At 37.1% G+C, this 144,179-nt stretch overlaps 7 protein-coding genes across 8 annotated transcripts; 6 read left to right on the top strand and 1 right to left on the bottom strand.

Moving 5' to 3' along the window:
- Positions 1-6,453: 6,453 nt before the first annotated feature.
- Positions 6,454-28,017, top strand: RAB39B (Ras- protein Rab-39B). The gene is made up of 5 exons (XM_051217470.1): positions 6,454-6,971; positions 7,008-7,188; positions 12,712-12,864; positions 16,634-20,224; positions 25,557-28,017. The coding sequence occupies exons 1-4, from the start codon at positions 6,757-6,759 to the stop codon at positions 16,757-16,759; spliced, it is 675 nt and encodes a 224-aa protein (XP_051064882.1). The 5' UTR covers positions 6,454-6,756; the 3' UTR covers positions 16,760-20,224; positions 25,557-28,017.
- Positions 28,018-32,397: 4,380 nt separating this feature from the next.
- On the top strand, positions 32,398-42,741 carry MS3_00009137 (uncharacterized protein; the record flags this gene model as incomplete). 2 transcript variants are annotated; one of them, XM_035730144.2, is made up of 7 exons in its annotated part: positions 32,398-32,482; positions 32,517-32,579; positions 32,643-32,730; positions 32,833-32,915; positions 39,510-39,725; positions 40,877-40,977; positions 42,585-42,656. In XM_035730144.2, exons 1-7 carry the CDS (start codon positions 32,419-32,421, stop codon positions 42,654-42,656), a joined length of 687 nt encoding a protein of 228 aa, XP_035587964.2. In that variant the 5' UTR covers positions 32,398-32,418. The 2 variants fall into 2 exon arrangements, with proteins under 2 accessions (XP_035587964.2, XP_051064881.1); XM_051217469.1 differs by having other exon boundaries at positions 32,398-32,579; positions 42,585-42,741.
- A 5,339-nt stretch (positions 42,742-48,080) lies between these two features.
- On the bottom strand, positions 48,081-65,541 carry MS3_00009136 (uncharacterized protein). The gene is made up of 4 exons (XM_035733394.2): positions 65,095-65,541; positions 59,909-62,819; positions 53,352-53,534; positions 48,081-50,023 (listed from the first exon to the last, which is right to left on the bottom strand). Exons 1-2 carry the CDS (start codon positions 65,372-65,374, stop codon positions 62,119-62,121), a joined length of 981 nt encoding a protein of 326 aa, XP_035587142.2. The 5' UTR covers positions 65,375-65,541; the 3' UTR covers positions 48,081-50,023; positions 53,352-53,534; positions 59,909-62,118.
- Positions 65,542-83,259: 17,718 nt separating this feature from the next.
- MS3_00009135 (uncharacterized protein) lies at positions 83,260-87,161 on the top strand. Its single transcript, XM_051217468.1, has 2 exons — positions 83,260-85,166; positions 86,289-87,161. The coding sequence occupies exon 2, from the start codon at positions 86,312-86,314 to the stop codon at positions 86,732-86,734; it is 423 nt and encodes a 140-aa protein (XP_051064880.1). The 5' UTR covers positions 83,260-85,166; positions 86,289-86,311; the 3' UTR covers positions 86,735-87,161.
- Positions 87,162-97,893: 10,732 nt separating this feature from the next.
- On the top strand, positions 97,894-103,027 carry MS3_00000695 (uncharacterized protein; the record flags this gene model as incomplete). The annotated part of the gene is made up of 3 exons (XM_051208365.1): positions 97,894-98,011; positions 100,505-100,825; positions 102,763-103,027. Coding segments are annotated over 2 exons (321 nt in total), but the record flags the coding sequence as incomplete, so codon positions are not given.
- A 5,816-nt stretch (positions 103,028-108,843) lies between these two features.
- MS3_00009134 (uncharacterized protein) lies at positions 108,844-127,533 on the top strand. The gene is made up of 7 exons (XM_051217467.1): positions 108,844-109,141; positions 109,176-109,263; positions 109,292-109,572; positions 116,211-116,307; positions 124,497-124,690; positions 125,254-125,386; positions 126,754-127,533. The coding sequence occupies exons 3-7, from the start codon at positions 109,525-109,527 to the stop codon at positions 126,960-126,962; spliced, it is 681 nt and encodes a 226-aa protein (XP_051064878.1). The 5' UTR covers positions 108,844-109,141; positions 109,176-109,263; positions 109,292-109,524; the 3' UTR covers positions 126,963-127,533.
- Positions 127,534-131,003: 3,470 nt separating this feature from the next.
- On the top strand, positions 131,004-131,851 carry MS3_00009133 (uncharacterized protein). Its single transcript, XM_051217466.1, has 4 exons — positions 131,004-131,099; positions 131,137-131,366; positions 131,400-131,466; positions 131,502-131,851. The coding sequence occupies exons 2-4, from the start codon at positions 131,158-131,160 to the stop codon at positions 131,541-131,543; spliced, it is 318 nt and encodes a 105-aa protein (XP_051064877.1). The 5' UTR covers positions 131,004-131,099; positions 131,137-131,157; the 3' UTR covers positions 131,544-131,851.
- The last annotated feature ends 12,328 nt before the right edge of the window (positions 131,852-144,179 follow it).

Below are 144,179 nucleotides of genomic sequence, written 5' to 3'. Positions count from 1 at the left end.
GTGGTTCTGACATAGCGTGACATACCGTTGCTGGCTAACAAATACACTGCTTCTCACACATTCCTCGTTCTATTTTCGTTTGTGATTGAGTTAACTGAAATCTAAATCAAATATTACCTACATTTATAGACTGTGAGTGGGAATATACCATACCTTACATAGGATTACACTACTGGAGAGTTCGTCAACCCTATTAGAATTACCAAGCATTTATAATTGTGGATTTACTGTACCAGACTAAAGCTGAACACGCATCAATTTGGTGAACTTAAGTAAAGTCCCAATTTTTTATTGTATTTGTAACAATTAACTGGTATATATTAATATTAATATTGATCTTTAATAACTTTGTTGATACTTTTCACGTTTATACATTGTCTGGTCCACCACAAACTATGATTTATGTAATGCACAAGAATAACTCATTTCCTTGTAAAATAAGACGGATTCTAACTTTCAGTTGTTTCTGTTGAGTAAAGCAAAAGTGTTATTTACCCGTTTTTAAATGTACAGTGTGTATACGGAATCGAGTATTGTTGATCATTTTTTGCTCTCTTATTAAGTAATTGCTACATTTCAATGCACAATTTTAACGAGGGGTCACAGTAAACCACTTGAAACTATCTTTATGAGTCTCTTAAGTGCACTAACCGTGGAACACGCATCTTGGATGCAGTTTTTCTATAACAAGTAGCAACTGACAGAGGTAACGTGATGTCAAGTAAGCAAAAACCAACAACATTTAGAGACATGTGTATGAGCTACTCTCTCCTATAAATGTAAAATGTTGCCTAAGGATTAATATGCATCAGAGAATGAATTAATGATATGGGTGAACTAATTGAGCGTGTACGGTCAGAACAACATCACTGAGCCTTAGCCAAATCATCGGGCGGTAGGGTCACTGAATATCGAACAGTGCATCGGTCTCCATCAAAGTCAAGTACAGCCAGAACGCATCAGTTAACCGTGCGCCACGGACTGGCTCGTGTGGTGGTGGTATCAGTTCGCTTGTACTTATCTCGACTAATAAATTTTTGTAGCAGCTTCCTTCGTGTTACACGGTCTTCAAATCAGCCATAGTAACTTTGTACGTCGAAGAGGTAAACCATGTTAAATGCTGACCACGAGGCGTGACTTCAAAGTCACACCATTCCCGTATAACTCGAGTAGGCCCCCAATTAATCGATATAGATCATCTATGTTAGTGATCTACAGGCGTGAAGACAGCTCCGCTATGCTTTTGAGTCACATTCGTCATGGTACTCTGTTTTCTGATGTACAGTGACAGTCAAATGTTACATTCCTTGCTAAATCTTCTGTCAGTTTAGTTATAACAACAACCCTTCGATTAATTACCCTTGTCAAGTCGTTTTATTAACTTATTTAACAGACAACGTTGTTCAGACAGTAGCGATTCTCGGTATTATTTTGGTCACCACTGTGTCTGTATGAACGTGTATGCTTGATGACATATGATAACCTACGCACATATCTCTCCCTAGCTTAAATGTTGATCGCCTAAAATTGCTGGATGGATCATTCTCTTTTCTGTGTATTATTTGCTCTAATTCTATTGATAGTCTTTGCTTGGAAGCATCACACATACATTTTGGGTCCGCAGAAAAGGCGGTGTCTGAGTTTGTAATAGGGAACCGGGCTAAGACAGTAAAGCGCTTGTTGATTCAGCGGTGTTTATCAACTTGGGTAATTGGGAAAAACGTTACATATGAAGAATCACCACTTACCTCGACGAGCAATTATTTCTGACTTAGGAGTTAGCTAGTTTTACACTATCGGCGGCCAAACCCGGAAAAAGCGCCAGTCTTTGATGTCACGGCAAATTATATCTTCTTGAACCGCATTTCTGATTCCTAGTGTTATGGAACTGACACTAATACTACATCTACAACTCTGGGACTTATCATCACGATTTTATCCCAATGTACATAGGTTTAAGTTATGCGTTGCATTTGACTGACGGTTTAACCGATTACCACATGACTATAGACAGGGCGAATTAACTCCTTGATATAATACACATTCAAAAATCCACAGCACATTCTATCATGCAAAACCAGATAAGGTTTAATCCATTTTACATACAACTGCTTTAGCAATACAAACGTCACGTAAAAAGACATGTTTAAGTCAACTGAAACACTAACAACGTGTACATTAATGATCTGGTGAGAATGCGTGACGAGGCGCCTTCAGCTAAGGTGCGTTCAGCAAAACTAATGAAATCAACATCAATATCGGAGACATGAAATACTATTTATTTTAGGGGTTTGTTTGCCGCCAAAACAGAAAAGATCCTGAAGATGCTACAGGTATTCGGAGCTTGACAACGATTTAACCAGTAACACCTAATATGAATCGTACCCTCCAAGAGGAATCAAAAGACAGAAGCGAGGAGGTTCGAAGTTATATTTGATAGGCTATCAATATATCGAGGATCGTCTGATCTAATCTGGCTAGTGATTGCAGGGGTTGTTGAGCACGGCGTTCCAATTCGTAATCTGGTGCGGATGCATGACCGAGCGCCTTCAGCTAGGTGAGTCCATTAAAACATGTGGTCAGTATCCAATGTCGAAAAATTATAGAGCTATTTATTTTGGGGATTTATTTACCGCTACAATCCATATTCGCCCATCAGCACATTACTTTCCTAGTCAACCAATAAAAGGGAAATAAAGGGGATGAAAGCGTTAATAAGGGGGAAATGTCGCTTTTTCGCCTTCACGACGGTTATGTAGGGGAAATGTTGATTTAAAAGGACAGTGGTATTCTTTCTCGTTGAGTTAATTAACTGTTTTGATCGTAAAGTACGCATCAAAACTACTGTTTACACTTTAATTGCATCTACCCCAGTTAAAGTGATATTGTATTGAGTTTTTCGATTTTGCTTTTGTGTATTTATTGCATTGAAGCATACTTGGTCGACTTTTACTTGATTTATTTAGTTAAGGTTTGAAAATCCTTTTACATATCCTGTTTTTGTCACCGTTCTAGTTGATTTTCAAGATGGCTAGGTCTACTCATAAATGTGGACAACCATACTGCTTATTTCCCGTGGATGAAGGGATGCAATGTGATGAGTGTAATAAGTGGTTCCATAAGATGTGCACCCGATTAAGCCCCACTGCATATAAAAGGTGCTCAAAGCCCAACTCTCATTGGCTTTGTAGTTTTTGTTACTCGAGCAAAACACTGCTTATCCAGGAAGCAATTAGTCTCCTGGTGTTGGCTAATAAGAAGGTTGATGAGGGCTGTACTGGCAACATTTTGGTACTGATGGCGAAGATTGCGTTAGTGTCGTGAGTGCTGTCACGGCGCAAGCCAGACATCTAACTGTGCAACCCGCTATTAAACCGTCTAACCCGAAACAATCAATGAGTGGCACCTCATTATATATTGGTGGCCATGTTGCTACAGCAGCAACCGGTGACCCAGATAAAACAATTACTGTCCCGAGTGGTTCTAATGTGGATGCTACAACTGGTGGAATATGGATGACACGGAAACGCAGAAGATTAGGAAAGACAGCTAAAACTAATGACCGTTTACTTGATAAGTCTTTGGTGGACTCTCAGACCACTCCGCCAAAGTCCCATAGTAAAACTTCGTCTAACATTGTTGTGAGTCACTCGCTCGGCTCTCAGGACTCTGTTACAATAAAAACTAATCTTAAGATACCAGTAGTTAAAATACAGGATCTATCGTCACTGTCGAAAGCTGTGAACACAGTTTCAAAAGAAGCTAAACCCCTCCCTAGTTCAATTATTTGGAATCTAGAGGAGTCGAAAGACAACGACCCTGCTAGAAGACATGCACATGACCTGCAGTTAGTGGAGTCTGTGGTAAGAAATGTACTACCCGAAGAGGTTTCAGGGGTACATATTACAAAAGTAATACGACTTGGTAAATGGGTTGGAGGCGAGACCCAACCAAGAAGAATCCTGAAGCTGGTTCTCGGGAGTTTTGAAGAAAGAGACATACTATTGAAAAGCGCACTAAAAACTCGTGCCTCAAATATCCGTATTCGACCAGATTGACCGCTTGAGGATCGAATCGAGTGGAAGAATGCTCTTACGGAGTTGAGGACTCGCAAATTAAATGGCGAAAATAACCTTACCATTAAGGGTTTTCGGGTAGTCAGGTCTTGGAAGCCAATGCTTCGGAGGCCTGTATGGGTAGAACGATTGATTTCCAAAACACCTTAAGTGTGTGCTACACGAACGCTCGTAGTCTTAGAAATAAAAACGTCCGAGCTAAGTCTGTCCCAATATAATCGTTGTTACAGAAACTTGGTTCATCGTAGATATAGACTGTTCTCCTTTCATTGCTGGTTATATCTGTATCAGAAGTGATAGAGTTTCAAGTCGCAAAGGAGGAGGTATAATATTATACGTTAGGGATCACTTTCGTATACAATCAACCATATCGGAGGCTCATATCAGTGGCACATGTGAGGTTGCATGTTGTAAGATTAAATCTAGAAATGGGTTAGTGACTATAGAGGGAATATACCATAGTCCGTCTTGTCTTGCTGACGACTTTATCCTAAGACACATCTGTTCTTGGAGTATGGCAGAATGTTGTCTCATCATCGGGGACTTCAACGCACCGCATATCAACTGGATAGAGCTTACAGCTCCAGTTAGTGGTTTCGATAGCGACCTTTTATCTACCGTTATTCAGTGTGCACTTGTACAATGTATCACAAAACCGACACATATTGATTTGCAACATGATCCGTCACTGCTGGACCTCGCTCTCACCCACCACTGTGAGGATGTCTTTGATATCCAGCACCTTCCCCCACTAGTGAACAGTGATCACGTTGTAATTCGCTTTAAGTTTAGGACACATGGTATACAATTCGTATCTGCTTCACCCCGTCCCAATATCTGGCGAGCCAATATTCCGGCAATCAGAAGCTGTGCTATCTCGACTGATTGGTCGGTCGACGCGGATGGGTTGATCGAAGATGAATGGAATAAGTTTAAGGCTATATTCAAGTCCGTAACGTCACCGTTTATCCCATGGTCAGCACGTAAGCTATCACATTGCCCTCCATGGATTAATAAGGAAACCCGGAAGCTGTTAAAGCGTAGGAAACATTTCTGGGACTTATTCTTGTTGATAGGTCATGCACCATTTAAGCGTGAGTACCAAAAATTCCGTAATATCTGCGAGAAAACCATAGCCAAATCCCATACCACTTACGAACGACAGTTATTATATGATAGCCGTACTTGTCCGAAACGATTGTTTTCGTATGTTAAATGGCGAATGAAACGTAGTGATGGTATTCCCCCGTTACTGTTACACGAAAATTCAGATTTACTAGCTGAATCAGACCGGGCAAAAGCTGAGACTTTTTCAAACTATTTTAGCAAAGTCTACTCTACGTTCATTGTAACAAATACTTGTCCCACTCACACCGAGATACCAACCATTGAATCTGTACAGGTGACTGGGGAAGCTGTCCTTCCGTTGATAACTAACCTCAAACCTGGTAAGATACCGGGCCCTGACGGGTTACATCCACGGTTGCTGTCACCTCTTGCGGACATTATTTCAAGACCGCTCGCGACACTCTTCAACATGTCCCCTTCACTCGCTCAACTCCCTGGAGGTTGGAAGGACGCTATAGTCAGTCCTATATTTAAGGACGGTCAGAGACAGATAGTATCTAACTACCGGCCTGTCAGTCTACCTAGTATAGTCGTTATGTTACTTGAAAAGATAATTCGGGTTAGGTTGCTAAGCCACATAGATTCACACAATCTGTTAGCTCCTGAGCAACACGGATTTCGTAACAAGATCACATTTAGAGTACTGTATCCAAGCAGCTAGCCCGTGTCTGGTAAAGGATACTAACTCTCTTGAGCGTGTCCAGCGTGTGGGAACGAAATTAGTGAAGGGTCTTTCTAGACTCCCTTACGATGAACGTTTAAAACGCCTAAATCTTTTCCCCTTGTCGTATCGTAGGACACGAGGTGACCTTATACTGACATTTCGTATCTTTAATTATGATTTGGGTCTTAATATGTCTTATCTTTTTGCTCCCTCCAGCACTAATAATCTCCGAGGTCATAGCACGAAGGTTCATAAACCACGATCTAATAAACTTAAAATGGGGTCCCGTTTTTCTCATCGAGTAGTCAATGATTGGAACGCCTTACTCGAACAAGTGGTGTCAGGCCCATCAGTGACTATTTTCAAGGAGAAGCTGAACCTTCACTGTAAAGCAATTTGTCAGGATTAACACAGGTTCACCAACCTACTATGCTTATTACTGAAGACTGAAGACTGACTTACGGGTATAGTAGTCTGAGATTATTGCTTTTTTTAACGCCGTGGTTTGCACTAGTGCATTCCAAGATTTCAAAAATTAAAATAAAGTAGTGGTGATGTAACTTCATATCGAAGACCCAAATGTATTGAGGAATGGAAAGTTCGCAATTTGTGAACTGATGCGTTACATTTGACCTTGTCTTTTAACCCTTTCCGTAATTGTGGTTTATGTGAAGATTAAGTGAACATGATATTTTAAAATCCTACGAAGCCCAACTATTACAAAACTTATCGTTTTTGACTTTGGTGACTTAATACGTAATATTCTCCTGAGATTCCTAACAATTTTCTTTCATCCATCACAAAGCTATCCTTGCACATCTTATTGAGGTTGAGCCTCTCAAACATAACATGAAATCTGATTCTTAATGTCTGGTTGGTCAGTAAAAGATGCTACCTTATTTCGACTATCAATTTCGTGTTATCATAATTGGTGATAGTATGGTTGGGAAATCCTCCTTAATGAAAAGTTTCGTAGAAGGGAATTTCACTCCTGTTTCAGATCCCACTATTGGAGTTGATTTTTTCTCACGAACTGTTCGAATCCAAGAGGAGGTCTTCGTTAAGTTGCAATTATGGGATACTGCAGGTCAAGAAAAGTTTAGGTTTGTTGTAACAGTAATATCAATTTATACTTTCAGAACAATAACTTCGTCTTATTATCGCAATTGTGTTGGTGTTGTAGTTGTGTTCGATCTTACTGACAGAGAGACATTTGACCATGTTGCTGATTGGTATGAAGAAGCTCGTGGTTCAATTAAGTGCTCTGCTCCTGTGTTTATAATAGTTGGTCATAAAGCTGATCGTCGTAATGAAAGACAAGTAAGCTGATGTAGCAAATTTTATCTTCACATCAAACTCATTGGTGTCCTACTATGATCATTTTTGATATTGATGGTGTTTTAATTCTTAGAATATGATATTAATCCATTAAAAAAATATGGTAACGTAAAAAACACCTAATCTCCAAATATCTTATTTTGCAAACTATAAGTTTTACCATTTTGTGATGCTATTAAAAGCGTAGATTATGGTAGCATTATGGTAAATCGTCCTTATTGTCTTTTGATAACACCGTTTTAGAACCCAAAAATGAAATCCCATATAAGTCGTCTGCGCTTTTTACCACCCGTTAAATAAATTAATTCCATCACATAATACCCTGGAACCTAATTACAGCGAAGCTAGTTTAGTATGAGTATATTAATATCAGCAGACACTTTTCAGAGACAATAGTAGATGTTTTTCCGACCGTTGTTGCTACCTTGACGTGGTGGTCGGGCTTGCCTATCGTGATAAAGCAACCGAGCTATACTGGCTGGAACAACCGTTCCTCAAGGTCCTACCATGTCAGACAGGTCGGTTGAAGAGCGGTAAGACTAAAAACAACAAACCCAAGGTCCGAAGGCGAAGTCGGACTGCTGACTGTACAGAGGTGTGACAGCAGTAAGGTGTTTCCTTCAGACAACCAGCAAGACAGCGATGCTGCCTTCCCACAAGGAGGGGTGGGGTTAGAAAAGGTCGACCCTAAAAATGCACACCTCACCTTACCTCACGGATTTCCGTCTCCGGCGGTAAGGCCCTTTTAAGTACGGAGCTAACATGTCAAAAACCTCCCACGAAAAGGCCGTGCGCAACCGGCCTCAAGCAGTTGTCCCTTGGGCACTGCGGTCACGCTCTCAGGTCACTGAGACCGCCTCTAATCCAATTTCCTTTTCAGATACCTCCAGAAGAACCCTTCCTCGGTGTGGGCAACCGGGAAGTGATAACCGCCCTCATACCTCTAACAGCACTCAAGACCACTGTATTCATAACCAACCTCCCTCTTTAATTCCTATTATTCCTCCTCCATCGACTTCAAACTCTAGACTTGTTTTTTCGGCTTCCCCCTCAAGTGTCACCATAGCCAACGATTCTAGTGCTCAAAACTCTGTCCCAGGTCTACTGAAACCTCGCTCCAAACTACACATTGGAGCTTTCAACGTACGCACTCTATGTCAAATCGGTCAGCAGGCTTCCTTGGCTAAAACCCTAGAGTCTCTTTCCATTGATGTATGCTGTGTCTCCGAAACACACATACAGGATTCCAGTGTGGTCATTCACTTGACCTCACCTCGGCAAAACGGAGAGCCGACGAGATACACCCTACGTGTATCTGGTGACCCGATGGCCAGTTCTCGTGGACTGGTAGGTGTAGGCATAGCACTAAGCATGAGGGCGGAACAAGCACTGCTAGGGTGGATCCCCGTCAACAGTCGTCTATGTGCTGTTCGGCTAAACGGCTCCGTAAAAACTCGGAAGGATAGGGACACACGTCGTTGCCTTTTCGTCGTTTCTGCCTACGCTCCCACTGACTGCAGCTCAGATGATGTGAAAGATGAATTTTACAGAAAGCTGTCCGAACTTCTTCAGAAAGCTGAACGTTCAGGCATAGTACTCGTAGCAGGTGACTTTAATGCTCAGATAGGTAGTTTAAACCAAACAGAAAGGCATTTAGGTGGATATTTTAGCATTCCGGCACAGCGAACAGATAATGGTGACCGTCTGCTGCAACTGTGCTCAGACAATCGCTTATTTTTAGCAAACACAAGCATAAGGAGAGACATCGTCTAACATGGCGACCACCTACACCAAACCAACGATGGACTCAAATAGACTATATTGCCATCAGTCATCGTTGGAAAGGGTCGGTAGAAGATTGTCGCTCATTCTGGAGTACCTGCTTAGACTCCGACCACGCCCTAATACGGGCACGCATCTGCTTGCGCCTCACTGGACGCAAAAAAGTCACAGTAAAAAGACCCATTAGAACTAAGTTGAGTAACGAGAAAACCAAAAATAGGTTCCAAGAACAACTGAGGTCACAATTAGGTAGTTCTAAAGACGAGGCTGACCCAGATGTTGCTTGGAAAGACATACAAGCAGCTGTGGAAACAGCAGTGACATCTATTAGCGACTTAAACCAGAGAGTTACAAAAAACCAGTGGATTTCTTCAAGGTCTATCACACTGATGGATTCTTCCAAACTCGTCCCATCAGGTTCCGAACATGATGAAGAGCGACAACAAATCAGATCTAGGTTAAGAAAAGTCTAAGAAACGACCGTGAGCAGTGGTGGGCAATGAAAGCAAAAGAGATGGAAAAGGCGGCGACTATAGGGAACACAAGACAGCTTTACAGACTTATAAAAGAAACTGGAATTAATAAGTCAAGTGTAAGTGAGATTATATCGGAAAAAGACGATACTCTCATCTGCTCCCAGTCCAGACGCTTAGAACGATGGGCGGAACATTTTAGGGAACAGTTCAGCTGGCCTTCAGCTACTCTACAACTACCCTCCATTCCCAGACAGTGGAACATTGAAGTAGGTCCTCCAACTCTAGCAGAAGTTCAAAAGGCTATAGTTAATCTGAAACGAGGAAGGGCAGCTGGTCCAGATGGATTGGCTCCAGAAGTCTTTAAGGATGGTGGTCCAATTTTAGCGATTAGGTTGACTAATATTTTAGCTAAGATCTGGGAGTTAGACGTTATCCCATCTAACTGGTCACAATCACTTATCGTCCCAATATATAAGAAAGGGTCAAAATCGTCCTGTGACAACCACAGAGGGATTAGTTTAACTAATATAATATCTAAAATACTAGCCTCGATAATTATCAGACGCCTAACTAAGACTCGTGAACTGCAAACACGAGAGAACCAAGCTGGCTTCAGACCTGGTCGTGGCTGCATCGACCACATATTCACCATTCGTCAGATTCTAGAACACAGGCATACTTATCGGCGTCCGACAATGGTGGTCTTTCTCGACTTAAAAGCAGCATTTGACTCGGTAGACCGCGAGATTCTGTGGCAGTGTCTGTCATTGAAAGGCGTACCCCAGAAGTACACAAACCTTGTGAAGGCTCTTTACTCGAGCACTACTAGTCGAGTCAGAGCTTATGGCGAACTGTCATCTACTTTTGCAAGCTCAACTGGTGTCCGTCAAGGCTGTCCACTTTCCCCATTTTTGTTTAACTTCATCATAGATCTACTGATGGAAATAACTTTCTCGCCGACTGAGTTCTCGGGTATTGATCTCCATCCAGGAGGTCCACTTATCGACTTAGAATACGCAGATGACATAGTCCTGTTTGGTGAAGACGCTGACAAAATGCAGAGTCTTTTGGTAGCACTGAGCAACAATGCCAGAATGTTTGGAATGCGCTTCTCTCCCTCGAAATGCAAGTTGTTGCTTCAGGACTGGTCTGCGTTAACACCTGAACTAAGGATAGGGAGTGAAATAGTCGAGCGTGTTGACAACTTCACTTATCTTGGAAGTCTGATCAGCCCTAATGGGTTGGTGTCTGACGAAATCTCAGTACAGATTCGAAAAGCTCGTTTGGCTTTTGCCAACTTACGTCACCTGTGGCGAAGGCGAGATATCCGTCTATCAATTAAGGGACTAGTATATTGCACAGCAGTTCGTCCTGTTCTACTTTACGGCTGCGAAACATGGCCATTAAGAGTAGAGTATACTCGTAAGCTACTAGTATTTGACCACAGATGTCTTAGAAATATTGCTGGCGTCTGCTGGGATCACCGGGTAATAGTAATAGTGAGGTTAGACGCACGGTATTAGGAGATGATAGTAAATCAGTTGATGAGGTTATGAATCTTCATCGACTAAAATGGTGGTTGGGTCACGTATGCCTGAACACCGATTGCCACGTCGTGCAATGCTAACCGGTGTTGGAGATGGTTGGAAGAAAGTTAGGGGTGACCAAACCAAAACGTGGCATCAGTGCTTGAAGTCACTAACTTCTAGTCTGAGCCATGTTGGTAGATGCAGACTACTTGGTTGGGGTCCGCATGACTGTCGTAACCAATGGTTGGAGACTCTTGGTGACATGGCTCAGAATCGATCACAATGGCGTTGGTGTATACACTCCCTGTCTTCCCTTAAACTAAGAGATTAAAATCGCTTCATACCTTTCTTTCTACGAACCAATTTTTTCTTCTTGTACTATATCTCTATATGCAATCTTTCTTTTATATATTACCACCTTTGAGATAACCACTGCTATGAATCCGGTGTCCATCTTGTTGTGTTAATGAGGTATGGCAACCTGGACCGATGCACATATGTGCCTGGTCCTACGTTGTAGCTGACTGACTGACTGACTTTGTAGGTGTTTTAAGTCTCATCTATACCACATTTGGGAAACTACGATGATTGTGGTGAAGTCGGGAAACACGACTGTTGGGTTTAAATATTCATTTTATCAATTACTGAACAACTATTGCGCAAGTATCTAGTGTAAATCACAGAGTTATATCGGATTTATTCCTTTTGCTTCAAAAATTTCGTGGCAGTTTCAAAATTCAAACGGTTTGCAAGTATAACTTGTGTAAGACATAAAAGTTCAGTCATTAAGATCATTTCGAAATTTCGTTCATGGTAGTAGAATATGCGACGGATGTTTTGTTCCTGACCAAATATCATTAAGTACATATAACACAAAGTATCATCGTACAAAGAGGAAAATTAAGCATAAACGCGACGTTAGATGATATTGCTCGAAATCACTTGCAGTCAGGCAGATAGATTCGCTCCTTATCTTTACTTGGATCCAAAGTTTAAAAATCATTCTATGCATTTTATTCTTCAGATTTATAACGCAAGTTATATCTAATATACCAGGTTCTCTATCTCTTGTGACGGACTGGCTAACTAAACATGAGCGACAATCACAAATAACATCTATTTCGTTGATAGTAGTTTATAGTTACCTAAACGTCTTGTTCAATGACCACATGGCAACTTAAACCACTTGTGACAGTTATTGAGATTTCTATCAAAAATGGAGTACATTGCTCAGTGGTTCACTTTGATGTACCACAACTGTTTATCATGGTGTTGATAGATCTGGTCTAGATATTTGTGAGGCATTTCTCTTTCCTACGTAATGGGCATTATGAAGGCCAGCTAATGGATCCTGGTCAATTAAGTAGTCTGATTACACTACATTGTTCTTCAGCCATTGAATGTTATTCTAAAGCGTGATTTGTAAGTTGCTCGGCTGAATCTTACAGGGTGCTAAACTAGGTCATTACAAATATTTTAAAATTTGTCATACCAAAGGCGATGCAATCGTTCTTCCAAATTCCAATCTTGATACCATCTTTCTGTTTGTTCCATGTCCGCTCATATCTTTTCTCTCAGTCAGTAGGATATTGTCGTATATTTATTTCTCCTTCCTACTTGGTAAAAATGTGTAAAATCTCAAAGTGACAGTTTTTTTCACAGTTTTATTATTGCTTATTATTATACATAATTAGCATAATTATGCATAATTTCGATAGGTTACCAAAATTGAAGCAGAGTCTCTTGCACAGCGACTTGGTGATTATATCTACATTGAGACATCTTCACTTACTGGCCAAAATATTGAGAAAACTTTTGAACTACTAGCTGAAGGCATTTACTCCAATGTTATTAAAGGAAGTTACAATGAGGTTAGTATGTTTCCAATAAGTTTAAGATATTTTTCATTTGTTTGTTTTTGGCCCCTGAATGTTGATAAAAACTTTCTCATTCTGTTTTGTCTGATCTACCCGGAATATACAAATGCTAAAAAGAATCTCATGTCCCGAAGGAATTTCACTGGAAAAAGTTAATGTAGAAAAGTAGGTAATAAATACATTTATGTGATTAGCATCAAATTTGGGCATATAAACACATAAATCTAACAGGGAAACTTTTCACTTTCATGTCTTGTTATGAATACCCTATATATCTTGTAAGATACTATAGTGTGTTTCTGGGATTTCTATGCTTTAAGATATCTAAAATGGACTAACTCTATTTAACAAATGATAACAAGACCGCAGGGTCTGTATGTTCTCTGTAAAGAAAAGCTATCTATCTTTCAGTCGCAAGCATAAAGCGATATTATTAACAATGCTTTTTAAATCTGGCTTTTAGCTAATTGTACATGTCCTACTTCAAAACATTAAAAATGATTTTTTTATTACTAATATCGTATTGGTAATTTAAGAATCAAAATTTTGACTGTCGTTGGTCAGTGTTCGTGATCTCTGTTCTTTAACTTGATTCCTTTAAGTCATTAAAAAAAGATCCCGTTGAAAATAGGATTTACTGTATCAATCACTCATAGACGGCTAGAACATGGGGAAAGTGAATATCACTCCACTTTCTCACACCTCATTGCAAAAAGATATCGATAGGTTGAATTACACAAAATGTGAATCAATATTAAATTTATTGACAAAATCTAGGTGTAAAAATAATTCAAAGTCACTCAGTCACATCGTAGAACCTGGTACGTATTTACATTCAAGTTGCCATACCTCATGTTATTTCTCTTATTACGACCCAGCTATTCTTACTGCTTAGTATTATTTATTATTTATTATTTATTTGAACACATATATATTGGTACAGGAGTGCGCCAAATATATATGCGCCACACAAAACAATGAGAATTTAAGAAAAAAAAAGTGAGGAACGTAAAAAAAATAATAGAAAAAAAACAATAACGAAGAGATTGGTGTAAGGTAGTGTAATAATAATAGTAATAGTAGGGGAACAGAAGGGTACAATCAGAAGAAATCTTTCAGTTAAGGAAGAAACATCCATTTTTTATGAAGAAAGTAAAAGAAGTCATTATATGTGAAAATTATATTTGAAATATTCTCAGCGATTGAAATATAACATTCCAACGTTTCGTCCAGCTAACTTGTCTGGACGAAACGTTGGAATGTTATATTTCAATCGCTGAGAATATTTCAAATATAATTTTCACATATAATGACTTCTCTATACTCGGCGCTCAATTACTGTCAAACTATTCGTTCTAATCTTGACGAATATTCGTATAAAGTAAAAGAAGGTTACAACAGGATCGCCACTGGCTTCTATTCTGAGCCATATCTGATAACGTTTCTAGCCACTGTGTAACACCATCTCTCGCTGGAATGGTAGCTAGCCTAGAGGCTAGCTCGGTTCGATGCTTACTTGCAACAGAAGTTGCAACCAGCTTGCTAACATCAGTCCGTTGGTGGCGGTCACTTCGTTGTCCACTGAAAAGTAAGGTGAGATTGGCGCAGACCAAGGCATGGTCAGAGTCCAGATAAGTACTCCAAAAGGAGCGGCAGTCTTGTACACAACCACGCCAGCGGTAGCTGATCGCGATGTGATCAATCTGAGTCCAGGCTTGAGATGCAGAGGGATGACGCCAGGTGGCACATCGGCGATGACTGTGCCGAAAATTAGTGCTAGCCAGAAACAGGTTGTGGTCTGTGCACAGTTGCAGTAGACGGTCCCCGTTATCTGACCTGCGACCAACGAGTCCCCATCGGCCACCTAAACGACTCTCTTCTGTGCCTAGACGCCCGACCTGAGCATTCAAGTCTCCGGCTAGTACTACAATATCTGTCGAACGCACTTTCTGGAGAAGAACAGATATCTGGTGGTAAAACCCATCCTTGATTGCATCCGGGCTGCAATCTGTCAGGGCATAGACGGAGATGACGAAAAGACATCGTTTCTCACGCCGATTTCTTCTCACTTTGATGGAACTTTCTAATCTAACAGCACATAACCGACTGTTAATGGGGATCCAATCGTTTAGTGCTGCCTCAGCTCTAGCGCTTAGTGCGACACAAACACCAGAAAGACCAGACAAAGATCCCACAGGGTCCCCGGATAAACGCACGTGAAACAAGCTTTTCGAAGTGACAGATGTAGAGCGAATTTGTAGTACTTCACTAGAGTCTTGAATACGGGTCTCGGATAGACAGCAGACATCGATATGAAGACTTTCCAAAGACATAGCCAGCTCTATCTGTTGTCCAACCTGCATAAGTGTGCGAACGTTGAAGGCTGACTGACTGACTGCTGATTGGATAAGAAGTAGCCAAAACGAAATACGGTTCCATGTGTAGGCAACTGGTAAGTGAAAACCCCCCTCATATATCTGACCACACCCGGGAAAGTGATCCAAAAGAGAAGTTTAAGGCCGAAAGATATTAGGTTACCACCATTTCGAAAAGGATTTATGCAAGCTTGGACTTTCAGAACTATCCTACGGCAAACAACTGTTTGTATTTTTATTCCATAATTATTAAGTACTTGGATTATTATATCTTTATATTCCTCGGTTTGTAAACTTCTGGCTAATGAGCAATCCGTTTCTGTATGCTTTACCTTGCCTAAGTTATTGTTATTTAATCATGGGCCTGTCATTCCATCTTTTTTCATCTGTAGCATAATCAGGCAAACATCGTAGTTTCCTGTTTATTATGCTGTATTGCTTACCTTACTTACGTCTTTTACCCCTTTTGGAGAATATGCCGCCTAAATTTTGCTGTGTAGTCAGATATTTAGTACATATTATCATATGATTTATAACTGAAGTGTCCAGTGGAAGTTTTATTTGCTTGCTGCGTCCGTATTCTGTTTGGTTATCGGTTGAAGCGATGAAGGCTGTACTCTAGAATAATAGGTGTTAGGTATTGGTCTTGGTCTGGAATTCAAAGTCATTGGTCCTACGGGAAATATGGGCAAGTGAGTCAGTAATCGGACAAGGTAATACAACTATATTGTCATAATAAACATCCTGATCATGGGGTACCCAATACATTTTAGGAATCTGTTGTCTTTGAAGATACATCAAATACTAAGCTTAAGATTTCTAAACTAAATAGAGCTACACCGCTGCCACTAATTTTAAGCCATTCCACCAAAGGCTTTTAACTACAAGTGTTATGATTCTCTTGAGGATCTTAATCATGAACTCTACATCTCCCTTATATGCCTCAGACCAATAGTTAATGACTTCATAGACTCAAGTTTTGCTCGTATGCAGTCCTAACAAACTAACGTGAGAATGTAAACGTACATGTACACTCCATAAACTCTATCTAATATAAAAAATATTCTGAAAGTAATTATTTTTAAGATTTTTTAGTATAAAGGAAAACATTATTCATCTAGCAAACTCTTTAATGGTACATGTATCTTGAAACCAATGGCATTTAGAGTAGAACATATCATTTGTTGTAAGTTTATCTATAACTTCAAAGAACTAGTATGTGTATAACTATGATCTCCTCTAAACTGGGTAATTTTCTATTAACTAATTGTAACTCATTCATCATAAGTATTGTAAATATAGCAAATTGTCTATCAATTAAGAGTAATTGACAATTGAATATGTTTCATGTACACATTTTTCTTGTTTATATTTACTCAACTTTTTAGTTATGCGCAGGTGGTGTTTGGGATGGTGTTAAACAGGGACATAATGCAGCATTGGCTGCTTCTTTAGCAAGTAGATCAATACAATTTGATCGAAATGAACCGAAACCTTATGGTGACTGTTGTTAAAATATTAAATAAATGTCCATTTGCATTCTACACAGTTGTCATATGCATTCGTTTCTTAAAATGTGTGAATAATCTCTTTTTGGTTCTATAATTATTAAAGAAACCTGATCATTATATTCATTAATTATCTATGCTTAATCAACTAATACATTAATTTGACCTAATTCTATCAAGAAAGCTAATATTCTTTATTTTTACTGTTTATTTTCTTTGGTAATTTTACATAATAATATGTATTATTGGTAATCATTATTCATTATTTTGCATAAATATCTCCTATATTTCTCTTCACTGTGTTTTTTTCTTTCTTTCTTTCTTTCTTTCTTTCGATTTTAACAGAATCATGTATACTTTTTGATATTTTTCACTTTTGTCTTTGTATGTTATAACATATTGGTGCTTATTTCATTAATATTCCATTCAAACTCCCTATAGTAAGTGTGGGTTATGGTTGTGTTGAGTATAGAGGATCTATTGAATGAATTGTTTTAGTATTGAATCACTTATTTAATGAATCCATCCATTTAATTTATATACTTATATAATTAATCTTTTATTTGTATGAATTTCATTTTTATCTCTCTTACAGGTTATTTTTATGTTTCATTTTTTATTTTGTAAATTTTCTGATTTAATTAATTGAGATAAATTTGGTTAGTTTCATTATTTATGTTATTGTTTTTTTTTTTACTTACTTTGTCAATATTTGTTGTTCAGTGCTTTTTATTTTTTCTAAAAGTAATTTAAGAAATCAAATGTGCGTTTCTCGTGACTTATAATCGAAGACATTTAAGTATACTATACTACGTATGCGATACATTATGGCTGAAGAATGCAGCATTTGTAGTGTAATTTCTTCGTGTCCCTGTTCCGGTATGGTGGGACAAGTAAGTAAGTAAGCAATGATGAGGTTGGACGTGAGATACACTAAGTAAAAGTGGGAGATCAACTGATGCAGGTGAGTCCCCATCGGTTAAGGTGATTAAGATATATTACGTATCCAACCTACCAAGCAGTGTCATGGCACCAGTCGATGAAATCAATAAATTATGGCCAGAACCGTGATCGTAGGTTTAAACTATGAAGTTCGCGTTCGCACGATAATCGTGATCATTGGTTGGATGTTTTAAGTTTCTAACTGGATATCTTACAAGAGGGTAATAGAACAGTAGCGCAGTGGTTAAGGCATTCGACTTTCAGACAAAAGTCACAGATCCGGATTCTTTTCCACCTACTCTGGCTTCGACAACTGAGTAGTATCAATAGCTCTTACACTCGGTGACTCGAAGCTAGGTACCCGAATCCGTGAGTTTAATAGGATTTTACAAGAAGGCGGTTTATCATTAACAAGAGTTCACTTTGAATTTATTCAGTTTGTAGTGGTATGTTAAGCCCACATAGCTTATTCTACCTTCCGGACAGGCCAGTCTATTCATTCTTCTTGAGTCACGTTTTGACCTTGTTGATTATTCGCTTATCAACCTTGTTTGTCTTTATGTAAGCGTATGTGTGCACTTCTTATCCTATTCATCACATGCTTGTTCGGCTATAAATATTGATTAACGCTTGATTAAATCGAGTTGGCTCACACGCCTTTTCCACTGCGCGTCATTTCGCTTCGTCCCTCTGATTGTCTGTCTAAATCAATGTGTAAAAATTATATGTATTCAAAAATCATTCTCGTATTTGACTTATTTAATTCCTTTATTCACTAACGCGATTCAAGTCAATGATTATATACGAGGATTGGCGACATACATATTTCGACAGCAATCATTTCAATAACAATGATTTACACCAACAACCTGGAGTCAGATTAAGAGCCACTGAAAGTTTTATGAAGTTCGTGTAGTTATCATTCGTTAATTCGCATGACATATGATCATTGTCATTTTAGGAAAATAATTCGATTAGAAATTGATATGACTCGAAATCACTAATGATTCTCAGATACCTTTCGATACTAAAATAGCACAGCTCATTTACTTTTTAAATGTGGCTACTGTAAAAGACAATCTTGTACAGAAGATTTATTGATAAGGACCACAGATTATTAACCTAGCAGTGGGGTTAGACGGTCTTGCCCAATCTCACTATTCCTCCTTAACTTAGCCATCGTCGGTGTCCTGTAAACAGCTCTGATGGATGTAGATAATTTTTGGGTCTGCTACCTGGTGAAATACTTTTCAACCCTGAGTATGGGGATGATATAAACTTTTGTTGCGGTGATGCCTAAGCCATGCAACTCATACAGTCAGTTGGCAATCAGTTTCCGTAGGTATGAGATGTGCCTCCCTCTTTTTAAGTGTAAAATACTTTTACTAGACTGGTAGGACTCTTTAGCTTCACTCACTCTTGGCAGTGAGTAGATAGAAGTGGTCAAAAAGTTCGTGTGTCTGGTTAGTTTTGAAAGTGGTGACACGAATGACGAGATCAGTTCACGTATAGTGAAACCCAGAGACGTTCATGCTAATCTGATCTATCTTTGATGACTTCATAATGTTAGTCGGGCTACAAAAGCTTGGATCTACGAACTTGGTTCAGAACAGCAACCAGTAGTGGTTCTGTTATAATGTTCTTTTCTTTTTTTTATCAATGAGGGGAACTTCTTCGACTGAAATAATCCTTTCCGATAGTATTTTTCTTAACGGAAATACTTCTTCCACTAATGTTAATTTTTTACTCGTATTGATTTATTTCTATCCATTTTTGTCCTATTCTATTATTGCTTATCTTCCACTCTTTAGCTCTTTGGAATTTCATTTTTATTGTATGAGCCATAGATATTCTAATGCCCCTTTAATAAATAAAAATAAACTATTCAAATTATTTCATTCATATACATTGATTATTAGTGAAAAAAGATTGTCACAATGAACACAAAGTACCCTGGATTAATAAAATAATCAAACGGATGAAATATCATACTGACTTAATCAATACAAATGAATATTATATAATCAATCGTATTTGCACTAAAAAGTACTGTTGAAGGATAAGTAATGCTCTTAACAGAAACGTTAACAAAGAATGATTCTTCATTTAAGTTCATAAGCCCCTTGTCGTATCGTAGGACACGAGGTGACCTTATACTGACATTTCGTATCTTTAATTATGATTTGGGTCTTAATATGTCTTATCTTTTTGCTCCCTCCAGCACTAATAATCTCCGAGGTCATAGCACGAAGGTTCATAAACCACGATCTAATAAACTTAAAATGGGGTCCCGTTTTTCTCATCGAGTAGTCAATGATTGGAACGCCTTACTCGAACAAGTGGTGTCAGGCCCATCAGTGACTATTTTCAAGGAAAAGCTGGACCTTCACTGTAAAGCAATTTGTCAGGATTAACACAGGTTCACCAACCTACTATGCTTATTACTGAAGACTGGAATACTGGAAAATAAGGATATCTACAATACTTTTGGTACCGAAAAATGTGTCTGTATAACATTACCGTTACGAGGTAACTCAAATAGTCTTATTTTGGAATAAACACTTAAATTGGTGATCAGTAAGAATTTATACACCACTTAACTTATCATTATTGAAAAATCAAAGTCTATTTTTCACCAAGTATCATGTAAACGAGTGTGTTACATCCTATCATATCTATCGGTTTAGATTCGATTTACTAAAGCCATACAACTATGTTTATAGTTATATTTTATACATAGTTATATGCACACAGTTATATTTTACACATAGAAAGTTACTACCTCATTAGCTAAGTTGCCAATAATTAGTCAGGAATACCTTCATATGTTAAATATATATATATATATATATATATAAAGAAAAGGGTTTAACTGATGAATTGCCAGTGCATCAGCTGTATAAAAACTTCTTATTCAGTCTCCTTTGAAGTGAGTTCGTCTAGCTATGTGAATAACTTTAAATGAAGATTCTTATATAATTAGATAACCAGGTATTTAAACATAGAATCACTGACTGATAATCTCTACTATCTTTCAGTTAACCTTGTTGAGTAGTTGTTATTTAATCGAGAGTAGTCGATAAGAAACCAAATACCTAGGTTTCATGCTGTTTGTCACTCATCTGCAAGGTATATTTGTAATCTTGAGGAAGTTGACACTCTGAAGGATTCGATCCCGTGTAACCCAGCTTCACTGTCAAAGGCTCTGCCAATGAACTATTCGAGCAGAGTCTGACCTCATGTGTGTCTAAGATGTATTGCAATTAATTGATCACAAAATAATGACCCATCGACTACCTTCAATCAACTTATGTCTCAACATAGTGAACGAGATTTTGAGTCAATTAAACGAGTGAACATATTACAACTTAATTGATGGAATTCGATCAGTACTGGAAAGAACCTGGCATACATAACACTGATAACTACTCATTGACAAATCACTTGGTAACATTAGAATAGTTTGTTTGAAAATAGAACACTTAAAGCTACCAATATAAAATACTCCGAGTTCTTTTTAAATTTTCTGCTGTATTATTAACATTAAATCAAGATAAGTTATTCTTTACTTCCAGTGACATTTGCATTGGTTATTATCATAAAATAACAGAATTATCAAACTAGACGATAACATTGTTACATAAAGTCAATAATGAATGACCTGAGTTAGATATAAGCTTTTCTGTTCTAATCTTTTGTGCATAATAAATTATCAAATCAGTTATAACCTTCGGTAAACAATAATTTAAGTTTGAAGCAGCTGTTGCATAATAAAATTCTAGATTTATTTCATAGTTTGTATCATAGAATAATCTTAGACGACCATTGAAGATCAAAGTTAAAAAATAAATGGATAACTATCAGAAGGGGTCTTGTGGAGATTGTAGTAATTTGAATAGTTGAGATCATGAGTCAACTGAAGCTAGACCACCATGGAAAACCTGGAAGCACTGGACGGCTGTTTCGTCCTATTGTGGGACTCCTCAGCAATGTGCATCCACGATTTCATGATCTCACTTATTGAAATTACTACAATCTCCACAAAACCCCTTCTGATAATAATCAACATATGCTCACTATTGACTGGCATCAAGATGTATATCCTGGAGTTTTAATGAGAAGCAGTGATTAGAGGAGTTCAACTGGATCAGTTGTGAGATAGTAACTCACTGAAGACAATAGTGGATGTGTCGCTCAATTTCGTGGATTAGTTAAAGTTAGACATTAACACCGTTGGATACCGGTCGGCTCAGTGGTTTAGAGGTTAAGCGCTCGCGCGCGAGACTGATAGGTCCTGGGTTCGAATCCCGACGGGCGTGGTCGTCGATTGGCACTGCTGAGGAGACCAACAATAGGACGTCAAGCGCTTCCAGGTTTTCCATGATGGTCTAGCTTCATGATCTAAACTATTGAACTGGATAACTGTTTAATCCTAGCATAGAGCTTAACAATAACAATAAGCATCTACGATCCAACTAACAAGATCGACATATTTACCAGTACACATTCATAGATAGTACTAATTTCTACCCATTATTATTATCATTATTATTTACATTATACGCTAATATAACCATTACTTTAAATGAACATTATTGATTATAAATGTATGCGTTATATATTTTTTTCTTGGATGGAATATTTTCAGTTCTATCTATTATGTAAATAACCGATTGAAATTAGAGGTGAAAGCACATGTTCTTTATTTCTCTACTGTTAATACCATATCACATGTTTTCCTATTCTTTCATTCATTATAATTGATATTAGTACAATTAGAATATAATGATGAGATTATTCACAGTATGTTAAAAAGTGTCAATGAATGTAAGTAAATTATTCATTTTTTTGGGTCTAATAGTTAAACGCTCGCGGGCGAGACTGATAGATCCTGGGTTTGAACCTCGTCAGGCGGTGTCGTGGATGCACACTTCTGAGGAGTCCCACAATCGGACAAAACGGCCGTCCCAGTGCTTCCAAGTTTTCTATGGTGGTCTAGCTTCAGTTGACTCATGATTTCAACTATTGAAATAATAATAAATCTTTACATTTTCTAAGTTATTATTAGGATTGGCTTGTTTGTTAATGTAATCATCAACTCCAGCTAAAGAAACAAGTAAATGAATGAATAAAATCTTAAGTTCTGAAGACATGGAAGATTTACACAGGAATAATTGTTAACGATAGTCAAAAGAAATATGGGTATACATGTAACCTATCCATCTATCTATCTATCCATCTCTCTCGCTATATATATACTTATGATTATTACACACCCATACGAACTGAGCGCCAATGTTGTCACAGCCAGAACTACAATTTTAGTCCACTGAATGTGTGTTCAATGGTTAAAATTTTTAACTTCAGTCAGTTTATAACACAGTAAATGTACTAGTTGAGTATCTACCTCAGTACGAATACGAATGACCTCTTAGAATATAGCTTCTGACCGAAATTTCTAAAATTTTACTTCAGTCTACGATTATTGGCATCGTTTTCTAATACATGAAGTGTTTAGTTATTGAAACATTTAACTGGTGAATTGTGTGAATGATTGAAGTGGCTTTTGATCTCTAAATGTCCATATATTTCTGCAAGTTTTGACTTGTAACTTATTATTAAGTATACAAAAAAAAAACTCAGGGACAAATATCAACCTTAACTCTCTTATGACTTATCTTTAGTCTTTTAAAATGCCATACTACTAGGATATTAGTTAATCTAGGTCAGAATTATCAGAAATAATTGTTCACTTGACAGATATGAAGAAAAATGAAAGACGTAAATTTCATAATATCAGAATAAAACGTCATGAAAAGTTGTTGGGGAATAATAGCAACTGGTTACATTTTAAGATTACACAATGATAATAAAAACCAAACAAGACTAAAACATACTACAGAAAAGAATTAGGGACAAGGAAAGATGAGAGGTTGGACCTGTCGATTTTGCACACAGAGCCCGGGCTTGGATTAGTGGGTCGTCAACACCTCAACAGTGCATAAGTTTTAGGTTTGACCTCCCTTTGATTCCGTCCTTCTGATTGTGTAGATTATTTTGAAGGGGGACGTCTCTGAAGCAACGCTTTCAGAGTTCGGCAGATGCTCCTGTATTGAGCTGGTGGTAGTTTTGGGTTCTCCTTTCAAAAGTCACACCGATGCGTTTGAAAAATGATTGCTTTGTGCGGCCAGTATAAACTGAGCCACAACGGCAAGTAAATTTATAGATGAAGATTTATGTGGCTCAAAGTGGAGGTTTATCCTTAACACATCCATAAATGGTAGGTTGGCCTGATAAGGCAATATGAAGCCTAGCTGAATGGATTTTAATTAGTGATTTTGAAATCGGTTTATTCAAGATTTCGGCATCTGCATTTATTATAAATTCGATATTAAAAAGAGTAGTTTTCTTTCGAACCGCTGGTGCTTTTTCAGGATGCAGTCTGCGCGTTAAATTCCTAACGACGAATCTAGTTGAATAGACAATTTTGATGGGTATCTGTCTAGGTTGAAGTCTCCCCTAATTTCTGTTTTTACGAAATTATCAAGGTTTAACTTGATAATGACACAAAAGTAGAAAATTGTAATAAATTATAAATTTATTGTTCTAACTTTTTGAAGACTATGTGCTTAAGATCTATGTTAATTTCTTTTATTGTATGATTAAACTATTGCAGATTTTAAAGTGAAGCACATATTCCTCTTAACGATCTATTCCTGGATCTTGTCATTCAACGTTGGAGGCATAAAATTATGTATAACAACCAGTTTCTATAATAAATTCACAAACATTTAATCATCTATGATCCTTCAAGCTATATGATGCATTGATAAAAGGTGAAACATTATATGGTTTCCATCACGAACTGAAGTTAGTTAAGTAACCATAAAAAAAACCGAAAATTGCTGGCCGGCTGTTTTGTCTTCGTGTGGAACTTTTCTCCAGTGATCATCTACGACACTACCTGGGATCGCAGGCAAATTGATTGGAGTTAGACATGTAAGCCATTGGATGGAAATACAGTTGTCTAAAGACGAAGTGCTCTCAGCACGAAATTAAATTTCTGTGGTTTTACTTTCCTTGGGACGTGGATGCGCACTGGTGAGTAGTATCATAGTATAATGAAAACAGCTATCCAGTGCCTCCCAGCTTTCAGTGGTTATTTAACTAGGCAGGGTCAGTCTGTGGTGTAACCTGTAAGATCCAAAATCTCCCTATATATGTATTTGGATCTAGAACATAAGTCTTTGAAATTGAGTATTCATTTCAGCTTCGAAAAAATATCAAACAGTTTTTATCGACAATAATATGTGAAAACCTAAGGCATCGTTTTAAAATGATATATAGAGATCCCAGTAATTATATTGAGTTTAAAGTAAAAGAGAAACAACCTTTTTACTACTTTGGAATAGTTTGGCAGCAAAGTCCAACCTAAGGTATGCTTGTGGTGCTGCTAGATATAGTGGGAAACTTCATAGTTAAAACAAGAAAGGGTAGAAAATACAAGGGAGCGGCGACTATCTTCTCTCCTTCAAAAGTGCTCCTATCTATTTTGACGCTATGATGTGTATGGGAGTAAGGCAATATATAATTGGCAGGCCTATAGGCTTTCCCTCAAGAGGTTTAATCAACCATGATGGGTTGTTATGTCACTACTATTTTAAAATATTTCGGAAAATAGTTATAATTCCAATTCAAGTAATAGTATAAAGAATTGAAATTAAACATTGAGGAACTCATTATTATCGTTGTCTGATAAAAAAATTCACAAAAATATTCAACGAAGAAATTTCTTAATTTCTATTGTCAATATGGGGTTGTGGAGATTGCTAACTTTCATTAAATTTTAAACCGATCTCAGTTAGATCACCGTTGAATCTGCATTCAATATTATTGGACCGAGTAGATGCTCTCTCTATATCTACTTAAACACAAAAATAAACTATTAATGAAATGACACAATGTAAAATCACTGATATCAATGCATCCAGTCAACTACGGATGTAAATTTGATTAAGAGAACAGTGAAATTCTGAAGCATCGAAACTCTTGGAATGCCAGGGAATTTCTAGAGACGTCGATTTAGATCTTATCTACCAATCTATTCAGAAAAGATCAAGTTATAATCTGGTCAAAGGTCAAGAGAATAAAACAATCAACTTGAATAAAAAAAAAACAACTTAAAACAGTGAAATCTACGAGGATAACCAATCATAATCTAGGCCAGTAAGACAAATATGACATAATTTACGTGTCGTGACCCTTTTTTTCTGAAAAAATTACTTTTGAATTAAATTATATTTGTTTTAAAAAGAATAAGTATTCTATTGATTCATCTTTTTATTGCCATGACAATCGATGTGATGAAGTACTTAGCACAATAGATGTTAATAGTAATTGGTTACTTCATCCAGTCTTTGAATAAACTTAAGTCAATGGGAGTTATTTATAAAGAAATATGATAATAATTATGATTGTACATTGTTGTTACTTTGTATTGTCGGCTACTACGTTAGGCCCATGTAACTAATTCTAGCTTCTGAACATGCCAATTTATCCATTCTTCTTGAGTCACGTTTTGATCTTGTTAATTATTCACTTATCAACCTTGTCTGTTTTTATATGATCGCGTGTGTGTGTATTGTTTACCTTATTCATCACATATATGTAACTTATTTTTGTATGACTATAAATATCGATTAACTCTTGATTAAATCGAGTTGGCTCACACGCCTTCTCCACTGCACATCATTTCGCTCCACTCTCTTAACTTTGTTTCTTCGATTGTTTGTCTTGATCAACAATTGTACGAAATATACGTATTCAAACGTCTATTCTCGTATTTGACTTATTTAATTCCGTGATTCACTAACGTGATTTAAGTCGATGATTATATACGAGAATAGCCAAGACGTATATTTTGACAACAATCATTCATACGATCTAATTGGAATCAGATCTCGGGCCACAAAACTGGTGAGCCCTTCGACAACATCGTCCGATTTAGTTGACATCAAAATAAAGAACCTCACTAAAACTTGTTGTATGTTAATTATTATATACAAATTCCAAAGGATTAAAACGTACACTTGGTAGATTGAATGAATTGCATAGTTATCACTCACAAGGAAATTTAGTTAACTTCGACAATTGGAATTCGATTAATCCGTGTGGTCACATTCAGTTTGTATGTAAAGATCACGTTCCATTTTTGTCCTTAAAAAGTTGTTGAATATACATGCTACTATATATTGATGGTTGCAGACTTTACAACAAATTAGAAGTTACTTACATTTGTAGAATTTTGGCTACTAAGGTTATGACATTCAAGTAATAGCAACTTATGAGAATACTGAATTGTAGTTTGTTACTAATAATAGATGACAAATTTATAGGTAGTTTGCATGATAATTCGCTTTCTTCTTGATTAAATTCATTGTTGATGATTTTCCAAATCATGGAGTAGAATCTTCTTGATGGTTTCATTGAATCAATTTATATAAGAAAAGAGATCACTGTTCAGTTAATTTACGACCATTTATTAATAAAACGAAAAAAAGATGAACGAAGTATAGAATATAGACTGGTCAATTCCTTAAGACTGAATTTAAAGTATTGAGCTTGCTACGAGATTTCAAAGCATTCGGTTTGATCTTTTGTGAGGATTGAATACATAACTCCAAAAGTTGAGTATTTCAGTTCATAAATTAAACCTCTACATTGCATTGGTAAATACAAACGTTAGGATATACTTCTGTGCCAATCGGAATTCCCATTCAAAATGATATAGAATCTATAATGATACATCGTTCATTTAAAACTTAACGTCACCAACAGTGTAATGTAAAAGATGAGGATAGAATAAATTTACGAAGATGAATAAATTTATTCAACCATTTTTGTGATGAATCTATTAGGTTAAATGATACGATTGACGTTCATTCATTTTTTGACCCAATTCATATTATTTCTCTCCACTAAATCATTTGGTTTAATAATGAGGTGTCATTTTATGTATCAGTCTAGTTGCCTGCATATCATGTCTCAGTGTAAATTGGTTATGAATGTGTTAAGAGATTTCATTGACTGTGACAGATGATGTGGTGATACTTTAATTTATGGACGAACCAATCAGATTTAAGATAACAAGTATGGGATTTTAGCGCGAAATTCATACACTCATTTGGCTAAATACTATTTCGACATCATAACTGATATTAGGTTGTGATGAAAATACTAAATCTAGTCCCTAACCCTAGTTATCAACTGTAAATCATAATTATAATTCCTCACACTGCTTTATAACCCTCATTTAATCCTAGTTAGTAGGTGGACATATTCAAGGTCATTTTAGCGTCATACCAAGGTCGTCCGTAAATTAAAGTCTCACTGATTGTGTTTCATTTTTTCAGCTGATTGGCATTATAATGACCTTGATCACATGCTTTTGTGTATGTACACATTAAAATGAACATGAAAAGGTCTTTTTTGTATTGTAATAAGTTCTAAATTTCAGTCTTGGTATTAAATTTCTATTTTGTTATTCTGAATAGTTCTGTTAATTGTTTAATTGAATAAATACGACCATATGGCTAACAAAACAATTACATCCTAAAAAATATCATCCCCCTTTATCTGTCATTGTTTGTGCTTCTACAACGTGAAGTTTAGTAAAAATTTCAACTGGATTATTTAGGAATTCAACTATATGGTTTATCAGTTCTCAGTTCATTTAAAAATAATTTCTATCATAGACTGATGTCATATGAGAAAATCACTGAACATAAAGGAATTTTGGCGAAAGATTTTCATGCAGTTTGAGACTATTCAACAATGTGTATTGTCCCCTTTTTATACGATTACACTTAAGACATTCAAACCAGGTACTTTAAACTTCTAATGGGTTTGAAGATAACGTCAGTACTTTAGAAACTACTCCGATGAATATTTGTGTAATATTTTTTAGAAATTATTTCTAAGATAAAGTCATTGAGCAGTTGGTAAAAAAATGAAGCTTGTCAATGTAGTTGAACTAGGGTACGATTGCCTAACAGTGACAATGAATGGTCATGCTATATAAAATACTCATGAACTAGATCAGTTCGTTGGATCCAACAAGGGTCAAAATTCTATTTAGATTATTGGTTTCATTATATCTTATGGTATAAAATAACAATGTTAAATGTTTGGAAACAATTAACGTGATGCATTTGTAGTGACCTACTTTTATCAAGAGAACGCGATTGGTTTAATGGAAACAATTATTATTATAACCAATTGTACCAGTGATTGTTTTACTGTACTTGTTTGTTTAACTGTACTAAAGGCATCCATTATCCTTCCATTCTTCCTTGCGTTGATTGTGACCTTTCACGAACTTACGTTTGCTCACTGAATCCGCTTGTACTCCTTCGGCACGATCTCGTTATTCTTTCGATACCACGAGATCACCAACAAATATACTTCGCTACAACATTCAATTGCCTTCTGATATCTGGTACGTAACCTTCTTGTAGTGGTGATCATAGGCAACCACGACTCGACGCTACGCTACACATTCTATTCAGTTTCCACACTTTTTGAGACTCGACAATAAAACTTACTTTTGAGATCTGATGTTTTACTAAATAACGAAAAGGTTAAACCAATTACCAGTGAGCTATCCAAATTATGACTAGATGAAGTATTACTGTGACGAATATAACTTATGCAGATATATCTTTACGATGGTTCACGATACGTAATCATATTTTAAGAAGTAATCATTTAGTATATCTGTTGATCATAGACCTTAATGTTTACTCAGTAAATGGTCCATCAAATAAATCATATAAAAATTAGTATGTTCGGATATTTGTTATGATTTATTTAGAATGTTCAATGAGCCCTCATTCACTGTTTTTATTTTCTTACCTGTATTATTCAATTGACGATTTCCTGTAGCAAGACATTTAAGTATGCCATAGATTAATCAAGGTACGCCTAAGAATTCTAAACACATCTTAACTTTATTACAATCCTAGACGTTAATAATGTGATATTAGATATGTGAAAAGCTCCCTGTAAAACACCGGATTAGGCACACGATTTATAAAGTCACTTGAAACTATATTTAATCATTTAAAGACATTAGAACAATTAGGCTTGAGTGGTCACAAATAATGTTTTAGCTTCACTCTGTTTCACCAGATCAGAGAAGCAGGGAAAATGACTTCCGGTGAAATTGCCCTTATCACGAAAAAACAATGCGACGAATAAGTAATAATTTAAATCATCAGTAGGCAACCATAATTCCACTGTGATGACTTATTTTTATCAAGAGAACGCGATTGGTTTAATGGAAACAATTATAATTATAACCAATCGTACCAGGGATTGTTTTATTGTACTTTTTTTAACTGTGCCGAAATACATACATTCTTCCTTTGATTGTGACCTTGCACGAATTCGGCTACGCTCAGTAACCCCACAGGTAACCTGGCACGATCTCGGTATTCTTTCGATACCACGAGTTCGCCAACAAATACATCTCGACTACAGCCATCAACTGCCTTCTGATATTTGGCCAACGAAGGATCTTATCGGTTAACTGACACGTAGTCTTCCTGTAGTGGTGATCATAGTCAAGCGCGAATAGACGCCACACTAAACCACCACGAATCAAACTCGGGACTTTCAGTCCCGCGAGCGAACTTCTAACTACGAGACCACTGAGTTAGCATCGGAAGGTGAATACGTCTAACTTAGATCACTTCGCGATACTGTGTGACCATTTGAGGAGTCATATTAAGATGAAACGCATGTCTGATGCTTCCTTGTCCTCACCAGCAGCGTAGCTAAGACCAGTCTATGATTTGAAATACGACAGTTTTGCAACATTGACAATCGTACACACCATACAAAAAAGAAGTTAATCACTTAAGTCCATTGACTGGAAATTTATTAACATGTTTGCGATCACCATAAGATTTGTCCTACCGTTTCTCTCTACCCTTTCTAAATTCTTAACTATCAGCGAAACAAATATTATTAAATATCGGCGCGAAAAACTTAAGATATTACTGACGAAACAGATGATGCATGAATATGAAGTTCATTTAAGTACTGAAGCTTTTCTTAACAAATTTTCATTTCGAATACATTCAGTTAAATAAAAATTGAAATATCCTGACCTAATTCATTAAAATCTAGCCTTTTATAAAGTTTAGATGGTAGCTAGCGATAGAATCCAGGACACCCGCATCGTTCAACTTGGGATTCATAAGCTTGCTGTATCTGCATCCTGTAGTTGATAATCTCAAGCTTGTGCATCAAACGTCGGTTCCTGTGGTCGTGGGGCATCGTCTTTCCGTCCAAAACAGTTTGTGTAATCTCTTTTTTGCGCTGGAATCGCATCGTTTCTGACATTTTCATGCAGGTGGCATTTCCTCACCTGTAGTGTATTCAGAATTGGGTGTATTTCAGGAATGTGTCTCATATAAGCTCACTTTATCACTAACTAGAACATGTGTTGTGGATGGGTTTAGTTGCACATATTCCTGACTGTTGGTACTTGACTAATAACAGGACGAATATAAGAAAATTTAGAACTCTCTCAGCCGTTTTCCTGATTATTAACAGCTGTATTTTCATTGTACATTTAGTAGATAACGGTACGGTAGTACTTCTGTATTCCTCTTATTATAAGCTTTCAATGTATCTTTTGACTGCCGTCATGCGTTTCATTTCTCCCCAGTTGTTATCAATTGGTTGTTTACTTCTTGTCCCACTCCCACATACTTATGATAGGATTGTATCCAAAGTTTGATATTTTTATTCGATGTGCTGTGTGGTCATGAATTTCAAGCATATTACTGTATGTGTTTTGAGTCATAACTGAATTGAGTATGACAGAAGATAATTCTGTTTTCTGTCTGTACCTTCTGATAAGCTGCTGGCTTAGAAGAAGTTCAATGACAAATCGGCATTTAGGTATCAGATATCGTTCGTTGATAAGTGTGTTAATTGGTAAGTAGGTCACCAGTTCTGCAGGAAATATAGGTGAAGCAAACGATAATGCTAATCCTGATATTAACATATAGCACCTGATACCCACTGAAAATTCCCGAGCTACTCAAGTATGGAAAGACTAAAAATACACACCAACTTCATAGCGCAAAAAAGTGTTGTCATTTACGGACCTGTTTAAAAATTACCGTACACAAATGTTATGAGATGTAATCAGAAAGAAATATGACAAAACGAGATAACAAAACAGAGAAGATTCAGTGGATGTACCCAAACCTTCTTGAAAGTTCCTTGCGTTAGTCGTCCAGTTTCTGTATTTGGAATAACAAACTAACTAGTCTTAATCTAAGTGTTCAGTCATTACCACACTTGTGATACTCAGGTTGTAGACAGGTGCAAATTACAACCCAGCAACTTTTTACATGAACCATCTACAAAATTAGCACATTTACCCGCAAAATCTGATCACGGAGGAACAAGTTTTCATCCAGTATTGCACTTCATGCTTTGAGGTAAGAAGCCAGCTCAGTTAAGCATGTTTCCATCCAGAGATTTCACTTTGTGATAAGGATAGATCGGCATAAATAAAAGTTAAGATGTATCCATTTAGCATGGCATTCAGTTTGAAGAGCTTCGATCTCATGGTTATCATTTACATTTATTTGTTTAGTTGTCCTATTTCACTGATCAAGGTCGCAACTAGTAGAAGCATGTCCATGGGAGGGTTTTGGAATACTAAGAAGGTTAACTATAGTGAAGAAACTAAAAAGGTTTTGAATGGTTAGTTAAAGCTGATTTCAGTAATGGTTTTTAGACCTTGTAAATGAATCAAAGATTTCGAATTTTTATCGTCGGTCAATAAGTGACTCAATTAAAAGTACGAACTAGTTCGTTATAGCTAAACATGTTATTTACAATAATTCTTAAAATCCTAATGTAGATGGGAAAAGTCTAAGCACAAACTTTGAAAATACATCCAAAATTGGGAGAAATTTACTTTCGGAACAGAAAAAGAAATCGATTAAGAGGTATATACTCTGATTTGTTTAGTTACATATCTCGTGTAACTTATTTGACATATATATTTCACTTTATCATAACTAAAATGACTAAAAAAAATGATTTTTCAGGGCCAGAAGACCACAACGAAGAACGAGATCACTGATAGAGCTTAGCGGTGCGTACGACCCAGTTCCATATAACCCGTCTCCAAGTAAGTTTACTTCGTATTTTTTATTACTATTGTACACTTATATGATTCATACCAGCTTTTGAACAGAATTTAGTAACTCAGATGACATTCGACTTGTGGGTCATTTTTACCTTCATAATAACTTTATCGTTTTCACGGGAAATTATGAACTTTAGCATACATATACATCTTATATTATTGTGACGAGACTATAATTTATGGAAGAACCAATCAGATATCCGATAACAGGTCGCGAAATTCATTCACCCATTTGGATAAATGGAATCCTGGTATTATAGCTGATGCCAGTTCGTGATAAAAACCCTAAATCTAATTCCTAACCCTAACCATTAAGTATAAATCATAATCCTTATTCTTCAAACTGCTTCATAACCCTCACTTAGCTCTAGTAAGCAGGTAGACACTCTCAAGGTCACTTTAGCGTGGCTCAGACGTCGACCATATATTATACTCTCACCATTAATGCTCTTGTATTTCTGTTTTATATGCCTTGTGTGTGTTTATCGCCTATCACTTTACCCAATGTCTGCTTCTTTGTCACAAGACACATTATATATTTTGAGCTATATTAACACATGTAATGATCAGTATAGTTTAGTTGGTACAGTTGCCTTCTCTGGTCTGCTTCTCGCCTTCGATTCTCTGATTGTCTATCTGAGACAGCGAGCGTATGAGACATACGTGTCGAAAACACAGTCTCTTACTTGATTATTGCGTTTACTGACGCGAATTAATTTGATCATTATATGCAACGTTAGATGGTATGTATTTTTTTGTTGATACCATGATACGGCCAAACTGGAGTTTGATCAAAAAGCCACACCTTACTATAATTATGTAAACAAACCATAAGAATAGTTTATAAAGCTCTTGAAGCACATGCTTTCCTCATTTCGACTATCAAATACTTTAAAATGTTGGAATTGAAATACAGGTCCATTTGGATCCATGCTTTGCATAGTGTATGAGTTTGCATAGTTTTTGACTAGAAGCTATTCAGTTCTCACATTTCTTGTAGTATAACACGTTACAACATAGCACCCGACAACAGCTGATCCTAAATATAGGCGTGTACGATCATAGTTACTTTATAAAGCAGTGAACGCTTTAAAAATAAATGCATTCTGTGTTGGTAATTTCAGTACAATACATTCACTTTTGTTCACGACGGTTTTTATCTTAAAGCCTTAATCGATTCGTAGTCATCAGAGTATGTTTTAGACAGATCTAGTAGCACCTCACCTGTCATTACTTAGCGTAGCAAAGCTTCTGATTTTATTCTGATGCGAATCATTTGAAATATGATGATCATGGAATGCACAGAACATTCATCCAGAATAATCTACCGGAGCTACAAATCTTCTCCGTTATCTCAAAATCATATGAACATGATATCACTATAAATGCATTAGTATTATTTTTGCCTCATCATTCTTACTATAAAAACTATAACATTTGTCCAGATCGATTATTATTTGAAAGGTGGCAGGTTTACTTTATCTAAAGAAAATATCCTGAGGGTATAATGATAATAATAACGCTACTTGTAGGCGATCTGTCTTCGATTATGAATTAAGTCTTGTCTACATCACTAGTTTCGTCAAGACCATATGTGATGAGTCTAATATGAGCTAAAAATGTAGCTTTTAAAAGAAATGACTTGCAACTGTGAGCCTGAGTACGTGCTAAATTAACTGGATATTGGTGTAAACCTCAGGGCTCAAGTGTTGTGATGGGCCGACCTACTTAACTTTAGTGACCTATGGCAGATTATCTATTAAACACTACTCAACAGTAACTTGTTTTACTTTGTTGAAAAAACATTGTTTTGTGAGGTTACTGATTTTTAGTTCATCCGTTATTTTCATCTAAAAATATTTTTTTTTTCTTGATGTAGAGAATACGTGAGTTTCTTTTCAAAATTTCCTCACGCCCCTCTAATTGTTTTACAATCACTTTGAATAACTTTCATAAAATCATTTTTTGATCTACTTATTTGGAAAATATTACTAAACCTACGTTGGCTATGGTTTTTGTAGAAATAGTAGTGTGTTTACTCGCACACGCGAGTAAGATTTTGTCAAAGACTAGACGATAGGATCATACATATTTCGTATTTAAAATCTTCCTTTGAATCACTGACAACTCTAATTAGGCATGGTCTTCGATTTGTAGTAGAAAGAATTAAATTGTCTTGTACTTTTTAGACAGACTAAAATATAACTTAAAAATTTGTATGTATAGGGTTATAGAGATCGATGCATTTCATTAATATCATGTGCTGACCAGTTTTAGACCACACGTGAATGCCCGGAGACACTGGGTGGCCGTTTTGTTTTGGTATGGGATTTCTCAGAAGCATACATTCACGACCTCGTACTCGAAAGTCAAACTCAGCACCTTCTATATTGTGCGCGAACACTCAACTTCTAAACCACCGAGGCAGTATCCAGGTTTTAACTGTTGGTCTAACATTTGTTGGTTCATGATTTCAATAAAGCATTTAAGTGAACGATAAATGTATCCATCATTTATCACAGTATCGCCTCAATGAATTTAAATGAATGAATCGTTGAATTCCTGAAGTTATAATCTAATGAATTACCCTAATCTTTTAAGGTCAAAATATGTGAAAATCTAAATCCTTGTCTTCCGCTTGGATAATTGCGTAAATGTAACTCACTATTCTTGCATATAACCGTGGAAAGTAGTAGAAAATCTGGATTTCATACACATATTGATTATTCCCAAGATTGTCTTTTACGTACTCTGGTAGTCATTTATAAACCGACACTTAAGTTACTAGGAATAAGATGAACAGATTCGTAGCTATTGTATTTATAATTAACATTAGATGCGTAATAATGTACAAAGTAATTATCAATTTTTACAAACATCCCAAACAGTTCCACGTTATGTTACTGTAAAAAGCAATTAAGAAGAGCCATAGATTTAAAAGTTTTGCTAATTGGTAATTGTCAGAAAGGTTTCTTACATTCTTTAGATAACTGCTGTTATTGGTTGCCTAAACAGCCTAGGAGTAACGTCTCTGGCTGAGAAATTGCACAGCTCGATTCTGCTTTTTGTAGGAGAAAATCAGTACTCTGATGATTTGAATGAGTATCTTACTAACAGTCGACACTTAAATCCAGTCCACTAATAACAAAAGACTTACGCCTCAGTACAAATTCATTTGAACGGTTTGGCGACAATCCATCTGATTAATAGAGGTTAATCAATATTCAAAACTGGACAACATAACTTTCGTTTTTATTGATTGATCTGTTGGCATAGTAGGTACAATATTTACCTTGTATGTCATTAATTGATTAATCTCTATTTGAAGTGAAAATGAGATAGTATTTAATGTACGTTGACTAGATATAACAATAATTTTTAAAATTTTATCACTAATGCTTAAAACCCAGGCCAGTTAAAAATAAAATCAAGTTTTATGGTTTGACGTCATACGTCATGTACTACTTATTAGTAGTTCAATTGTTTGCTTAAAATTTCCTTAACGGTGTTTATGTCCCTGGATTAAAATCTACGTTATTTTTAAAACATTTATGTCTTTTAAAGCAATATATTTACATCCTAACTGGTATATATTCGAGTGGACTTATAAACGTGTAGTAACTTTTTAATACATCCATTGAAATATTTCAACTTGTTTTACTGAACAATATAAAATATTAGACTTATCATGATGGTCCCCAAATGCCCTGGTACGGCCGAGGTTGGAGAGAGTTATCTCTGCCTCTCCAAATGCTCTCACATGGCCACGTGTATACAGCTACCGCCAGGGAAGTCCTACTCACCACCTTCTCGCTGCACGGGTGTTGTTTACGAAATTGAGAGGGCGAAAAGCGAATATCCGCTGCTTTAACCGGGTTGATGGATATGAAGGATCCAACTAGGGGATTTGGAAAACCCTGATTCCAAACCAATGGTGTACATGGGCTCCAGGATCCTGAGGAAACAAATGACATATGGACCTGTCTTTGATCGCTGGCTACCATGGGACTGCATCCCCTGGCATTCCTCCACTGCCTTGTTGATCAAACCTTTAGGTCGAAGGCTCCGGGTGTGGTCCCCTAAGAAAACTACCTACTTCGATCTGGGCGCCCGGGCAGTATCACAGCCCACACACAAATGAATTGACTTGTTTGGCGCATATGTATTCGGTGCCCATTTGCACCAATATTTATGTGTTCAAATAAATAAATAAATAAACATCATGATTGTATTGAAGTATCCAATAAAATTTATTATTTGATCAAGAAAAATCATCAAAATTAATCGAAAAATCAATAAAATTTTACTATAAGCTGGTAGTTACTATTTAAGTGGAAGAATTTAAAATTTATATTACAAGTACAAATTGTAGAAAAACACACATTTGGTAAGTTTATGTTAAATTTAATCGACTGTAACTAATATACATCAGTTCATGAAGTCACTGCTTTTTAACAACTTTCATAATTCAACAGCCTAGTGTATATTTTGATTAAAAGTACAAGTACTGTGAACATAAACTTTAAATCAGAGCTATTCATGTTCCATGTTATACTGATTTATTTAGTTCATACTTAAATGTCTACAATAATCTATATGTTGTTGGAATAAAACAACTTTGTTTATGTTAATCTTTGTAATGGTTGTTTGAATCTTCCCACTGATGTTTATGACTACAATTGATGAAGCAATCGAGCTATACTGGCTGGAACAACCATTCCTCAAGGTCCTACCATGTCAGACAGGTCGGTTGAACCTAAGGTTCGATGGCGAAGTCGTACTAAAACTGTACAGAGGCGTGACAGCAGTAAGGTGTTTCCTTCAGACAACCAACATGACAGCGATGCTGCCTTCCCACAAGGGGGGGTGGGGTTAGAAAAGGTCGACCCTAAAAATGCACACCTCGCCTTATCCCACGGATATCCGTCTCCGGCAGTAAGGTTTCAACAAGTACGGAGCTAACACATAAATTACCCATAAAAATGTCGTGTATGGCCGACCTCTCGTTGGCTCTCCGTTTTGCCGAGGTGAGGTCAAGTGAATGACCACACTTGGATCCTGTATGCGTGTTTCAGAGACACAGCACACATCAACTCCAGGATACAAGTACATTTAGATGACGAATCCCAAATGGGACGAAACACAAGTCATAGATTCTACTGCTATCCATCATCATCTCTGCTTATAAAGCTTTGCTTATGGTTTATATTTGATTTTTCATAATAAACCATTTAGGTATCTAAATATTTTGACAGAATTTTAAATAAGATATATCTTTGAATTCGACTTTAAATATTGTGAATATGGATATCCACTTTGTCTCTCTAATCTAATTTTGAGCATTAAAAGATACATTCAGTAAGGAAGAAATTATGTAGATATAACATTTGAATACCTCAACAATTTATTCCTATGAAATTCATGAATACAATAATTTCATTACAAACTGAATAAGTTAAGGCAAAGTGAACATATTATTTAAGATAAGAACTTTCTATAACCAACAAGTAAGCGGTCAAATGATTAAGATCAATTATTGTTCATACTAAACTGATCAATTACAAGACTAAAGAATAGTTTAGATACTTATTAGTCATCAATATTATAACTATTGACAAGTATTCAGTAGTCTTTTTTACATGGAATGATATGTAAACAAGAAAATCAAAAATAATTGTTCCATACTAGTATCGGGATCGTCATAAGTAATCATCTACTATCAAATCTAATGACTAGTATTTGACCTCTGAACCACTAAGCCGGTATGTGTTGTCATGCATGTCTAACTTTAATCAATTCGCTATATCGCAAAAACATCTCACATTAGCTACTGTAGATTATTATTTTAATCCGGAAATAACTGAACTCAACTAGTAAAGACTTCTCATTCGAACTCATGGTTTCTGTCTCCGCGTGGATTCTTAGATTCACATTCCTGAGTAATCTCACAATATTATGAAACAGATGTCTACTGCTTTTTGGTTTCAAATTGTTATCTTACTGTTATATCTTGAAAGTTGATTTCTTGATATACCGCGTATAACAGAGCACTAAAACACCAAAACCCTTCCAAGTCGCAATAAGAAGACAGAAGACTAATGAGAAGAATATTATTCCAAACAGTGTCAATCATAGTGCAAAACTGTCAGGTATTTATAGTTTTTAGTGAGAACGAAATTATCATTACAGTCCTTCAATCCGCATACAGGGTGTTATTAGCATTATCCAATCGGGAAGCTACACGTAAGAATTCTAGAATATTCTTCCGAAAGGTGATCGGATGGGACGTCTTCGTCTCCTTCTGAGCCTCTTACAGCTTCCTCGAGTTCACCAGTAATCCGTCGTCACACTAACTAATATCAGTCTATTATGTAAATTATGAGAATTCAGCAGTTTCCACTAAACCCCATATACAAATATTAAATAAGAATATAAATGGAAAATTACAATGAATCATGAAAAGGATTTGTAAGTATAAGTATATATATTTCTTCAGTAAATTAGTCGGTTAGTAAAGTATAACCAACTTTTATAATGAATAAATTTCATTTCCATCCTTCTCTTTTTTTTCTTTAGTTACCATAAATACAGGAGCTGCGGAGAAACTACGTTTAGCACATTTAATGACATATGGTGAAGAGCCTACATGGAAATCATTACAAAATGATCAAATCAAAGATGGAAGGTTAGAATATTTAGGTCGTCGTATACTGAAATATCCCAAAACCGATGGTGATAATGATGATTATAATAATAAGCAAATTGAAACTAATAAGGATAGATTTGAAGAATGTATGTGATATTATATTTAATGAATCAAACGAATTAGAACTGTTTCGTTTATTTTTCATGTTATTTTTATAATCACACAGAATTTTAATTATTTATTTAGAAAAATTAGATGTTAATACTGTTATATCTCAAAGGGCCGCCGATTTGAAGGCAGTGACTTATCGATCGGATCAAGGGATTCAGAATCTCAATAGACTATTCTGGTCCGTTGTCCTCGACTCAGCTAACTCGATCAAGAAGTCTTGATAAGACGTAGAAAGTGTATTCTACAGGCAACCAGCAGATACCAGGTCAGGTCAGGTCAAGAAAATCAGGCACACAAGTCAAGCGTATTTATACAAATATTTACAATCGATATTGTCATAGTAAAATATTTTTAAACATTAATCAATAAGTTCATCAATCGACAGCCATTCAAATATTTAAACATTTAATCGATAAGTTAATCGATATGACTAAATTACAAAATATTAGTTTTGGGGATCTATCGTCCCTAACAAATACATACTTTAAAGATAAAACTAACAAGTATAAACATTGTAAGACCCGATGCAAATGTGTCATGATGCTAGCTGTCACACTTTATACCAGCCATGATATGCCAGATGTTTGTTTGCGAACCATGAGGCGAACATACTGAACCATAGTTCTCTCTGTTTTACTTTAGGTTTGTGAAACATGGCCATTAAAAGATAAGCATAAGTTGTAGCTATTTTTGAAGCACCGCTCTTATACTATGCGTCTACGGATTAATTAATTCTAAGGTTAGGCATAAGGTACTAGGCAAAGATAGGAAATCACTTGATGAGTCCGTGAATACTCTATAACTGATGTGGTTGGAAATCAATGAAAGTGTAAAAAAGGTGATAAGATGAACATGATGTTGGATATCAACAAAAAATTAATAATCTTTAATGAAACATGATGTGTTCATGATTTGAGGAATTATTGGTACTGGATTCATTTCATGGTTTCTTTAATTCATGCATATTATTGTTTTAGATTATTATTGTCTAACATTCTTCAAATCCTGATTAAAATGATCATAGTCTGTTGAACTGATTAATTTCAATATCGTTTGTTTTGTTTGTCTTTATTCATTTTTAACCGCTTAAATAGTTTATTTTTTAATGCTGGTCTGTTTACATCAGTAATAGATGAAATTAATGAAAGAAGTGAATTTTTGACACAAATGCGAAAACTTGGACGACTCAAAGAATATCAAACAACTGTTGAAACAGAAATATCTCAAGTGAGTTGAAAGGAAAGAAACTGTTTTTATTTGTTTTTTTTTCTAGTGTGAAGCCGTGACCAGTAGAGTTTGATCCGTGACGAGTGGAGACAATTATCCGCCTCAAACAATGGATGAAAGGTTGCGCAAGATCATGGATCGACTGAAGTTAGACTGGCTCACTGGTCTGGAGGGGAAGCGGTCGTGCGCGAGATTGAAGTTTCCGGGCTTGATCCTCGCGTTCGGGGTCATGAATGCGCATTGTCAAAGAGTCCTGTACTATGGTGAAACGGCCATCCAGTGTTTCTCGGTTCCAATGGTGGTCTAGCTTGGATCGACAAATAGGTAATAATTAACAATCCGGATGCACAAAGGGGTCAAAAAGGGTCTGATTGATTATAGCACCAAGTTTCAAACACCAATGAAATTAGTATCAGAAGGGGTTTTGTGGAGATTGTAATAATTTCAACGGTTGAGATCATGAATCAATTGAAGCTAGACCACCATGGAAAACCTGGAAGCACTGAAGTCGCACAATAGGACGGAACGGTCATCTAGAGAAAATATAAAAAAATTATGTCAGAATAGAACCAGCATTCAATGATCTAAATACCTAACTTTATTCAGTTCATACCATTATTTTATAGTTGTCTTATATTCGACATGGTCGAACTCCAACAGTCACAACTTCTCACTATAACTCCAAGAATCATCACTAGAAACTAGCTACTAGTGAATGAACCAACTCAGTCAGTCATTCAGTCAGTCAGTAATAACGTAAAACTTCGTACGTACGTACTTGCGTACGTACAACAGTTAGAGTTGCCATACTACATTAGCACATAGATACAATTGTCGATTCAAATCCCATAATGACAAAGGTAGTAAAAGTATGAGCAATAATCGGAAACATTAGGGTTTGAAGATGTTAATCAAGGAGTTTAATCCAGTGAAATAAATTTAGAAAGAAAAAACAAACAAAGGGATATGCAGAGTTCAGAAGATTAGTATTTGGAAGAACACAAAGAGTGGATACACCTGCGCTATTGTAAACCATTTTTAGCCATTTCATTCAACATCTCTAACCATTAGTTGCTATCGCTCACGGATTCCAACCAGGTACTCTACACCTATCAACTATTCGCAGTTTTCATCATTTAAACAACAACAGTGGAGCTAATCCGTGTCGAGTAGAAACAGGTGTCTACCTCAGTACAATGGAAGATGGTCGCTCAATTTCGTGGATTGGTTGAGGTTAGACAATAACACCATTGAATGCCGGCTCAGTGGTCTAGTTGGCTAAGCGCCTGGAGCGAAACCAAGAGGTCTTGGGTCCAAACCCCTCGGGGCGGAATCGTGGATGTGCACTACTGAGGCGTCTCGCACCAGGACGAAACAGCCGTCCAGTGCTTCCAGGTTTTCCATGGTGGTCTAGCCTCAATTGACTCAGGATTTCAAACAGAAATTTAAACAATACTTTAGTTGATATCATTCCAATCAGTATAGCTAATTTTAAATTGAAGAAAAGATCTCTGTAAATGAACTATTACTTTAAGTTGTTCTTAGTTTATTGAATTTATAACTGTTCTCTATTTTTTCTTATATTTTCTTTACTATTATTAATAAAGTTAATACGTGAAATGGAACAAATTGATTTGAAACGAATCAACCAAATGAATCAAAATAATTTGAACGATTAATTTTTCGACTATAAATCAATCTAGATGACAGTGGATGCATTTCATAAAGATTTCAAAACCAAAATGTAAAAATAATTATCCGTAATTTCTTTCTCTCTTTTCTCTTTTCTCTCTCCATTCTAAAGCCCAACTGTATTCGTGCATATACAGCATATTCATTATTCAAAAAGTTAACGTTTTCAACAGTTGAGATCATGAGTCCATTGAAGCTAGACCACCATGAAAAACCTGGAATCACTGGATAGCCGTTTTGCCCTATTGCGGGACTCCTCAGCAGTGCTCATCCACGACTCCGCCTCGAGGGGTTCGAACCCAGGACCTATCAGCCATCAACTAGACCACTGAGCTAGCATCCAACTTCAACTAATCCACGAAATTGAACGACACATCCACCATTGTCATCAATGAGTTACTATCTCACAACTGACCCGGTTGAACTCCACTGGTCACTGCTTCTCACTAGAACTCCAGGATATACCTCTTGAAGCCAGTCACTAGTGAGCATATGTTAATTAGTATAAGAAGGAGTCCCACAATAGGACGAAACGGCCGTCTAGTGCTTCCACGTTTTCCATGGTGGTCTAGCTTCAATTGATTCATGATCTCAACTGTTGAAATTACTACAACCTCCACAAAACCTGTTCTGACACTAATGTTAATAAAGGCTCAAGAAAATTGAGATCAAAATATTTTCACCTGTTTATTTAAATCCATTTAGATTGAACGATGTTAATGAAATATACATTCCATCTGCCCAGATATATATTTATCGACTTAACTAGTGTGTAGTGTATAACGGAATAAAATAAGTCAAAGGAGGGGAGAATGAAGTTTAGATACGTATATTTCTCACACTCAATACCTGATCGTTTATTCTTACTGATAGTGTTATAACTTGTGACCACCGATTAGAGAACAGTGACGTATCGATCAGATCAAAAACGCGTAAACCCATATAAGCAGCCTAGAGTCCTGATTGGCCCTGCTTCCTGCTTAGCCCAGCAAGTTAAGTTCAGAACACAAGTCTCAGCCTCGGCGATATGAATCTTTATATTTCAAACATACTGAGTTTATATACCAATCAAACAGACCACAACGTACCAATAAAATAAGAAACAACATTTGTACAAGAATTAGCCAGATGTGGCTGTGAATGAGGGAAGTAGTGATTAATATACTGGGTATAACTTAAGAATGGTAAAATGTATAGTAATAGTTCATAGGTCAAAATAAAGCTTACAATAAGAGGAATATGAATATGCATAGTATAGTTACTTAATAATTATACAATAGAAATATACGTTTAGTATTGATCCATCACTAGGTTCCAAAAGTTACCATTCATTATTCTTGTCGGGACATAACAGATAGAGAGTATAAATTTACATTCAATCCATATTTCCATTACAAACAAATGAATAATGCAATATAGAAATTTTTCTAATGACCTTTATTTTTTCTATTTGTTGTTGTTATTATTAATAGTTGGTTTACATCTTTTCTCTCATTCACTCTATCCACCTTTTGCTTCTTCTTTTTATTTTCCTCTGTTTTCTATTCTTCTACATTTTCATTTTTACCTTTTAATCATTTAAATAAAAGAGATCGTTTTATTAGTGAATTAGATTGAAAGTGGATAATCAATTCTTAGTTAGTTGTTAATGTATGAGCAAATATAAATGATTTAGAAAAAGGGTGAAAAACGACGTTTGATGTGTTGACGTATATTTAAAAAGAGACAAAATTAATAATCAATAGTACATTTATTACATTGTCACCCAAAACAGTAGATGAGCATGGACCAAATCCTAATGTCCAAAGTTTTAAGGTTGGGGATAAAGTATTTATCAAGTCTTATCTCGTAAAGAATCGATAGGAACCGAGAAAAATATCTACTCATTCATTGTCATGATTGTAATTATCAATAATACTAAAAAACTTGAACTTGAGAGTAATGAGCTCACTTTAATATAATAAATTATCTATTCGAGATGGTGGTGACGATTTGTAGCTCAGATAGATAATTTTGATGGAGTTTTGTTCTCTCAGCTGGATGAATTGGTAGTAAAGCTTTCATCGTTCTACTTTATACCTGAAGTTTGTGCTGATGATATTGTTCAGAAGAACGATGAAAGCTCCACGACCAAACCATCCAGCTCAAAGAACAAAACTCCATCAAAAACTATGTATTCATTTATTTTTGTTTGTTTTTTACATAAAACAAGGTAACTTAAAATATATGTACACGTATATTGGTCACAAGGTCACGTCATTGTTTGTTTCTCTATTGATTGTTTTCTTTTCTCCATACAAAATAAATTTTTCGTAAACATTTAGAATTAATTTCAATGATTGAGATCATGAGTCAGTTGAAGACCATCATGGAAAACCTTGAAGCACTGAACCGCCGTTTCGTCCTATTGTGGGACTCCTCAGCAGTGCGCATCCACGACCTCGACCCCTGCGAGATTCGAACCAAGGGCCTAGGTCCTGGACAAAACGGCCGTCTAGTGCTTCCAGGTTTTCCATGGTGGTCTAGCTTCAACTGACTCATGATCTTAACCATTGAAATTACTATAATATCCAGAAAACCCATCTGGTATATTTAAAATTAATCTGATCATTTATTTTAATCTATAGTTATAACAATTGGACTATTCTGTATGTTAATAGTTTTAAATGACAATAAGACAAAAAGAAATAAAGGCGAAACAAACTCCATAGTTAAATATTAATTTTGCATGGATGAGTAAATGACCTACAAAATCTTTATCCAAAAATTGTTCATATTTTAAATAACATTATATCTATGCCGATCTCGATGAGTTATTCGCTTTCCTATGTATATATGTACTCAAATACTATCATTAACCTTAGCCTTACCTAGCTGCGCCTTATTTCATTTGGTTAGAAGTTTGAATATGTATTCGCTTACACACATATATTCGCCTCTCTACTACAAATCCGCTTGACGTACTTGTAGATTAGTTATTTGTGCCGTCCGCTAATAAACTGTGGTCGTCACTTCTTATTACTTCATGATTTTAAACAACGTTCAGATTTATGTAAGAACGGTTATCAAAGTGATTGATTAACGAAGCTAAGCCAATACAGATTTCCATACTAAGACGAAACTGCTGTCCAGTGATTCCAGGTTTTCAATTGTTGTCTAACTTACATCGGTTGATGATCTTATAAATGATGATCTTATAAAAATCAACAATCTCTGCAAATCACGAAGAAATGGCACATTAATTGTCGAAAAACTGATGTAGTCTATAGCATTCGAATCTATACCACACAATATCACAGAGAAAATGTTGCTATGAGGTTATTCATACATCGGCCGACCTTCTGCACGACAAAGATGCTTTACATCAATTGACTTAATGTCATGTTTTCTAGATATTAATAAATGTTGAGGCTGATTCCATATATTTCTTGTTAATATTTTGTGGAGATAGGTCTGACAAGCTTATTTTGTAAATAGTTTTTAATATTATTTGTATTTATTTTGTCAATTCCTCATCGCATGTACATTTATCATTAAATGATTGTACCTGTTGTTTTAGTAAATGACCTTGGACACTTCTTCCGTTGTAATTCTAACATAGCGTGACATACCGTTGCTGGCTAACAAATACACTGCTTCACACATTCCTCGTTCTGTTTTCATTCGAGATTGAGTTAACTGAGATCTAAAACAAATATTATTTACATCCATAGACTGTGAGAGCGAATACACCATACCTCACTTTGGATTACACCACTGAAGAGATCATCGATACGTTTGGAATTACCAAGCATCTATAATTGTGGATTTGTTGTACCAGATTAAAGCTGAACACGCATCATTTTGGGTGAACTTAAGTAAAGTCCCATTTTTATTGTATTTGTAACATTTAACTGGTATATATTAATATTACTATTGATTTTTATTAAATCCTGTTCGATTTCCCATTATATTGTGTGTCGTTTACGCACCTTTTATATGAATACAGAACAACGTTGTAATTTCATAAGTAGTATTCCCTACTATAAGATTGTTCTTATCAACTCCTTAGGTGAAGCAGCAGGTACTACGAACTGTATTAACAAGAACATAAGACGTAAGTATACATTGTCTTTCATGAATAAACTCTCAATTCAACGACGTTGGTTATGTTGCTTGTAGTACTACGGATTAATGTGGTATTTATACTATTCTTTTGTACTTGATCGCGTGCTGATTACGAGTTGCAATTATAATACGTCCAGTTCTGCTTATCTAGATTTACATTCCTTTAGTTACACTATACTGTGAATTCTTAGCAAGTCAATTTGAATACTTCTAGTCATCATAATTAAGTATTTTGCAACAGTTAGTGGCATTGGCAAAGTAGCTGTAGGTTACATCTTGTAGTACGTATCCAAAAGCTATTCACCTTAACTCCAATTATCCGGTATGTCTGTCAGTTGGGCATTATTTCCTCCAAGTAATTGGAAACATACAAACCGTCCTACTAACGCCTTGATAGTATAATGTGATATGACCCCTACTTCGGATGACAGGCAGACGACTACTTCACCTAACGAGCATCACAGACCTGGTCCCATATAAATGTCGACATGAAAATGTAATGAAATATGAGTGTGTGAAATGGACGTTGACGATAATGACTATGAATGTCTGGTGTGACTGCGTGTTTGCAATCGAATATCACAGCAGTAAACAATTTACCGACATACGACTAACGGGACGTTTTACCACTTGGATTAGCTATAAACATGTCTGTTGAAATGTTGCATGCATCTTTATTTCGATAGTGGCTTGCCGGTTCCAAGTTTAGTTAGTAGTACATGGAACATCAATAAGAGAAAAGCTGTATTTCAACTGAGTACCCCGCTGTATGAGGCATAAATATATATTGGCAGATGGGGGATATTGGTGATACATGAATAGTAGATCATGTACAAATAACTCGGATGTATCTAACCCACACAATGAATCAATTGTCAATGTTATGTCGTGTGGGAAGTGGTAGAAAATATAAGCAGACCGAATTTCCAGCTGTTCAGGAAGTGAATAACGTCCTGTAGGTCTGAGCTGTTAACAATTGATTAGTCACGTAGAAGTGCCCATTGTTATGTTTGTCCTAGTCCTTAGCACTGATCGAATTCGCGTGATCGACTTATAGACCAGATCGTTTGCAGAAATAACTGTCTACATATCACAGTGGCAAACGAAACACTACATTACACTTGACACGAGATGATTCGATCACTGGAAGGTAACCTGAGGATCTCTAAACTAAATTCCCAAAATGTCGAGTGCTATGAAAATGATGATAGTTCGAACGAAACTGAAAAATTAGGCAATCTTTCTATCAACCGAGATTATCTACCGTAAACTGAGTAAAAATAATGAAAGACGGGTGTACGAATGTAGAGTTAGTTTGTGCATGATTTGTTTGTGAATGTGAACAATTCGTAAGAAAGACTAGGGTTGAGAGATTTGCGTATGACAACTATATTACTTATGAGTAACTAGAAGTGAGTTGCACAATTCTCTTCGTTTATTTCATTGATTAATTGTTAACTAATCAGTTATTGATTGCTTAATGTATTACCTACTCGTCCGACTACATTGATTGGTCATTTTTCTACTTGTCTGCACTGAAACTTTGCAGTTCTTGCTGAGTTAAAAACCACGAAGGATTTTTTTGCAGAACAATATGTTTAAGGAGAAGCCATGACAGTTTGTGACTGTTACCAACTCCGGATGCTTAACTTCGGTGGACTTGAAAAGGTATTTAACAGAAATTCCTAACTTTAGAATGCTATTATTATTATTGTTGCTGTTATTAACACACACAAAAAAGCATCTCTTATCCGATATACAATTAAATTACACTTGAACGTACTTGATGTTATAAATTTGTGGGATCCCTAGCAGCCACTGGAACAGCACTACCATATACATGTAATTCACGTACAATAGAACAACAAGGATCTTCACTACCTTGAAAATCATTATCATCATCACTAATATAACGTGTTGCAGTGAACACTTTCCTAAACGTCATAAACCTATCAATGTGTCTTGATATAGATCCTCATAGGCTAAAAATGTCTCTCAACCACCATTTGCAACATAATCTCTACAAACAAGTTCAACCTGCATTGAATGAATAGGAGTACATTTAGAAGGAAAAAGAGCAGAAGAAGAACAAGAACATGAAGGAACACGTCGAAGATGAACAGAGCTAAACAACAAACAAACAACTCAAGACATTCGTTGGAATAGGCTAAAGGAATATACTAATTTAGTCATAAAATAAGAAAGATTGGTTCAGTCAACAGTGCTCTGTTCGTACAGTTGATTTCCAAAGCTATAAAACTATATATATAATATATATATATACACCACACAATATCAACTCATATCGCACACAAAAACCAGCAACAAAACAAACACAATCACTAGCACAACCACCATTGCACACTGACGCCAACTGCAATACCACTTTTTCACCACCACCAACAACCGGAATACACACATCACCTAATACTCATACACATACACGTACACAAGGAATGACTTACTCCTTCAGTAAATCTCAAACTCGAAAAGTATATCATCATAATATGTTGCTGAAAATTTCCCTCTCAAATTTTTTTACTGCAAAGATTTGTTACGCCGATTTCTCAACTTATTTGATAGGCAAGTGGTATTTGTTTAAATAAAACCACTTTTATCCACTTCTCTGTAAGCCTAGTCTTCTTAACCAGTGTGTAATAAGCGGAAGGAAAGGAGAATTGTGGTATTTGAAATGAGGCTAGGTATTATCGCTCTCTAGTTACACAATCCTCGTATATTGTCGGTATAATCCAGTCAGCAGTCCTGAGGTTATGTACAGAGTACTGAAGAAAGATAGTAAAGCGGCTGATATGATTATTAATCTTCATCAAGTGATGTGCTCGAGACATGTGTTATATATGTCTAATTACCATCTACATCAATATGCGGTGTTAGCAGGTAATCATAAGAATAATAACAATGATAATATCAATAATACCAATTAACTAACGAATAATGTTAAGGAAAAGAAAAGTGATCTTTATTTCTTAGCAAATGTAATTTGCATAGCATGAGTCGGTGTCAGTTTAAATCCTTCATAAGCAGATCGCGCAGCAGCAGCTTGTGATTCAGTATCATATTCGACAAAGCCAACTCCACCAGCAGCGCGTCTAGCCTCTTTAAATCCCGAGAATTGACTAAATAACATAGTAAGCATAGCATCAGTAGTTTCTTCTGGTAAATTGCTAACAAATAAAATATGATTTGGTTGATCTAACAATGCATTGATATCTCCACCGGTACCCGCCTAAAAGAGATTTGACAAAAGTGATGGAGTGTATTTTAAAGTATTTATTGGAGAAAAAATTAAAACGGTTTTTTTAGAATACGTGAATTAGTACTATGGTCCAAGTCATTAACATATCATACATCTAATCAAGTAAGAAAGCGCGGAGTGTTAGCTCTCGTAAAATGCTAACGTATAGTCACATGATTATAGGTTCTGCCAGGAAGGTCCTATTAACTGCGTCCTTGTGGCGCGGGTATTTTCTACAAGATTGGGAGGACGGAAAGTGGCTCTTAAATCAACCGGGCTTGTGAATACGGAAGGCTCAACCAAGGAAGTTGAACGATTATGTGCAAGTGCTCCAGGAATGGGGTGTATGAACTCATTTTGGTTACCGGCTACCATGAAAACGTATCACATGATGTTGTGCCACTGTTTTGTGGAGTAAATTCAGGGTTAAAGGCCCGAGGGATGGGGCCCTAAGAAAACTACCTGTTTCTCATAGCATGGATTATTAGATTATGCTTTATATTTGCATTATAGCACATAGAGTGTTAAGCTGTTAATCAATAAATAGACATTTTATCAGTGTATGTATGAGCTTACCTATATTTTTAGTTATGCTAATGACACTGTAACAGACCCATACTATGCATGCTTACATAGATACCTATTGTTATCTGAAAAGGCAAAAAGCCTGACAATTATATATATGACATCTTTAATCCGTTTATTGTATTGAATGTATAGATACAAAAACTGACTGATGATGACTTAGAATTCGCAGATGATATAGTCCTGTTTAATGAAGACACCAACAAAGTTCAGTCCTTTGACTAACTTAAGCAATAATGAAAGCATGTTTTTAGTACGATTTTCTCCAATTAAATGCGAAATGCTGCTTCAGGATTGCTCTGCCTCAGTACTTGGAATAATGATAGTGAGTGAAGTGGAGGGGCACGTCGATAACTTCACTCACCTTGGAAGTCTCATCAAACCTGGTGCTTTGATGCCTGACGAAATCTCGGGATAAAATTAGAAAACTCAGCTGGTTTATGACAACTACCAGCTGTCAAAATGTTGCTGGTGAATTCGCTCTTCGTCCCTGTTTAAAACCTCAGTCCCAAAATATTCTTATACCTTCCGTTTAGTTTTTTCTATACCTAATTTTTACTATTACTACTACTGTAGTAGACAAAAACTCAGGTGGAGAATATCAATTTATTGTTTAATGCAAAATTACCGAGTTTACTCGTAAGATATGAAAACCATACATCAAATAAGTAATTTGCACATCTTCCAACAGTCGTCCTTTACATCCTTCTTGATTCTTTTAGTTCCGTTGTCATTACGATTACTTTCTGTTTTCGTTAATTGAATCTTCCCAATCTTCTGCAGACATGCGTTTCACTTACGATCGGTGCTACATACTGCTTATACATGTCAACATAAGTAGCATCTACCACACTACTACTGATACTGTTACTACTCCGCTGCTCTGGGATGTCTTTAAATAATTCTATCTCGCTGTCCTAATGTGGTGTGGCAACTTCAACCAAAGCAAATGTGTTAGGTTCTAATTTGCGTATGACTGGTTGACGGATATGAACTGAGTGTAGCTCATTAGAGGTCTCATGCTAGCATTTCGAGTTGTGAGTGTCAAATTGTCTTGCTCACACGCTGTTATTGGTCATTATCAACTGGTTTCATCATTAAATGTAAGTGAACTGTATATGCTTACTGAGTTGTCGGTTCACTTTTCCTCTTATTCGTCTCTTTTCCAGCTTTCTTCAAGCACGCTGCTCTCTGTGCCCCCCCCATAACACAGAGTACCTTCAGGCTAGACGTGAATCACTACACTGACTCAATAATCCACTCAATGATCTATCCCTCAAGTCAATCAGCATACAGAATGATTTGATTGTAAAGTCAATTCAATCAATACCATGATTAGTTAGTATACCATTCTACACGCTTTCTACTATCTCTGTACATTACCCCAATAATTTGTCAAAACAATTTGTATGAAATATACATATTTCCCAAAACGTATTTCATATTAGACATTTAACATCAAGTTATCTCTGAAATTGCTACGCAACGTCATTATAAGTAATATATTTGAAATTGACTTGGAATTATAATAGATGAAGTCGGATGCATTTCCAATACAACTTAAATATTATAATTCTGAATACAATCAAGACAAAAAAACATAACTGTGTATTTCACTGATATACAGAATATGATAGGAAAAAATTGTAGCTCAGTTAAACATATATGGTGATGATAAGTAAACTGGGCGATATGATTTATTTATGAATCTTTCACTATACTTCAGTCAGTCAGTCAGCTACAACGTAGGATCAGGCACATATATGCATCGGTCCAAGTTACCATACCTCATTAATACAACAAGATGAACATCGGATTCACAAAAGTAGTTAATTCAGAGGTGGTGATATACAAAAGAAAGATTGCATATAAGGATATAGCACAGGAAGAAAGAATTACTTCATAGGAAGAAAGATATGAAGCGATTTTAATCTCTTACTTTAAGGGAAGACAGAGAGTGTATACACCGACCCCATTGTGATCGATTCTAAGCCATGTCACCAAGAGTCTCCAACCATTGGTTACGATAGTCACGCAGACCGCAATCAAGTAGTCTACATCTACCAACATGATTAGACCAGAAGTTTGTGACTTCAAGCACTGGTGTCACGTTTTGGTTTGGCCGCCCCTAACTTTATTCCAACCATCCCCAACACTAGTCAGAATTGAACGTCGTTGTAATTGGTGTTCAGGCATACGTAACACGTGACCCAACCATCTCAGTCGATGAAGATTTACAACCTCATCAACTGATTTACCGTCATTCCCTAATACCCTGCGTCTAACCTTACTATTACTTACCCGGTGATCCTTCTGAATAACAAAAAATTGACGCTTATTTAATTTATAATAAGTGGACTCTTTAGTTATTTCATTTGAAAGAAAATGTCAGATGACAAACAATCTGACCAGAAACCAATCAAACAAAACAGTCAACTTGAATAGAAGAACAAATGAAGACAATGAAATATGAGAGGTTAGATTAATCATAAACAACAGTAACACAAAAATAATTGATTTAGCACTTATGGAATCACTCTAAATAGTTCACTTCTATACATGAATAGAATGTTGATGATGTAATGTCCAGAATAAAGTCTTTGCAGTTAATTAAACTAAGTACTAGCTTAGAGGATTTTACAACTATACTATACTATGAATATATATGATATTGAACTGGTCAAATCGTTTTTATGATCAAATAAAGAAAACAATAATAATGATTAAAACATACTGGACCATTTACTGATTGATTAGCTGCTTGTAGAGCCGCTGCTACCGCTGCAGCACGTTGTGCCATTTTCTTTCGTCTACGTTTTTCGCGTTCTTCTTCACGTCTCTTTTGAACTTCAGCACTGACACCTTTCAAACAGATAATTTGTTGCGAGTCTTTTTTAGCATACGTTACTCGCATAGGCTGAGAAAAAAATATATATGAATATAACAGAATAAAACATTAAAGTGAAATTTTTGAAAGCAGAGATGAACGGTTGTTAATGGTAGATTCGAGTAATGGAGTGAACATCAACACTGGGATGTAAGTACATCGAGCTGATGATTCACAAATAGGATGAGACGTGTGTCTTGAATTCTACTACTCCTACGACTATCTATTATCTGTATATGATTAAAAGAGCTTATGAATGACAGCAATATCAAGACAATCCCCTAAGGATGCACATATTTTAAAAGAGACTGATCAATTCCAGTCCATAACAGAAACAATCGGATGACATAAATCATTACAATTGAATTATTAAGTAACGATTGCGTATTCCAAAAGGCAGATATTAACTTTATGATATGTAACAAAAAGAGAAGTAATAATTCTAGTAGCACTGAGCAACAATGATAGGATGTTTGGGATGTGTTTCTTCCACACTAAGTGAAAATTGTTGTTTCAGGGCTGGCTTGCGTCAACACCTGAACTAAAGATAGGGAGTGAAGTAGTCGAACGTGTTGACAACTTCACTTATCTTGGAAGTCTGATCAGCCCTAATGGGTTGATGTCTGACAAAATCTCAGCACGGATTCGAAAAGCTCGTTTGGATTTTGTCAACTTATTTCACCTATGGCAAAGGCCAGATATCCGTCTATCAATTAAGGGACGAGTATACTGCACAGCAGTTCGTTCTGTTCTACTTTACGGCTACGAAACATGGCCATTAAGAGTAGAAGATACCCGTAAGTTACTAGTATTTGACCACAGATGCCTTAGAAATATTGCTCGCATCTGCTGCGATCACCGGGTAAGTAATAGTAAGGTTAGACGCAGGGTATTAGGGAATGACGGTAAATCAGTTGATGAGGTTGTAAATCTTCATCGACTGAGATGGTTGGGTCACGTGTTACGTATGCCTGAACACCAATTACAACGACGTTCAATTCTGACTAGTGTTGGGGATGGTTGGAATAAAGTTAGGGGCGGCCAAACCAAAACGTGACACCAGTGCTTGAAGTCACAAACTTCTGGTCTAATCATGTTGGTAGATGTAGACTACTTGATTGCGGTCTGCGTGACTATCGTAACCAATGGTTGGAGACTCTTGGTGACATGGCTTAGAATCGATCACAATGGGGTCGGTGTATACACTCTTTGTCTTCTCTCAAACCGTGAGATTAAAATTACTTCATACATTTCTTTCTACGAACTAATCCTTCCTTCCTGTATTATACCCTTACACATAATCTTTTATATATTACTACCAGTGAAAGTCTTAATATCGACTTATGTTGTCTATCCGATACCTGTATTCAAGACTCCAGTGAAGTACTACAAATCCGCTCCCTATTTGTCACTTCGAAAAGCTTCTATTATGTGCGCTTATCCGGGGACCCTGTGGCATCTTCTTTTGGTTTTGCTGTCGTCGGTGTTGTACTAAGCGCTAGAGCTGAAGCAGCACTAATCGATTGGATCCCCATTAACAGTCGATTATATGCTGTTAGATTATTATTATATTTATTTTATTTGAATACATAAATATTGGTACAAGGGGGCACCAGATATATATGCGCCACACAGTGGTTTCAGAAAAACTGTTTCAGTATTCGTATTCGGTGGTAGCATTCAATTTTTGACCAGTCAGTGACTCGAGATCGTTTAGATAGAACCGAATTTCCACCAAAAGCGAGCTGCTGTATAAGTTGTAAAATAAGGATACACAAAGTAGGAATAAAAGAGTGAATAAGTGACGTGGTAATAATAAAAATATTGTGAACTGTTTGACTTTCAATCGAAGCGTGAATAGTATTTTCAGTAATATCGTCATTTCATTTCATTTGTGTTAGATTAGAAAATTCCATCAAAGTAATAAGAAATCGGTGTGAAAAACGACGTCTTTTCGTCGTCTCCGCCTATGCCCGACAGATTGCAGCCCAAATGCAATCAAGGATGAATTTTACCACCAGTTAACTGTGCTTCTCCACGAAGTGCGTTCGACAGATATTGTAGTGCTAGCCGGAGACTTGAATGCTCAGGTCGGGCGTCTAGGCACAGAAGAGAGTCGTTTAGGTGGCCGATGGGGACTTGTTGGTCGCAGGACAGATAACAGGGACTGTCTACTGCAACTGTGCGCAGACCACAACCTGTTTCTGGCTAGCACTAACTACCGGCATAGTCATCGCCAACGTGCCACTGAGCGCCCTTCCTCTGCATCTCAAACCTGGACTCAGATTGAGCACATCGCGATCAGCTACTGCTGGCGTGGTTGTGTACAAAACTGCTGCTCCTTTTGGAGTACCTATCTGGACTCTGATCATACTCTTGTTTGCTCCAATCTTACCTTAATTTTCAGTGGACAACAAATTCATCATCCTAAACGAATCGTTGTCGGTAAATTGGTTGTAGTTTCAGTTGCATGACGCCATAAAAGTGGCGTCATGAAGTCTGGTGTGAGCAAAAAAATCTGTGAGGATGACGGGATGCCAATCACTGACATCCATCGACGTCTTGGACGATGGGCAGAATTCTTCGAAGGGCAGTTCAACTGGCCTGCTGCTCCGGCAACATCGGTCAGACTGTCCTGCTCTCCATGGCCGGTGACGACTGATCCACCAAACGAGGAGGAAGTCCGCAAGGAACTCCAACTCTTGAAGCGTTACAAATCACCTGGCCCAGATGACTTACCTCCGGCTCTTTTTAAAGATGGTGGTGACTTTCTGACTAAGGAATTGACGACGTTGTTTACAAAGGTTTAGGAACTAGAGAGTGTACCAACGTCATGGAATGAGTCGATAGTTGTCCCTATCTTTAAAAAGGGTCCACGTCGTTCCTGTAACAACTATCGGGGGATAAGTCTACTTCCGACTGCGTCCAAGCTATTGGCTTCCGTCATACTTCGTAGGTTGTTCAAAACCCGAGAAAGATTGACTCGCGAGGAGCAGGCTGGGTTTCGTTCTGGTCGAGGATGTATTGATCATATCTTCACCCTCCGCCAAATGTTAGAACACCATCATACTTATCAAAGACCAACAATCGTAGTGCTAATTGACATCAGGGCTGCCTTCGATTCGTTGGACAGGACTGTTCTCTGGGATTGTCTATTGAATAAGGGTGTGCCTGAGAAGTTTATTAACATCCTAAAAGCCCTACATACAAACACCTCAGGCAGAGTGAGGGCATACAACCACCTCTCTCCATTGTTCCATTCGAGCAGTGGGGTTAGGCAGGGTTGCCCAATCTCACCATTCCTCTTCAACTTTGCCATCGATGACATTCTGGAAACAGTTCTGATGGATGTAAGTAATGGCGGTGCGGATCTGTTGCCTGGAGAAAGACTTCTCGACCTTGAGTATGCGGATGATATTGTCTTACTGTGCGATAATGCCCAAGGCATGCAATCCGCACTTAATCAGTTGGCAATCAGTGTCCGTAGGTACGGTATGTGCTTTGAACCTTCGAAGTGCAAAGTACTTCTACAAGACTGGCAGGATTCTAATCCTGTACTTACTCTGGATGGTGAGCAGATAGAAGTATTCGAGAAGTTCGTGTATCTAGGTAGCTGCATAAGTGCTGGTGGTGGTGTGAGTGATGAGATCAATGCACGTATAGTGAAAGCCAGAGCGGCTTATGCCAATCTGGGCCATCTTTGGCGCCTACGTGATGTTAGTCTGGCTGTAAAAAGTCGGGTCTACAACGCGTCGGTGGGAGCAGTTTCGCTCTATGCTTGTGAAACCTGGCCTCCCCGAGTTGAGGATGTTAGACGACTCTTTGTGTTCGATCGTCGTTGTCTCCGAAGGATTGCTGACATCCAGTGGCAACACCATGTTGGTGATGCAGAGGTTCGGCACCGTGTGTTCGGGCACAGAGACGATAATGCAATTGGTGTCACCATGTTGAAACACTGACTTCGGTGGCTTGGACATGTTCTACGGATGTCGTCCCAGAGAATCCCAAGTCGTGCATTATTTGCCGACTCTGGGACTGGTTGGAAAAAGCGGAGAGGTGGTCAGTGCATGACATGGTATCATAATGTGAAGGATAACAGTACAGAACTGGCTTCTTTTGGTCCTTAACGACTCCTTGGCTGGGGTCCGAGAGATGGTGCAACACAGTGGCTAGAGACGTTATCACATATGGCTCAGAATAGGAGCCAGTAGCGATCCTGCAGTAACCTTCCTTTACTTTCTTCATAAAAAGTGGTTTTAACTTCCTTAACTGAAAGAATTTTTTCTGGTTGTACCTTTGCTAACTGAACTGCTCCTTCTTTACTATTGTTTCCCTATCATACACTAATTTCTGTTCGTTATTGTTTCTTTTTTTCTTATACGCACCTCACATTCTTTATCCCTTCACATTCACATTATTATTGTGTCGCATATGTATCTGGTGCCCCTTTGTACCCGTATTTATGTTCAAATAAATAAATAAACGATTGAAGTAACTACTTCTATGAATCTGGTGTTTATCTTGTTATGCTAACGAGGTGTCGCAACTTAGACCGATGCATATATGTGCCTGGTCCTAAGTACTAGCTGACTGACTGGAACAGGTGGGCACAACACAAGAAAAGGGAAGTTTTTCTCGAATACCCAACATTATTAAAAGTGATAATCGAAACAGTATACGACATAAAAAGAGAGCATGAAGAGGAAGGGTGTGGATTTTATATCATTCATATAATACAATATTATCATGATAAATATGACTGCTCGATTAGCTCCTAAACTTAATGCGTCTAGCATACATATCCACCGTACTTAATGCTCGAGATTACATAGTATACAGAAAGAGTATATGGAAATCATCTAATAAAAAAGTAAAGAAGACAGTTGTGCTATCGAATACACAAAGGGTAGTAGGCTGTATTTCAAAAGTGCTTTATTTGATATATGTTCAGCTCTGTCGTAATCCAAAAAGATACAAACACAACACTTCCTATATTAAATCACAATACGTTACGTGATTGAGCAGCCTAAGAGTGAATAGGAAGCTATAACTAGAGACGTAATAATAACGTACACAAATTATTGATATATATAGCCCTTCAGGGATAATACCCAAGACCTTGGAAAAGGGCACGATTAGCTAAGTTCGATATAATGACTTGTTCGTTATCTATCACTTAGCACTTGGCTTTAATACATCATGTGCGCACAGGAGCATCATATATCTGGACTCAACCAACCTGTTATTATTATTGTTTAGTTCGTAAGACGATCTTCGAAAAATAATGAACGGAAGATACCAACTGGCCTTTTCAAGTGCATATGAAGCCTCACAACATCTAACACGATTGAAACTTAACAACCCCATGTACAAAACTTCATGTTATTAGTATTGTTTTACGACTTTTGAGTCATGCTTTTTGACAATATTACTTATAAGTAACTGTTAACCTATTGCAAAGTTTTCTAGTCTATATTTTTGGAACGTCTAAAATATCCACTTTCTTAATTGATTGATGTAATTATGATCCATTTAGCCATATTGAACTGGTTATTTTATCTCAATGCATGTGTTTAACAAAGTATGTTTGTTCCCGGTGCATTCACCAACTTGGGTGAAAATTTGTAACCTAGACTAGCTGTTACTTGATGTATAACTACATGGAAATAATTAATTATTGAGATGGATTTAGTAGTGGGGAAATCTGTCAAAGTACAGAAAGTGATGTTTAAATTTTCAAATTGATCGCTTAAATTTGCTTAGTAGACAAGGGATAAGATTTCCGGTCAATGGTTATAAACTTGAACATCGCGTAGATATGTAGTAGTAGCAGTAGTGGTCTCATTAGCTCTCAAACAAAATATGTGACTCGAATTCTAATATATGAACAACAAGTTGGTTACTGAGTAATGTAAGACTTAATTTTATTTAAAGTACTAAGTAGTGTTGGTAAAAAACCGTAAATTTCCATTGTTGATATTCAAGCATGCCAAATGACACATACTGAATCCTGTGATAAAGCTATATCGCGGCAACCCGCTAAGAATGCACACGTATCAGAGAAAGATTAATTGCAGCCCTGAGCATCAACAACAGGAAATCACATACATCTACTGACACATTTATACCTGCTGAATAGTTGAGTGGATCACTGTACTTAATAGCTCAATGGATAACATGATAATTACTCGAAGAGAAAAGTACAGAGTTTGAGTCAGTGTGAACATCAACACTGGAATCCAAATACACCAAGCTGACGATCTGCAGATAGGACAAAATGCGTGTCTTAAACTTCACTGATAGCTACATATCCAATATGATCAATTTATAGCTTCAGTTCTTTCACAACACTGCATAAGTATACAAATATATACATGCATTAGGACTAAACAAAATAAACTTACTCGTTGAAATAACTGAAATCCCTGTAATGAACGATAAGCTTGCGTTGCACAAGCAATATCTTGATAAATAATAAATGCTTGTCCACGCATTTTCATTGTTTTCATAGCTATAATATCAATTAGTCGACCATGTTGACCAAATATATAATATAGTGCTTTTTTCAAATCGTTTTTCTTTACTTTGTCATTTAGATTATTCACATACAACGTGTGATTTGGTCGGATATCCATTTATAGAACTAATATTTATCAAATCCGAGCACGCACGCATGCACACACCGTATATATATGGAAATAAAGAAGGGATATAATGAATGAATTGAAATAGTGTTACATGCTGGAAGAAGGTAGGACTTGATATTATATATATAATCAGTGTGGGGGATTTTTTGATTTTTAAGTTTTAAAGTCTACATCAAGAACTGTCTGAGGATTTTCATGAGAACGAAACAGCTGTCCAGTGTCGCCTAGTTTAGAATAGTTGTCTAAAGTCAGTCAGTGATGTAAACTATGAAGTATCATATGTTACTACTATTACCAGTAGTTTCAGATTAGAAGTGAAACTAGGGTATTATTTATAGGTGTGCTTTTTGATTGGAAGCATCAGTTTGGAAAATGTGCTTTATGTACTTTAATTAATCTGTCGAAAATGGAAATTCTGTATAGGCCTGCATTTGTATGCTTTGATGAGATTGCTTTCTTACTATGATCAAAACATATAAAGAACACGCAAATTTCAATCTGTATGCTAGTGGACTGAAAATGTACAAACGGACAACTACTGCGTAGAAATCAGGCTACAATGATATTAATTCCATTGCATAACGTGCACAAATCAAGCTTTAATCCATTCAAACAAATAATCATAAAATAAATAAAGGTCAATTATATATCATTAGTATTAGCTCATAATCCGAGTAAATTTTTGTCAATGAATTTGAATCACATTTGGAGACGGCTAGCGATATGATTCGACTTCCTAGACCGAAGTGTAGGAGGATTTGAACCCATGGGTGACTGAATGACTGAAAGTTAAACACTATTACAACTGAGCCACTGCTTCACCATACAAGTTTTAGTTGGAAGAATAAACTTCAGACTAGTTTAAGGTTTCTATGGAGTAATTGTAACAATCAAATTGTACTAATTAAAGACCGAACATGTTTACGCAGCTTAGACTGATTAGTTACTTAGCAGTAATCAATGTCATGTTATCTAGTACTGAGTGTTTAATGAATTTTGACGGCCAGGTTCCAATGTTAATAATTGTCAAAATTAATCGATTTCACAGTGCATTTCACTTTGATATTAGAGGCAACTTGAAAGAAGCACTGTGTTTAAGTTCTAAGACAGTTAACGCTCTTAAGTAAGACGTATCTTTAGCCTTAGGGAGACTGATGTTCTCTTTATGACTAACTCAGTGTTCTAGATTGTCGCATGAAGTTACTCCAAGACGGAAGATGTCCCTCGTTTAAGCGTCAGACAGCATTACTTCGGGGTCCAGTAATTCCTGTAGATTACCTCCAGTCACTAAACACCATACACAACTTGAGAAGTCCTGTATGTACAAAAATGTAGATATGGTGGTTGCAAGTAGTTACGTCAGCTGTGAAGTCTGAATGAATATCGTTCACTACTCTATTCATACAATCCAACAAAGTATTGGATGACCATTTTAAGAAATAGATTACGTGGGCAAAGTAGTCAACTGAATTTGATTATAGTAACATTTTAGTTTCTCCAGTGACCTAAGTGCCTTTAAAACCTACACACCACAAAACCAATCCATTTTGCTACTTTGGAATTTTTGATAAATAACAAGTACGAGTAAATATGGGATCCGTTATAACATTTAGACTGGTTTGTAATGGCAATGAAAATTAATGACAAAATATTTTAGTTATCTAGTGTTTAGTACATTTAAACTAATGTTATACACAAGGGTTCGTTCAATATAATCTATTCATACGGAACAAACCAAAAGCCAAAGTCTATACAAATACAATTAATTAAACAGGAAAAACAACAATAAGCGCCATCATTTTTTCAACAATCAGATAATACCAATTATTGGTATGAGAAAGAAAACTCATTAAGACCAAATAGAATTTTAATTTTATTGAAAATTGTAAACATGTACACGTATGAAGTAATAAGATTGAAGAAATTCATAGTTAAAATGAATGAACTAATTTTTTTTCAAAATCCTTTTATTTCTTCGCAAAAGTAATACGTATAGCTTGACCGGGTCGAATATTAAAACCTTGAAGGCCAAGTTTTGCAGCTGATGCCTCTACTTCATTACCAAATTCAACAAAAGCAATATCATGTCTTCCTGGAACCATACGGACTTCTCGATAGCCAGTGAATTGTCCAAAAAGCATACTTAACATTGCTTCATCAGAATCATCCGGTAAGTTAGTTAAGAATAAAATCTTATTAGGTGGTTGATCTGGAATAGTTGCTGGATTCACAGTCGGTGGTGGTGGAGGAGGACGATAACTATTAGTTTGATCGACACCATTAGAATTTGTTTCACCGATGGTATCATTGTTAGCTGAGGCCGAAGCTGCAGCGGCAGCAGCGGCTGCTGCAGCTCTTTGTTGTCTTCTACGGATAGCTCTAGCACTAGTGCCTCCTTGTGGACCGGCTGAATTAATTGCAGCAGCAGAAGCTGCGGCTTCGGCAGCAGCAGCAGCAGCGGCCGCAGCTGCTGCTCTTGATGCAGCTTTTGGTCGTTGTACAAATGTGCCTTTACGTTTAGCAATGACATCTGAATCAACTTTGGCAAAATGTATTCGCATGGGTTTTTCATACAGTGGAAAGCTTTGCATTGCCCGAAGTGCCGTGGACGCACTATTGATATCATCAAAGACAACAAAAGCTTGACCACGCATTTTAAGTGTTCGTGCTACGAAAGGAACAATAAAATTATGACAACTTAGAATTAATCTGAACAGTAGTAAGGATTAGTGAAAATGTAGGTCGCGATAACATGCTTCATCTATCATACAACGCTTCTGTAATTCAACAATAAGTGTGTACAAAACGACACCGAGTATAATTATTCACAGAAACATGTAGAATAGCGTATAGGCTTGAATAGTAACATGCAATATTAAGCTCGTACTATGTTAGAAAAACTTCGCAATTAGAATGAACATGATGCGATATTTAGAAGAAAATCAAAAGGTTTTGTTGAGTATTTACAACAAGATAGGAAATAAAATAATTTGTTACGATTGTTATTAATGGGCTATTATTAAGTGATATTATGATTGGATACACCAACAGTGTTCCTGGTCAAACTGAGACTATGTAATATATAATGCAAATCATATTTCCAATGTCTGGATTAGAAATATGTACTAGGTTAAGATTATACTTTTTTTAAGCATCACTTTGAAAGTGAACTCCACATTTTTTGTTACAACGTAAGAAACTGTCGACTGTCCGTAAATGGTGACCAACTCTTAAGTTAGTACACGTCCTTGAACACACATCAGAAGTGCTTCTTAACTCATGTGATATGTATTTCTATGGACACAACAAAACCTATAGTCTATCCATGGAGTAAGATCTAGCATACCTCTGAGGAGACTGATGTAATAAGAAAAGGAGTAAAGTATTCAGATAATTATACCATAGTATATTCTTAAGACCAAGTACATATCTTGCAGTAAAGGAATATCGCCATATTAAAACTTTTCAATCAACAGCTTCTGATGTATTTAAAACGTTGAAAATATCTATATCAACCAAAATCTGACTAAATGATGCTGAAGTCAAAGTGACTGCAGCTAGTAAGCTATACATGTAAAATGATCGGTAACAACATTGTAAAGCTTTCTTTTAATGGATAACTATATTTTTTAAAAACTCAAGGAAGTTTAGAAGCATAAATCATGGAAAGCTGATAGCTGCCTTTTAACGGCTTTGATTCCAACACGTAGTACCTCACTATGGGTGACAAGATAATATTGCAAGCTTCTACACAATAAACGGCAGAAACCCTAACCCGATTAACAAGTTGTGGGGTAAATTTAACACCTAGCACAGTTAGTGACAGATACAACCAAGTCAGGTTTCATTATTAGTGAGCTTATATGTAACCTAAATATTAACCATTACTATCGAAGAATACCTAAATTTTTACCAGACTCCCGTTTTCTGAACATGTGGTTAAATGACGTTAAGTAAAACTATTTACTACACATAAAAAGAAACTAATTAATGCCGACGCACAATCCTTTTTAGATCAATGATCAAGGGATATGGGGTGACAGAAACAACTAACATTCATTACCGCCAGTCTTAAATGCGTAAATTAGTCAGTGGAAGCATTTATGTCTCAAAGACTAGTGAAAACAAATGACAACACCAAAAATGTGGTGAAATCCTACTCTCAATAATTTGCGAGTCATAGTGGCCTGTGGCATTAATATTACGCACACTAGAGACTTTCTAAGCTCCATTTAGAATACCTGCTTCGGTTTGGGCACCCGGGCAATATCCCAGCCCTCACACATATCAAATGAGATTTTGTGTGGCGCATATGTATTTGGTGCCTCCTTGTATCAATATCTATGTGTTATAATAAATAAATACTTCCATTTAGAATAGACAAATATTCTCATTGTTGTGTAGCCTTTTTACTATTAACCGTACTAGCTGTGTTGGAGACGTAGCATAGAAGTAAAGGCGAGCCCGTATCAGACGAAATGAATAGTTTAAAGACGAGCAGACTTTTCAACTTTTTTGTAGGTATGGAGCGACTTTTGATACATGAGGATCTAGTTCCCGAGCTCCCAAGTTCGGGGACATTTTGGGGAAACTCCTGAAGTCAAATGACCTTCGACAATGTTTGGGGAATTCTGGGGAAATCCCCAAAGTTAAATGGCCCTGACCAAGGTTAAAGGGGAATTTTGTGGTTTTAATGCGATTTCCCCTAAGTTTACTATAGTGCCTTTCCCTAAATGGGTCAAAATTCCCCCAAAATTGGGAGCTCGGGTTAGCACTGTAATTCAGAGTCCTGAAATGATGTGAGACTAACACAAAGGAGCTAAGTGAGCATACGTTATACTATCGCGTTTCAAAGATATCATGCAAATAACACAAGCTTATTGTTGGGCGGGATAACTAGGGATAAGTTCGACCAAAAATTAAGAGTAACAAACTCAACCTACATGTAATTATGTCCAATATTTGACCAAATTGAACAAAAACTGCGTATAGGGATTTCTTTAATTCGTCGCGTTTTATCTTTTCATTCAGATTGTTTATGTATATGGTATTATTTGGTTGTCCAATTGATTCTGGCATGTGTGTAACAGCTTGGGGCATGACAACAGCTGGAGTTACGGAAGGCAAAGCTCCAGGAGCTGCCATATGTGGCAGTCCGACTAGCAAATTGGGCGTAGCAACAGGGGGGATAATAGGTATAGCCGCAGTCGCAATCGGATTCATTTTCGGTGGTATGTTACGAAAATTCAAAAACTCCACACCCTTGAGGCCGTGTGTGCAGCAAAGGATCAATTCCCAATAATCGTAATGAGGAAATTTGTGCTTTTATTACGCTACTTTTCTATCTTCAGGAAAATATGGAAACTTTGAGATTCAGAGGCTGACCAACGATAATGAGTTCAATGTAATTTGAGGTGGTTCTATGTCACATATAATTTATGTACATACTGACTGTTAGAACTCATCTATGAGATAAGATTGGGTGGTCAAGCTTCTATCATTGTATAAAATTAGCGGGCCGGCGATATTTTTAAGAGCAGATTACTTGTTCTAAAACTAGTGAATATGGGTAAATCTAAATTAAATATGGATAATTTTTGTTATTGTTTATACCCTTCGCAATGTCAGCCCATCAGTACGATTACCTTTATTGATTGTGAAATGTGGTTCAAATTGACTTGTTAATTCCCTTATGGAGATACATACATCACTATCATAACTGTTTGATATAATAAGTGTGATTCGCCTCACAGGCCTTGTTTTCTCTGACCGTTGTCAGTTTGCCACGTTTCTGACATACTTGTTGCACACTTTTTGCTTGGTGTCCCTAAAAGTTAAGCCGGCTGATCCCATTAAAACATTCAAGTATATCTTTTGTTTTGGGTCTAAAACTTTTGTGCCTTACCGATGGATGAATTTTTGATCAATGAACACTAAGTTGAGAGTGATTCGATAGTAACTATTTGTGTAATTTCCGTATTCTTCCTTCATATCATCAATTAGTTTCAACATGCATTCATTTTCATGAACATTATTACTAGTAACATGTCCGAATTTCGGTCCTGTGCAAATCACAACCTGACCAGTTAGCGAGCTTTATGAGGAATGGAAACTGTAATCTGGTTTTTGTGCATACGTTTGTTGTTTATAGAAGGTTGTCAGCATGTTGTGGTTGAACCTTGTTACTTTTTGTAACAGATTTTCATATGAATGTATTGGCTTAAACCCCATCGTTCATTAATCCATCATCCAAATCAGGAAACTGTCAAGAGGCATTAGGTTTAAAAGGAAGGAGTTTGACAATATACTTGGAAAGTTATGGATAAGTAGAGAAGTGATTAATCTATTCTGGCTAGTGGTTGCGGAATATGCATAGCATGGTTCACCTACTAGCGGTCTGGTGCACACCAAGCGCTTCCATTTAGGTTGTGTTCAGTAAAAATAGTGAATTCGTTATCACTATTGAAAACTTGGAGAACTAATTATTTCGGGGATCTATTTACTGCTACATTCAGATATAAAGATAATTCAGTTTTAGTTCTGTAAAGTTTGTTTGAAACTAGTGCTCATCATTCCTATCCTACGTTTCGTCATTTTGTTTCACGGCTTTAAGATGTTTAGTATTGTGGTTGAGTAGTATCCATCTTTGAAGTGAGCCTTCATGTAGAGACCCAGAGTAACATATGTAGGAATCAATAAACCAATTTAATTTTTGGTGGGCTTAAAGGAATTTTTATCGTATTATACCTTAACTAATTTGGTTCTTAGAAATCATTCCAAAGGAAATTTACTCCAGATGTGACGTAATATTCCGTTATGATAATTGCACAGCCGCGTGTTCATAAACCCGACATCACCCATAAATATTGGTTTCAAATAACAGAGCCAATCATTTGTATCAAATGTCATGAATATGTCATGGATACAGTGAACACTAACAAGTGATCAGTAGATGCATATTAGACGACCCTCTTGGAATAAATTACTTTGGAGACTAGACGGGTTATGTACTATCTTGGATGGACTATGTAGTCATTTTCAAGGTTACAACGATGGTTAACATATGCAGCTGAGAATGAGGATATTGTGGGTGTTGTGGTCTCTGAACCCAGGTTAAAATAGTTATTAACATTCAGTTATACTATTAAGACTCTGTGTATCCTAAATGTACTTTTTATGTCTTCAAGATACACAACCAGCTTGGTTAACTCCAGTAACTCTATTATTTTATTTATTTGTTTATTATTTATTGTCGTTTTCTTTATTCAACATCTATTTTTGTACAACATAAAATTTTCAGCATAGGGTATTTCAACTAACTTTTTTACAAACGGAGTGAAACTGATAATCGCATATATATATATATATATAAACTGCCTGGAATTCAGTGAAATGTTCTTTTAAGCTTTTTAGTTAGAAACGTGCCTCAGAACACGGGTTATTTGCTAGATCAACTTTAACACTCTTTTTGTCGCATAGTGTATTCGCTAGATAATGTACTGTACAACCTATATACCTGTAGAATTATGGTCTACTTTGTTATTAGTACTGCTCTAATAATGGATTTAAGCCTAAAATTGTAGATTTATCATGATATTACCGCCTAATCTATAAGATCTTACGTGGAAGTCACATCATCGTCTACACCGAATCGTATCGTAACAATCACCAATACATGATAGAAAACAAGTTTAGGCCAGAGATAAAACAACATATTTAATATAACTAAAAGATATAAGATGACATTCAACAGCGGCCACGCCTGCAAGGCTTAGCCATACACCGATCACTTCGAATTAGTCGGATTAATTCTTCCTACCTTCTCCATCGTCTAGTTTTTCTACGCGTTAAATGTTGAATGCCTACTCTCCCAGTTGTCTCGTGTTCAGCCTTGAGTCTTGTGTGGTTAGGGCCCAATACTACTACATACCATTGCTTGCGTGAATTGATTCAAATGTATTGACCTCTCGTTTGACCAGAGGATATACAACGAGAAAGACATGCAAGAAAGCGATGGTGAGTACCTGGTAATATAACACCTTGAAGGATTATGCGAGATATTATATGTTTATTCACAACCATAATAATAATGAACTTAGAAGATTCGTAGAATTATGGTCCACTTAATTATTAGTACTGCTCTAATCATAGACCTGATCTTAAGATTGTGGATTTGTCACGATGTGACTACCTAATCTATAAAATCTTACGAGAAAGTCACATCATTGTTACATCATTGAATAAAAGTGGTATTACATAAGAATGACCACGCCTGCAAGGTCGAGCCATGCCATCCGACTAATTGAATTTCCAATGAATGGTCCCTTATTCACCATTATTGACCATCTTTTGTTGTTACATGTTGAGAGTCTACTTTCCTAGTTATCACATGTTCAGCTTTGAGAATTACGGCTAGTATCCAATGTCACCACAGATTCGTCACACACACTGATAACTGTCTTTTGCAGCGCAACAGTCTTTTCTCAAAATCTCGAGAAAGAACGATGAATAATAATAAGTAGCATGCAAGAAATGACAAATTGTGAGAGTGAACGTCAAGTAATCTCAAATGCTTGTAGCCTTTTTATGTGGTAAGTCAAACGGACGACTTTCTCCAATAACAATAAAACATGGGGAGATCAAGAGATATCAGGGGAAAAACTTACACCCGGACAAATGACTTTCGGCACAGGCTTTATGGTGCTGATCAAATGCCACGCTTAAGTTGACAGTTTGAAACTCAGACGGGTTAAGTGTGAGACCATTAGCAACAAACCACTATTCAATACGAGACAAGAATTCGTCCATTTCGAGATGCGAAATGGGTAGAAATCGGCATGCATACAGTGTTATCATCCGCGTGTTGAACAAAAGTGTTTTCTGTGGAAGATGACAGGTCACTCAGAAAAAGAGAAAAGAAGAGAGGAAAAAATGGCTTCTTGTGTCACACCTTTATGAGGCAGTAGAGATATCGAACGCGGTTTTGCAGAAACAGTGCTCAACTCTCTTCCAGAAAGTTGGGAATGTAGCCAAATAATTTTCCAGCTTTCAGTGCTGACGCTGATTAATTCGTTATGTAGAATAGGGTCAAAGGGGGGAAGTGTAGTCCAGAAAAGCGTATTGAACACACTTCTTACTCTTTTCCAAGCTGAACATTATAATATGATGCAGAACAACAGCAGTATTTAAAATGTTTATTTTGCATTTGTAAACAAACTGATGAGGATCCATGTGCTTTTCCAGTGCAAGTTGAAGTATGAGTAGCAGTAACTTTTCTATTGCTTTGAAAAAAGAATAGGTTAACGATATGGGTTTAAATTTCACATTCTTATCTCGGGATACTTTTTTAGGTATCAATATTATTTTCATCTTTCTCCATAATTTCGATATGACATAAGTTGAGAAGAATCTGATAAAGATGCTCGTAAATAGATAACACACAACGTCAGCTTGTGATTTCATTAGGTTCTAAACATTGGGACAAGTTTATTGACTGGAGACTTTTTCGGACATCACTTTCGTTGAAAATCGGAACGTAACGTAGCTATATATATAGGACGTATGACGTCATTTGACTGACGCACAAAAGACTTATTTGAGTCCCAAATATTCAGCCTGTTATCGCCTCTAGTGTGTTTCCCGCCTGTAAATTATTTAAATAGTTCCCGCATACTTTTGGCGTTCATATCCAAGTGCCTTGTTGCTCTTCTGTTTATCTTTTTCCTTCCTCCAGAATCCTGCTCTGAGGGCACATCTATGGAACTTTTGACGTCTGGAACAAACTTGACGTACGCGTCTCCTCAAGGTCATGGTTTACAACAATCGCTCTATGACTCTACTTTATAACAACTATAAACTTAATGCATTCGGAAGCATGCTGTACGCCAACAAATGTTGTAATTTATAGATCACGCTTGTAAAAATGGCGTGTACCTGCTCATGCAGAAATATATTATTATTGTAGAGACCGAACAGCCAATATTCGGTTGGAACAACGGGCTGCCGAACCCAAAATTTATTTGATTAGACCAGACCACGTTTTTCTGTATAGCTCACAACGCGTTTTTGAGATAGTCGTATTATATTATATCAAAACACAAACTCTGTGCTCAATATAAATGGTTCTAATTAAGAAAACAGAACAAATTACATCAAAAATACAAAATACCTCAAACGGTACAGCCTGTGCTATACAGTCAGAAGTTTCTCTAACGCAAAGTAGCGCGCTAAACAATGAAAGAGACAGTTAATACTAAAGGGTTTGATACCTGAGAATCAATACAAATATTCCCAACAAGATGGGATCAAATATCTATCTGCAGGGATTCCAGCAATTCTCCCAAGCAGACAGTCAGAGGGTTAACAGTCACACACTGAACCACGCCGTGACCTTGAGCTTAGTCAAACACGACCTTACTGTCAATGGTCCGGCAAGATGCAATAAAAAATTAGGTAACAAAAGATAATTTTTTAATCAAAATCACATAATAAGCTCAAACGAGGAAGACTGAATGCAAAATGTGATCGATAGACGAACCCACCAATAATAAAGGGAAACGCCCACCACTACATTAACTCCTTTTGACCTTGTACGGCTGTATCTCTTTATTAACCAATCACAGTTTGATGTTCATTGTAAAACAATATTTGCTTGTTGACTCATTTTTCCTATTCTCTGGCTACTGTTCGGTATGTTATTTGTCTCTGTTTTTCCCTGTATTAATAGACCGTACAGTTTGTTTGTACACTAACGATGTTAATTTATGTTTTAGAAACAGATAAAGTCTATCTAGCCAAATAGCTTGCTTGTTCTAACTTTGGCCAAACTAAGACTCTGTATTCGACAGTCTAGAGAATAGCTCAGAATTAAACCTATAGGACATTGTTCCCTACACTGAAGAACAAAAGATATGGTTAAACGAGATCGGAACAAAGGTTCAAATACACAACAGGGATAAGGAACAAATAAATGACAATACTATGAGCAAAGATGGATAGTGGCTAGCAGTGGAATCCAGGACGCGCGTTTCGTCCTGTTTGGGACTCGTCATCTGGATGTACCTGCATCCCGAACAGGACCGTCCAGGTGAGTCCAGAACACCAATGACAGCTTCCACAATAAGAATCATATATTTCAAACATACTGGGTTTATATATCAAACAAACGGACCGCAACGCACCATAAAATAGGGAATAACATTTGTACACAATAAAGCCAAAAAGTGGCTGTGAACATGGGAGACGATAGTTAATGAACTGAACATAGTTTAGGAACAGTAAATCGTACAATAATAATATATAGGTCAAAATGAAGCTTATAATAACAGGAATATAAATATACATAATCTAATTATTGAATACCCATACCATAAGAACATATTGATAATATTGGTCCATTAATAGGTCTCATGGGTTACTCGTGATTTAATCTTCACTAGAATATAATACAACCAAACGAAACCGTAGAACTCGCTTTCGAATTGTTGAAAAAGACATAGAAATGATATTCCGGCCGAGAAAATATCCTATCGTTGACGTAGACTATAATTGATACTCCCACCCAAACCCTTTACATTCTCCTGCTAGCTAAAGTATAGTACCTGTAAAATCATCCTAGGTAAGGGCACTCACTGAAGCAAATGCAATCTCTCCGTTGACACAAATGACTGGTTTTAATTGAAGAATCTACGCGACAAACATGCGCCAAACACGATAAGGTTGAACGGTCAGATCAAACCAGGATCTACTATTTCTATGTTAGTCTACAGGACACGAACGGTACTGCCAGGAATATATTTCTGAAAATCCAGTTAGATGCCGCTTATTCAGGTATGGTCAAAAACATACAGCGCGAGTCCGCAGATAGAGTTCCACCCCGATGGAGTTATTAGAAGACCACTTTGATAAATTGGAAAAGTTTTGCAACAAAATATTTACGAAAATATACCAGTCGATGTGTGTGTGAATAATAATGATTATTTTTGTAATGGAAAAGATTAACAAGTTTAAAGTTTTTTGGAAGTAAAAAGAACAGGGCACTTGGTATATATTGTGACGTTAGCGAACGCATAAGTAATCATTTGATTACAGCATAAGTAGACGCTTATCCTCTATGTCCGCAAAAGGTGCTGCCGGGTAAAAGGCAGCGAGGAAGCGTTAGCGGAAAAGCGAGAGAATAAGAGCCCTTACCAAGGCTGATACTTTCTAAGTGGAATAAACAGTAGTGTGTCCAATCATTTGTTAAGAAACGTACTAGTTTCTATCAGTAAATATAATGTGATTAAAGAATGTGCTCGTAAAATACAGTAAGAAGAACGATTATTCATAACAGTTCTTAACTCATGTCTATGACAATGGCTTCAACTTGTCAGTGTTGTGGTTAAATCGACTTTGGTCTCAGTTTTCTGGAGATTTGCTTGACTGCCTATGCTGACAATTTGCATGGATGATTTTTTCGCTTAACCTTCATTTAGACTGACAAGGTTCTGAAATGTCTTTTAAATGCGAAACTGATGAGAAAGCGTACTAAAACCATCTATAAAAGATGAAGATAGCCACAAGAAAACAATATTGGTCAGTGATTTGGTTAAAACTTACTATTTTGTGGTGCGTTAAATAACTCGAGATTTTAATACGATATAACCCGTGAGATAATGTAGTGAACGTTTAATACATATGCTGTGCAGTCAAATACTTCGTTTTGTGGTTGTTTTATCTATAACTTAGATTCCTGATATACTGAGTACACCTAGAGCACTCGAACGCTATAACCCTCATAAGTCTCAAATTAGAAAACAGAAGACAAGTGAAGTGAGCGCCATTCCAAACAGCAACAACCATGACACAAAACTGTCAGGTATTTATAGTTTCTATTAAAAACAAAATCATTGTAGTCGTCCAATCCACATACAGAGGTTAGCATTTGTATAAAAGGAAAGCCACGCGTATGGATTCTGAAATATTCTCTCAAATGTTGATTGAATGGAATTTCTTCGGCTCTTTCTGAGCTTCTTGAGGCTACCTCGAGTTCATTTATGAGCCGTCCTCACACCTTCCATCTTTAAAGTCTGCTGAGTAAGACGTTTTCCTCGGATCCACCTGAAACTTGTTTACCGCATTCCTCTCGCGGTTCATTACTCCTGAAGGTTGTGCAGATTTTCAATTCCGTCTTTTCTCTCTACTACATTCGTTCTTCTTAGGGTTTTTTTCTAGATGAGTTCGCATTGTGTGATCAATGTTCTGCCGTCCACTTGAATGTGAAATACTAACTCATAGATTATGCAAGTTAATACAAAAATCTTTCAACGTCGAAGAACTGCGATTAGTGTTTTCTACGCGCCCAATGTTGACACCAGAGCTAAAAGTTGAATTACCTAGAATGACCAGCTAATTTCGTATTTATCAGTTCGACTGCTTCAGTGGAGCAAGTTATTTTGGTCGATGTTCTAGGAATTAACAGTCTCGTTCTCGTGGACGCTTCTCAGTTCGGCTAAACAAAGATTTGATGAAGAAAGTGAACGTCTAGATATCGGCCTATTTAGTACAAACTGGTCACAATGCCAGTATAAATCAATTCTTTTCAATTATTTATAGGGTCAATAAAATTTCGCCAAAGCTTGTCAGACCTAAAGTCCTACACCCCATTGCACAAGTAAGTAACCATCAGGACTCAGTAGCTGAGTGGGTAACGCTGTGACGTTTGAAGCGAACGGCAATTAGTTCGAGTCTCAAAGTGAACATCAACCCTGAGATGCAGGTGCATCCCGCTGACGCGTCCCAAACAGGATGAAACTCGCGTCCTGGATTCCACTGCTAGCTCCTATTCATCTTTACAAATGGTAAGTGCTTGTGTTTCAACAGAGCACAAAGAATGGTAGTCGTTGTCAAAACTGATAAGAACCTCATAGCACACTTCGGAACAATGACGTTGACTAAGAGCATCATCAGTATCAACTGTGAAGTATATGTGCCCCTTAAAACTGAAATTCAATATGCAAAGCGGAATTCCTATTTCTCAACAGCACTTAACACACTCAAAGCACCGGAATTTTATGTGAAGCTGAAAGAGACAACTCCAGTTTAGACCTTTATAATGACTGAGCTTTGAATGAAACTCCTATCTGTATACTGACCACGTCAATAATGAAATAACGGACGGAATCATAATTAGTCTTCATGATACTGAGTTAACAATAGTTTGTCACACAGAATTCACTGAACAGTGAATGATGAGGTAAGGAAGAATGAAAGTGCCTAATTATGTATTGAGAGGATGTTCCGACAGCTCAGGTTAAAACAATGACCGTCATTAATTTCAAATGATATTTTCAGTAGAGAGATTTCATCAAAATGAACATTTACAACGGACTCATTGTTGATTGCAGTCATCACAAAAACACGTATACACAATACTACTGATTTGCAAATATAATGTTGCAAAACTCCTGTAAGACAAGTCAGTTTCTATTGAATGAAGACGATTACGCAAATAATAAAAACCATGTTTTGAATTTTATTAACAATATCACATCATTTATTACGTGAACAAGCATAGGAATGTATATAAACCAATTCTTCTCAATTATTTATAGGGTCAGGCGTAAAGTCCTTCAAACGGTTGAAGCAGTGATCATCCAGATGAAGAAATCAGAGCTATGTGTACTGAAGAAATATCTTCAACCACTACTCCACACTGGTCAACATCAAGGCCAATTAATCAATAGTGATCTTAGCTACTGAATGATCTAATTTGACTATTTTACCTACGACCGTCCGTCATCAAGTGTAATTGTCTATGTTGTCTCTATTCATAAATCATTTGATCATTATTAATGTTTAAACATAATTGTTATTCTCATCAATATATGATTCATTCACTTCGCATTCATCCATCCTTATTACGTCCTACTGATTTTTCACACAGTATAGTCTTCCACCAAACATTTGACCGTACTGTAATTGCACTGTTATGTCTCTCACCCTATCTGACCCATATTTATTCTGATCATGGATCTTAAATTTTCACTAAACATAAATACAGATTCACGTTAACATTCTATATGAGTCATATCAACATTAACAATTTTACTGCATTTTGTTTGACAAACCTAGATTCACGTGCTTTAAACGATGTGCTTTGCCCTTAAACTGGTGAAGTGTTTGTAATAACTAACGATTCCCTTGTACTTGATGACTATTTGATTTCGAGTTCCAAATACAATACGTTCGTTCGTGCTGATCTAGTACTTCTTGATCAAATTTCGATATTTCTGGGATTCTTAGTTTGTAATATAATTAAAATACTTCGAATTATGATATTGGCGTCGTCATGGGGTCTGCGATGGAACAGTTAGATATTCATTCAACTTCTGAAGCTATTTGGAAAGATTGGAAATCTAGAGCATGATGAAGAAATATGTCAAAGATGATAAAATTGTGGCACATTTTCTCACATTCATCGGAAACAAAGCATACAGCATACTGGAAACTTTGGCATATCCAGAAGAGCCTATCTAATTTTTTATGCAACTCATAAAAAATTATTATTAAATCATGCAAATTACACCAGTTTCGAATGCCGTAAAAGGCGAAATATCATAAGATGATTCGTCAGAATGACCAACAGGTTAGGGAATTCATCCATGAATTGCAGAAACAAACTGCCAATTGTAGTCTCGGTGGTCAACGTCATGTGCAACTGAGAGATCGACTACTTGCAGGAATTAACATAGCAGGTCTGGAAAGAGAGCTGTTAAGAATGCCGAACTGTTCCTCTTAGGATGCTGGAAATGCATGTGTTAACTAAGAGGCAATGAATGAATTTGATATCCAGTCGATGAAAATTTCTAATACATTGCTTAGTCGTCATGATGAAATACAATCTCAGGATCGATCAAAGTTTCGTCCGTTTAATACTGATGCCTGTTTGCGTGGAAATATGAAAGTCGTTTCAATAAGGAATCGCAAAGCAAACAGTGAAATGTCACTGAGCCCTAGACAAATCATCCGGTATTTGGGTCACTGAATATCGAAAGAATCATCGATTGTCGTCAAAGTCAAGGACAACCGATACTCATCAGTCAATCGTACGCCATGGACTGGCCCAGAAACAGTGGTCTTAATTTCGCTTGTATCTACTTTAACCGATATATTTCTGTAATAACGTCCTTTGTGTTGTAGAGTCATCGAAGCATTTAAAGTACCTTGGTACGTCAATGAGGTCATCCATGTAGGGTGCTGAACACTAGGTGTGAATTCGGTGTTAGCTGTTTCGTCACTACATTCCTGTCCAACTCGAGCAGGCCCCCAACCATTCGACATAAATTATCCACGCTGTTGATCTGCAGCTCAACAGTGATCCCTATTAGCGTGAAAATATTAAAGTTATTTCGGCAGGGAACTGCAAAGCAAACAACAGGTGTGAGATCAAGTTTGGTAAATGTTAATCTTGTGACAAATTTCATTCTCGTAATCCACGTACATTTCATAATGCTGAATGTTTTAAATGTTGTAAGATAGGATGCACTCAATCACTATGCAAAACTACTGTTCATTTTACTTCAAGTAGTACTAAACCTTGCATATTAAAGCCCATTAATTCGGCTCTTCCTAATGATCATTTGTCTTTGTCTACATTTAGAAAGATAATGCTCATATTCAAAAGCGATTATATACATCGCTTGGTTTATTTCATGACTTTATTGCGAACACAGGCAGTAGAGAGTCCATTATTTCATTCAAGAAATTCAAATCTTCAGATCCAAACGTTGTGGTACAACCCACTGAAATCTCAATACTGAGGATTATTTACGAAGACTGTCCATACGAGGATGTTGTGAATTGCTAATAAGAGATTATAATTTTTCATACAAACTTTTTGAACTTTTAGTTAGGGAAACAGAACTGTCAATACTGAGTATCAAAAAACGGAAACGTTTAAACTGGAGTTGTCTTTACTAGTTTCTAAAGAAAATTCCGATGCTTCAACTGGAAGTTTGATAGCTGTGTGTGCCAAGTGGAGTAGAGTTATGAGAATTCAGCTTATAGAACTTCAAGTACAGGGTGACCCAGTCTTACTCAAGAGATGAATAAATCCTTATGGTCTTCCAGAAGAGTAGTTCGTAAGACATTTAAATGTAGTGAGGAACAAGAGTCATGCTCTCGATATCTATTAAAGGTTCTTCCAAGTGATGCTGTTCTTTGAACTTACTCCCCTAGTGTACATTCTGCACTTCATACTAATGCATTAACAGTGAGTACTGGTGCGGTTTTGGAGCGGGAAAGTGGACCAGTAATCTGTGTTTCACTCAAACTTACTGTTGTTCAACATGGTTATTTACAGTGCGAAGTATTAGCCGAGTTTCGGGCTGTCAAACGTCACTAATATTTATTTTGAGAGACGTTCACTATTGTTATTGACCATGAAGCTTTACAGTTTGTTCTTCAGCCTTGGCAATTTCCTCAGCTGATGTGGTTTCAATTATGGAGCTATTAAGAGGAAGATTTCTTCGGTCAAATATGAGGTGTTTAGAGCCTACAGAAGTTTCACATTATCGTGGGAATGATCTTCGACTAGCCATAGGGATCGTGGTGAATAATGTTGTCAAGTCTATGCTGCTAATTCTAGATATCAATGACTTAAGTATACACAAATGACATGTTGATCAAATGTTACGTCCAAGTTTCGCTCGTTCCAGTTATTGAAGTACGGACTATCGATCTACTTGCAAATTACGAACCCAAATTAACAACAAAACAAAGTTCCAATTTAGATACCAAATTTATTCGTAATTTACAAATAGTCGACCAAATGTCGTTCTAACAGCAATAATTCTAACAATTACAAAACAAACCTTCAATTTTGTAGATTCCCGGAGCAAAACTCCCAAATATCAAACCAAAGACAAAGAGAGCATCAAAATACCAAACCAAAGACAAACCAAAATGTCCGAAATAATGATATAAACAAACAAGTTCAAAAGTTAAGTAAAACAATTACATCCAAAAAACACAGTAAATTATTAATGTACACTAAAAGGTTTTAATCCGCCAAATGTCTTCAGTTCCCCCGTAACACTCCCGACCAAAAGGACCTTGGTTCTTTTCACAAACAAATAAACAGACAACAAGAATCCAAGTATATGCATAACAAACAATCAACAACAAACACTCAATATACCAACAATCTCGTGATCCCTAGGACTTACACCAGTACGCCTAGGGATCCGAGTAGCTACCTAATATCTACAACTTCTGGACGCAGTTTTCTAATATCTCTTACCAAGATCCCTACGCTTGTCTGCAACTCCATCGGTCTTAATCTATCACTATTAGGTATCACTTTCCTTACCAGACCTAATAACCATTTGTCTTTCTCTAAAAACCCAGTACATGTCGTCACCAAGTTACTCTCTCCTATGTTCATCTCTGGTTGAGTCCATTTGTGCCTAAGTTGCAACAATGAAACATATTCCTTAGACAAACGTTTCCAAAATATTTGCGCCAACATAAACAACAACAATATCAACCATCTAACAAAATGCTTCATCCTCGATAAAAGCTCATATACGCTAACGTAAACATGGATATATAAACCCATATAGAGGACCAATGCATTAATTCCTTTATTCACCGCGAACTCTTTATTCTGATTCCAAATCGTAACATTGTTGGACGCTTCTAGTTCTTTTAGAAAACGAATAACCATAACACATGGCTTCAGGCACCATTGCATATTCACACACAAACAACTATTTGAGTCCGCAGAACATAAAGCTCATCTTCCAATCATCATTGGATTTAAAGTTCGTAACGGTGAATTCGTTATCTTCACCTTGCTAATGGTATCAGACGATAACATTTCAATCTCTTTCGAAATACTATGCGTTGGACGTATCGAATTAAATCTAAACAAGCGAAATTTAACTCATCAACTCTAAACATACCCACTTGTAGAGACAGATCAGTCCTACCAGAACGCATTACCAGTAAATATCGCTTAAATCGGGTTAACCACGCAGCAGCCTTAAGTAATCTAGTCCAATCTGAATAATAATTAATAAGTTGATCAACAGTGGATTTTTCAGCCATTACATGCGCCGACATTGCCTTCTTTATTTCCAATAGATGAGGGTCAGGACCTTGTACATCAGCGGCAGGCCAACACTCCTTCGGCTTCTTGAGAAAACGTGGACCCTCCTCCCATACCTTGACATCATCAATGTCAAACTTGACCCCTCTGGATGCAAAGTCTGATATATTTTCTTTAGAAGGTACGAATCTCGATTGGTCCACCTTAGTAAGACTGTGAATAGTCGAAATTCGATTTGCTATGAATGTTTTAAACTGGCTTTTCTCATTTCTAATATAGTGTAAGACAATCATGGAATCCGTCCAAAAATTAAACTCTGCAAACTTAATATCTAATTCTGACTGCAGCTGGGATCCCATGCGAGCTGCTAAAACTGCTGCCGTAAGTTCCAAACGCGGTATAGATTGGACCTTCGAGGGGGCTACTCTTGCCTTAGCCGTATCAAGACGAGAACATATTTCAGTGTCTGAAATGTAAGAGCGAACGTGTGCCACTGCACCATATCCAGTTTCCGAGGCATCACTAAAAACATGAAGTTCCAGGAGCGAACGATCTGACTGCGGAAACAATACACGACGTAGAAAGCTAACGTTCTCAACCCTCTGAAATTCACTTAAAATCTCTAACCAACGTTTGCTTTTCTCATTTGGAATCTCTTCGTCCCACCCTAGTGCCAATTTACCTAAACGCTGAAGTAACTGCTTCATGGGAAGTATAAACGGTGCTACCAATCCCAGAGGATCGTAAAGTGAGGCTACACTTGACAATATACCTCTCCTAGTGAGGGGGCGTTTCGGTATGCGAACTTTAAATTCAAACGAATCAACCATAGTATTCCAAAATAATCCCAACGTGCGTTCCGTAGGAAGTCTCTCAAAGTCAATCTCTCTTACGGCTTCTGCTCTCTCTTCTGAATGAAGTGATTCGAGAACTTGTAAACAGTTACTTATCCACTTGTTAAGTCTAAACCCACCTTTTCTGAGGAGAGAACCAAGGGCCTTTGCCAGCTCAATTGAATCCTGTACATTATCAATGGAGGCTAAATAGTCGTCGACATAGAAACTCTTATCTACGACTTCCTGGATATCTTCATTAAATTCCTTACCGAATATATCTACCGTCTTCTTAAAGGTGAAATTAGCGCAAAAGGGGAGGACACGGCTCCAAACGGATGAACTGTTAAACAATCTTCCTTAGCCGTTCGTCTTATATCACCGTCTTCCCACCACAATAGACGAAATGCTCCACTGTCTCGTCTCGGGATCTTTACTTGAAGAAACATCTCTTCGATATCAGCAGCTAATGCTACGTTACCTAATGTGAATCGTAGAAGTACACCAATTAAACTATTTACAGTATTCGGTCCTCTCAAAAGCTGGTCATTAAGAGAACAACCTTGATAGACAGCCGCACAATCAAAAACAATTCTCAATTTTCCAGGCCTTTTAGGGTTGATAACAGGATGATGAGGAATATACTAACAAACAGCATCATATTCAAATCCCTCTTCACTAGCTTCAATGATGTAGCCCTTACTTAAATGTTTATTCATCACAACTTGATATTTCTCCAAAAGACTGTTATCTTTCATAAACCTCTTCCTTAAGCATTCCAGTCTGCGTCCAGCTAGTTCCAAATTATTCAGTAGTCTTGGCTTATCATACTTCCATGGTAGACCAACTTGGAAATGACCACCCTCCAATCTAAACGAACTGCTAACTATTTCTAGAGCTTTTTATTTTCGACAGGATATCCATTACGAAACGTATCTGTATCCTCGAACTCATGATCATATAATCTTCCTAAATCTCGCAAAATATCATTAGTGGAACAATGACACAACTGAACTTGATGTAGAGACCTTGATACTCCCTTAGGACCTAAAATCATCCAACCAAGATGAGTACGCACAGCAAACGGATGCTTCCTGTCCCCGGACGTTGTTCCAGGACCCAATGTGCATCCGGAGCATCACACCCAATCAATATTCCTACAAAATTACTTTGCAACCTCGGAAGGGTTATATCCTTTAGATGATTCCACCGTTTCAGTTGGAGTTCGGTTAAAGGTGTTGCATGATCGATCGAAAGTTTCTTGGTCGTGTCGTCATTTTCCTTCAGCCTTCTGCTCCGTGTTTCCATCGTTATCGTTGTTCCAAATAGTCAATTGCCAAAAAATCTGAATTAATCCAAACGAAATCGACAAATAAGACCAGGAATTCGGATCCAAATTACTGTCCAGACTGATCCAAGGTATAAACACAGAACCAAAAATTGAAGAACTTTTTGTTACGTCCAAGTTTCGCTCGTTCCAGTTATTGAAGTACGGACTATCGATCTACTTGCAAATTACGAACCCAAATTAACAACAAAACAAAGTTCCAATTTAGATACCAAATTTATTCGTAATTTACAAATAGTCGACCAAATGTCGTTCTAACAGCAATAATTCTAACAATTACAAAACAAACCTTCAATTTTGTAGATTCCCGGAGCAAAACTCCCAAATATCAAACCAAAGACAAAGAGAGCATCAAAATACCAAACCAAAGACAAACCAAAATGTCCGAAATAATGATAAAACAAACAAGTTCAAAAGTTAAGTAAAACAATTACATCCAAAAACACAGTAAATTATTAATGTACACTAAAAGGTTTTAATCCGCCAAATGTCTTCAGTTCTCCCGTAGCAATCAAATACAGTTCGACGGACCAGGTGAATCTGTTCCAATTTCAGTTGTTGATCCTAATACTAGTGAGTGCACTGTAGATAATACAGAGTCTTTATCCAATGGGATGTCGGAATGAAACAGGAAGAACCTAAGTAGAAGACGTATAATCGATCACAGAAATTTAAACGCCATTTAAAGTTGTGTCAAATGTGATGATTGCATGAACTAACGATTCCTTTGTACTTGTTAAATCCTTGGTTTTGAATTCCAAATACAACACCTTCGTTCGTGCTCATCTAATACGTCTTGATCCAAATGCATGATTTCTAAGATTTTTAATTTGTACTATAATCCAAATACTCAAAATTATGACAACTGGCAATTTTTCAGATTGTTTATTTGGATGTATAATTGTAGAACCGGAAGAAAATTTATCGAAACATTATTCGTTCAAATATCAGTCTTTTAATACGATGGGGATATGTGGTGGACCAAACAGCATATAAACTCAAAAGAGGGACAGAGTTATTGAGTACGAACAGTAATGTCTATATATCAGTTAAACGTTATAAACACAATAAAAAATTATGGACGTTACTTAATCCAGATGGTTTGTGCGTGTTCATGTTGAGTTTGGTACCAGAATCTACAATTATAGATGATTGATGGTTCCAGTAAGATTGTTGTCTTTCCAGTGATATAGCCAAACGTAGAATATAATATAAATTTGGCTGCAGTCTATAAGTGTAGACAGTAGGTGATTTAGAGTTCAGTTATCACAACCATGAACAATGGAGAATAAGAGATGTGTGTATCATGATGCGTGTGTCATGAGATGAGTGTAACACGACGGAAGGAAGTGTGTTCTAGGCCATACACTTAAACAACATGAACAATCTTTCAATGATAAACGTACAGGCTGTGAAAAATTACAGAACAAATACAAGTAACATCAAAAACGATTTACAAAATAAATTTGTCATGCCTATCTCCACAGATCGTCAAGCAAATAAAGGAGTCTATAATCGTTCATATATAATTTTATGAATACTAGGTAATATGCCTCGGAAGCCATGTTGGTGCGTGATATTTTAAATGTGTGCTTGGACAAGAGAGTGACAGCATATGCACTAATCCTCAAAGCATCTGATCTAGTAACTCTGTTCAACTCTCTTGAATTGAGCGAATGAAGTCCATAAATCCGTTGTTTTCTCGGTGATGAAACTATTCATAAGATTAATAATTATGTTTTAAAGTCTGCACGGTTGGCAAAGAAACTAGTTACCTTACATTAGTGCCTCTCTAGGATATTGAGTGCAGTAACAAGAAACTGAAAGTAAACACGACCTTGAAAGTATTCAAAATAATGTCCACATGTCTTACTCACCGTTGTCGCGTTAAATAAGTGTGTTGTCTCTAGCATTGTCGGTCATTTCTACGTCCACTATGTTGAATAATTATCATGATATGGTTTCAATTAGAGACTGAAATTTAAGCTGCGACATTAAATGTTAATTCATGGTTTACATTCTCTGAAATCTTTCGATTTCTTAGAAGGAGGATTTAATTAACTGCTGGTTTAAGTTTCTGCTATGGATCAGCTGGCTTCATATTCTGTGGTTATAACCCAATCAACTGATAAAGGGCGAATAAAGAGGGACAATAAAGAAATAAGAGGAACTTTCCGTTACGAAACAAAGAAAAAGTGAATGGGAAACGCTCCCAGAAGCCTCCTTTTACTTTTTCATGGAGAAGTAATGTGAAACTTACTCTTTTGTCTTTCTACGTCCGAAACGTCGTTGAATCGTCTAGTCTTCGTCGAAATGCTCACCAAATAGCCTACTTTTCGTCTAAGCACTCACCAACCTTTTTTTGCTTTGGCCTTGGTTACACGCTTTATTTTCTACCTCCAACCTAACTCCGAATGTCTCCTATGTTCGCCTTTATTTCCACAACAGACCAGATGAGGACTACAATTGACCTTATTAAAATATTGTACATGGTTAAAAATATTAGCAATAAATAACACTACATTTCACTCCGGGAAATAATAACACAGATGCTCAAGCACTGTTCGTTGTTTATTCTCATCGTAAGTACAAAGTCCTAGTGTCATTTACAAAGATCTGCGAAAGTAATTAGAGGTAATAAATTATTGTGTAAGAATGTGTCCTAATTGATAAGTGTATGTAAAATCAAACAAACTTTCACAACATACACTTCATTAGTTCAAGAGTTCCACGTGCAAGTTAGGAATCCGGTACATGGTACCTAAAAGCTTTATTGAACATAAAAAGCATTTCAATAATAACTTTTCTTAAACTTCAGTGTTACCATTTTGAACTAAAATAATCTTCCTGTCAATTTTGTAGTTGAATAAACACAAATTTACAACGATATCTAACTGCCATAGTTTATTAAACAACTATCAATCTAAAGTATGACTTACGGTTACGTTCACTAATAAGGAACACTGCATTTTAGAACAGCATTAAAGTTATAACTTCAAATTGGTACATACATGTCCTGGTTTTCTTCCGTGACGCTTTTGTATTTCGTCTCTTACGTTGCGAAAGTACCCTTAAGTCACCTTGTCATACAGTTTAGCTAGTTGTTTTTCTTTGACAGATGTCGATAAGAACAGCGATTTTAGTGCATCTAATGATTAGAAGGTAAAAAATATTCTGACTTTGTACGCTGCTATAAAACTTGCACTTCTGAAGTACTCTTTGATGTAGTGCCTAGTATTGTGGAACGGCTGGCATATTCGAGTGTCATGACGAATAACAAAATATAACACGTAGACTTTTTCGAATTATTATCCATTAGCCGAGTCACCATGGCCGTTTGGAATGTAAATGAATAATCCAATGAATTTAGTAGACTTACAGATTTGTCCTTCATATCTTCTTACTAAACAAACGCATTCAACGTTCACAGTTCCTCTTCAGATGAAAAAGAGAACTGCAGACTTGATAGTACGATATTAAGTTTCCGTAGTTCTTCACGACCATCAAACTTAGACATTGGTTGCACAATGTTCGCACTCAAGTCTGATATAGCTGGTGATATATTCTGCAGTAAAACATGCAGTTTGCCAAATCCTAAGCGTTTACTTCAATCGAGCACGTGACTTTCCCGGCCGAAAACGCCCTGCCCACGCACTTCAACCTTGACGTTGTGGAGGGAGTCTCATCCAGCTGCGTCGAACTAGTTTATCAACATTTTTAAATATAACGCCTACTTCGGAATTGGTGAGTTGTGTGTCTGTCTTTCTGTGGGTAATATCATAGCGTGTTTCTTGTTACAGATAATCCTAGGTAATCATTTGCTTAAGTATAAAGCAGTTTGATATTTTCTATATATCACGACAAGGCTTCAATGACTTCAACACTTTTTGAATTCTACAGGACTTGAATAGAAGAAGTAATTGTACCGTCAAGACAGTAAACTAGGCTTTTATTGGGATATGTTAAAGTTATATGAGGTAGTTTTTTTATTATTTTGAAGGATAAGATCTTACCATAATTTATATTTTTCTCAGCTACTTGGGATTTTAAATAAATGGCGTAATATATTTGGCGTTCTAGGTCAACAAAGTATACTTTAATAAACTACTCTATGTTGCTAGTTGGTTAATCATATGAATAATTTTTATCTGGCTTTTGTTTTGCGAAAATGGGTTTTATTTATAAACAGTTTAAGGGAATTTGTGAAAATCGATCCCGTTAGATGTTACACTACACTACTGGCGCTAGTTAGTTCGTTTGATACACAGCTTGCCACAACCCTCATGGTATTAGTAGCAAACACCAAGCCAATAAATTATCCGCGAATCTCAAGCTATTTTGAAATAATATCTTTCGAAAAATTAGATTTATATGAGCTGTATAAACAACATTCTTCGAACCGAGATATTAGGTCAAAAACCAATAGTGTTAAACCATGAGCAGTTAATCAACCCGATTTTTACGATCGTTTGACGATGAAAAATAAGACAAATATTTATGAATAGAAAATACATTTTTGGCCTTGTGAAAAACTCTGAATATCTTGATCAGTCATTTGTATCCTAAATTCCTCCATTGTTATAGAAATAACTCCTAAACACTTTCTCAGTGGCAGCCTTAAGCGGTACACAGTATTGCAGTTCTTTAACTTCTATACATTATTAACGGGTTTAATTACTTTGTATAGTAGAACAAGGGACTTTTAGATGCCTATTATTGATAGTCATTTATCTTTTTATATACGAAGCATCTCACTATTTAGATTCATTTATTTTATAATGTTTTCATTGGTATATCTTCTAAAATTATGAATCTGTTTATTTAAAATACATAATGAATAATCACTTTCATTATCACACCTATTAGTTCAGAAAGCCAAATTAAAAACAATGATAGAAACAAATTCGGAAACCACAATCTCTTCGAAGGATATAGATTTGCGTATAAATTTGACCAACCCTGCTGATAATGAAAAGGGATCACTTCACGCTTACCAGAAGAGATGTCTGTCATCCAACAAAGATGTCGACTACCGAACTTACTTGCCACGAGTTCAAATGGAATCTATACGGAAAGAATACTGTCTTACTGGAAATCCATCATTTATTAAAACTTCGTGTGTTACCGCATATGAATGTAATCAGCCTTTCGTAGACAGAAAATGGTATTCTTCACAACATAGTGAGCAGTCCTTAAATCTGAAAACTAATGGTTCTGCGCGATCTAGTCCTAACAATTCGCTACCTGAAAGGAAGTGGCAAGATGAACAGTCCGATTCGTTCAATCTACCAACAATTAATGTCCCCGTTTAAATTCTACTGCTCTTCTGCCTACCCCTTTCACAAAGCCATTCAAGGCGTCTGATAATCCGTCTCATTGTTATCGTCAACAGAATTCGACTTGATGTTTGCAACAATAGTGTATGACAAAGACAGTATGGAAAAGCCCATAAATATATTATGCTTAATAATTCTAGAATAAATAACAAATTTTTACTTTAACTCAGAGTACTCAGTTACAGCAATCTTCCTAATTTCAGTTGAGTACAGTTCGTTACAATACTCTTATATGTACATATCATTTTTGTGGAAATAAAGTACAGGTGATGTTTTCTATTACTCTTTCCTCTAAAAAATGCCCTCTGCCAAGTATTTGTTGTTATCAGCCAAATTAGAAATAGCTACAAATATTATGCATTAATCTGAATTCTAATTTGGTTTACGTTCTGTTTTCTTGAATATTTTTGTGTATACTTTTGAAGTAAGAATTATTATATATATATTAGCAATTTGTCTTTTTATGCGTTCGTTAGAATATATCTTTGTTTTTTTGTCAAGTCTGCGTTGTTAACAGTTAATCTGGATTGTTTTTACCTAAATGTAAGGTAGAGGGAGATATGACTGCTTAAATGAATATATTACATGCAACATATTGTATTTGTTAATATTATTTTCGATTGTCTGATCGTACGTATGTTGAGAGCAACGTTATTAATTTTAAGATGTTTTCATCCTTACTGTATAGGAGAAATAAAATAATACATCTTTTATACTAAGATGTTCAAACTATTAATTCATTCTGTGATCCATAGTTTGAGAACATTACATGTATCAGTTATTAGGCTGTCGTCCTATCGAACTCATGATCAGGAGTGATAACTGAGACAACATAAGATGTATAGGGATTTCTTCGTGTTTGCAAAAAGTAATCGTTTTTAACAACACTTTCTTGTAAAACCTGTAAAAAATCCCCACTCATATTGAGTTGTCACACCATTGTAGCAATTGTTTAACGTAGTAACCTTTTGTCAATAAAATGGCTATAACTGTGAATCATAAGGTTCTCGTGTTATTGAACATTGGAAGCCATACTGTACTGATCACAGTAGTGGGTCTGCGGACCAGTAGTAAACGCGTCCGATTTTCAGCTACTAGGTTTCAGAGTCGAGTCCCATTTCTGTTTGGACAACCGGATAATATCACTGGTTAGAAGCTGAATACACAAACCTGAATCTGGAAACTTAGTTAATTAACAAGAGGTTACTATTATTGTTATTATCCTTGCTAATTTATCTGTCTACTCTTACATTTATAGCTAGATCTGTAAAATATAAGTCCTATCTTATTATTGTACGAACCTGTGCAGAAGTATCTAGGCATCTTAATACAACAGTAACATTTTTCTGTAGATTCCACATATTATACAAAGACTTTTCGTTCAACTGTAGTTTATTTGAAAAAAGATTTAAGAAACCCTGAACATTTGGCAACAATAATAGAGACACGCTGATCAAACCTAGTGTCTTGCAAACAAAACGTTCCTTAATGGAAAGTAACAATCAGAAGAGAATATTAACAATACTCATGTTAGTCCCAGGTTTTCGCCGGGCTAAAACGGTGATGAAAACATCATGTTGGGGAGTCACTGTGTATTTTCTAATGACCAACATTGCGTTGAAAAATATTTCTAGGTATTGAAAATCGTGACATTTCCGTAGACATTATAATAACACAGGCATTACATATCCGTCCAACTTCATAGCTTTCCAAATTTCGAGGCCCGAATATTATATATATATATATATATATACATATATATATATATATATATATATATATATATATATATATATATATATATATAACGGTTTTATCCAGGCAACTGAAAACCGCTAGAAGCCTGACCCAAACGTGTGTCAGTTCAAGTTCTCACTTTGGCACAATAAACGGTAGAATACACAGAATGAGAATTATAGTAGAAGGGATATGAATTTATATATCAAGTACGAATTTATATACCCTTATTCGCGTTCTACTTTATTCATATGGTAGTGATACTAGTATTTGGTTGCTTGAACTGAGTTAAGTGAAAAGGAGCATGGCCCAACTTCTCGTGGTTGAAAGTCGCTTGTTTTGACCTTCAAACCATCGCGCTACATAATCGTCGAATTTGTAACTTGATATTTTCTTGGAAAATAATTTTGTGCGTCTATTTTGAGTAAAGTTACCTCGTTAACATTAAAACTGTTGACAAGTCTTTTAACCATCATTGCGCAAACAATTACGATATCTTTTTGAATAATGAGATGAGGCCATAAACCTTGTTCGATGTCATTTTATAAAATAGGTGGTTTCAACGTTGAAATCTCGTTGTTTGTAGGTCATATGCGTCACAGATTGATCTCAGGGTACAATTAAAAACCAATAAGGACTGGAAATCCTGAGTTTGATCTCTGGAGCGGTGGTGAGCACTCAGTGCTGAAGAGTCCTATACTGTGATCAAACAGCTTTTCAGTGCTCCTTCGTTTTCATAGGTACCTTATATCATTCTGTAATAAATTAGATCTGCCTCCTCGAATTCCCTTAAACTTCCTTTGTTTGTTAGTCATCATAATTATTACTAATTACGAAGGCTGTATAGGTACTCTAGTAAATTTTATCTTTTCTTGAACATTTTTATTAGGCTAGCAATTCATTTTCTGTGCGCTCAAGTGAAAATGTCATACCGAAATTAACTAACAACCTATCTGTTTCAAAGAGTAAACGGACAAGATCATTGCTGAAATACTGGAATAGTGTGTGGCAGGTTTTTAGTTCTATGTATATTTTTAATTAAGCAACGTAACTGATTTATCACGTACCGACTCACTCACTAGAATTTGAGTCACATTTGGGTGGACTAGCTATAATGTATTTAGTGAAGTTGTTAAAGTCCTCACTTAATATATGGGAAATACATAATGATATAAATCTACACTATACGTTGGTAGTTACGATACCACATGTACAGACAAACATTTTTACGAAGGCTTCTGCTCTATGGAAAATAGGAGTGGATACTTGTGTTTTGCCATTGGAACATCGTTAATATTGGGTCTAGAAATTATCATCATTCTGAATAATTTTGTTTTACGTAAATTCTTATTCACGGATCTGATGATTTATATTTGTTTTATCTATTTTTATCTTCCTATATACCCAGTGCACTTATAAACGTAGAAATAGGTCGCTTCTTGGTAGGCCAAAATTAATTGAAGCTGATATTGTTAGATAGTAACTGCAGCAGTTATTGCATTTTATTGTTGGATTGGTAAAAAATACAAGCGACGCTACTACTACTCATATATGAACAAATCTAAAATGATTTAACAAATTAAAAAACGGACGTCTGTGGTGGGTAACTAACTACCTTACACCCGACACGGTTTAGCCCCACTAGTCATAGCTTCTTACCAGAACTCTGGGGATTTCCTCTCGAAGCTAGTCACTAGTGAGTGAACGCATGATAATTGTCAGTATAGGGTTGTGGAGATTGTTGAGCTTCATTGAAATTATGAACTGATCATTGTTGAGCTACCTTTGAAAACCTGGAAGTATTAGACGGCTGTTTCATCCTTGTATGGGACTCCTCATAAACGAGCATCCGCAAGTGGGAGTCAAACCCAAGACCTTCGGCGTCACACGTCTCTAATCTACTGACGGTGTTAATATCTAATTTCATTCAATCTACGACACTGCTCAACTATCTTCCATTGTCTTTGGTGGTTTGCTGCCTCACACACGGCCAATATACAGTGGCATTTCAATAATGAAGAATCGTGTACAAATACACAAAAAGATTAGACGTTACAAGAGTTTTTATTTCCGTGATTTTTACATGACCATGAAAAGATCAACCTTCAAGCATATTACTGAATCATGTGGACTGATTTATAGTTGATTTCAAAATTCAGTTGATGCATCAACATAGCGATTTCGAGTAATGACAAATTCAATGTTTTTATTAAATGATCCTCCAAACAAGCCTTCATCAATTGTAATAAATACTGTATTATTTATACTGTGTTGCTTTCTCACTTCCTATTAACATGCTTGTTTGTATTCGCATTAATAATAAATAAGGTTTTGATCCTGAGCAAATCCATTACGGTGTACATCGCTCCCATTCACATAGACAACAGCAACGTATTTTCAGTCCTATGGCTAGTTTATGGAAAGCTATGCAAAATCAAAGTCAAATAATGGTTATGACTCGTGGTTTAAAAGAGCCTCGTGCTTCAATTATTGGCAATTTAATTGCTTTTGATCGTTATTGGAATTTAGTAAGTGAAAATTAATTAATTTTTTAAATAAAAAAAACATGTACAATTTATCTGTTCTGCATAAATTTATGTCATAATCGGCTATTGTATCGATACAATCCACATTGGATAAACATATATACCAAATAAAACTGATCATACTTCAGAATGGGTTTTGTGGAGATTTTTAGAAATTTCACTGGTTGAAATCATGAGTCAATTGAAGCTAGATAACCATGGAAAACCTGGAAGCACTGGACGACCGTTTCGTCCTAGTATGGGACTCCTCAGCAGTGCGCACCCACTTCATTTAATATTACCAATAATGGAATATATTCCAAATTTAATTAATTTACAGTTTATTTTATTTCTTTATTTTTTAACTATATAATTTACATGTATTCCAACTACTTATCTTTAGAAACTATAGTCAATTTATCATGAAATTTGTATGATTGTTTTAACTTTAAGAAATATACATGTACAGCAACGAAAACAACTCATTTTGAATTGAAACAATACAAGTACTTTATAGTGGATTGAATACGTAGTTAAACCATGGGATACAATTACTTTCAGAGCTGATGATAAGTCCCAAATTGGACGAAATGCACGTCTTGAATTCCATTACTTGAATTGTTAGATCAGTTATTATAACATCATAAATATTATTATAAGTTATTAATTGAAATATTAATGTATTGGGTTTGTGGAGAATATTTTGAATATTATAGTTTACATTAATTACTAACCTTTGTTATTGTCTCTAGCGTTTCCTAGTTTTGAATGGTTGTTTAACATAAGGTTAGTCCATGTTGTTAACTATAAAATTCAAAATAGTTCATGTTTTAACAATGTTACGTGTTTAAATCTTCGCAAATTTTCAATTTTGAACTGACAATTTCAAAGTATCATAATTTCCCATATACATTTAAGTAATTATTATATTCTATATTTGGATAAAGAGACAATACTGTGAAAAATTAATCACAAGGTTATTTATGAACTGGCGAGTTTTAAGTTCATTTATTTATTCATTTAAATACATAAATGTTGGCACAAAAAGCACTAAAATATGTATAGTTTTTATCAGAATGGGGTTTATGTGGAGATTGTAGTAATTAAATAGTTGAATTCATGAGTCAATTAAAGCTAGACCACCATGGGAAACCTGGAAGCACTGGATGTTTGTTTCGCCTTAGCATGGGACTCCTCAACAGTGCCCATCCACGATCCCGCTCGCAGGATTCGGACCCCGGACCTGTCGGCTTCGTGCGCTAGCGCTTGACCTCTAGACCACTAAGCCGCCCGGCATCCAATAGTATTAATGTGTGACGTCAACCAATCCACAAAATTGCGCCACCGTTTACCATTGTCTTCAGTGAGTTACTATCACACAACAGACCCAGTTGAACTCCACTTGTCACGGCTTCTCGCTTTATATTACTTACTTACTTACTTACTTACTTATGCTTGTTACTCCCAATGGAGCATAGGCCGCCGACCAGCATTCTACAACCCACTCTGTCCTGGGCCTTCTTTTCTAGTTCCACCCAATTCTTGTTCATTTTTCTCATGTCTATTTCCATTTCTCGGTGTAGTGTGTTCTTCGGTCTTCCGCTCCTCCCTTGACCTTCAGGATTCCATGTGAGGGCTTGTCTTGTGACGCAGTTCGGTGCTTTCCTCAATGTGTGTCCTATACACTTTCAGCGCTTCTTCTTGATTTGTTTCTCCACTGGGATCTGGTTTGTTCTTTCCCACAGTAGGTTGTTGCTAATAGTGTCTGGCCAGTGGACCCGAAGTATTTTGCGTAGACAACTGTTAATAAACACATGTATCTTCTGGATGATGACTTTCGTAGTCCTCTATGTTTCCGCCCCATACAGTAGGAGTGTCTTGACATTTGTATTGAAAATTCTGACCTTGGTGTTGGTTGACAATTGTTTTGATTTTCAGATGTTCTTCAGTTGTAAATATGCTGCTCTCACTTTACCAATCCGCGCTTTCACATCTGCATCAGATCCACCATGTTCATCAATGATGCTGCCCAAATATGTAGAGGTTTTAACATCCCTCAAATCTTCGTCGATTGTGATTATATTGGTGCATGCCGTGTTGTATCGGAGAATCCTGCCTTTCCCTTTGTGTATATTAAGACCTACTTCTGCTAAGGCTGCTGCCACACTGTTCGTCTTCTCCTGCATCTGTTGTTGCGTTTGGGATAGAAGGGCCAGATCGTCTGCGAAGTCTAGATCATCCAACTGCATCTTAGATGTCCATTGTATCCCGTGCTTCCCTTCAAATGTTGACGTCTTATGATCCAGTCGATCACCAGGAGAAAGAGAAAGGGTGAGAGTAAGCAACCTTGCCTAACACCGGTCTTCACTTCGAACGACTTCGTCAACTGTCCCCCATGCACGATTTTGCAGTGTAATCCATCATATGAACTCTGTATGATATTGACTATCTTCTGAGACACGCCGTAGTGTCGAAAAAGTTCCCATAGTGTTGTTCTGTCCACGCTATCAAATGCCTTTTCGTAGTCAATGAAGTTGATACAGTGATGAATTTCATTCAATTGATTGTTCCACAATGATCCGTAAAGTTGCGATTTGGTCTGTACACGATCTATCCTTACGGAATCCTGCCTGTTGGTCTCGAAGTTGGGCGTCTACGGAGTCCTTCATTCTGTTTAACAATACCCCCTCATTGCTAAATCTTCCACATATTTACGTTTGTCAGTTCTGATGCTCCTCTTCACTTACTTGTTTACTTCTGTGTATTCAGCTTGTGTCTTGGCTTTTTCTGCTGATATTTATCGATGCCTTCTTGTTCCTCCTTTCTTGAATCTTATCCAGTGTATTAGCAGTGATCCATTCCTTGTGATAGTGCTTCCTGTGGCCCAGAACCTCATGACATTTTGAAGTGATTGCCTCTTTGATCCCCTTCCAGTTGCTCTCCATAGTAGTTCCCTCTCCATTGAGTAGATCATGAAAGGCCTGGAATCTATTACTGAGGACTATCTTGAATTTGTTGAGTTTGTTAGTAACCCGAAGAAAGGCTGTATTAAAATTTTGTGATGTCCGCCCCATTGTCCAGTGCTTTTTAAGTTTCAATTTCATCTTGGCTATCAGCAAGTGATGATCTTATGCTATATCAGCTCCTCTCCTGGTTCTCACATCCTCCATTGTCATCCTGAACATTTTGTTGATGCAGATATGGTCGATTTGGATTTGCGTAGTGTGATCCGGTGAAGTCTTTGTGGTTTTGTGTATGCGTTTATGTGGGAATATAGTGCCGCCTATGACCAGTTTATTGAAGGCTCATAGGTTTGTAAATCTCTCACCATTTTCGTTCCTTTCTCCCAGTCCATGTCGTCCCATGGTGTATTCATATCCGGTGTTGTTCATTCCAACCTTGGCATTTAAATCTCCCATCAGAATGGTCAGGTCTTTTGTTGGGCACTTCTGGACGATTGACTGCAGCCTATCGTAGAATTGATCTTTAACGTCTTCACTGTAGTCGTTGGTAGGTGCATAGCATTGGATGATGTTCATTGAAATGCCCTCTTTCCTTGTTTTGAAGGAGGCTTTAATGATCCTTGGTTCATGAGATTCCCATCCTATAAGTGCATTTTGTGCCTGTTTGGAAATCATTAATGCAACTTCTTGTGTATGTGGGGCATTTTCTTCTTCATGGCCGGAGTATAACAGAAGCTCTTCTGAAGCTAGTCGTTGTTGTCCAACCTGCATCCAATCTGTTTCACTGATCTCAAGCACCTCCAGGTTGTATCTCCTCATTTATGCGGCAATTTGTGAATTCTCCCGGTCTCCCACATTTTACGAGCATTCCATGTACCTAAATAAATGGTTGCTCTGGTTGTTAGAAGGGGCATCGACCTCGTGACTTCCAAAGGAACGCGGCTTTCACTATGAGGCGTCATAACTCTTCTAAATGAAGACCTTCTGACTCCCAGGGCAGAGTTTAAATGGTTTGAATTATTTTTCTGGTCAGCGTTTTTAGCAAGTTAGTTTTCTACGGGAAGGGGTCGCTAACCCCATGCCGGACCCTCCTCTTTTATCCGGGCTTGGGACCGGCAGTTGTGCCTGGAGAGGCTCCAGGCGGAGTTCACTATATATGTATATATATAGTACTACTCAATGACCGATCAGTTATTTTATACATATATATCAATCAATCGTGTATCGTCGATATTCTTATTTTTCATTGATTTCTTAATATCTTTAGATTCTAAAGAATGTGACTGAATATTCTGTTCATCTTCCGAAATCAGCTTTGAAAGGTGTAGGTTTTGTTTGTTCCTATAAATCATTTTGATTTTTACATTTATTTCACCACGTTCACATATCTATACTCACAGTTTTATGCATTAATTTAATTCCCTTAGTTTGAATACAAAAGAGCAATTTAGAAAATTTTGTTGATCAATATATCTAGTTGGATCACATGTATTTACATGAGTATAGTTCTAATTGCTAGACAGAAATATAAGCACTGGTAGTATTCATTTCGTTATTAAGATTCAAATGTATAATGAATATGATACCAAATGTTTAACTGTGATTTTGATCATTAAATTCCGGTTGATGTAAATCGGTATCCAGACTAATCAGTCATATTACCCAGTGATATGGGGAGCCAATCAGAAGGTCAGTCGATGGTAGTCCGAAGTGACCTTATGGATAAGCGCATTTTATTGGCTAAGAAGTGGATCAATTTACTAAAAATTAGAGTGGTATATATGAATGAGTATTTGTGCATTTTATCCGATAGTTCAATACACTTTCACACTCACTGTTGTGTTCTCGCTTAGGTAGTCGGGGAGGAGCAGCGCGTGGCACATAGTGTACCAGTATCAGATTTCGAACACCGTCCATCACAACACTCAGCATTATATTTTATCAGTTAACGAAACTTCTTTATTAACAAACATTGTTTGATGCCATTCAATGGTAATTAATCTAGAATCTGGCTCATATATATCGGTTCAAGTTTTCATTCCACATCAACACAGTGAGATGAAATCATCGAGGTGAATCTAAAACTATTTGAAGTAGTAATGCTATCCGGTGTAGTAGAAAAGATTCGGTATAGATATTGTAATTCATGAAGAAAGAATAAATTAGCTTAGCAAAATGTATGAAATAATAAGGGAAGATTGAGTGAATACATCTACTCTTTTACCGATTCTGATGTATATTACTTAAAACATGGAAGATTTCATTGATTATTTCAACAAATTTTCTCCTGTATAATATCAACTGTTGAACTTAATATCATAGGTTTTGTATTAGAATTACAGTTTAACTTGCACTTATATCTTAGATACTTCACCTTAATGATTTCCTATATCGTTTAAAGTGTGAACTTAAAGTATTTCTTTTAATTCGACTTTAAATCATAAGGGCACATACATAAACCTTGTTCCATTTACTTTATTGTAAACAACTGAATAATATCTATAAAATTCACACTGTTTAAGCATAAACCTAAGTAAATATATCTGTAGTCGATTAATCATAATAAAATAATTCTTAGGCCTGAACAATAGCTAGAAAATAAAAACTAACTTATTCATATTTTAATAGTTGAGATCCTGAGTAAATTGAAGCTAGACCACCATGGAAAACCTGGAAGCACTGGACGGTCATGGTGGTCTAGTATCACTTGACTCATGACACCAACTATTAAAATTACTATAATATCCACAAAACCCTTTCAAATATTATTCTTATTTATTTAACAATAAAATAATCACAATAAATAATAAATAGGATTAGATTCAATGTAGATCAAAGCTGATACAAGTAGATATTAAATTCAGGTCAAAATAGTTTGGGGATGGAATCTAACCATACTAAGGAAGTACTAACAAAAGAGTTTCATAATAGACTAAAATAAATGTTTACAGTTATTCTCTCTCTCTCTCATAGAAGTAGGTAGAAACAAGACTAGCGATTCATAGTATAAGTTCATGAACTTACTAATTATTGAACCTTAACATGTTGCTAGGTGAATACTTCCTGCATAAGTTTCATACAATTAGAAACCTTCAATGACTTGTCTTAAAATCTTATCATGTAATATTAATTACTATCTTGTTGATATTCTTTCTCAGAGTTCAGATAAAAATATAACAAAACCAGCCTATGAATATTCGTACTAAGGTTCTATTTTTTGTTTTTACTAACTGATGAAATTGTGTTTTGTAACTCATCAAATGCATATTCGTACATTTGGTTTCAAGTTATACTTTTAATGTAAAGTCTAGTTATACTACTCGCTCGTCCAAACTGAAAAAGCAGAATAAAGTTAAAACTTTGAATCTACTAATTGAAAGTCGAACATATTTTAACGACTAAACTACAATCCCACTGACTAACTTGTTGCAAGTAGTTTTTTTGTTAACTGTTAAGGTGGTACAACCATACTTCAATAATAACAACAACACCTATATTTTTAATTAATTTAATGACGTTAATTTTATTCCGTTATAAAATTATATCTTAAATTGTTATAACGCTAAAAGTTTCCTCGTCTACACGAATGGGACGCTAATTTGCCTTAGACGAATATCTACACGAGATTCCCTCTCAGTGTCTATTCTACAGGACTTCAACACAATTCAGATCAAGAATATATGATTAGTCTGACTAGAACATAAATATATTTCCACACCAATACCCGATAACAATCCGACACAATCACAATAATAATAAGGATAGGAGAATATATAACTCATCTAACTCCTGTCAAACTATCTACAAATCTGACTAAGCAATTAACCAATCATTATCATTCTCGTCAACACATCATAGATATTCTTCTTAATTTGTTCTTGTAGAATGGAAAACCGGGACGAAGTAAAAGCGACGGGAACAACGTTTACGAAAGTTTCAACGAAATAATAACGCTTTATTTCAGTTGAAAAAATGTTCAAATTTATGCCATTCTCCATCTAATCAAACTGGTGTTCAGCTGAAAGATAGTAAATATGTATTTTTGTAATATTTATGTTAAATGATTGAATTATGTCATTTCTATCAGGTTATTTCTAATATGTATAGTTTCTTGTTAATTTATAATTCATTATATTCATTTATTTATTCGAGTCCTATCTCCCTCTCGAAATGCTCTCACATGGTCACACGTATATAGCCTCTGCCAGGGAAGTCCTACTCACTGCCTTCTCGTGGCGGGGTTGTTGTTTACAAAATGAGAGGACGAAAAGCGAATGTCCGGCGCTCTAGCCGAATTTCAAACCAATGGTGCACATGGGCTCAAGTATCCTGCGGGAACAAATGGCGTATGAACCAATCGTTGGTCACCGGCTTTCATGGGACTGCATCTCCTTACGATGCTCCACTGCCTTGTGGATCAGACCTTCAGGTCGAAGTCTCGGGGCGTGGCGTTCTAAGAAAACCACCTGCTTCGGTTTGGGCACCCGGGCAGTATCACAGCCCTCACATAAATCAAATGAGATTTGTGTGGCGCATATGTGTTTGGTGCCTCCTTGTACCAATATTTATGTGTTAAAATAAATAAATAAATAAATAAAACGTAGAACCTGGTATAAATATACATTAGTTCAGTTAGCTCTACCATACAAACATGATAAAATGAAATGAATGAGATAAATTACAAAGAAACTAAAATAATGTAACAGCAATAAAATAATGAAAAAGACTAAACGCTGACATGATGAAATAAAGATGACAAGTATTAAGGAATATCTAGAAAATAAAGAATGGATGTATTTGCATCTCAGTATGATCGATTTCAAGCCATACCATCTAATGTCTACAACCATTGGTTGGAATTATTTCATGGATCTCCATCACGGTAGTTTGAATCTACTAACCTGGCTCGAACCAACTGTTGTTGATCTTGTGAATAGATTCTATATCTTAGTTTTGCTGTATGCAGCATCTCTGTAAAGCACTAGTTAACTAACCAAATCTACTTTCATTTTAATTTGGTAACACATTAAGACTACATTTTATTACATAAGTTACTGATCTTAGTCTCTAAAAACAATACCGAATAAGTGAATATCTTAAAAAAATCAAATTATATGGTATAGACCAGATAAGAAATGTTGCTCATATTAATGTAGTGAACACTATGTCATTAATACAGCGTCAGAACACTGTGAATTTTAATGATTCACATTTGTTCAAGTTATAGTTAATAAACATAGTCTCTTTCCTAACAAAATACTTTAAGCATATATGGTATTAAATTGGTGTCTTTTATATAATGATCCATATTGTGATTGAATATTTATTGGTTTTCAATTTAATTCGAGCATTGAAATGTATTAAACTTAACTAAATGACACGTTTGTTAGTTATACATATGAAAAGACCTGGATTTACCTTATTCTATCAATCAGTAGACAAGTGGTCAGCTTTAATAACTAAAGTAAACCACTAATTACCATTTAATGCTTAATTTTATAATCCGTGGAAAAGGTCGACTGAATGAAGAATATCAAATACTTGGGACCAAATTTAAATCATCAGAAAGTGTGGATTTCTGTGAAGGCTGCAAAGACTTATTTCCTTGATGAGTTTGAGTGAAGTTGCCCAAAAGTTAAGGTATCTGATCTTCAGCCACTAATTCTCAGGTTCGAACCCCACTTCACCTACCTTATTCTCTTGCGACCGGGTAATATCATCAACCTTTGCACATTTTGGGTATGCCTGGAAGCCGAGTACGCAAATCTGTACCTGGTAAATGAGTTAATAGTTAGTGATGAGTTTGAATATGAATTAACTGTGTTTAAAATCTTTTCTATGGAATTCATTTTTAAACACCTAATTCCAAGGTGTATTTCACTGTAAATATCTTGACATTTAGCCTAGTTAATGATTATAATCAATCTTAATTAAAAATCAGACGTATTTTTAATTATTAGTGAATAACCAAACTAAAATTGTTATTATAGGGGTTAGTGAAGATTACTGAATTTCGAGGTCTCACATCACAAACTGGCTTTGCTTAAGCAGACAGTAAAAGTTAGAAAACAATAGGAATCTGTTTCATCTCAGTATGGGACTCCTCAACAGTGTGTATCTACAATCTTTCGGGGGATCGAACTAAGGAGGACCTTCAGACCTTGAAGCAAGCTGTTAACGTTCAGGTCAATGAGTTGGTATCCTGTTGTTCTCATTCACAGCTTCAATCAACTTGCTGGACGGACAACTGATTGGAGCCAGTTATACTTAATCCTTTGTAAGCAGTGCTTGATACTCTTGCTCTCGACTTTTAGGGCGTTACTGCCGGTGATGGAAATCCATGGGGCAAAGTGAGGTGTCATATTTTTAGAGCCGATTATTCCTTACCCTCTCTTTTCGTTGTGGGGCGGTACCGTCACTTCAGTTCACCAACCAATCTGTTACAAATTATATTTTACATCATTTTTGTTCCACTAACTTTGGTATGTGTCTTTATTTTTACGTCCTATAAATATTATTAGACCAACCATTAGAAATCGGACAATTATTTCCTGATCAGTATGGCGATCATGATCAAGATGGGATTGTGGAAAAAGAAGCACGTGATGATGAAATTAGTAGATTGAGACCTTTTCGTCTACTTGGTAAATCCCCTTATCTGATACAAATGATCATGATGATCAGTCTGTCAAAAAATGTGATCAGATTAATAAAAGTGTTTTAGTGAATATTCATAATCATTTAGACGAGAATAATAATAATTGTTTTTATCATAAATCGTCAAATTGGACATCATCTATGGTTAATTTGAATGAACGAAATATGTCTGAATTGTCTGATATGTGAGTTTTATATCATGTAATTTTGGTTTTTTTCTTTCACATTTTACGTTTTACAACGAAGTGTTCAAGTTAGACATTAACACCGTTAGATGCCGGCCAGCTCAGTGATCTAGAGGTTAAGCGCTCGGTAGTTCCTGAGTTCGAATCATGCGGGTGGGATCGTGGATGCTCACTGTTGAGGAGTCCCATACTAGGGCGAAACGGCTGTTCAGTGCTTCCAGGTTTTCCGTGATGGCCTAGCTTTAATTGACTCGTGATTTCAACTATTAAATTAATCGTATTTAGTGGTTTCGTTTGATAATATTTTTATGCTCAGGAATTTTACTAGTAGAGTAAATATGTAATTTTATCTTGAGAAATGCTTTGATAGAATATTAAGTTTCCATTCCACTGCTAGGAATAATACATTTATTCGGTTCAACTTGTGATAAAAATAGCTGTGTCGACGTAATCTGCACAGTATATATATATATATGCTGAAAACGCTGATCAAAGTCCAGTCCTGAACTTCACCGTTTTTATCTATAATATAAACGTTATATCCATTGAACAAGATGTAGCGGTAAATAAATCCCCAAAATAAATAGTTCCGTGAGTTTTCGATTCCGACCTCATTAATTTTACTGGACACACTTAGCTAAAATCGCTCGGTCACACATCCGCACCAGATCACGAGTGGGTACACCGTGCTACTCATTCCTCGCAAATGCTAGTCAACTTAGACTAAACGCTTCTCGATATATCGATAATCTTCCAAATATATTTTCTAACCTCTCCATTTCTGACTTCTGATTTCACTGAGTTGGTAAACGTCAATTATAAAGGTGTTATGTATGATGGCGTTGTCAAACTCCGAATTCCTGACGCATCTTTAAAGGTAATGGCGATATGAACTCAATAGATAACGCTTTTAGTGTTAGAAATAAAAGGTGTTCAGTTCAAACTCCGATATGCAGATTGGCACCAATGAGTTCGAAATGAGATGAAACACGCATCCTAAATTCTATTGCTAGCAACAATTTATCTGTTAATCTCTAACTGTGTTGCCTAATTTTTATTCATTTTTATTTAAGTCATATGTGTATTATGAATAATTCTCAAATTTTCTTATTTCTTAGTGTTACTGGTATATATGAATTATAGCTAAACACTAAAATTCAAAACTCATCATTTTTCATCCTGTTTGGTAACTAGTCAGTTGAGATGTAACCTTTGTTGAGTCTCAAATATGGTACTTAGTACTTAAAATATCAATGCCTTATGCATTAAGCTCTTTATTTAGTTAATTTTCTTTCCCATTTGTATTAATATCATCAAGTGTGATAACTTTATCTGATTATATATTTGTACTAAAGTCACAATGAAATGATGCTGTTTAAGTGAGTTCATTCCAACACAACACCTCCGATAAAGTTTTTGATTTTAAATCACCTTAAATAATGAAATGACTTCATACAGTTAAAAAAATTTAAACCGTAAGTCAATTTCGGAAAATAAGTTAGTCACTTACATATAACTTATATACTTTACTGTCTGTGTGCATAATATAATTTCTAACATTTTTCCGACTAGTTAAGTTCATATGCGTCGTGAGTTGTGGGACAATTGTCATTTATAAGTATATCGTAAATAGACTGAAGATAAAATTAGATCATTGGATACCAGTTCAGCGATCTTCATGATTAAGCATTCACTGTATAACTTGAAGTTTCTGTGTTTGATCACTAATCAAATCGTGTGTTGTTGTTAAGAAATCCCATACTAACACATAATAATTGCATCATGTTTTGTGCTATTCATTGATACCCCCATATAAGATGATCAGTCTATGATGAATATAATTTACAAATCAAATCAATCTTCACTACACCACTTCACCTTAAGTACTATTTTTCTTTTATTATCATTATCTTTAATTATCATTTATTTTATTATAGCTCACTTTGGTATAGTTTACAAACTCGTCGAAAACATCCTTTCACTGAAAAACAAGATAATCAACAAAATGAAAAAATTCACATAGATGATGATGATGACAACGAACAACAATTATTTATTCGTGGTGCTAATATCATTTTAGTACGAATTATTTCTGAGAATTAATTACAAAATTGAACGAAAGAATTGAGAGAATTCTCCGTCGTGTTTTTTGTTTGCTTTTCCATTCAATCTCATCCTATTTGTAATTTTGATTAAATGAATAAATTTTGTATATATATATATATATATATATATATATATATATATATATATATATATAGTAAATAAGTGGACTGTTCATCCTTATCTTCCTGACTTTTACTCTGTACTGAGACTGACATTATATGGTATACAATAAAAACCTAATAAAGCATGAACATGGAGAAATAAATTAAATATCAAGTATATAAAACAAAGACCTTTGAAACTGGTTCCAAGTGAAAAGTCAATACTACTCATCCTCGTGGTTGGGCTATGCTGCAGTATATGAATTTTCAAAGACCAAAATAGGGTCATACAGGCAGAATAGTATATTCATTGCAAGGATGAAAGAAGTATGTATAGAGACCACGCCCACACAACCCACCCTTGTCGTCACGATCACGTTCTTACCAATTTTGACTACTAATTTTCGTCGATTCAACATTCATAGCAATCCTCCAAGTCACTATACATTTATCTTAGAAGACCATGTGGTTGCGAATCAGTGTTGTTACAATGCAGCATTAATAAGAACGGGAAACAAGTCAGTTGAGAGAGAGAAGTCTCTAGTTTTTATTCTCGATGGGTTACAGAAGAACGAGCCGAGATGGCTGATACGGATATGTGAAATTCATATGACACCGTACATCAAGGATGTAACATCTAAAGCTAAACCCCCAGTCGTGTTAATAAGCTTGTATGATTAGTTCTTGTCTCATTTTGTTTAATTGCATGCCCATCCATCTCTCTGTTGCTCATATATAATTGTTATGTTTATATTTAAGTACTTGAAACACCGGGCAACTGATACACCGAACAGTGTGAACTCATGTCATTACAGTGCACCCTAAAATTGTCTAAGTAAATCCTGGAGTTATTCCATTACATCACAATTGCCATGTCAGGTGGCTAGCAAAGCTTCGTCAAAAGCAACCAGAGATCTGTAACTGTACTATAACAATGAGAACGAGACATGAATTGACCATCTAGTTCATAAATGATTTAGGAGTCATCGTAAGCCAATACTTAAGGACTACTACACACTGCCGTGCAATAGCCGCTAAAAGTTTTTCAACTTTATGGTCAATGCTTACGGCCCTTAGTCATGTCGACACTTAAATTTTTGACTTTGTATACAGTGTTCGTGTGTCCTAAACTTGAGTACTGCATACAAGCGGCTAGCCCTGTCCAAAAAACAGTGAGCTTTAGGAAAAGTTTCAGAGAACAACAACTAACCTGATTTCCGGAATAGTGCAGCTCCCGTATGATGCTCGACTGGCCATGCTAAACCTATTATCGTTTTCATATCGAAGAACTAGAGGTGATTTGATTGCGGTTTTCAAATTACTTAGCAATAAATTTGCACCTGATATGCGCTCATCTTTCTTGTTTTCCAAAATAGAGAATTTACGAGGACAATTCAAAAAGTCCATTAGCCCAGGACAAATTATTTGTCAGCTGAAAATAGACTTTCTCATCGAAACATTAACGAGTGTAATTCATTAACTCAGCACGTAGTTGAGGCTCCATCCGTCGACTCTTTCGAAAGAAATTCGGATAAACTGAGAGACCATCACTGTCAGGATTAACACTCTAGTACATATACTACTCATTCTCATCAGTCCCCGTAACCTAAATCTATCCCACATTTTTCTTCTCTTGTGGAGAAGAATGCGGACCTCCCTAATGAATCATGAACCGGTTTTGCTAAAGAGTTTGAAAGCTGCAGGCGTCAAATTTGTACAAACTTTGTGGTACACGCCTTTGCACTTGTAGATCACCAACGTAGATGATCTATGTCGAAATGATTGGAGGCCGACTCGAGTTAGACGTGAATGGTGTGACGAACCAACTAACGTCGAAGTCACACCTCGTGGTCAACACCTTACGTGGACTACCCCCATTGACGTAACAAGGTACTATAGATGCTTTGAAGACTGTACAACACAAAGGACGTTATTACAGAAATATATTAGTTAAAGTAGATACAAGCGAAAGTAAGACCACTGCCGCATGGGCCAGTCCATGGCGTATGATTAACTAATGCGCGTTGGTTGTACATGACCTTGGCAGGGAGCGACGATCTGTTCGACATTCAGTGATCCAACTGTCGGATGATTTGGCTAGGGCTCAGTGACATTTCACTGGCCCTACAATACTCCCCACCAGATTCAGCGGCCGTTTGAATCGGTACCAAACATGTTGGGAGCAGTCGCGCGCCGGAGAGTGCCAGACGAATATTATAAATCCTCCAGGTATTGCTTATCTGTAAAACAAATGAAAAGGGGGCGGCAGAAACTGGTCGGGAAACAGCGAGTCATAATATGTTAGTAGAACGTTGCTTAAACGTAAATTGATTAACCATAGAAATAATGAAAAGAACAAAACGTTTTATTGTTCTATCAAGTCGCGCTGAAATATATATAGCCTTGAAAAGTAATTCAGTTCCTCCGATGACAAACGTTAAGTCTGCCGCAAGAGTAATGATGCTATAGCGATAGTAGGATAAGTGTATTATCAATCGATATCCATATTTGTACTGTCATTAGTTTAAAGTTGTAAGTCGGACAGTGTCGTTGACAGCTATTAATTAGTGTCGAATTCTAGTTATATCTATATCTAACAGACTAACCGTAAGTACAGAAGTATAACAGTGAAGAGTGGTCGTGATTTCGTTGTGCGAAGCTATTGACCAACTTGTAGTCACAGTTTGAAAAGTCGATGACTGCTGCTACAGTTAGTAAGGGTTGAAGGCTACAAATCGACAGCAAAGGTGGCACGATGAAGTCTCTAAAAGATGATAAACGATGAGTGCTGTGTGTTTGTTCGGTTAGTAAACAGAAAAATATCGAAAAGAACATAAGAAAACAAAAGTGTCACTCTGGACTCATGTCAATGATACCCTTGAAAAACGCTGTCAGTGTTGGGATAGAGGCGACAATATCGTTTTCAGTTTGCAGGAGATTCGCTCGACTGCATAAACTGATGATTCGCGCGAATGATAATGTCGTCAGACCACCAATTGAACTGGACAGGTTGTAAATCGTCGAGTAGTTGAACAACCGATTGATGTACCGAAATCATCGGTGAGATAACAGCCACGAGGAAACAATACTTCATAAAATAAAGTACGACGTCGAAGTAGAATAACTACAATAGTTCTGATGTATTATAAAGTCAAGTTTAAATAACATCGTTCTTACGTATACTAACAATTGCACTGAACGGTCGTTTAGGTATTATTAGCGTAACAGTTGGATGTGTGAATAAAAACATATACGAAAACTATGGTTGGGTTCGTGGAGAATTTTCGAGGACGTTTAGATATTTTCCAAACCCGTATTGTATACAAATATACCGAAAATGGAATTGGAATGACTGTCGTGTAATATGAAAATCGAGCCATGATTTACCGTGTGAAATAATGGCAAATACAAGGGGTATAGTAAACATTAATTAAAATGGTAACCACCAATGTAACTAAGGTTTAGAGGATCCAGGTAACGTGGCCATTTCGTAAAAGGCTGATACAAAGAGCTTATTACCTAGCGTTAAGTGACATATTAAGTACGACAACGTGTGCACTTGGGACACGGACTAAGCGTGCTCGTGTACATGCAATATGTTTTACCACAGTATGTCGACTAACGAGTCATAAATGTACATGATTTCGACTAAAACTTGACGGCAGTGACAGAATATATGACTAGTTTACGTGAAAGAAACTACGAAATGTTATCACGCATCATAAATATAGTACGAAATAATCTAATGAAATTATGAAACTCGCCTGGGTTACTCTTGCCTTTAAGTAATGAAGAAGGCAATAGTTTGAATCTGGATTATGTACGAGGTACTGTTGATTAAATTTTTCGATTAACACAGCGTTGTAGACTGACGAACAGTCTAAACGAGATCTAAGATCGCAGGAAATTTATAGTTCAAACTCACCGTAAATTTATAGCATTCGTATCCTCTGTTTGGCCATGGAACTCAGCAATTGGAAATTAGGCAGGCAGTGGTAAAAAAGCAGAACATTCTAGTGGATAGTGGTTAAGCAGAAAGATGAATTTATAGTCGATAGTTAATCTTGTCTTATTTATACCAGTGGATAAGGTACAAAGAGATATGCGTTCGTGTTGCCTTGTGGCTATACTCACGAGTGGTTGATATTTTAACAGACATATTACACAGGAGCATTTACATGCTGCTAATGCTTGTTAAAGAACCACGATAGCCGATTATAATCGTAGTTGATTGGTTAGTTCTGTCGATTGAACGAATTATCTAGGTTTAAATGCTAATCAACATTGACATGAAGCAACGAAAGTTCACAGTAACAGATTAACATAGGCGATGATAAAAATGAAAAAGAATAAGTATAGAATACAATAATAAAGATTATAGTGATAGGTTGCGTTATTCGAAGTCTTGCTCACCAGTGTAGATCACCAACGTAGATGATCTATGTCGAAATGATTGGAGGCCGACTCGAGTTAGACGTGAATGGTGTGACGAACCAACTAACGTCGAAGTCACACCTCGTGGTCAACACCTTACGTGGACTACCCCCATTGACGTAACAAGGTACTATAGATGCTTTGAAGACTGTACAACACAAAGGACGTTATTACAGAAATATATTAGTTAAAGTAGATACAAGCGAAAGTAAGACCACTGCCGCATGGGCCAGTCCATGGCGTATGATTAACTAATGCGCGTTGGTTGTACATGACCTTGGCAGGGAGCGACGATCTGTTCGACATTCAGTGATCCAACTGTCGGATGATTTGGCTAGGGCTCAGTGACATTTCACTGGCCCTACACACTCATCGCACTTTATGCCGCTTTAAATGGAATATTGACCGCTCGGACGTTGACAATTGCATTTCTTGCACTATCCAGTCATCGCACAGAGGTTCTCAAGAAGAAACAAGACACAATAGCACCCAGGGACAAAGTTGATCTATGACCAGAAAAAGCGGAAAACTGCAAACTGTTAGAAACAAAATTACTAACAAATGAAATAGAAAACAAAGTACTCGAGTGTACAGACGATAGACTACTTAAGGATAAAAAGCGATCATCTTTTCGGATAGTTTGGCTAAAATAACCTCAATTAAAGTGAGAACTAAGCTAGAGAACTGCGTCCAGGCTGCAAGCCTCTGCTTAAAAGGTGACTCGGACATACTAGAAAAGTACAGAGGGCAGCTACCCGTGCAATTGCGGAACTTTGGGGTTTTTCATATAAAGAGCGGCTTGAAAAACTGCACTTCTTTATTCTGTCCTATCGCAGACTAAGGGAAGATCTAATTTTGATGTACAGAATACTGAGAAATGATTTCAGACCTAACTTATTCTCTCTCTTTCTTCACACTAGATCGGGACACCTCAGAGGACATAGCAGGCCAGTAGAAAAGCCAAGAACGAACAAAAGCCCGTGGTATACAGGTTTTCACACCAAGTCCTCAATACTTGGAACCTGCTGCCTGAAGCAGTGGTGTCCGCACCTTCAACTGACTCCTTCAAGAAAAGGCTGGACACTCACAGAAGCATACCAGAAAAGGAATAACATAGGCCGTAGGCCTTCTGTCCTTACAACTCAAATCTGAATTTGAATCTAATACTGACACGTAATAAACGATCGGAACAACAGAATTAACTCAGCGAAGAAAAATACCAGTTTTTATTTAAGCTACTGTCCTCCCAAAGATCAATTGAAACTCTTATAGTGTGTGGTCTTGATGAACAAGTTTTGTGTCTTAGTTTCGTTTATTGCAGCGAATAGCTTACCAAAGTGACCAACCGAATAAGTGTTAAAACAAGTCAATCACCCTTCAAATTCTAACCGCAAAATCCGAAACCACCGATAACCTTGAGGGCTGCAACGATATGAACATTAGTTTCATGTCCGCGGTATTATGTGGGTTTCGACGCGCGTGCTTAATTGCAAACTATTCAACAATATCTAAGACTTTTGTAGCATCAACAAAATGTTTAGTCACCCCATTTAAAACATTTTCACTACCGATTCCCTGCAGATTCTATGGGCATGGTGTACCATTAACCAAAACAATGATCGAAGATCGAGTGATGCTCGTGTTAAGACTCTACGATAAAATCGATCCGTACAAAGTTGGTTTAGTTAGTATCCCCCAACAAGTTATAGATAACACTAAATTCTAGATTCAATGAAGACTTTGGAATAGACAGTTTAGATCATGTAGAGCTTGTCATGGCAATAGAAGAAGAGTTCGGTAAGGTTTTTGATTTAATAATCTTCAGGTATTGAAATTCCCGATATGGATTCTCAACGTTTTTTCTCGCCTCAAGATATCATCCAGTATCTATGTGATCGGCACGATATCTATGATTAGTGGTGATAGTTCCAAACACTTGTTTGATGTAATTAGTATCAGTATTCAAAATAAACCTTGATGCACACATAGTTTTTCTGTTTGTTTTTTGCTTATGTTTTAATTCGCAAACTCTTGGTTTAGGTGTTCTGATTGACGGTGATGTCTTCGCAATCTGAAGATGACGAGTTGACATTCGATATCGATGAAGTAAGTCTTTCATAACTCAGTTCTTGTGTTCGTCATTCCAGTCTTAGCTTTCCTACAACACCGACTTAATGTACTAATAAGTCGATTGTTTCATCCATTAGAAAGAGTAAATCATCATGATATGATTAAAAACAACTTGGAGTTTTACTGACATCAGTGCAGTGATAATAAGTATTGTTTAGCACTACACATAAATAGTTCCAAAAGTTAGTGTTGGTAGATTCGGGTAAAATACAATGAATATTGTAGCACATGGAAGAATTTTGTGATCTTTGAATGAACAATTTCTATGAAATTTGGACTTCAAATGAGTGTCTAAACATGTATTTGCTCTAGATATTGGCAACAGATGATATTTAATAGAATGTTTTCTATCTGACCTTCCAAAAATTATTAGTTACGTAATATCTCTAGACAGTTGGTTGGTGACAGTTAAAACCTTACTTATTGGACTTTAAACATATTTTAATGCTTTTTTACTATTTTATGTGCTAGTTATCCTTTTTGTATCCTGTTAAATCAGTTCACAATGAGTTCGTTATTATAAATTCTTGACAATATACTAAGAGTTTAATTTTTATGAAATTTGTGGAGTTACTGTATTTGCAGCTTACTGGTCATCTGTATTCACTGATACACAATTAATTCGTTCAAACACCTAGTTATTTTTACACTTGGGATAATTCCAATAATGCGTTTCACTATGAGAGTTGTTTATCCGTTTACTGGTGTGTAAATATTACTGTGCAATTTTTACAATCATTGACTATTAAGCTTAATTAACGAGCGTTTATAAAATCACCTTATAGCCTCACTTTTGTTCACTACCTCTACCACTACGGGATTTGAATCGACAACTGCACCTCTGTGCGAATGTGGTATGGCAACTCGAACTGATGTACGTACGTGCAAAGTTCTACGTTGTTACTGACTGACTTTAGTTCAAAAAAATTATCCCCAAATTTCTGATGACCCGATGGCCAGTTCTCGTGGACCGGCAGGCGTAGGCATTGCACTAAGCGTGAGGGCCGAACAAGCACTGCTAGAGTGGATCCCCGTCAACAGTCGTTTATGTGCTGTTCGGCTAAACAACTACGTAAGAACTCGGAAGGATAGGGACACACGTCGTTGCCTTTTTGTCGTTTCTGCCTACGCTCCCACTGACTGCAGCTCAGATGAAGTGAAAGATGAATTTTACAGAAAGCTGTCCGAACTTCTTCAGAAAGCTAAACGCTCAGACATAGTACTCGTAGGGGGCGACTTTAATGCACAAGGAGAGACATCGTCCAACATGGCGACCCCTACACCAAATCAACGATGGACTCAAATAGACCATATTGCCATCAGTCATCGTTGGAGAGGGTCGGTAGAAGATTGTCGCTCATTCTGGAGTACCTGCTTGGACTCCGACCACGCCCTAATACGGGCACGCATCTGCTTGCGCCTCACTGGACGCAGAAAAGCCACATTAAAAAGACCCATTAGAACTGAGTTGAGTAACGAGAAAACCAAAAGTAGGTTCCAGGAACAACTTAGGTCACAATTAGGTAGTTCTGAAGACGAGGCTGACCCAGATGTTGCTTGGAAAGACATACAAACAGCTGTGGAAACAGCAGTGACATCTATTAGTGACTTAAACCACAGAGTTACAAAGAACCAGTGGATTTCTTCAAGGTCTATCACACTGATGGACTCTTCCAAACTCGTCCCATCAGGTTCCGAACATGATGAAGAGCGACAACAAATCAGATCTAGGTTAAGAAAAAGTCTAAGAAACGACCGTGAGCAGTGGTGGGCAATGAAAGCAAAAGAGATGGAAAAGGCGGCGACTATAGGGAACACAAGACAGCTTTACAGACTAATAAAAGAAACTGGAATTAATAAGTCAAGTGTAAGTGAGATTATATCGGAAAAGACGATGCTCTCATCTGCTCCCAGTCCAGACGTTTAGAACGATGAGTGGAACATTTTAGAGAACAGTTCAACTGGCCTTCAGCTACTCTACAACTACCCTCCATTCCCAGACAGTGGAACATTGAAGTAGGTCCTCCAACTCTAGCAGAAGTTCAAAAGGCTATAGTTAATCTGAAACGAGGAAAGGCAGCTGGTCCAGATTGATTGGCTCCAGAAATCTTTAAGGATGGTGGTCCAATTTTAGCGATTAGGTTGACTAATATTTTAGCTAAGATCTAGGAGTCAGACGTTATCCCATCTGACTGGTCGCAATCACTTATCGTCCCAATATATAAGAAAGGGTCAAAATCATCCTGTGACAACCACAGAGGGATTAGTTTAACAAATATAGTATCTAAAGTACTAGCCTCGATAATTATCAGACGCCTAACTAAGACTCGTGAACTGCAAACACGAGAGAACCAAGCTGGCTTCAGACCTGGTCGTGGCTGCATCGACCGCATATTCACCATTCGTCAGGTTCTAGAACACAGGCATACTTATCGGCGTCCGATAATGGTGGTCTTTCTTGACTTAAAAGCAGCATTTGACTCTGTAGACCGCGAAATTCTGTGGCAGTGTCTGTAATTGAAAGGCGTACCCCAGAAGTACATAAACCTTGTAAAGGCTCTTTACTCGAACACTCCTAATCGAGTCAGGGCTTATGACGAACTGTCATCTATTTTTGCAACCTCAAGTGGTGTCCGTCAAGGCTGTCCACTTTCTCCATTTCTGTTGAACTTCATCATAGACCCATTGATGGAAATAACATTCTCGTCGACTGAATTCTCGGGTATCGATCTCCATCCAGGAGGTCCACTTATCGACTTAGAATACGCAGATGACAGTCCTGTTTGGTGAAAACGCTGACAAAATGCAGAGTCTTTTGGTAGCACTAAGCAACAATGCCAGAATGTTTGGAATGCACTTCTCTCCCTCGAAATGCAAGTTGTTGCTTCAGGGACTGGTCTGCGTTAACACCTGAACTAAGGATAGGGAGTGAAGTAGTCGAACGCGTTGACAACTTCACTTATCTTGGAAGTCTGATCAGCCCTAATGGGTTGGTGTCTGACGAAATCTCAGCACGGATTCGAAAAGCTTGTTTGGATTTTGTCAACTTATTTCACCTATGGCAAAGGCCAGATATCCGTCTATCAATTAAGGGACGAGTATATTGCACAGCAGTTCGTCCTGTTCTACTTTACGGCAGCGAAACATGGCCATTAAGAGTAGAAGACACTCGTAAGCTACTAGTATTTGACCACAGATGCCTTAGAAATATTGCTCGCATCTGCTGCGATCACCGGGTAAGTAATAGTAAGGTTAGACGCAGGGTATTAGGGAATGACGGTAAATCAGTTGATGAGGTTGTAAATCTTCATCGACTGAGATGGTTGGGTCACGTGTTACGTATGCCTGAACACCAATTACAACGACGTTCAATTCTGACTAGTGTTGGGGATGGTTGGAATAAAGTTAGGGCGGCCAAACCAAAACCTGGCATCAGTGCTTGAAGTCACAAACTTCTAGTCTGAGCCATGTTGGTAGATGCAGACTACTTGGTTGGGGTCCGCGTGACTATCGTAACCAATGGTTGGAGACTCTTGGTGACATGGCTTAGAATCGATCACAATGGCGTAGGAGTATACACTCTCTGTCTTCTCTTAAATTAAGAGAATAAAATTGCTTCATATCTTTCTTTCTACGAACTACTTTTTTCTTCCTGTACTGTATCCTTATTGCCATCTTTCTTTTATATATTACCACCTCTGAAGCCCCCAAATGCCCTGGCACGGCCGAGAGTGGGGAGAGTCCGCTCTCCCTCTCGAAATGCTCTCACAGGGCCACGCGTATATAGCCTCTGCCAGGGAAGTCCTACTCACTGTCTTCTCGTGGCGGGGGTGTTGTTTACGAAAATGAGAGGACGAAAAGCGAATGTCCGGTGCTTTAACCGGATTCAAAACCAATGGTGCACATGGGCTCAAGTATCCTGCGGGAACAAATGGCGTATGAACCAATCGTTGGTCACCGGCTTTCATGGGACTGCATCTCCTTACGATGCTCCACTGCCTTGTGGATCAGACCATTAGGTCAAGGGCTCGGGGTGTGGCCCCCTAAGAAAACCACCTGCTTCGGTCTGGGCACCCGGGCAGTATCATAGCCCTCACACATATCGAATGAGATTTGTGTGGCGCACATGTATTTTGTGCCTCTTTGTACCATTATCTATGTGTTGAAATAAAATAAAATAAAAAACCACCTCTTAATTAACCACTTATATGAATCCGGTGTCCATCTTGATGTGTTAATGAGGTATGGCAACTTGGATCGATGCATATATGTGCCTGGTCCTACGTTGTAGCTGACTGACTGACTGGTAAGATAAATGTGAACACCATTGTCCAATATTTACGTGGTTGGTTTTCAACTGTCTATCCTGTTGGTGATTAGCTTGAAACTGAATTACAATGCATATATGCACTGAAGTAATGGTGGAAACTCCGTAAATAATCCAAGTTTGTACTATGATCACAATCTAACCAATGTGGTTTACCATAAATGTAATTACGCCTGTTACTCCTCGTGGAGAAGCATGGAACTCCCGCCAGCATTCTTCATCAAACTCTGTCCTGTGCACTTGTTTCCAGTTGCTTTACAACCCTTTCATGTCTACTTCCAATTATTGGCACAGTTTGTTCTTTCGTTCTCCGTTTTTCCTTTTACCTTCAGCATTCAAAGTTAGCGCTTCCTTTGTGCTTTTGAGGATTCCCGCAACTTATGTTCTGTCAACCTTCGTCGTCCTTTACTTATCTCTTCTTCAACTGGGAAGTGGTTTGTTCTCTCCCACAGGAGGCTGTTGCTGATGGTATCCGGTCAACGGAAAATGGGTATCTTGCGTAGACAATTGTTTGTAAATACTTGCATTTTTTTGATTATAGTTGTGGTGGTTCCCCGAGTTCCAGCTCTGTACAGTAGAATTGTTTTGACGTTCACATTAAAAATCCTGACTTTCATATTTGTTGACAAATGTTTCAAGTTCCACATGTTCTTCAACAGTAGAAATTCTTCCATTACTTTGCCAGTCTCCGCCTTTACATCTGCATCCTACCCTCCTTATTCATCGATGATGCTGCCCAGGTACGTGAAAGATTCCACATCTTCCAGAGTTTCTTCATCAAGTTTGATTGGGTTGGCGCTCTCCATGTTGTATTTTAGGATCTTACTTTTTCCTTTGTTTATGTTGAGGCCTACTGATGTAGAGGCTGTTGCTACACTGGTTGTCTTGACTTGGATTTATTGGTGTGTATGGGATAGAAGTTCTAGATTATCTACGAAGTCCAAATCGCCTAGTTGCATCCAAGATGTCCATTGTATTCCATGCTTCTCAGATGTGGTCTTCATAATCCAGTCAGCCACCAGAAGAAAAAGAAGGGACGTGAGTAAACAGCCTTCTCTGACAGCGGTCTTCGCTTGGAATGCGTCTGTCAACAGTCCTTCATGGACGACTTTGCACTGTTGTCCGTATACGAATTCCGCATGATGTTGACGACTTTCTCAGGTACACCATAGTCTCGAAGATGGTTCCATAAGGTTCTCGTATCTACACCGTCAAATGCTTTCTCTTAATCAAGGAAGCTGATGTATAGTGACGAGTTCCATTCAATTGATTGTTGAACAATAATCCGTAGTGTCTCTAATCGGTCTGTGTACAGCCGATCCTTACGGAATCCAGCTTGTTGATCTTGAAGGTGGGTGTCTACTGAGTTTTTCATCTGGTTCAACAACACTCAGTTGAAAACCCTTACTGGTACTGACTGTAGTGTGATGCCTCTGTAGTTCTCTCACTTACTCAGATCTCCTTTCTTTGGTATCTTGATAAGGTATCCTTCTTTCCATTCTGTTGGCACCTGTTCCTCCTCCCAAATCTTCCTGAATTAAACATAGAATATCTTTGCAGTTACTTCTACATCTGACTTTAGTGCTTTGGCTAGTAGACTTCAATATTTAACACATTGATACTTCCACTAACTTAGTCGAATAGTGGTTCCTAAATACATGCATTTTCTGTAGGAATATAATTGTTGTCTACAATCAAATGGCAAAAATAAATGGTTGTTCGTATAAAATGATTGAAATGAAGGATTTCAGTGATAAAATTAAACCCATTTTCTTGTCTTTATATTCGTTCATTTATTTACATAATTAAACTAAATGAATATTATAGTGATTCATTGTGTGGCGCATATATATTCGGCGCACTCCTGTACCAATATATATGTGTTCAAATAAATAAATATAGTGATTCATTAACTAAATCCAGATCTACCGTTAAATTAAAATATTCACTAAATGATTTCATACTATATTCAGTTATTGTTGGCAATTGATGCAAGTTAGCATATGTAACATGTCACGTTAAGCTTCATTAGATTAAAACAGTTTACTTTAAAAATGAGTCAATAAAGGAAACTATAAGTATATATATATATATATATATATATATATATATATATATATATATATAGTGTTCTGTATCGTATCACCAAAGTTTAGTAAGATATACACCATCATCAAACACAGTCTCATTGAATCTTAAGCATATGTAGTGCAAAAATTCATCAAATAATACTCTTCATTGTCAAAAATTAACTTAGTAAAAATTATAAACTTACTTTTATGTCTAGGTGATGGCTGCCAAACGTAATAATCCTGGTATGTTTGTCAGTGCTTGGCAGGCAGATGAAAATGATATTAATCTGTGGACAAATGATCAAATAAAAGGTATGGAGTGTTTCATTGATTTATGCCTTTGGTTCTTTACGATGTAGTTTCTCTTTAGATAACAGTGAGTTTTTCTGTATTGACGTGAAGTTTACATGTAGATTTCTGTTACGTTGATAACAGTAAACTTGCTTATTGTATAGTACATTCAGTGAATTCGGGTAGCTGTTGCTTCACGTTTCGCCATACCGCGGAAGTAATCCTTTTCAAAGTGTCAGAAAAGGAGACTGAACTAGTAGTAGTGATCCTGGAAACTCGGAAGTTTAAATAGAAACCTTAGAAAAGTTCTAGAGGCTAGTCGAGACAGGCCCATCCTCCTGCGAGGAGACCTATAGTCTATGTTATGGTCTCTAAACTGAATGACTTAGTTTGGAAGATTCGACTGTTCGTCTGAGTAACATTAGCACGTGATTCAAAGAGGACCAAGCGATTAGAATTTCTCCACAACTAACTAAGAGCTTATTCTGTTGATCTGGAATTTATTCGGTTGTTTTCGACAATTGTAGAGTCGTTATGGATCAATGTTAGGGACCGACCGAAGCTGCTACCTTGACGCGGTGGTCGGGCTTGCTTATCGTAATGACCCAACCGAGCTATATTGGCTGGAACATATGTTCCTGTAGGTTCTACCATGCCAGGCAGGTCGATTGGAGAACGGTAAGACTAAAAGCAGCAACTCAAGGTCTGAGGGCGAAGTCGTACTGCTGACTGTAGAGGGGTGTGACAGCAGTAAGGTGTTTCCCTCGGACAACCGGCATGACAGCGATGCTGCCTTCCCACAAGGAGGGGTGGGGTTAGAAAAGGTCGATCCTAAAAATGTCACACCTCACCTTACCTCACGGATTTCCGTCTCCGGCGGTAAGGCCCTTTGAAGAACGGAGCTAACACGTCCAAAACCTTCCACAAAAAGGCCGTGCGCGACCGGCCTCAAGCAGCTGTCCCTTGGGCACTGCGGTCACGCTCCCAGGTCGTTAAGACCAACACTAATCCAGTTTCCTTTTCAGGTTCCTCAAGAAATACCCTTCCACGGTGTGGGCAACCGGGAAGTGATATCAGCCCTCATACCCGTAACAGCACACTAGAACAAGTTGGTCACATTCAAATCCTTCCTACACCCCCTAATACCTCTCATCTCCATGACTAACCCTTCTCACGTCTCTTTATCACCTCGCACCGCTAGGGCAAACGATTCGAGTACGCGGAACGTTATTCCTGGTCTCCTGAAACCACGCTCTAAACTACACGTAGGAGCTTTCAACGTCCGAACACTGTGCCAAATAGGACAACAGGCTTCCTTAGTTAGGACTTTAGAACCCCGCGCCATCGATGTGTGCTACGTCTCCGAAACGCGCATACAGGATCCGAGTAGCGTCAGCTATTTGACCTCACCATGCCAAAATAAAGAACCGACTCGATTCACACTTCGTGTATCTGAAAGCCCAGATTCTGCTTCCCGCGGCCTCGCCGGCGTAGGTATAGCATTGAGTCCTAGGGCAGAACTAGCTCTCTTAGAGTGGATCCCAGTAGACAGTCGTTTGTGCGCTGTCCGACTGAACGGAACAGTAAGGATCCTAAAAGATAGGGACACTCGTCGTTGCCTCTTCGTCGTCTCTGCCTATTCTCCCACTGACTGCAGCTCAGATGATGTAAAAGATGAGTTTTACAGAAAGCTCTCAGACCTCCTCCTTAAAGCTAGGCGTTCGGATGTAGTAATAATGGCCGGTGACTTTAATGCTCAAGTAGGTAAACTAAGCGATAGGGAAAGACACCTAGGTGGATCATATGGTGTCGTGGCTCAAAGAACAGATAATGGCGACCATCTGTTGCAGCTATGCTCAAATAACCGCCTGTTCCTTGCAAATACTAACTTTAGGCATAAGGAAAAACATCTTTTAACATGGCGACCCCTAATTCGTCCCAACGTTGGACCCAAATAGATCACATCGCTATCAGCCACCGATGGAGGGGCTCGATAGAAGACTGTCGCTCATTCTGGAGCACATGCCTAGATTCAGATCATGCTCTAGTACGAGCGCGTATCTGTCTGCGTCTTACTGGACGTAGGAAAGACGCGGCAAGGTAGCCTCTTAGGGGCCTACTTAATGATAGTCAAGCTAAGAGTATATTTCAGGAACAACTAGGAAAACAGTTAGGCAGCCAAGTATGTGATGCCCACCCTGAGGCAGCATGGAATGATATCCGAAAAGCTGTGGAAACAGCAGTGATATCTGCCAGTAAGGTAACCCGTAAGGTTAGGGAGCAACATTGGGTCTCAGCAGCATCTATCTCACTGACAGATGCTCGAAAACTCATTCCACCTGGCTCTGAACATAATGAAGAGCGGAGTCAGCTTAAGCGCAAGCTGACAAGAATCCTACGCAGTGATCGTGAACAGTGGTGGGTAACGAAAGCAAGAGAGATGGAAAAGGCAGCGGCAATAGGTAATAGCAGACAATTGTTCAGACTTGTTAGGGAAACCGGTATTAGGAAACCGACTGTTAGCGAAACAATCTCAGAGAAAGATGGACATATTATACATTCTCAATCCAGGAGATTAGATCGATGGGCAGAACACTTTAGGGATCAGTTCAACTGGCCTTCAGCCACACTTCGGTTTCCCACGATCTCCAGTCAACCTGAATGGCAAGTTAATGTAGGTCCTCCGTCCCTTTACGAAGTTGAAAAAGCCATAGGAAATCTGAAGCGAGGGAGAACAGCAGGCCCTGACGGGTTCACCTCTGAGATTTTTAAGGATGGTGGCCCAGTATTAGCAATGAGATTAACCGAGGTCTTAGGTAGAATTTGGGAACTGGACGTAATCCCATCTGACTAGTCTCAATCACTGATTGTGCCAGTCTATAAGAAAGGACAAAAGTCCTCTTGTGACAATCACAGAGGAATCAGTTTCACTAATATAGTGTCTAAAATATTAGCCTCAATAATACTTCGACGCCTAATCAAAGCTCGTGAAGAGCAGATTAGAGAAAACCAGACTGGTTTTCGACCTGGACGTGGTTGTATAGATCAGATATTCACACTACATCAGGTCCTAGAACACAGACATACGATCAGACGCCCCACAATGGTAGTATTTCTCGACCTTAAGGCGGCATTCGACTCTGTTGATCGTGAGGTTCTATGGCAGTGTTTGTCACTGAAAGGAGTACCAAAGAAGTACATTAACCTTTTACAGGCTCTCTACTCGAACACAACTGGTAGAGTGAGAGCTTATGGCGAACTGTCATCAGAATTGATTATATCAAGTGGTGTTCGTCAACGCTGTCCACTCTCCCCTTTCTTGTTCAACTTTGTCATTGACGTACTTTTAGAGATAACACTCTCCTCATCTAAATTTCCAGGGGTTGAACTTGTACCGGGAGGTTCACTTGTTGACTTAGAATATGCTGGTGACATAGTTTTATTTGGTGAAGACGCTGACAAAATGCAGAGTCTTCTGACCACTCTAAGCAACAATGCGGGCATGTTCGGGATGCGATTCTCCCCCTCGAAATGCGAAATGTTACTTCAGGATTGGGTTGCATCGACACCCGAACTAGTGATAGGGAGTGAAGTAATTGAGCGTGTCGATCGCTTCACTTATCTTGGAAGTCTCATCAGCCCTTGTGGTCTGGTGTGTGACGAAATCTCAGCACGGATACAGAAAGCTCGACCAGCTTTTGCCGACTTGCGTCATTCATGACGTAGGCGAGATATCCGTCTATCAACCAAAGGACGGGTTTACTGCGCAGCAGTTCGTTCCGTCCTACTTTATGGCAGTGAAACATGACCGGTAAGAGTAGAGGATATTCGTAGGTTACTAGTATTTGATCATAGGTGTCTTCGAAATATTGCTCGTATATCGTGGGACCACCGAGTAAGTAATGCAGTTGTTAGGAAACGGGTACTAGGTAAGGATGGCAAATCCATTGATGACGTAGTGAAACTTCATCAGTTGAGATGGCTGGGACACGTGTTACGTATGCCCAACGACCGACTGCCTCGACGTGCTATGTTCAGTGGTATAGGAGTAGGTTGGAAGAAAGCTAGGGGCGGCCAGACCAAAACAAGTCCATGAAGTCACTGACAAGTGGTTTGAGTCATGTCGGTAGGTGTAGACTACCTGGTTGGGGACCGCGAGATGATAGCAACCGATGGTTAGAGACCCTGAATGACATGGCTCAAAATCGTTTGCAATGGCGCAGGTGCGTACACTCTTTGTGTTCTCCCAAATTTTGATCTCCTTATTCCTCCTTGTCTCTTTTTTCTCCTCTCAAATTTATTTCACTGTATTATACTCTTTAAGTAACATCTCCAAACACTAATCTTCCCGATTACTGCTTATACTCTTATTACCTCTACTACTACGGGATTTGAATCGACCACTGCATCTCTATGCTAATGTGGTGTGGCAACTCGAACTGATGTACGTACGTACGTAAGAAGTTCTACGTTGTTACTGACTGACTGACTGAATGTTAGGGATAATATTTTTAAGGAAAACAATTTCTAACCTATCCTTTCGTTATAGGGAGGTAGTATTGTTGCAGATGCTGAGAAGTGTACTACCATCACACCCTGCTATCCACGGGTACGGCTTCGTCGTTTCTTGTTTTAGTTTTATTACTCTTCAATCAAACTTGCCTAGCAACATGGGCCAATCGAATCATGACGATAGGCAGACCCATCTACCACGTCAAGGTCTCAGATACGATAGACATGGAGAATGAAACGCACTTGCACTCATAATGACAATGGATTTTTTTCTGGTATGCAACCTTCGTTTCTTAAAGTCTTTTTAAATCCAAGACTAGTTTTTGGTTATGAATTTTAAAGTGGCACATCTATGTTAAGATGACAAATGTTAGTCCTTAGTGCTAACGGTCACGTAAGTTCTCGAAATCCCAATGATACCATAATCCTCGGTGCATTTTTGCTTGAACATAATAGTTGTAACGGAAAAGTCAACTGTTCCGTTGTTTTTGTTCACGAAGTGAATCAGCTATTTCAAGAATGCATGTACTGTACTTTGCTGATAAGTGCCAACCAGTACACGAAACCTATTTTCCAGAGAGTCGTAGTGATAATCTTCAACCACATAATATTGGAAGGAGATAAGATTTTATGTGCATTGTAATCGCATAATATTTGCACTTTAATCATATTATTGGTTCCTAATTTTATTTATTTAAACACATAAACATTGGTACATGGAGACATCAAATAAATATGCCCCGCATTTCATCATCCGGTTTGTGTAAGGCCTGGGATACTGCCTGGATGCCCAATCCGAAGCAGGTGGTTTCCTTAGGGGGCCACTCTGGGCGTTTGACCTACAGGTATAGTCCACAAGGCAGTGGAGCAACGTTCGGAAATGTAGTCTCATAGTAGCCGGTGCCATGTGCCACTTGTTCTCTCAGGATCATGGATCCTATGTGCACCATTGGTTTAGGATGAGAGTTTTCCAACTTCCCTTAGTGGATCCTTCGTATCCACTAACCCTGTTAAAACGCTGGACATATCACCCAAAATCTAACCATTAGTTGGAGTAATCACATGGACCTCAACCAGGTAATCTGTACTAACCTACATGGCTCGATCCAACAGTTCATGAATTGACGCCAAGTGTTGGTCTGACCAACACTAGCCTTCTTCTAGTCTACTCCTACACCAGGTAACACACCCAATCAAGGTAAATAATGGTTGTGGCATGTGTTATGTATGCCCAATCACCTCAGTTGATGAAGATTCACCACGTCATCATTCGATTTGCCATCTTTACTTTGTGTCATATACCAAAACTATACATTACTCACTCGACGGTCCCGATATATACGAGCAATGGTTCGAAGACACCTATGCTCGAATACTAACAACCCACTAATATCCTCTATTCTTATTAGTTTTGCCTTACACACATAAAGTTAAACGAAATGAACTGCTGCATTGCAAACTCTTCTTTTGGCCGACAGACAGATATCTCACCTACACCACAAGCGATGCGAATCGAAAAAGTTAATCGAGCCCTTTGAATCCGTGCAGAGATCTCGTCAAACACACTAGCACATCAAGACTAATGAGACTTTCAAGATAAGTGAAGCTGTCAACACACACGATCGGTGGAAGAGATAGCCTGTTGTACCACCGAACAATATGCATAAATATTCATTCATATATACGTATGCATTTCTACCCCTTGACACCAATTCATTTCTTAGCCGATAACATGTATTTGTCATTTAGGTCATTTCTACTTGTCACCAACACTTATGATCGAATACTAGTAGCTTACTAACATCTATCCTTAATAGTTATGCCTCATACCGATAAAGTAGAATAATAACACTAATACATTTTATCATAAATTTATGACTATTGTGAGTAAATATTGAGTAAGTGACGTGTTTTCGTTCTTTTCTTTACTTGATTAATTACACAAATATCAGTTTTATACGACGGTCGTGTTGGTTTGGATCCTTGAAATTTTCAAATCTCTCTGCCAATCTCCAATTAGCTTTTCTAATTTATTTCCGTGGTCGATGCTATTCTACTCAGCTTTAATTCTTGTGAATTTTGCAAGTTCCATTTAAATCTATAGTTGAACTTCAAAGTTTGTAGAGGCAAATAACTTTCGAAATACTATAGTATTTATTGTTTACTTATTAGTTTAAGGAACTTAGTTCGTGAGCAGATATGAGACTTAATGTAGACCGCATAGGTATTGTTCTTTTCGTTTCTCAAATATAGATATAATTTTTTAAAGACACTTCTCAAAGCAAATATTTGTTTGAAATAATTACGTTCACTAAAAATGCTTACTGTTTTAAATTGTATTACATTTGAGAACTGAAGTTAGACGTTTTTATCATTTAGAAACCACCTAATTTTATTAGCAGTATTGTTAATGTTAATCTTTCAGAAGTATATCTTTTGTTTGCTTAAGATAGACTATTGAAAATAGCGGAGTACAGAGCGTGCATTCCATCCTACTTGGTTAAAGCTAGTATTTACTAACGTTGTATGTCCATATTATATTAAACGAACAGTCTTACCAGAGCAAAACAATTTACAGATATAATAAATTATTCATATCTTGCATCACTTTTGAGGTAGACGAGATATCCATCTGCCAAATAAATGACAAGTTTACTGCATAGCAGTTCGCTTCATTCTACTTGGTCTTTTTTTCTACGTGGACCTTGAAAATTAGAGGATACTCATAGGCTACTCATATTTGACCTTAGGTGCCTTCGAAGCCTTGGTCGTGTATTTTGAAACCACAGAGTAATCAATCCTCGGTCATAACTAGGGTACTAGACAAAGATATCTAGTCGTTTGATAAGATAAGTCCATCAACTGAGATAATTGGGACATGTGTTACGTATACCCATTCACTGCCCACCTCCATATGGATGTTGTCTGGTGTGTAGTATGTTGGAAGAAAGCTAGTGGCAGCCAGATCGGAACATTGCACCATTTTATGAAGTCATAGACTGAGCCATGTTATTAGTTGTCGACTACTTGATTGGAGTCCGCATGACTGTCGTAACCAACGGTTGGAGACTGGACGAGAATGGTGCATGTGCATCCATTCTTTGTCTTCTTCCACATTCCAAGCTTTTGAATTCTTCATGATGTTATTGTTATTATTTCACCGATTTATATTTCCTAGAATCGTATCTTCGATGCCTAATCTTTTATAGGTAAGAATGATTTATGGACGCTTTTGAGCAACGCTGAAGTGACCTTAGAAATGGACACCTACTGATTAGGAGCAAATGAGAGTTACAAACCAGTTAGAATTATGATTTACAGTTGGTAGTTAGGGTTAGGAACTAAATTTAGGGTTTTCATCACGAACTGACATCAATTATAATGCCAAAACTCTGTTTAGCCAAATGTATGGATGAATTTCGCGCCAAAATACATGACTCGTTATGTCCATAAATTATAGTCTCACTTTTTTACATTGTCACTGGTTTCGTTACTACATCTACTACTGTGAGATTTGGCGTAATATTTTGATTTGTGTTTGATAACGGGATATGACAATGTGAACCGATGTACACATGTGTTAGGTCATGCGTTATATTCGAATAACTGAGTGATATTTGTTGTTTCATAAAAAATAACTATCTTTGAATTTTCGTTAGATGTTTATCAAAAACTTATTTTTCCAAAACGTAGTTTAGGTGATCCAAAGAAACAATTTATTGTCGCAGCAGAAAACAATGATCTATCTACTATCCATCGCCTTATTGAGTCAGCTAAGCAAAAAGATGTTGAAGGGGTGGTGGAGTTAAAAGAATTGTTATCAGCTAAAGATCAAGATGGTTATACGGCATTGCATCGTGCAGCATATGGAGGACATGTAGAAGTTTTACAGGTAAATAAAGTTTGTACACTGAATAATTTTAGGCGATAAACTGTGCACAAAGATTTGTCCGAGGACTTTTTTAGAATTGAATTTCGACTATTTGTAGTACTTTGTTTCTAGTCTTTATAATTCAACTGCCACCTGTTTGTGATCACGTTTAACATGTTCGGTAAATAATCTGATTCATTTATAAAGTATAACTTTATGTACTCGCATTTAAGCTGCGTTTGTGTAAAAGCTAGTTTTATTACCCACTTGCTTAATCAGGCTTTGAAATTATGATCTAATAAATAGAAATCGGACACTTAAACAAACTATCAACTTCAAAGATCTATTAAAGTAGCGAACATTGGAGAACTTTATGTCCTAGTTTGTGATTCTTCAACATTAGGCACCTGTGATCCTGTTCAGGTACTGAACCCAAGCCTATCGATTAACACATCACCTTCAGATTATTAAGTATTTACTTCTGATTGAAAAATAATCAAAAAGATCATTGGTGTTTCTACGTATTCTTTGGAACGTTATACATTATTTTAACAGATACTTTTGTTTATACTCCTTCAACTTAGTATCTAATGAAATACGGAGCAAACATAAACAATAGAACAGAAGATGGATGGACACCATTACACAGTGCCGCATTCTGGAATAAATTATCTTGTGTTCAATTACTTATTGCAGCTGGTGCAGATTTAAGTGCTCGTAAGTTAGTTATCTCTATGCTTTTGAGTATAAGTCCTGTTATTCACATAGATTAGATAATAAGCAGTGTGATATGTAAGTTGAGTATATTTCAGTCTCATTTAATGTTCGTCATTAACATCTTACTTCATGGAAGCTTTCTTGTTTTGCGTACCAGGTATCGGTGCAATAAACGTCGAATGTTTTTTTCTTATATGACTGATAATCGCTTGCAAATCCTCTAACTATTAAAATATGCCTCTCCAATATTCGTCACTAAGGTTTAAAAAATACAATCTTGGAAACAATACAATACACCTTTCTTCATTATTATAGGCATGTAGTATATCTACAGAATCCAACTAACAATTATCCCATAATCGATTTCCTAATCCACATACAGGTACTTCGTTTTATGAAACCTGTTGAGAATGATGTCCTCAATATCTGACTCCAAATAATAATATCCCGTAACTGAGTATTTTAGGTAGGCTTAATCTCCTAGTAGAATTGCGAATTTACTCGAGATTATTAAAAAGCCTGAACACCAGTTATAGAGATAGTTTATTGATAATGAATAATAATAATCCACAAGCGTTCGGTGAGCAAGCACACGATGAAACAGGGAGAGTGTGAGTGAGTCTGTTAAAAAATCCATATATATTTGAGAGTTAATCGGGTGTGAATAGATTATCGATTATCTGAACATTGAGACCAATAGGAAGATAGCTTAAGCGTTAATGTACAGACATACTTTCGATCATACACACCGAAATTAACATAGTGAATTGAGTCTGAGTTACAATGACTAGATAAATGATACAATAGTGAAATGGGCTTGCCACAAACCATATAAATTATGTCGAATATACAAATTTCACTAGTCTGGGTTTATTAGTTAATCGAGACGCGTAGATCATTTAAAGCTAGGTAGTATAATAAAAATAGACTTTCCCATATGATTATTTCCATGATCATTTCATCAATAAAAATATTGTGCAAGTCCATCGGCTATTGTTTATTATCGTACTATTCTTATAGATATGTAGACTTCGTTTGATTGACTGACTGACTAGTTAATAACGCAAAGTCCAATTGATATTCGTACAACTTACTTAAACATAAACCACACTCACTTTTTAGGAGCCAGTGATTTACTAGTTAAAAGGTCTAACTTTCAACCACTGAATCACATGTCCCATTGACATCTCGCCTGCGGTTTGAGCAGATAGTTAGTGTCACTAAGCCTCATTCACAGTTTACCTCAAAACCCGATACACAAATCTAAAGTTTGTAAATAGTATCATATTTACTTTTACATTTCTCACCATAAAATAAGACATATTGTTCTTTCTAATCGATTCAACACTGGGTTTTTGTTTTATTAGTTACAAATAGTGGACAAACCGCTTTACATTTAGCTGTTTCAAACAACCAAGGACCCGAGACATTATATTTATTAATGGCTCAACCTGGTGCACCAGTTTATGGCGTACGCAATAAATTAGGCGATGAAGTCGCTGATATTATCAAAAGAAATACACCTTATGGGGATGTTTGTTATGCATTCAGTGAACCAGTAACTAATTTGTTGTGAAAAATATAAATGATCCACTTTTTTCCCTATATTTTGTAGTGACTTTTGTATAACCTTGTCTTTGGGGTTTTCGACCGGTTGTTTTTTAGATTAAGTTGACTTATATATAAAAAGATAAGTAGCTCATGTATATACTTCTGGTATTTTCGTAATGTCATTCAATTCAGACAGAGCAGTTCTGTTACATTAGGCGTATCTTATTCGCATGTCACTGTAAGCCCAACCACGTAGTTATTTCCTCACACTTCAACTAAAGACCGATTATGAGCACCGTTTAAGGTTGAGAAAATACATTCTATCAAATACAGAGTGTAAAAATGATGAATCAGATATTTATTGTCCTGCAACACCAACCAATCACCATTTACCTTCGCCAACGCATCAAGTGTTGTAATCTTTAAGGCCCTGGTACGGCTGAGAGTGGGGAGAGTCCGCTCTCCCTCTCGAAATGCTGTCACATGGCCACGCGTATATAGCCTCTACTAGGGAAGTCCTACTCACTGCCTTCTCGTGGTGGGGGTGTCGTTTACGAAATTGAGAGGACGAAAAGCGAATGTCCGGCGCTTTAACCGGGTTGGTGGGCATGGAGATTTCACCTAGGGGAGTTGGAAAACCCTCATTCCAAACCAATGGTGCACATTGGCCCTAGTATCCTGAAGGAACAAATGGTGTATGAACCAATCGTTGGACACCGACTACTATGGGACTGAATCCCCGACGTTGCCCACTGCCTTGTGGATCAAACCTTCAGGTCGGAGGCTCCGGTTGTGGCCCCCTAAGAAAACCACCTGCTTCGGTTTGGGCACTCGGGCAGTATCACAGCCCTCACACATATCAAATGAGATTTGTGTGGCGCATGTGTTTGGTGCCTCCTTGTACCAATATCTATGTGTTAAAATAAATAAATCTTCAAGGCAAATCGTTTAATTACAAAATTCTAACAATATGTAGTTATCATAATTAGATTAGGAATCAGTGATATGCTTGTGAGTACTTATGAAGATTAGTATCGCCTAGTGGATTACTCGTTTATTAGGTTGTGAGTATGACGAATTGGCTCTAAATCAGTTGTCGGTTTGTGTGATATTCCTTGTTTTGGGATTGGCGCTATTCGATGTAGCTTCACTTCTTACATTCTCATTGGATGATTAAGAAAAGGATTAGATAGGAGTTTTCTTTATTAGCTTAACTAGTCTTGACCCGATGTAAATTGAGTGCTTAACATACTTAGATTTCTAATGGCTCTCTGTTTACTGCTTTAGATTCGAAAAAGACGAATAACCTACTGTGCGGAACTAATCCCTAGGTATGTTCCTAAAAACACTATTACTTTTTCATTTTGAGCTCGCACTTTAATAGTGGCTGAAGATAGTCTTTTAAGTAATGTTAGTTAGGTGACCATTGCAATCTGAACACATCCTGAGATTAAGATAATTTCTACCGATTAGAACTACCATACAGTAAAATTCAGTGCCGACTCCTTTGTGAAAGGATATACATTATATACCTGAATACTCTGGTATTTCAGAAATCGATCGGGCTTCTTATTTAAAGGTAGGGTATTTCTCATTGATTGTCGTGCTAAGAAGTAGAAATAAAGGACACAACTAAGAATGTATCGCGAGGTGGTTTTCATGGCATTCCCAAAACACGGACTGAAATACTATTTTAAAAAAAAATAGTCCCTTTTTGTTACAAGGAACTCAGACTACGTTATGTTTTTTCGACTATGTGGATCCTTCCTTACCGCAATCCGTAGTCGGATAAACTGAATATACACCACGACTTTTCAAGTATGTGATAGCCTGGAAGTTATTGAATGCAGTAAAGTAACCCAAAAGTATCTAGGATCTCACCAGTATTCTGCCTCTCATGCCAGTGATATGCTTGTTCCATTAGCAATGGTTAATGGAAAGTACGAGGGTCGTTGTAAATTGTCTCTGATTATGATTGGTTTTCTAAAGTTCATAATTGCATAAATCTGTAACACAGATTTTGAAGAAGTTAAGGTTTGGACATATAGTCCTCACTTTAACGGGCGTACCTACACACTTAGGATCCCAAGATTTACAAGTCGAATAAACGCATGAAACCCAGGATAGTTTGCTGGCATAACTATGGTATTACGAACGAGACTTCATGTTTGAACGGTATTGTCAGCAAGTTCCTGATTGCATTTTTGTTGTTATGGTTGAGTTAAAGACTGAATGAGGCTACTATCTAGTCTTTTAGTAATTTTGGAAGTGAGCAGGTATTTGGAGGCGGCAATTTTTTTGTTGATATAACGAACTGGTCCTCAGCTTCGGCAATACTAAGAATATGTTTGTCAGTAAGTCCTAGCGTAGAAACTGACACATATACGTTGGTTCACGTCGCCATATCCCATTACGAAACACAAATGGGATTATTACGCCAAATCTCACAGTAGTGTACGGAGTAACAAAATCAGTGACATAAAAGATTAGGCATCGAAGATACGATTCTAGGAAATATAAGTCGGTGAAATAATAATAATATCATGAAGAAATCAAAAGCTTGGAATGTGGAAGAAGACAAAGAATGGATGCACCTGCACCATTCTCGTCCAGTCTCCAACCGTTGGTTACGACAGTCATGCGGACTCTAATCAGATAATCGACAATTAATAACATGGCTCAGTTCAACATTAATAGCCCACATACAAACTACCACGTGGTCGAGTGCGTAAGCCTTTAGTTAGGGAATACACAATACTTCCATAACCCTGGATTAAATTTGACACTTAGATTCTGTTTCGAGGGAGAAGATAACCAACGATAGGAAACAGTTCTAGGGAGCATATCCGATTTCGCAAACTGAGTCGAGGCTAATAGACAGACTTGTCCGAATAACACTGATGTATGTGTTCGAGTTGTCGCCATCATATGCAGGAAGCTTTAAAGGGACTAGGAAGATGACAAACCAACGAAACAAGCACCTATTTGTATCTGGTTTAGACCAAGAAATTCACCAGTCTGAAACGATCAGCCATTTCAACCCATCCTAAGTCTAGCTAGTCAAAACAACGTGCAATCTCTTTCATAAAGCGACATGGGCGAGTGAGAAGACAAATAGTTAAGCCAAGTACCAGGCCTATTACACCACCAGCTACCATATAACGGTACAATCCTAGAAACCATGACGTCTTAATTGAATACACCTGATCGTCTGTAATAAAAAAGCACTTACAATCTTCCTACTCTTGGGATTAAGGTCGATATATTATAATTGAGCACCATATAACGGTAGATATGCAGTCACAATTCATAAACGAATACTGAATATGCACATCCTCTAGCCGGATCAACGACTGGGCCCTTGAAATGAATAATTACTGCAGCACGAGACAACAATTGTTTTGATAAATTGTATTTGGTATCTGATATACAATTAACAGTCTTTAAATATTAAATACATTTGAAACTACGTTACTACTGCCCTGGAGAAAGAGGCATAAAGACGCTCCATAATGAAATAGGAAGCTCGAGTGGACGGCCTTGGTTTGTTACACCGAAGTATATGATGAGTGGAATATAGCCAATGTGGAAGGCTATCCTGAGGAAATTGCAAACTTTTGACAAATATAACATATAACCAGATTTTGGCTTCTGCAGTGTAGAGTCACCTAACACAAACATTGTTGATTAGCTTTGATCACTATGGTAGTTTTGGTCTAGCTCGGAGGTAATCAGGGTACAAGGGAAGCGTGTGTGCAGAAAGCTGGAAAATAAAATAAGGGATAATGAGAGTCGACGACTTGGTAAACTCGAAATGCGACAACATTCAATATGAAAAGCAATTTGTCAATTACTGGCGACAAAAAGCGTGAAACTTAAACAATCTGATAGAACTATGAGTTATCAGGTTAACTTATGCAACGGCCACACACAATGCACAGGCAACGCTCCTAGGGTATCGTCCACTGACGGGGGTCGCGAGCACTTGAAGGTCAAACTGTCGCAAAATGATTGGTGCGTCACATCGACAATTCGTGAAAATTTCCAGAAGCGGTCAAATCAAGACATTTTTAGATTTGAATTGAGTTCAGCCACACTATGTCTAGTAACGTTCATTCTTCATGTAACGAAGACGATGCCATCGTGATGATGCATGATATAGGTAATATGACTTCTGTGGTTAGTAATTATTTTTTTAGTATACGCATACTAAGTACGTTATGTCAGTATACAAAGAGAACAGTGATGATCCAACTCTAAAGTACTTTTTCGTGAGTTATGTCTGTACATATGGACGTAAACGCAGTTCGTCAGAGTCAGATGCTTGCGTTCAGGATGTAAATAATAGTAATAATCATTCTTCTGAAGAGCTTACAACTTCTAACTCGCCAACACAACCTAGGCAAAGGAGACGACGTCGGTCATCTACGTATGCCTTACTTCAAATGAATTTATCCTTCAGGTCGAAATATTGCGTTTCAATGACTACATGCTGCCCTGTGGTCATATTTTGTATGCACATTCTAAAGGTATGTGTGTTCCTTTATCTCTATAAGTTTTGTAGACTTATTTCGACATAGCAACAAGTGGACAAGAAAATGCATAATGGACCTGGTTCTTCATGCGCTGGACAACATCTCAATCTCTACAGGGAGTGATGATCTGCTACAGAAGTTCACCAGCAACTACCACTCAATCCATGCTCTTAGTGAACCTTTGGCAAGTAAACTCATCCGTTCGTGCCTCGAAGCATCGGAAGACATATACGCACAAGTGATGAGTTCAATCGGTGCTAATGACGAAGCTACAACGTCAGAATCCATTGTTAATACAGACCATAGCTATGCTTCTTGATAACAAGAAGTTCTAATATTGTAATCTTTTTAGTTTTACATAAATTCATTTATATGGCCATTGACTTATTCTTATAGCGTAACGGCAGGGAGTGTACTGTGCAGTCTTATGTGGCTGTGAGACAGGGGTGTTGTTTTGCGTTCTTGTGTAATAATTACCAGTTTGGCGCACACGCGATTACTCACACATACCGTTTACGAAATACTGCAACCTTGAACATGGTGTACCATACTAGTAGTTCGAGTTTCGACCTGTCACGATAGATACGAATTGCCGTAATTAAAAGACTGGTGCGTTATAAATGAAAACGTTTATTAAAGATTGAATCTAGCACAAATGATCCATTAATAAATAACTTCTATTTCTCAGGAATTGTTCCCGTTAGGTCTGTGAACTCTTGCGAAGCTAGCTGGAAATAAGATAGACAGGAAAGTTATTTCAGTATAAATGTTTACCAGAAACTAGTATAAAAACGGAAACCAGTATTCAATTACAGATCGAAAGTGCATTTAGCACACCCTTCCTTTGGATAGTCTATCACGCTTATTTCCTTTATCTCTTGCGTTGCTTAGGAAAGTCTGGGTCACAACATACACGGATTGTATTATTTAATTCTTTGGACAGGTTGCACTTCGGAAACTTCGACGACGAACATATATAAAGACTGTTGTGTGAATTTACTTTGAATCGTCTTGTGTAACCTGCAGTTCTTGATGCATATTCTATTCTAGTCCCACGTAAGTTATGAGTAATTGTCATTTACGGCATCAGCATGTAAGCTAGACAGGCCTTGGTTGATTTCCGAAGATCATCACATAGGATCTCACACAATCTGGTCACCTTAGATCAAGATATCTTGACTATCGAGTCGTACTTTTCAGTGCTTTCTCGTGACAGCTTTATATCAGTACTTATTTCTGCTATCAGGTATTTTGGCAATAATACCGACAGCCAAAACATTGTAGCTCCCCAGACAACCCAAAAAGGGGAAATAAAGGGGTAAATGCTTTGGTAGCGAAAGAGGAAAACGCATCAGAATGTCGCCTTTTTCGCCGTTTTGTCGATAAATTACTCACTTTTCGCCTAAATGTCAGCTGAATTGTGTGCTTTTCGCCTAAATACACACAGAACTCCCTATTTTCCATCCATTGACATAACCCCAAAGGTCTCCTATGTTCGCCTTTATTTTCAACAACAGACCAAAATAAATCTGCAATGCAGTGGAAAACCGGCATATTTTTGAAAAATTTTATTTAAAAGGTAAAGCGTATTACTGTACAACACTAGAGCAGAAGCTTAAGCATCGATTGTTTCGCATATCCAATGCAATTGCTAATTCATTGTTATTTTAAATTATCTGCAAAAGAAGGAACAAGTGATGTATTATTTATAAGGAATGTGCATTTAATCAAAAGTTCACTGACACTCAAACACACATTCTCAACACTTCTACAGTTTCCCGTGTAAGTAAGAAAGTAAGCTGTTTGAAAAATAATGCTTATTGAAATGTAGGTAGAACATCAAAACAATTGCATGGCTATTGAGAATTGAGGTAGTCGTTCCGTGAGTTCTGAATTAAAAAAAGAAAAAAAGTCACAACCATATCTCAATGACATGCTTTGGTACAGCCAAATACTTGTGTAGATCTACACAGGAGGTAGCAATGCTATCTTAGCTTGGTCTCTGGTAAAATCTCCACATAATTATACCTCTTCCGCATGATTGATTTATTTCCTGCAATATAATCATCCAGTGGCTAATATATCTAACTGTAGGTGATATTAACATCTTGGTATGTGTTATTATCATCTATAGCATATACATAATATTTACAACACTCGGGACACCTAATGTTTTCACTGTCAACCTATTTCTGCCATGAAAGTCGGACAAAACAGTGAAAATCAGCCGAAATTGTGATAAAGACGGAGAAAACGATAAATCTTACCATGGTATCGTTAGTTGTAACGCACTTTTGGTAGCCTTGACAACAATACAATTTTTATGACGATATATGCCTCAATCATGCTATTTCATATAAAAATAAAAGATTTGTCTACCATCAGTGTATATCTAAGTAGAAATAAGTGCTAGTCTACGATGCAAACACTAAGAAACTATTATAGCAGCACCTAAATAATGAATTTTCAAGGACTTCGCGATACCATGTAACGCAAAACGGAAAAACCCCTTTTCACCTGATTATGAAAACGGAAAATGGACTTTCAAATTTATTCATAATTAATTTCGAATTTTGGTTGTGCACAAAGCAGAAATGGAAAAGTAGCGCAAAAAAGTGTCGCGATACCCCTGGAGCGCTGCCCAATGCACAGCTAGCCTGAAATTTAGATCATCGCGTCTTTTCTGCGGCGACCTTGAGCGACTTTAAACAACGCAGCAATTTTATAAAGTTCCTCAGGTCCGTAGTGTATCTGCAGGCTAGCTTAACGTAGTAGTATGTGTGCCTGTATAATTCAGAAGACCTGAGTGACATATAGCTATACGTATTGTATGTTTTTGCCTACTTTTCATCAGAATATCTCTGCTGAACAGATTTATTTTCGATTTATGGCTATTAATAGGTTGGTTTGTACGTTTTTTCCTTCTGTGACTGTCGTATCTTTTGTTGATTTTTTCAGTCGTATTACTGTGTTGGATAGTATTCTGAACGACCTAACATAATTTGCGGCCCATTATCTGACTCTAATTTGATCGTGCGAAAGTGTTACAGACATAAATCTTCCATTTAACTCTGAATATTGCATAGACTAACCGCGTTTGTGTGACAGTGGTAATATGGGGCCAAATACGGGTTGCGTTTGATGAATTTATTTCAAGAACTTGTTTACCCAGATAGACATTAGCAATAAGAAGCGGAAAGCGCAGCATAAAAGGCAAATGAGCCAAATCGACTTGATCAAGCGTGACATGATATTTATATGCAGAGAAAAATTAAGCTGTATACACGCAGTTAGTGAAGTAAAGAATTAACACACGTATGCGCACTTAAAATATATCAAGGTTTAGAAGAGAATAATTACCACGGTCAAAGTATGGCCCGTAAATAATGAATAAACCAGTCCGTTCATTAGTCACAAAAACCTAAGTGGGCTTAACATGGTACAAGACATTGCGCATATACTTCTTAGCAAACAATCTTATCTTGAATGTTTATGACATGTAATATATTTTAAAACGCACTAAAGGATTCCCAGCCATTAAGAGAAATAGAATCACGTTCGTTACACATGAAATATACTAAGGAAGTTTACGTACTATGTAAGCCCTCCGTTTTCATGTGATTTGCTCTAGTTACGATGCCGTATGGCTAATGAATCTATGACAACAGGCTTGTACAGGTTATATTGTTACTAGAAAGTTTATATCTACATTCGTTAAACAGATAATCAGACATCTATAGGGAAGTCTAAAGTAACTGTGCATGTTTCACGACGATGACTAAGGGATAATAGTATTCCGAATCTATGAGGCTTTGAGCCACATCAAGGTCCTCAGTCTTCATCATCGTTTTATTTATTAATATCTGTTGTGTCGTGCTACTGTTGCTCATCACGAGCGTATGGTGTTTGCGGATCTGGTTGTTTTAGTACGATCGATTTCTTTTTAAATTGCTAACAGTCGTTTGCATAAAACACATCAAAATCTCGATGGCAGACACGGTAATAAGTCGAAACTAAAGGAAACAAAACAAAACGTATTAGTGCAACCATTGTTACTATGGTAGCAACATTTGGTCTAGCATATGGAAATTTAGGGAACCAGAAACAGCGACAACTAACAAGGGAGCAAAGTTCATACAGGTAGCCAAGGTGGAATGTACGAGCGGTTATCGTTTCTGAAGAGATTTTGGAAATTAATAAAACGCGATTATTTTTTTCGCCTTGTCGCCTTCTCCTGTTCAAAAACTATTTAATGTCTTTGTATTTGATGGCCTTTGCTCTTTGTCATTTACTTCTTCATTTAAATAATTTTTCTACAGGTTTTAGTGATATCGTCTCTGTTCACTGTGTACCATGCTAGATATTTGTGTTGGAATATTAGAAACTTCCAGAGCTGTACTGGTTCATCTTGGTGAATCTTCAGTTTTTCACGAAACTACTTCCGGTGATGTATATATCTTTAGCCCCTTCATATATGACTTTTTCTCTGACCTCGTAGTTTCTTTTTCACTTGAGCTTCCCCTCCTGGTCTGGAGTCACGAACATACATTAGTAACCTAGTCATATGTAAGGTGTCTTATTTTGTTTAATTGAGTCATTTACCACCTATCGCCTTCATCCTATTGGTGTTTCCGCCAGTGACTTTAGCTCCTGAGACCTATTGTAAGGAGTAATCCGGTATGCGAGTATAAATCGCCGGATTAATTCTTTTATGAGGTGATGAACGAGTGTTTGATACCGATACAGAGCTCAGTAACTTGAGGTACTTCATAGTTGTTTTGTAACATAGGTATTACAAAACTCGATTATTTCCTTGAACCCTTACATTGATGGATTTTTGAGATCAAGTTTGCTCATTTCGAGCGATGTGATTTTGTTCGGTGATTTGAAACTATTCACAAAAGTTGTTGGTAAATGCTTATGGAATATTGTAGACTGGTTTGAAAAAATGCAAGTAATACACAAGATACAATAATAGTGGTATAATTTTTAAAATCTTTCAGGTCAAGACCACAAACAAACTACGTTTACATCTATCAAAATACAGTATAAGAAGTAGCATTTCATCTTCACACATAATACTTCCAACCAATAACAGTGCAATTAAGAAATAAAAAGAAAAACGACGACCGCGACGCAAAAGTAAACCACATCTTTTCATTTATCCGCTGACTGGCCATAAAGTCATTGTTTATTTGTGGACTAAATATTTACAACAAAAATTATGATCGTTTTATCATAAATGAATAGTGGCATAGATCAATTAGGCTACTATAGTAGTGATTTATTTGAAATATCCACAAGTTGAATGAGTCATGCAAATGTACAGGCAAGATTAAATTATTACACATGTTGAAAAATTTATTGTGTTAATGTCATTTATTAGTTTCCGTCGGTGCATAAGTACACTGATGTTGGATTATATGTACAGCGAAAAAATAGTTAGTTTTACGGATGATGCATTACAAATACGAACTGTTGTGCTATACTGTCAGAAGAATGTATATCGAAAGTACGATGTGAGGCCAAAGTTTGGATCAAATGTTTTAGATACTCAACTGAAACAATGTAACACGATAATTAATTCGACGCTGGCTGATTTGACATCTATGGCATTGGTTTTTCCAATTTGATTATTTATTCAGTTAGCAGGACCGTTGATGTCATGTGGTTCTGAGTTGCTCTGAGTAAATTTGATACTGATATCAATACGACCAGGTCTAGCAGTATCGACGAATTTCAAACGAATTAATGTCTCACATTTTGGTGTCTCAAAGTTCATTAACGTGCAGCAAGACCGAGGTTAGAAGTCAGAAATAGCCCTTGAGGTTTTGAGCGTTGGAATCGGCAAAGTCCTATCATGGAGCTCACCCAGTCTTTTCTCAAGTTTTTTGAGCAGTTTAGATCGTAACGTATTACGTTAAAAATAATGAGACATGATACAAAACATTCATTGCTGATCTCTTTCATAGTACATTATATCAGATCTGTGCAGTAGTCACTGGATTGGACTTTGGGAATTAGGCGTAAAATCAAAGAACTTGAAGATTGGTTGGAACAATGATTAATCTATCAAGATTTATGGCTGTCCGAAACATGCTACTAAGATTATTGAACCTAAAGCAATCACTGTCGTAGTCAAGTAAAATTACATAGTACCTACTTTACCTCTTATTCTATACCATTACTCTGTGTACATATTTTAGAAGGTCTGTAAAGTATCTAATGGTCTTTTGGACCATAGCAAGTTCATTTATCTGAGGTGTTCAAAGAGTAGTTAAATTGAGGCTGTTAAGAATAAAATCCTGATTGTAATGTAAGATGAAGTGTACGAAGAAATTTTCAGTCTCAGTAATCTGGGAAAATTATGGTAAAAGATGTCGCATGGATTACTACGTATTTGAGATCGTCCGAAATGCACAGTTTTCGATTGCCTTGGAGGGCCGATAATTTCACGTATCCAATACTCAGAAGCCAAGTTAGTCATCAGTTATTACCAAAGAGGCGAAGGACACAAAGCCGCATTTTAAGTGATTGACAGGTTTCAGAGATGATATTGGATAACCGAAGGTATCAGCATGATTAGAAGAATGACAGAAGGATATGAGCTTTCCGGGGACTTACGACGAAGGCAAGATGACAAACGTTGGCCTTTTTCATTACGTAGAGTTCAACAGGGTTGATATGGGTTTTCGGCTGTGAGGAAAGATTGATTCAAGCCTTTCGAGTTAGCTACCTAGAAAGAGATTTTGACACATTCTCACGCTCTTGTGAATACGGACAGACCACATTAAAACGATATACAGGCTAACCAAGTATACATTCGTTATAGCGCTCTGAAGTCATATTTTTAGGAGAGGAATGTCAGAAAAATTTAACAATGATTGATCTATATACGTTGAGGGACCTATCTGAGCTACTTCACTTCGTAAAACAGTGATCACAGTAGAAAATATGGACAAATTGGTCTAGAAACAGTTTCAGTGGCGTTTCAATTCAACATCGTCTGACCATGAAGGTGGAGTGTAAGAGAAAATGATTACGTCCATTGTTGTTGCTGATTCTTAGGGAACGAAAGGTAAATAATCAACGTTCAGCAGTTTATTTATTAGGAGCAGCCGGGTTAATGGAAAATCGCCCTTCATCTCCTGTTACACAAGATTTTAGTTGCAGGCTGCTCTTGCCGTCTAATACTTTGAGACTGCTATGAAAATTTCCAAAGTAAGTAGAGTTATCGATAAATATAGTAAGCTCTGAAATCAGTCGACTACGTACCGAGGTAAATGCGGCGTAATGAATATTCATCATGCTCAGAGTTCATCAAAATTGGTTGTTGAGACGAAATAATATCAAGGAAAGCAATGTACCGATAGTGAATTCTGATATAATGACGCATAGTACGCTGCCTGTAATGGGATAGTGGCGGGGTGAGGACAAAAAGTGTAAGCACACAGGATGAAGCTGACAGAAAAGGTTTTCATATGTGTCTATTTCTCCTTAAATTATTTTAATAACGTACAGCGCCACAGCGTAAGAAGGAAAAGTAGGCGCACTATTGTAATTTGTACACGTTTCTCAAAATTGGTCAATTCACTACTTTGGTGTTTGACTACAAGTGCTGAATGAACTTCTGTGGCACTGAAAGAGACCCTGTTAGTCGATGCTAGATCCTTCTGTGTATAGTATTATGTGCATTTTGTAACGGTGTATACTTGAGTGTAAAATCCCTTAATTTTATACACTTTTGACGATACAGCTTGTGTATAAATCTGTCGACTTAACTCTCGACTGCATATTTCATTGAGTCGTTCGTCCTAGACTTAGATTTTGTTCTCTACTGCAACGACACTTTTGATTTTTTCAATGCTACGACTAATTGTGTGAATACTAACCTAAGCGCCCGTCATTTTGATTTCACAATATTTGATCGTTGATCTTTGAACTGATCATTTTAATCTATCTGAGAAAGATATGATAATATTTTTGATGTGTGGAAACACCTATTTTTCAGCAATATCTTCGTGTCATTTATCGAGTTATCTACTTAATGTATTATAGACTAGGTCATTTGGTTCCTTGTAGACAGGTAAGTCACTGGACCTATCGACTTTCGGTCGCTAAGAGACGCTCATTACTACCCTAAAAAGTCAAGAGAACTGCATAATTGCATGCCTACTAGCAGTGGTCTGGCACATATACCTGTTACCCATCAACCGGTTAAAAATGAACAAAATAACATAAACACCAAGTTAATATGATTTCTTTTTTGTTTATACTTTATCAGTCTTTTACTCTCCAGTACACTATGTTGACTTGCCATTAATATTATTTCACCATTCGTTACCTTATCTATATTTTCCCGCTTACTTTAGTAAATAACCATCCTACAATATACCTTTCTTGTAGCCTGTACTCGGATTGGTGACCTATATTTTATGCTATAGACAATTAAAGCATTGCATTGATGACTTACCCACAGTTCATAATTTGTAACAACCTGGTAAGCTTGTAAAACGGTACTTATAGAAATAGTGTCTTCCAACAGGTTGTGAAACACAGAGGATTGTATGAGGTGTGATATATATCTAAAAAATAATCTTAAATGAACCTAACATCGCGAAACGAGGGAAGATGGAGTTACTGACCAGCAAGCACTGATGGTGATGGCGATGACTTCAATCCACCCATGTTCGTGGGGCAGAACATGTTGTTTGTATCAGGCTCTTTATGTTTGAGAACAAGTCAATCATTCTGTGATAGTGGGGTTTTTCTCTTACGCTCACCATCCAGACTCATGTTTCCAATTTTATGCTGGATTAGCTGTTCTGCTGAGACAACCACAACATCCTAACTCGGACTTTTTCATTAGGACTGTTTGACAGGCAACGAATGAAAAAATATCAGACAAAAAAACACATAGTTATAAGTTTTCGTAACACTCTACTCTCTTTGTGCATTTTCTGTTCTGATAAACAGCTTTCCTTATTCAGACCCTGACTACCCTTCCTTCATTTGAACTTGCTCCACCATCGCAAATATCACAACTCATTGTTATTTACTATTGTATTCTCTCATCTGGAGCCTCTTATAACATTTAACTTTAGCCACAAGAGCTAGTATGAATTTATTCTAGTAGTTTATCATACCTCTGTCTGCCCCACTACAGAATGATAAGTAATTTTTGTCCTTCACATCCAAGTGCCTTGCTGCTCCTCGGTTTCTGTTTTTTCAGAATCATGCTCTGAGGGTACAGCTATGGAACTTCTTATATCGTGAATAAACTAGACGTACGTGTTTTCCCAATGTCATAGTTCACACTAAGCGCTCTACAAGTCTACTTTATAACAACTAAAAGCTTAAAACGTTGCATTGTATAAATACTTCGCATGACCAAAACCCTTACACAATAATTTGGAGATTGGATCTCGTGTGTAACGTGGACGCGATTCCACTTTGGAGAATATTATGAAGATTACTTAGTGTATCTGAAGGAATGAAGTGATATTCAGTTTTACGGACTATATTTATTTAACTTGTATACTGTGAAACAATAAATGTTGTAATTTATAGACCATACCTGTAAAACTGGCATGTACTCGCCATTTCAGAAATATATTATTATTATTATTATCACTAAAAATTCTGCAGTATGAATAGCCTAGAAGGGCAACTTATGTCTTTAACTAATGTGATTAGAACTTAAACGGACCAACCAAATTCACCTAGCGAAACTAGTGTGTATGAACGTTTGCTGGGGATTACACAGAATTCAACCCATATTGGTTTTAACTAACACGAGAGTACGAAAACTGTCCTTATCGAAATTTACGAAGCCTTGGTAAACACCTGGAAACGTTCCATCTACTGAGCATTGAGCAAGATCCCAGAAACGTTAAGTAATCTGAAAACTGTGCCACGTTTAGTTCGGATAATTGTCTCTAATGTGCCGTATTTGGTATGCTACCAAAACTTACTCACATTTTGCCCCTTTACTCTTGTTTGGCGCAAAGGTTAGAAATAGGCTAGTGTTGCGTAAAGTAGCTAGGAAGCCAGTGTCGCCTTTAAATTAAGCAGATTTTTAATCATGAATAACTGAGAGTTAACTCAAACAGTTGCGCTTGCCCAGTTGAAATTACAAACTAAGTGGTTAGGTAAGTAAAGTTCCAACCTAATATTACTGCCCAGTTTTTCAATCAATCATTAATTGGCATACTCGAATAATCAATCAATTCGCAACAGATGAACGATCCTATCAATGCAATAATATTATTTTAGCCTGTAGTGTGGTGTCGAGTCGCGGTTGACTATGATCACCACTACAAGAAGACCACGTACCAGTTAACTGATAAGTCCTTCGTAGGCCAAATATCAGAAGGCAGTTTGTGGCTGTAGTCGAGATGTATTTTTGATGATATCGTGGTATCAAAAGAATACCGAGATCGTGTCAGTTTACAAGTGTGGTTAATGAGCGTAACCGAATTCGTGCAAAATTACAATCAACGGAATAATGTATGTCTTTAGTACAGTTAAACAAACAAGTACAGTATAACAACCACTGGTACAACTGGTTATAGAAAGGGTTTACACTCTCGATAAGTAGCGGTTTCGTTCGTGTGAATGATTGGAAAACGTGCAATTGTAGGACGAAATGGTTGGCGCAACAGAAAGCGATCATTCATCCTTGAGTTGGCACCGAAGGTCTTTTACGAAGAACGGTACCAGGAGAAACGTGCTGTATTTGTTGCTCGAGTTAGCGTACCACACCAGAGTGGTTCGTATCCAGGATTTGAGGATTGCGCTCGTAGTGATGCGGACGAGAAGACGCTGCAGAGGTAGGACAGAATCACGTTAAGCGAAGGAACGAGAAGCGACCATAACAGCCAAATGCGACACCAAACGTATGCCAGACATATTCGGAACCAGAACATCGACTGAGTGCGTTGACAAGAGCGTAAGTGATCAGGCCAGCTTTCGCCAAAATTGACTGAAATCGATGGTGCCAATCGGGTGATGGTCGGAGATGTGGGCTAAGGATACAAAAAAAGCAAGAAAAAAGAGAAAAGATATAGCGTGCATGTAGTATAGGGATAGAGTCCTATGCCGTATCCGTTGGTGAATGTGCGGTTAGTCGCGAAAGCGTACGGGTAAGCGTACTCGGCGACTGGAACGTGAGACGGTAGTCTCGTTCGTACTTCGTGAGCCTGCAATCTCATTCGAAGTCAAGGGCGGCGTGGTCTGCTGATCTGGACCTGAGACTAACGTTTCGTCCGTAGATGATGCATATGACACGTTTTGTTGACCGGGACGTGAGAATGAGGTCTCGGATGTATCTAATGTAGGACCTGAAGTAGATCACGCTGGTAGGTTCGATAGGTCTAGAGTTGGGTCTCAAGTTATCGTGTAGGGCACTGTCATCGACATGTGCTGGTTTGAGACGATCAATACTGACTATCTCGACGCGGTCATTTCGATCAACCTTGAAAGTCTTTTCCTGACGAGAAATTACGTGAAAAGGTCCTTCGTAAGGCTGTTGCAGAGGTTTGCATACCGAATCTACTCGTATGAAAACATGTCAACAAGTAGATAATTCTAAAGGGAGAGTGAACTGTCGATGTTGTATTCGAGTTGACACCGGAGGCAGTGTTCGCACAAATTCAGACAGTCGATGGACGTAGTCTGATTTACCAAAATCTTTACTGGCTCCGTGTTGTGAAAAATTCCCCAGGTAGACGCAATGTCGTGCCGTATACAAGTTCAGCGGCGGAGCACTGAATATCTGCCTTTATGCTCGTTCTGATACCTGATACTTTAAAGTTAGCGATGAAACCGTTCAACTAAACAATTTGATGCCGGGTGGTAAGCGGTAGTGCGTATGCGTTCCGTACCAAGCAGCCGGGTCAGTGAGGAGAATGATGCGGACTCGAATTGTTGTCCTCGACCAGTCGTGACAGTCGACGGACAACTGTACAGCGCTATCCATCGTTCTACGAAGCGGTGAGCAACTGTCTCCGCTGTAATAGACGTGATAAGAGTAGCTTCTGTCCGTCTTGTTAAACGATCGATACACGTGAGTATGTGATCATACTCGTGCGATGGTGGCCATGGTCCTACAATGTCTATATGAACGTGATCGAGCGAACGTGCCAATGGGGGCAGCTACTTGCCTGTGCACTTTTGATCTTTGACATTGTAAGCATTGCTTTACCCACATATGGACATATTTAATTATGGACGGCCAGAAGTATCGTGCAGCGATGGGGCATAATGTAGCTGTGATACCTGGATCAGACAGTCCACACAGGGCACCGAAGACGAGACGACGGTAAGCAGAGAGTACGATGGGTCGGGGAAGACCGGTAGAAATATCACATACGATAGTACCTGAGCTAGTAGCTAGGGGTATGGATAGTAATAGGAAGGCATGGCATGTAGGCTAAACTCGAATTAATAAATGTAACCTTATTAATCACAAGAGGTTATCGAGATTGCATAACGCAAATGTGTAAATTATCGGATTGCAGAGAATATTAACGGAAGTAGTTAGAAAATGACAAATAAATAAAGGATATGGAAATTATCATATTCAGCCAAAATACGCACATGGATGTCACAAACTGCTTCTGGACACTTGGACAACTATAGCTTTTGCCATATGTTGGAAAACAAGGAACTTATACGTTAGATTACTGGGAAGGATTTGGGTTTCT

This window comes from Schistosoma haematobium, chromosome 5, assembly GCF_000699445.3.
Source record: "Schistosoma haematobium chromosome 5, whole genome shotgun sequence".
Classification (NCBI taxonomy): Eukaryota; Metazoa; Platyhelminthes; class Trematoda; order Strigeidida; family Schistosomatidae; genus Schistosoma; species Schistosoma haematobium.
This window is presented reverse-complemented; position numbering and strand designations above follow the sequence as displayed.

Bases quoted from the DNA above. Each gene is read 5' to 3' on its own strand.
- RAB39B (XM_051217470.1), top strand. From the start codon at position 6,757: ATGCTACCTTATTTCGACTATCAATTTCGTGTTATCATAATTGGTGAT. The intron at 7,189-12,711 runs GTAAGCTGATGT...TAATTTCGATAG, and splicing joins ATCGTCGTAATGAAAGACAA to GTTACCAAAATTGAAGCAGA. The intron at 12,865-16,633 runs GTTAGTATGTTT...TCAACTTTTTAG, and splicing joins TTAAAGGAAGTTACAATGAG to TTATGCGCAGGTGGTGTTTG.
- MS3_00009136 (XM_035733394.2), bottom strand. From the start codon at position 65,374: ATGAATCCGATTGCGACTGCGGCTATACCTATTATCCCCCCTGTTGCT. The intron at 62,820-65,094 runs GTAGGTTGAGTT...TTCCTTTCGTAG, and splicing joins AATATTGGACATAATTACAT to CACGAACACTTAAAATGCGT.
- MS3_00009135 (XM_051217468.1), top strand. From the start codon at position 86,312: ATGATAGAAACAAATTCGGAAACCACAATCTCTTCGAAGGATATAGAT.
- MS3_00009134 (XM_051217467.1), top strand. From the start codon at position 109,525: ATGTCTTCGCAATCTGAAGATGACGAGTTGACATTCGATATCGATGAA. The intron at 109,573-116,210 runs GTAAGTCTTTCA...TTTTATGTCTAG, and splicing joins TGACATTCGATATCGATGAA to GTGATGGCTGCCAAACGTAA. The intron at 125,387-126,753 runs GTAAGTTAGTTA...TTGTTTTATTAG, and splicing joins TGGTGCAGATTTAAGTGCTC to TTACAAATAGTGGACAAACC.
- MS3_00009133 (XM_051217466.1), top strand. From the start codon at position 131,158: ATGTCAGTATACAAAGAGAACAGTGATGATCCAACTCTAAAGTACTTT. The intron at 131,367-131,399 runs GTATGCCTTACT...TTTATCCTTCAG, and splicing joins AGACGACGTCGGTCATCTAC to GTCGAAATATTGCGTTTCAA. The intron at 131,467-131,501 runs GTATGTGTGTTC...TAAGTTTTGTAG, and splicing joins TTTGTATGCACATTCTAAAG to ACTTATTTCGACATAGCAAC.